Consider the following 144,179-nt stretch of genomic DNA (forward strand, 5'->3'; position numbering starts at 1 on the left):
ATATACATCTACATGAGAAGACAAAAAAGACTATTAGTGTTGCAAGCAAAAAACCAATGAGTCATAACAACTATTGGGCAAAATCTCTAAGCAAAGAAGATGTTGGCTAATCTCCCAGCGAGAATGGTTCACTTGCAGTCTATACTATTAATTTTGTCCTCCAGGTCTACCAATCTGATAGAATTCTCCTGCCTAGTCCTCTTGTACCTCCCTATGCCACCTGCAATATTCAAATGACATTTAAGTGTTGGCTTCATGCCATGATCAATGAAGTGACGGGAGCACATAAAATACACAAAGTATAGTGAGAACCATAACCCCCTTTCATGTAAAACAAAAAAAAAATTATAACTTTATTATTATAAGAAAAACAATTATTGATTAGCCGTATATATCTACATTAAAAAAAAAATGTAACACAAAAAATATAATAAAACTATACTAATCAATAAGAGTTCAATAACACTTGTGGAAGTTACTTGTATTTTAATTAAATTGTAAAGTAAAAAGGGCATACCTACCTTTTAGATAAATCTCCACTCTATCTCCTTGACATTACTAAAAATAGTTTGTGGAGGTTAAATCCCTACCATCCACCTAATAATTATTGCGTTGAGACGCGCTTTCCAGCCCAACATGGAAGAGATGTTGTCATTTCCTGTCATGTCCTATAAAAAAAACAATAAAAAAATAAAATTAACCATACATTAAAATAAAAATAGCATATTGACCCATGGTATTCATGTGGAATATGTCCTATTTAAAGGGGGAAATACTCTTTAAAGAGGGAAAGGCCAACCTAAATCCATCATATCTATGGATCTACCTAGCCTCGAGATGGATAAAATCTCTTTTCACTCTAAAAGATGTTTGCACCTCAAGAGATTTGATCTATCTTAGCACTTGGTAGATCTAGAGTTAAGGTGGATCTAGGTTGGTTGATAATTACATTAAAATTATAGAACCCTATTCCAAAATAGACAAGCATATGTGTATAAAAAATGACAATATGCAAAAGAAACTAAGAGAGATATGGATAAAATGGGTTTTAAATTCATTGTCTCTTATTGTATATTGGATATGATCCATCATAGTCATCTTTAGTGATTGGTAATAATACATTTGATATGTTTAATGTGGGTTGGTTGTATTGCGTCATCCCCTAGAGTAAGATCTAGTGTCTCTAAATATTGAGCAAATCTTGCAAAGTGACATCTAGAGTCTTTAAACATTTCAACCCTTACAACATCACAAGTTATTATTAATATTACTTTGCACATTGAGCAACTCTTGCAAAATCACACCTAAAGTCTTTAAACGTTCCAACCCTTACAACGTCACAAGTTATTATTAATATTGCTTTACACACTATATGTACTAGCTTCACTCATTTTTTATGATTAAAAAAATAATATGTATAATATTGTTTGTTAAAATAAGTATGATGAAGTATTTAATAATTTATTATAATAATCAAAACTTGTGAAATCAATATCAATAAATAAAATATATAAAAGAGGGGACTTGAAGTATTTGAATATGGAATAAATTAAAAACCGGGTAATTTTTTTTTCACAATTATATATTTTTTTAAGAAAATGTTTTTTTTCAATTTAATATTTTTTTAAATCAGTATAAAATTTATGATGGAAATTCTCATTCATCAATAAAATTATAATTATAGAAAAAAAATTATTATTTTTTAAGAAAAAATTATTAAAAAATTAAATTTGTTATTTTTACTTATTTTTAAAATAAATAAATAAATCCATATTATTTAATAATAACAAAGTTTTTCAGTAAAAATTACATGAGAAAATTTTTTGACCAATGCATTTCGAACCAAACATATCTCATAAATTGAAGAGTCTTCTCATATACTTATTCACCTTAAATCTCACTACCTTTGACTACATGTCATTAGAAATGAAAAGTTGTTGAAAAGATTCTCTTACTATGTGTTCACTAGTTGTAAATCTCATCATCACCTTTGACCACATGTCATTAAAAATGAAAGCCTAACCACCATTTTGATAGGCATGTCCATCTAAAATTTGACTTCTTGCTTTAAGAACAAGAATTTTGATAACCCACCCAATATAAAATTTATTTTTTAAAATTATAAAATTTTGACCTACTTGTTATTTCTTTCTACAAAAACTAAATTACTATATAAGTTATTAAAGCGCTTAAATCCGTACGACCTTTACCAACCCATTTGATTTCATTATCATACATGGCGTGACTTCATTTATATTTTTATGTATTGATTTACGTGAACTAATAGTAAATTAATTGTTATATTGTAGTTTAAAAAATTAACTTAATCGATTATTATTAATATAAATAAACATTTAATTATTTTTTCATTAAAGCTTAATTTTTTTTATAAATTTAAAAAATAAACATTAATTTATTAAATAGGTCATATATAAAATATATTATAAACTTACTCATCAATTTATAATAATTTAACTCGATAAAAATAAACTTGTAATGTAATATATTTAAATGCATCATTCTGTTACGTTTTGTTTTATTTTTGGTATGGGAAAAGATGTTATTATATTCGTTTATATGGTGTATATTTTTTTTTAAGAAAAATGACATAAACAATGCACCAACTAGTGGCACTCTTTATTATATAAATAATAAATAATTAGTTAAAGGTGAAATTGTCACAAATTAAAGTTAATAATTTATATTTTACATTTTTAATAACTTTTTACATTAACCATATAAATTATATTATTAATTATGAGATAATATTTAATAATATTCATCCTAAAATTATAATTTAGATTAATATTTAAAATTTTGTTTTTTTATTTTTTTATTTTTTTCCAAAAGCAAAAGAAATGAAAATAATTAAAAATAAAAATCATCCATTCATTTATTTATTGTTAATTAATTTATAAAATTACATTTATATCTACTATATTAAAAATTAATATACATTTTTATATTTTATTATTATTATTAACAAATTTCATTTATACCAAGGTAATTTTGCCAAAATAATTAATTTATAAATAAATAATATATCTATTTAATATTATTTGACTTAAATAATTCAATATTATTCATTTTAACTTAATTATTGTTTCATTTGAATAATAATTTTTTGACTTATAAGGGTCATATAGGCTATTTTTATAATTATAAACATATAATTATAAATAAGCTTAGGACATAAACATATTTCATTTATACCAAGATAATTCATTTGTAACTGAATAATATATCTATTATTGTCTTAACATTATTTCTTTTACATTTAATTCATTTGACTTAATTATTATTTTATTTGAAAAAAAAATGACTTATAAGGGTCATGTTGGTTGTTTATAATTATATACTATATTTGATTTATTATTTTATTATTAATTATTAACAAATAATAATAATTTGTCCCATTTTCCTATCCAGTCAAAAATAGCCTTTTTTAGTTGTTTCCCTTATAGCTGTTAAAAAATAGCCATTTTTTAGTTGTTTCCCCTATAGCTGTTACATGGTCCTGACTCCCTATTTAACTTGGAGCTATGATCTGATTGTTCATCTTGTCCTGATGATGAACCACACTGGTTGGTTCGAAACGCGTCGGCCTAATTCTACCAATGTGATTTCTTCTGAAAATGTCTTCAGATAGCACAGTCACGTCAAGTCCCACTAGCACAACCAGTTGAGGATGGGGGCCCTCGTTAGCAAGGCAATATAGGATCAAACCTCATGGGGGGTAGTTCTACCCCGTGCTAGAGGGATGAGACATTCTAAAAAATCCAGTCAACTTAGGGTTGGTGTGGCCCAGGCCGGGTGCGGTCCCTAGGTGACTTTGACAGCTTAGATGCCCCTGGGTCATGACTCCTCAAGCCTTAGGTTAAGCTTGGAGGATCACAAACAACTTGACAAATACAAAATCCAACACAACCACATTAATAAATGGAGTTGATATGCATTGATAGACGTATATCAATCAAATGCACAACCACATTAGTAAATGTGGTTGAAAAACACCAATAGACATTAATGGTATAGATCTAATATTAATCATTATATTGGTATTCATATTGATAAACATATAATAATAGAAATAACAAAAATATTACAAAAATTGTTGGAAATACTGGGGGGGGGGGGGGGGGTGAATCAGTATTTCTTTTTCGGACTATTGTTTTACCAGTTAAACATATATGTTCAGAACACAAGATGAACAACAAGAATAAATTCTTTTATTAATATAATTTTTGCACTAAAATAGATACAATATATAGATGGTTGCAATCAGTTGCCAAGCACCAACTTGGACTTTTGTGAGGCTCCAACCTCCAGAGCTCCAACTCTATTTCGATAAGCACCAACTTGGACTTAGGAGCACCAACTCCCAAGGACTTCAATCCTTCCTGTTCCTAACACCAGTCCACAAGACTCCTATCCTTCCTATCTCTAAGGCACCAAATCCCAAAGACTCCAATCCCTCTTACTTCTGAGGCATCAACCCCAAGGACTCCTATCCCTCTTACTTCTGAGGAATCAACCCCAAGGACTCCTATCCCTCTTACTTCTGAGGAATCAACCCCAAGGACTCCTATCCTTCTTACTTCTGAGGCACCAGCCCTAAGGACTCTAATCCTACTTCTGAGGCACCAGCCCCAAGGGTTCCGACCCAATCTTGTTAAGGCACATTTGATAGTAATGTTCTGCTCTCAGAACTCCTATATTGAGTTCTTTCTATTTATAGCTTCACTGTAGTCTGCATGCTACAACATCAATGACAACCAATCTTCTTATGAAGAAGTCTTTACAAATCTCCATACTATCCACCCAGAGTCTCCAATAGCCTTTGTGCTCTCTGATAATGTCTTCACAAAGCTTTAGTTAGTCTACTGTTAGCTGCACTAAGCTCTGCATGACTGTTTCTCAGCTGGCTTCTTCTCTCCTTCAACTGCTTACTGTCCTGTTGGTCCTCCGTCCCTCTTTCTGTTCTGTTGCACCCTCTTTTTGTTCTGTTGGACCCTCACATAGCCTCTGTTTCCTCCAGCTTATTTCAACAACGTTCAACAACATTCAATTAACTTCAACTCTCTATTTTTCCTGGTTTTATTCGTTCCTCATGCATTTTTCTATCGGTTTCCCCTCTTTGCTGACCCTTTGGCTTCCTCTTTGGTCTCTGTGGCTTCCTCTGTCTATTCTGTTGGGTTGTGTTATATTCTTTCCACGACTAGCCCATGTAGTTAACAAGGGGGTTAGAGGGGGGCGGAGCCCCCCTTCGTTGCGATGATTGTGTAGCGGGGTGGGGTCATAAGGGGTTTGAGGTGTACCTATAACCACACTTTATGGGGTTTGGGGCAGTGCCCCAGAAAATTTTGGTTTTGGACCCTATGTTAGGTTGGGCAGACCCACCTATGGTTTTGTGCATGCTTTTCGCACATGTTTTTTGGACACGATGGTTTCCGGTCTTTGCGAACTATGTGGCAACTGGGGGACCAACACCATTGCGACCAGAGGCATAAGCAGGGCCAAGTGCAGAGCCCTCGCTCTGGTGCACAATCTTTCAAGTGGGAGGAAAGCACAACACGGAAAACTGTCATCTACTGCCAAAATTTAACCGACCCCCTAGCAGTTGTTTTGCAACCTTTGCAGATTGGTGGGCCACGAGGAGTGAGACTGTTGTAGTTATCAATTATTGATGAACCAGCCACCTACCTACAGAATGTAGACTGAAGCGCGAGGTCAAGATACAGCCACGGTGATAGCCCGTGGTGCATTACCGGGATGTGGACGAGGATAAGGAGGAATGGGGCTAGGAAGGGGTTACAGGTAGCTAATCTGTTACAACTGCGGAGGACCAGGACACTATGCGTGGGACTGTACCAACCCAACCAGAATATCGTGCCCTTACTGCGAGCAATTCAATCATGAAATGAGAGATTGCCCCACATTGATAGCACAGATACGTGAGAAGAGGGCGGTACAACCTACAACAACGCAAAACGTCCAAATGATGAGAGTTGAACCACACGAGGAAGACCCCAACATAAACATGGTACTCAAAAGTGGCATAGCTACAGGGGAGGATAAGAGGAAAATAACCAAGGACGATCTTGGGGTTTGCAAGGAGACAGATCTGGAAGCTAGGAAGAGCTTCACAGAGGTCTCTACCCCAGATAGTAAGGATCAACCCGAACTGGAGAGGGTTCCCTCAATGCTAACTACCTTTTTAGGGACATGCATGAAATTACTTCACGACAATAGGGCGGTCAAAGGATTGCAAGGATTGATAACTAGGTGCGCAAGGTCAGGTGAACCTCGCATAGTCTGAAAATTGGGAAAACAGGTGTTGCAGACTGGGCGGGAAATGCAATTAATGACACAGATTGGCGACTATGAGATGGATCAAGTCATTCTGGATTTTGGCTCACATGCAAATGTACTACCTAAATAGACTTGGGAGCACATGGGCAAGCCCACATTACAATGGTCTCCTATTCAATTGTGAATGGCAAATCAACAGAAGATCCTGCCCATGGGAAGAATGCAAGGAATTATAGTAGATATAAAGGGTGCGAGCACCCAAACGGACTTTGAGATAATAGAAATCGTGGATGAAAGTAGCCCTTACCTTGCGTTGTTAGGTATAGACTGGGCCACTGATATGAATGGGGTTATTAATTTAAAGAAGAAAAAAATGATATTTGAGAAGAAATCACTCTGTGTAGTCATTCCACTAGACTCGGTTGAAGGACCGCGTTACACTGAACCTATGCGTGACGAAGGAAGTGATGATGAATTAGATTGTATCTACAAAATTACTACATGAAATCAAGATTGGGTCAATCCGACTACGGAAGGAAGAATATCATGGGGACATGCAGAATCATGCGCCAAAGATTCAGATGAGGAGGACAAGCGGTGGCATAATCGGTTGAACGGAGTAACCACGTTAAACTGCAATATGATGACTAAGTCATTGTATTGTGTCAAAGCTCAGGACCACAAACTGTCGATATATGATGGGCTAACAACAGTAGATGAATTCTTGACTAGATTTGAAAGCACGGTTCCAGAGCACCAACGGTTTGATGCGTTGAGATGGGAATTGTGCGCAACGCCTGTGCGTTGGTGGGGCACACATGAAGGAACCTTCGACGATTGGCGCGAATGCAAGTGCATGATGCAGATAAGATTCAGGAAATTGGAACTATGAATAACTAAGAAATACTATGGATGTGATGACCCGCACAGGCACCTTACCAGATGGGCCCAAGCCTATGGAGAAGAGCCTCAACCAGAGTGGGTACACTTATTTTATCATACCCTGGATGTCATTCCAAGGAACTGGTATACTAAAACCGAGCTCCGACATGGTGCAGGCGAGTGCGATATCTTGTGTGGAGACTTTTTGTTAACATTCGTCTTTGAAGATCAATGGATGGATACGATGGACGACACGTTGCAGGTGGCTAAGGCCTCTATTTTCAAAATACCACTGGAACCAGAAGAAATCATGCAGCCAGATTGGTCGTGACAGTTGAGCCAGGCCCTGGAATGTTACAATGTGTAGGTACAAGATGATGAGGATGACCCTAGAAACATCAATATTCCGGAAACATAGGGGAGTTGCGAGGTTTGTGGATAAGTAATTAAGGATCCAGACATCACCACGCCGTTGAAAACGAAACAGGTAAACATTAGAATGAAGGAAGAGCCGAAGTATGCAATGCTTGGGGACTATTGGGATGATGCCACGGTGGGAAAGGTTGTCGAACTACTTCAAGAGTATCAAGATTTATTCCCGACTAAAATCACGGAGTTAAAAGGGATTCTCAGTGACCTAGGAATGATGAAGATAACCCTGAAGCTGGATGCGAAGCGAGTTAAGTAGCAACCTTACTGGTTGAATCCAAAATACAAAGCGAAGGTCTGTGAAGAGATGGACAACATGGTTGTAGTAGGAATAATTGAACTAGTGGAGGAGTCCGATTGGGTAAGTCCTATGGTTGTGCAGGAGAAAAACAGAAAGGTGAAATTCGCATCTGCGTGGATCTTCGAAAGCTCAATGATGCATGTGTTAATGATCCATTTTCGACGCCATTTACAGATGAGGTATTGGAAAATGTGGGAGGACAGGAAGCCTACTCCTTTATGGATAGCTTCTCGGGGTACCACCAGATCAAGATTGCACCGAAGGATAGGAGTAAAACAACGTTCGCTACCGAATGGGGCTACTTTTAGTATAAGGTGATTCCCTTTGGACTAAAAAACACGCCGACGATATTCTCACACGTCATGGTAGCTGCCTTCAAGGAATTTATACATAAGTTCTTAGAGGTATATCTTGATGATTGGACTGTATTTGGGCTAGTTAAGAAACATACCGCGAGTTTACGGTTAATGCTAGATACATGCCGATGACATCAGATTGCGTTAAACCTAAAGAAGTGTAATTTCCTCGTCCCCTTTGGGAACTTGCTCGGCCATGTGGTCTGTAGGCAAGGCCTCATGGTGTATCCAGCAAAGATTATTGTTATACTCAATCTACAAGTGTCGTGAAGTGTCAAGCAGCTGCGCACCACACTAGGACACACTGGTTACTATTGGAATTTCATCAAGAGCTATGCGCAGATCACGGCACCAATGGAAAAATTGTTGAAAAAAGACGCTACTTACTGATGGAATGAGGAATGTAAAAAAAGTTCGGAAACGCTCAAGGAAAAGATGGCATCAACTCCTATCTTGGTCTTTCCCAAATGGGACATCAAATTTCACGTACATGTTGACGTGTTGCGTATCGCATTGGGTGCAGTACTCACACAGGAAGGAGCGGAAGGAATTGATCACCCAATCGCATTCGCAAGTTGACGATTATCTAAAGCTGAGAAGAACTACTCCACTACAGAGCGAGAGGGACTGGCGATGGTGTATGCGCTCCAGAAATACCACCACTACCTACTTGGAGGACACTTTAAGATGTATACTGATCACTCTGTGCTCAAATACCTAGTGAATAAGCCTATGTTGGGGGGGCGCATTTGTAGATGGTTGTTATTATTTCAAGAATATGATTTTGAAGTCATTGTAAAGCCGGGACATCTAAACGCAGGCCCAGATCACCTGTCCCAAATTGAGAACAGCGAAGAGCCCACAAACATAGAGGAAGGACTACCAGATGCACAACTGTATGCAGTACGTGTCGCGGATGGCCATTTTGAGGATATAATCCACTTCTTAACCACAAGAACCGCACCGCAGGGATATTCCATCCAGCAAAAGAAAGAATTGGTGATACGCATAGCATATTTTACTGTTATCGCAAGGCACCTCTACAAAATGGGAAATGACGAAATATTACATAGATATGTACCTGAATTCGAGCGAGGACGGATCTTGGCCGAAGCACATGGGGGGTTTTCCAGAGGACATTATGCAGGTCGTGCCACAAAACAGAAGATTCTTCGCGTTGGACTATGGTCGCCAACTCTACATCAAGACTCAAAAGCGTACTGTCGGGCTTGCGACGTATGTCAACGGACTGGGAAACCATCACAAAGGGATGAAATGCAGCTCAAACCACAAATGGCGCTGCAACCATTTTAAAAATGGGTGATCGATTTTGTGGGGCCTATCACACCTCCAGCAAAGATGGGGGCGTGCTATATCATCATGGCGACAAAATACTTGACCCGACGAGTGAAAGCACAACCGGTTAAAGAATGTACAGCCATTACAACTGCGAAATTCTTGTTCGAGAATGTGTTAACGCGATTTGGATGTCCAAAAATTCTAATGAGCAACCGTAGAACACATTTTCTAAATCAGACTATTAGCGTGCTCACTGAGGAATTTCATATATATCATAAACAAAGTACACCGTATCATCCGCAAGCAAATGGAACCGTTGAAGCATTTAACAAAATTTTGGAGACAACGTTGACCAAGGTATGTAATGCGTAGTGAAACGATTGGGATTTGCGCATATCTGTTGTGCTATGGGCATACCGAACAACGTGCAAGAAGCTGATGGGCCAGACCCCTTTCCGGTTCGTCTATGCAAGGAAGCTGTCATGCCATTGGAGCACATTATTCCTAGTTTACGAATAGCAATAGCAACAGGTATGGAAGACTGCAAAGCTTTGGAAGAAAGGATCGCGCAATTGGAGGAACTTGAAGAGGAGCGATTTCTGGTAGGATTTCATCAGCAAGTACAGAAGTAGTGAGAAAAAGCTTGGCATGATCGCCATATCAAAATGCGCACATTCAAAGCAAATGATCTAGTATTACTATATGATAGCAAGTTTGAGAAATTCCCTACAAACTTCGCATGCACTGGTTATGACCCTATGTAGTCAAAGAAGTTATAGATGGAGGCGCGGTCCAGCTTGCTAAGCTCAATGGAGACCCCTTCCTGGGAAGAGTAAATGGCAGTCGCCTGATGCTCTACACAGGTGGGTTGACTGCTTGACTAGCCACCCGAAGGATAGTCTCACCGCTCCAGCCAGTTGAAAGAGAGCGGGGGACAATAAAGCAACCTAGGGGGAAGCTGCACGACAACCGGGGTGCACGTATATTTGGTCTGTCATAAGGGTTGCAGTTGCGCGGAAAAGGCTATGCTGCTACATTGACAAGTAGAGAGGTGACTGTTGGTGTCACTATTCATGACAAGATGTCTGAGTTATGGGAAAAGGGAGCGGGTGGTGGGCAATTAAGAGATGGGTTACGAACTAGATCTGGAACGATCTACCACAGGCTTAACATGAGGGCACCAGAAAAGGCGGGAGCCAACAAATTTGAATTTCGAAACACTTATAAATCACAGGGGGGCATCCACCGAACGATCTGTGCTTTTGAGAACAATAAGCTATTGTGCCTTCCCACCACTATGGAACTATTCATTACCTATGCTTAAGGGGTATGCCTGAGGGTTGTGATATGGCCAATGAAGATGTAGGGCTTTCTGAAGATTACGGTGTTGATAGCTGCGGGCAACGCACAGAGTTCAGCATCAACGGTAGTGGATGTGCCGGAAATTTATAAACATGAAGCAGAACTGGTCCGGATGCCACTAACTCACCCATGGGCTAATCGGTGCACCATAAAAGATAAGGGAACAATTGTAAACACGGAGACAAATGGTGGAATTGTAGTTAACATGTCATCTATGATGCAACTTGAAGACTGGGATCTCGCAGAAAGTAGCAATGCTCTTGAAAAATGGCAACACAAGCTACAGCAGACAGTGCGCATAGACGATACAAAATTGGAAAATGGATGCATTGGTACGAAGAGTTCCCATATGCTGCACGCCAGATAGAGCTAAAATCCTATGAGGGTGTGTTCTGTGTTAACCAAGCATAGCAGAATGATCATTATCAGTTGCATGAGGTGGTAGTGACAATGAAGCAGGAGCTGGAAGAAGCGTTGCAGGAGACAAACAGGGAGCTGCAGAATGAAGTGCATCACTCACAGGAAGGTGAACCATGGAGCCTAGGTAGCACATATCGCCCAACCGATTAGTGACTTGGGACGAGTCATGATGATTGTGTTGGGGGCCTGTTAGGTAGCGGAGGTCTCGCGTAACAGTTTTGCGGTGTAAAGCCTACAAGTTAGGATAAAAATATTGTAAATCTCTTAAATATGCGGAGCGCGAGATGTAATAGCTCGAGTCAAAGGGTTGTCCACCCAAGAAATAATATAGAATAATAGGAAGTAAGTTGGCCTGCCCATGGTTCGCGAACCATGGGAATGTATAAATAGAGCAAGGCTCTAAGGGTAGAAAGTAGTTCGTGTTTTGGATGAATCTTGGTGTTATGGTTGGGTAAAGACAATATTTTCTATGTCTGTAAGTCCGAGTCAAGGGTGTTGGTAGATAGATAGGGGCTCTGCAGCTGTGTGCACAGAGGCCTGGTAGAGTCTGCAGCTATGTGCACGGACCCTTGCAGCTGAGTGTGCAAGGTAGATCTGGTTGTATTGGCAAAGAGTTGAATAAAGATAAGTTGATTCTGAAATACTATGTTGCTTCTGAAATATTGTGGATCTAGTTAATTTCTGGTTTAAATATATGTTTGATCTGTGCGCTTATGCTTATGTTCTGAGTTTATGAAAATATATAACGTTTCTAGGTGTGCACATTGGTTATCTCTATTAAATGTTTTCTTAAAATACTGTAAGAAGTAGGTCCAATCTGTAACAAACTCAGTACTAATATGTAGTAAGGATTTTCCTTGTTCTGGATCTACGCGAAAGTAGAGTGGCGCGAGGCCATAGAATGGTGCGTGAATCCTCCAGATCACATCAAGACATCCCAAGGGTGTAGAAACCTAGTTCTAGCACCCTCACCTACTACCTCGGGTGAGACCTCAGTCCGCGCTCTGCGGACTGTTGCCAAAAGGGCTGGTAGCTGCAAGATTTGTTTGGCTAATAACTCTTCCGAACATGGGTCAAGCCCCAATAAGCCAACACTCCGATAACTCCCAATAGTGTAAATGCATGCATATACTATATACAGCTCCCGATAGCTCTGTCGCCTTCCTCCGATGGCTTCGATAGCTCTAATTGCTTCCTCCAATGGCTCTGTCTGCTCCTGTTGTATATATGGAACCTATATTCTTCTTTGGCATATATATGTGGCACCTCCTGTAGCTTTGTTTTGGCATATATATATGAATTATATATCTATATATATATATATAGATGGATCCTCTTGGTTCTTCTTGGACATGTATTACATGCAATGCTCTTCCGATATGGCTCCTATGGCTTGGCAATGTCTTTCAAAGAGACCTCCTCTGTTTGCTCTGATATTCTTCAATATGCCTCTTTTGCTCTGATATGCCTCCTTTGTTAACTCCTCTATCTTAGGGCTTAGCTACCCTAATGGCCTTGCTCCTGTCTCTTCATGGATCTATTCTGCTTCCCCTTGGCTCCATATCATCATCTCGTATCTAGAATATTTCCATATTGACATCAATGAAAACCTAGGTCAACAATCTTCCCCTTTGTTATTGATGGCAATATTCTTCTTCTCTCCCCCTTTAACATCAATGGCAAAGGAGTGCTCTGGGACTCCCCCTATCAACCTACTTCAGTTCTTCATGAATGGTAGATCTTCATGGGTCTGTGACTCCCCCTGTCATAGTGCTCTTCTTTTTTTTACTCAAGATAGAAGGATTGATGCTTTATCATCAATTAGCACATTATTCCCTCTTCATGTCTCAGAACTACTTTATCATGGCTTCAACAATGCTTAAAGATGTTGTACTTCAATTCTTTCTATCAGATTGCAAATATCCATACACCAAGTGTCCAAGTCCAGGGTTTTATGCCTCAATCCATATTGTTGTCTTCATAGGTAGAATTGAGAGGCCTTCATAGTCTGAATCAAGAGAAATTTCCATTGAGATTGTCTTTCTTGTTGTCTTTCTTCAGATCTGAGTTCATTTGTGTCTCTGTGCTTCTTCTTAACTCACTGCCATCCTTTCCTTGTGGTCTTGTACATATCTCAGCTAGTTATTTCCTCCTAGCAGATTTAGATATCCAATCTGTGACTGTCTTTTAAATACAATTGTTGATCTGCATCTTCATGCAGTGCTTCAGTTTTGATATAGGCTGCCAGCTGCTCTTACTTCAAACTCTATTCCAGATGTATCTGTTTGTTTGAAGATTGCCTCTATTAGTGTCCAAAATTTATTTGTTCTCACATTAAATCCCTTAGTTAAGACATAAACTTCTGTGATAATAGCACCATGGTTGTTTTCCCTATTTTCTCTAGCATTATATGACTTTCTCTGTTGCTTCAATTACTACTTAGTGATTAAGTGGAAAGCATCTTTAACAATAGTCCAGAGAATGGTTACAGGATCATATTCTTCAATGGAGTACTCCTGAGAAATGATCTTCATCAAAGAATGATTGTTAATATATCTCAACAAGGATTTCATAAGGACCCTTTTCACTAATAGCTTCTGCAATAGTGATCAAGAATTACAGGCTCCCCCTAACTATATACATAATCTCCTTTTGGCAAAGTCTTGTCATCAAATGCTTAGATTGTCAAAATTCAGGCCAATGGCATATGTTGTTGGCTAGAGAGCTCAAGGGACTTTCGGATTGTATTTGCTTTCTTCTCCATACTTGTGTAACTTTCTTCTTTTGCATGGTTCTAGCTTGTGTAAGAGCCCATGTTAAGATACAATCATGTTCCATATGACCAATATTATGACACTTGAAGCATTCTACATTGTTCTTGAATAAGAATTCATGATTTCTTCCTGCAAAATTGTTTCTTGGAGATTGTTGGGGACTATAATATCTATCTTTATGATATGCTTTACAGTATTTTTCCATGTGACCAAAGTTTGTACAAGAATAACAATAACCAAAAAATGAACTTTGGTACTTGGGAGATGGAGATTTCCTTGTTGTACTTTTGAAGCCTTTCTGCCTTGACATCCTTTGATGATAACCATTGCCTCTAGCATATTTGACATCATCTACATTTCTTCTTGGAGCTAGATTTCTTCTTGGAGCAAGATTTCTTCTAATGTAGCCTTGATTTTTCTCCTTGCCTTTGCTGGAACCGGGAGCATCACAATTTCTTTCTAGCTTCTTCACATCTCTTTTTTTTAAAGAATTTTCATTCTTGTTTGAGGGTTCACCTGCATACCTGAGACCTGACTTATCAGATGGACATCTGTGATAGCTGAGCATGTCATCCAAGGCTTGAGAGCTCTTCAAGATTTTGTTCATCCCTTCAACCTTTGTCCTAAGGAAGACAATCTCTTCTTCTAATAATTCACACTCACTATTCTTCTTAGCAAGTGGTTCCTCAGTTTCTTCCTTGATACGAATAGCTTCATCTACTTCTATTTTAAGGAAGATGATATCTAACTTCATTTTGAAGATTTCTTCATCCTTTGCTTTCAATTGATAGATCATGGTGTTTCTTTCCTTTCCCACTTCATCAACCTGTCCTTCTATGACTTCCAATGATTCCATGGTCTTTTCAGCTCCTTGTGCTTGTTTCCTTACTTCTTGTAGTTGAGACTTGAGAGAGGAGACCTCTACCTTGTACTGACCAATCTCTTCTTCAAGTTTTTTCAAGATCTTGTGCCTTTGTTCAAGTTGGCTTGACAAGGTATCTTCCTGCTTCTTTGCTTTATCCAATTTATTTGTCATGGATATGACTTCTTCATGATGCTTTCTTTTGCTTTGATGGCATTCCTTCTTAAGCTTGGCAAGCTCTTCATCCCTTTCTTGATCTTGGTCACCAGCTAGTGCTATCTTCTTAAGTTTCTTATTATCCTTTTTCAGATTGTTAATCTCTTCCATGGCAGCCATAAGTTGGGCAAGGAGATCTTCCACAAAGTCTTTTTCATTCTCTTCATCTTCTAGGTCTGTTTTAGCCTTGATGGCATCATTCTCATTTTTAGCTTCTATGATGGGTTCTAGATTTCCTTCTTGATTTCCATCATCTTCTTGACTGATGGTCATGGTCAATGCTCCTTTTGAGTGAAGATCGTGAAGTTTGTCCCATATGCCCTTTGTTGATGAATATTTTCCTAGATTGTTCTTTACAGAATTAAGTAGCCCATTCAAGATTCCCTTTACTGATTTTCCATTGTACTCCTTGGATTCTCTTTCCATCATGTTATGATTAATCACTGATTTCCATATTTCAATGCCTTGAGTCTGTAAGAAATTCCTCATTCTTGCTTCCCATATATTAATGTTCCCATTGAGCCTTGGAGCCTCCTCTTGATTGTCTTCTATTTTAGTAGTAGAGGGAGACACATCCTTAGGAGTATTGGAGACTTTCTTTCTTGAATTCGAAATTTGTTTTCTAAAGATCAACCTTCAAGCTATTAGGCTCTGAAAGAAGGTATTGGCTCTGATACCAATTGTTGGAAATATTGAGAGGGGGGGGTGAATCAGTATTTCTTTTTCCGACTATTGTTTTACCTGTTAAACATATATGTTTAGAACACAAGATGAACAACAAGAATAAATGATTTTATTAATATAATTTTTGTCGTAAAATAGATACAATATATAGATGGTTTCAATCGGTTTCCAAGCACCAACTTGGACTTTTTTTAAGCTCCAACTGTCGGCCGGATAAATCGTTCTTGCGGACAAGACCGATCTCCCTAGTATCAACAGATATCTAGCAACAAACAAGACAAGCAAATCTACCTTTCTCTAAATATATTGTGATTTATTAATAAAAAACTAAGAGGTGTTTTAGACCCTACCTTAAGTCCAACGCTAGTTTGTGGCAGCCACACTTCGACTGTCCGAATGAGTTTCCTTTTGAGAACCTGCAATCACAAACAAGCACACATCAAATAACACCTGCATAGCTAATATAATAAATCATACTCATCATGGTGATCAAGGAATCCATGAAATAAACCATAAAACACAGCTTATTGAGAAAAATAAACTTGATTGTATTAACTTTGAAAATAGAAGAACTTTACAACCTTTGGTGCCTTGATGTTGTACAAGCTCCTCCCAGGGTCCAAACAAGAATCTCCTCTACTTTGACAAGCCTCACACTCTTCCCAATGAGATCAAAAAATGTATGTAATCTCTCCTCTCAAGCTCAATTAGGAAGACTAAATTCCAACAACATTTCACCTCAAAAATATTCAGCTTTCAACCTCCTCAGTAACCAGCCCAATGCTTCATTTTATAGTGCAAAGGAAGGAGGTTACAGGTCCACCTATTGTTATAGACATTTTTTGGCACTGCAACCCCAATCATAAATGTCCATAAACTAAGGGCTCCTAAGTCCCTAAAGGTGTTGTTCCAACCCCTAAAAGAACAAGGTCAACTGATTACAGCATCTCCCAGAAGTTCTCCATGAAAAACTACTAAGAACTGGTCAAAACTGGACCATTTCACCTGCTCCATAGTCAAACTGCGTTGCATCCCACTTGAATACACACAGTAGGTGCGATGCATGTTGAAAAACCCTTCTATGGGGTGCGATGGGTGAGAAGGGACAAATGGCAGGGTTAATCCGCAAGGTGGAGGAGCATGGAATCTTTCAGAAACTTCTCTTGTGACACTTGCCTCTCTGCATTCAACCAGGGATGAGTAAGAGATCATCAATCTCCAAGTGGAATCAAGAACTATAAGAGAGAAGACACTAATCAAATCTTAAAAGCTGACTCACCTCCCTTGCAGACATCTATATATGGATCCCTCATCCCAGAGATCCAGGAGGCTGGAATTTTGTATCTTATAAGGAAGTGTTGTTGGTTTCTTGGTGCAATATCATAGTGTTGGGTGATCTAAGCTTTTCATGAGGTGAAGAAGGGCTTTCTTGCTGAGAGGATGATGCTGGGTCAGAACAATTGGTTGTAATCCTCTTTGCTCTTTCTTGATTATCAATAAAGCTATTCAAGCTTTCCTCCACATTCTTGTATGATTGATGATTTATGCATTTGTGTGGTCAATGTACATCTGGTCCTATATTGTTTATGATAATAGATCTATGTTCTTGGATAGTGTTATGATGCTTTGATTCTATAGGTACTCTTTGAAGCTGGGTGGACAAGGAAGCGAGTGGCAAAGACCTATCAGAAGAGAGAGGAAACGAGCAAGGAACCAAGCGCAAGACAGAGGTTGGTCTCCTTATTCTTCTCTCATCTATTTCTCATAAAGGAAAACGAAAGTAGTTTTTAGTGTGTTTGTTTCTAAGGTAGCTACCAGCCTTAGTGGGACTAGCAGCTCTATATAGACACTACTTTTCCCGATAACAAAATGGCGACTCCGCTGGGGAGCGAATAGATTGTTTGTTCATCTACATTTGTTTACTTTATAAACTTACAGACGGAGCCTGAAGTCAAGCTAGCTAGCCTTCGAATTGCATTTGCTATGCAAGTGCAAAGTAGATAAACGCTGCTTCAGTCTATCTTCGGGTTTTGTTTATGAATTAAAAGATTGATTTACAAGCTCTCTAATTGCCCTCATGGTGGCTCTAGTAACCTCCTTAGATCTACCCCTGTGATTGATTTACTAATTACCACTTGCTCGGCCTAAATCCCTGAACTGAACTGCAAACTGTGACCCGGAATCCAATCAAAGTTTCATCCCTGGTCCAGCGCACTGTCTGTTCTGTGAACTTCAAATGCATCGCACTTCCCGAGTGTAGTAGGTGCATTGCATTTTAGTTTCACTATGTTACAGGTGCACTGATCAGACAAGGCCTTGTTCCTAAATTTTATCCTTTATCCTTAGGAAGTCGTGTCTGCCACCCTATCGATCACAATGCACTGAACACAACATTCGGGAAGATTGACTACCGTACGTAAAGTCCTCGATAATTTCTCTATAATTTACCACCGAGGTGTATATTTCAATTTTGCGATTGGTTTGGTAATCCCTCTGTCTAGATTTCCAGAGTAGTCACTTTCGTTCCTTTTCAGACTCCTTAAAAGAAAAGTTCCATCTAAGCACTTGTCACTTCAGGATCATTAAAAATCGAAGGCGGCTAGAGTCATCTTTAGCTTTTCCTTGACTCTTAAAAATTGAAAAAGCAAGTTGTGTCAAAGCGTCATAAAATTTATTTTATTCAGAATATCATCATAGTTCCCTTGTTGGTCTTAGGTTGAGAAAATGGAGTCCACCAATCAAGGCTTTCCCCTTGGGGGGAATCCTAGTCCTTTCTCCTCTTGGGGAGATATTGGTGCTCCACACATGGCTACATTTTCCCTTCCAGGACTCACAATTGGCCTGCCAGTATGGCTATTCTCGACCTCTGTCATTCAAAACACTGTAATTCCTCAGCAATCAAATCAGCAACCAGATGATACTGAAGTTGCTCCCCCACCTTCCACTTCATTTGTTTCTCCCTCTCCTTCTTCTTCTTCACTTGGTGAAACTAGTAACACTAAAAACCAAGTAACTGAGAAGAAGAAGAAAGGGAAGGAGAAGAAGAAGAAGAAGCCAATGGCGAAAGGGGGCAACCATGCATCGTCTGGCGAAAATCCACACACTGCACCATCCAAACCCAAATCTCCATGTGTCACTTGCAAAATAGACCACTATCATCGAGATTGTCCTTGCATCCCGAGGATCTTGAGAGACTGGTCTCCCTGCTTGCACAATCCAGTGTCTTCAACCTCTATTGATCATGTTGAGAGTACACCGTCAACTAGTGAAAATGAAGTCAATGGGCAAAAAGGAAGATCTAAGTTTCCTTATAGGTTGTGTGAAGGCGATCATGCCCTCCAACGTTTCCATTTCCTGGACGAAGCTAAAAGAGTCTTGGATAACTGTCTTGCTTCACCGCAGCGACTTCCTCCTGGATACAAGAAACTCTTGCCAAGTCCATCGCTAGTTGAAAATCTGACTGACACACCTCTGTTGTCGGTTGAAACACCTATCATTGAAGATAAACCCTCTGAGTCCATACTGGACCAAATTCAACAGGTCGAAATGGCATTCGGCCCAGTTTTGTCTTTAGAAGGTCCACCTTCAGATGATACAGTCTCCAAAGAGAATGAGAATGACACCGTTTAAATTCTTTTTGTTAACACAGATTCCGATGAACATGGGGGAAATTTGCCCATTCCTTTACCACAGGAGGGAAGTTCCTCAGTTCAATAGATTCACCCGGTCGTTTATTCGATTCCTCCTCCAAGCAATATAATCATTTCCTTTGATTGGAATCTACTAGCGAGACCCCGCCCACCATCTAATATACCATTCTGAATCATGGTACAAGCTTACAGAATGATCATGGCTGGTACTATCATAGATGAAGGGGCTTCTATGAGTATCCTTTCCTCAACTGCTTGGAAAGCACTTGGTTCGCCATCGCTTCTGCTTGAGATTCAAAATCTGTCAGGCTTCAATAAAGGAACCAGTCGACCGTTAGGGATCCTTCCAAATTTTCCTATAACTTTGAAAAGGAAAACCGTTCATCTGAATGTGATGGTAGTCCAAGGGCCCCTAGATTACAATCTACTCCTTGGGCGTGACTACATTTACAGCATGGGAGCTATTGTTTCCTCACTCTTTCGAGTGATGTGTTTCCCATATGAAGGCAGAATAGTCCAGCTCGTTGACCAGATTTCATTCCCCGGTTCAAACACGGCTGCTAGTCAAATGCCATCCGTAAATGGTCTTTTTGCACAAGGAATGTCTCATCAACCTCTAGACTGTCCACCTGATGATTGCGAGTGATTCGGTGAATGTGACGAACCCAGGGGGCATTCGCTTTGCTCTGCTTCGGCAGGAAAACCCCAGATATAAGATATGTTTCCTCGTAGGATATATGACCAATCTGACACACCCGTCCATTTAGGAAAATTGGATCAGTTTGGAATAGACTTCCTCGTCAAAGGTTATGTGATTGGCAGTGGATCCACACCCTTCACCTTTGTCTATTTCGATGGACAGAGCCGAAGAAGTGTTTTGTCTGCAACGTGGACAAAACAACCTTGCGTTAATGCAAGAACTTCTGTATGGTAACCTGGAAACTCTATTTTTTTTTATACCTGGGGGCCTGCAAACCTTTTCTATGCAAGTGAAAAGTGACCAGCGTAACTCTAACCCCGTAGTTTTTTACTAAATTCAACTACTTAGGTTAGGTGATTGGTTTGGTCAACCATTCATCTTTGCTGGGACCAGCAGTGACGACAAAGCAAAGGAAATGTTTCCCGGCGAGAAGCTATCCTACCTAACCTCAGTAGTTCTTTAACCCTTAGGACAGTAGTTGGTCATTCCTAGCTTGCATACAAAAGGCTCAGAGCAAAGTTTCGCATGGGGAAATCTCCCTAAAAAATGAACCTACTGATGAGAGACATCCTTATTATACAACTGGTATGAGCACGTTTCCGCGAAGTTCAAGCTCGTTAAAAAATAAACCTAGCAATGAGCATATGTTCCACTAGATTTAAAACTCATTAAAAAATGAACCCACCTTCCATAAATAACCTTTGTGATCGCATTGCTATCAACTTTTGAACCTTGGTTGTGTTCTCACCATCACCTCCACCTTTTCAACTGATCATACGCCTCCACTTGATTATTTACCCTTTTGAGGAACAGTTGTGATGAGTGATTCTATTAACCACCTTCTTTACACTGCCGTGATTGAAAAGTTCCAAACTTACCTAGAACCAGTTGCTATCCGAAAACATCACTCGTTCCTCAAAAATCGAGTTTTCTTTAAACCCTTTTCAGACTCGTTAAATATGAAAAGATTGTCGAGCATTCCAGCTCGTTAAAGTGTTTGGAAATACCGAGTTTTCTTTAAACTCTTTTCAGACTCGTTAAATATTAAAAGATTCTCGAGCATTCCAGCACATTAAAGTTTTTGGAAATACTGAGTTTTCTTTAAACCCTTTTCAGACTCATTAAATATGAAAAGATTGTCAAGCATTCCAGCTCGTTAAAGTGTTTGGAAATAACGAGTCTCCTTTAATCTCTTTTTAGACTCGTAAAATATGAAAATATTGCCGAGCAATTGGCCTCTCCAACTCATTAAAGTGATTGGAAGTGCCATCTATCCTCTATATTTTAATCTTTTTGGACCTGAGGGATCATTACACAAAAACATCGAGCACTCGTCTTTTTCGGCTCGCTAAAGTGATCAGAAAAGTCATCCCTTTCGTATTATTTTATACTTTTTCGGACTTAAGGGATTATACTGTGAAAAAGGACTATTGGAGTTTCCTTTCTATATCATTTCAGACTCTCTAAAACTGAAAAGGACCGAGTTATCTTTGTCGTTAAACTTGTTAAAACAATCGCGACAAGCTTGTCCATACGGACAAGAGCGAGTTTCACTGTCGCTAGGCTCGCTAAAACATAGCGATAGGTTTGCCCGAAGGGAAAATTATAGAACAAGCATATGTTATCCTCCTCAAGCTTGACAAAAATAAAGAGGTAATGGTCAACAATGACTGGGGAAAAAGGAAAGAAAACTTGAAGAACTTCATTGGTAGCAGGTCGCTCTTGAACATGACACTTTCACTCCATCACCATGATTGAGTCGGGTTGGGTTATTCCGTTCACCAGTCATATCACCATTAGTCCTCCGTACCATCCATTTTAGGGTTAACGCTACCAATCCATTCCAGTGTCACCGATATGTTCAAGAGAAGTCGCTAAGAGAATTCACCAACCCAGCTAACACCTCATCCGCTGCAATACCTTCGCACTCCATTTTTCATGACCACCACCCTGAACCTTGTATCATCAGATCGTTTTCACCTCCACAAAATCATTTGCTCCATTCCATGTCGTAGATGTGGAATTCATTAAGGCCCTCCTACGACGGGTCATTTTTTGTCGACATCAGCTCATTATCCAAGAAGTCGACTTAGGAACAACCCTTACAGTACTTTGAAGCTTGCATGCCTCAATGGCAAGTTTCTCACTTCCGACGACAGGTTTACATCAATGGCCTTCGACCAAAAGATTTTACGTGGTGTTCGACATCGACTCATGTATCCACACCACGTGAATTGTACTGCAGTACCTTGAGGTTCATTATCATTATCGGTGATTCCTCTCGCGCCTGTTAACAGCTTGCATCCTTGGCTAGTAATCAGGCGATTTCTTTCCATGTTTGACACCAGAACATCTTTTCACATGGATCGACTTGTACTTCAGGTGAAGATTGAACGAGTTTGAAGACCCCGAATCTAGTTTCATCCATCCGGGCTGCGATATATTCAGGAAAATAAAAACATCAAATGTACTCCATAGCTGCATATATAATCATCCAAGCTAAGGGATGATGGCTCTACCAGAATCATCAGTGCCACACAGACGGTTGTCTATCCTATGTACATGAAAATGAATTTATAAAGCTGAGCATGGGAATGCCCGCCTCAACTATATCATGAAAATATAATGAAGATAATGTATTGTATTGTATCTTATTACAGGTCACCTTCCAATTCGAAAAACCTCGGATCCTCATGATAAAGCATTTCACTTGACATCAGAAGATTTACGACCTCATGCTTTAGGGGGCAACTTTTATAGACATATTTGGGCACTGCAACCCCAATCACATATGTCGATAAACCAAGGGCTTTCAAAACCCTAAAAGTGTTGTTTCATACCCTAAAGGATCAAGGTCAACTGATTACATCATTTCCCAGAAGTTCTCCCTAAAAAACTGCTCAGAACTGGTCAAAACTGGACCATGCAGACTACTCCATGCTGAAGGGGCAATGCATCTCACCTGCTACACACAAAGGGTGCGATGCATACTGAAATTCCCTTTTGTAGGGTGGGATGAGCAAGAGCAAACAAATGGCAGAGGCAGTTTGCTAGGTGGAAACTCAGATAATCTTCTAGAAACTGCTCATATGACACTTGCCTCTCTGAATTCGCCCAGGGATGAGTAAGAGATCATGAAATCTCCAAGTGGAACCAAGAACTATCAGTGAAATGACACTAATCAAAATCCTAGAAGCTGAATCACTCCCCTGCAGATATCTATATATGGATCCCCCATCCTAGAGATCCAGAGGCTGGAATTTTGTAATTTGTAAGGAAGTGTTGTTGGTTTCTCTTTGAGACATTGTATTGTTGGGTGATCTAGCTTTTCATTAGGTGAAGAGGGCTTTCATGCTGGGAGGATGATGCTGGATCAGACAAATGAGTTGTAATCCTCTATTCTACTACTTCTGTCAATAAAGTTATTTGAGTTTTCCTCCATATACTCGTATATTTCTGAATCTTGTATTTATGTATGCATTTGTATGGTTAATGTACATCTGATTCTAAATTGTTTATGGTTATAGATCTCTATGCTTTGATGGTATTTTTCTGCTTTGAATCTACAGGTGTTCTTTGAAGCGGGACAAGTGAGAAAGGAGTGGCGAATCTCTATCAAAGGAGAGAGGAAACAAGCAAGGAGCCAAGTGAAAGATTGAGGTTGGTACTCTTTGCTTCTCTCTCATCTATCTCTCATAAAGGAAAACACAAGTTACTTTGAATTGTTTGTTTCTAATATAGCTACCCGTCTTAGTGGGACTAGCAGCTCTAAATGGACACTAGTTTTCCCGGAAACATATATGAAGACCTAGAAAGACATATAAGGCTGCTATTGATCCAGATTTAAACAGGAATGTAGAAAATTACAGAGATAACCATAAAGATAGATATGCAGTGGAAATAATACTTCATTTCATTAATGTAAAATAATGAAATATGCTTACAAACAGAAATGGAAATAAACCAACTAGGCCGATGATAGCTTATCTCTGAGAAGAGATGTGGCGGCTACATGCCTCTGAACTGTGTTACAATGAGGCTTGAAGGCATATTTATTGTTGAGAAACAATGGAAAACCATAAATATCCAAAAACCTAACCCTAGGAGATGAAACGCCAAACTGTGGGCCCCATTTTGGGTAAATTGGTACATCAACTTCTTGGGGTCGTAACTTTGGCATATGATCTCCATTTGAAGTGCACAATAGCTTGTTAGAAAGATATATCTGAGGGATACAACTTTGGGAAGAGAAATATCAATCCACAGGCCATGTTTCTCCCAGTTTTCCCAAAAAACGTCAGTTAGGGCCTCAAAATGGCTCTGAAAGTTGAGGACCTGAAAAACTACTAAAAATAGTAAATTGTGCTACAATTACGGAAACTGGAAAACTGAAAGAGACAATTGTGGGGTTCCAAGTGGGATAGGTGGGTGGCCACCAACATCCACCTGGAGCAGCTATAAACACATGAGGGGAAAGGAATGAAAGAGAAAATATAAATCATGAATCTCAATACCATGCATAGCTCCCCCTGAGCTCAATATACCTCCAATAAGACAGGTTGATCCTGTGGACCTATATGTGCATGAAAGATGAAATGAACTCATCAATGTCACTGCAAACACCATTATACACTCCCTCTGAGGTTGTGCACCTCTCATGATCTACATTCCTCTATAAGTATGCATGGATAATCATGGACTTAATGAGGGAATTCTCTTCACTAGATGAATATTCGTTTCTCCTTCTTTCTCCACATGGTTTTGGGCTACTTCTTCTCCTCTTTAGTCCACTGCGTCTCTTCCTTCTCTTGCTTCCTTTCTTGCTTCATTCCTTGCTTCACTTCTTTTGAGCTAGATCCTCTTTTTTAATGGGGAAACAAAGAATCTCTTACCATATGCTCAAATCTATGGCAAATATATCACTCCACATGGATAAGAGGATTAAATCTTCTTTTGTTCATGCCAGATCTAAGCCTTGATTGAAATGTGTATCTCCTCCAACGGTTAGACCTACAATTTATTTCCTTATGGACAAATAGGTGACATAAGTTACAATAACCATAAAAATCGCAAGTATACCTGTTAGCCATTCTCCTTGGATGTTGTAATTGTTGGAATCTATGTTGATATGGACTATATGTTCTACTCCACCAATTTTTTACAATATTCCCAAACTTGTGATAGTTGTAACATTCTACATTATGCACAAAAGGAACAAAAATACTTTGATTCCTTTCAAATATTACTGAATGTAGGATCTCTTTGATATTTTCTTCTCTGTTGTTGGTTTTGTTGCTTGATTGGCTCCTAGTTCTATTTATTTTTCTATTGTTAGTCCTTTTGTTTGCTAACTGGCTACTGGATCTGCTTCTTATTTCCTTGGATCTCACTTTTGCTGTTGGTATTGTTTGCTACAAGTTTCTTGGGTTCTTCTTTGATATTTTTACTTTCATGCAAACTAGACTCATCCTTTTGAAATCCAAGATCGGATTTATCCATTGGTGATCTTTGGATCTCAAGCAAATTATCCAAGGCTATCGTTCTCTTCTCCATATTTCACTGCTTTCTCAAAGAAACTCCTTCTGCTTCTAATTTATCAACTTCTTCTACCTTCACTTGGTATTTCTTCTTCATACCTTCTTCAACTATTTCGAATTCAACCAGCTTAATCTTTAAGCTCACTATTTCTTCCTTGTGCTTGGCCTCCTTATTATCATAGATCTGCAATATTTTTCCTTGATCCTTGCATGCATTTTTTAGTCTAGAAATATCAGCTCTAAGAACCTTAACATTATCCTCATCTTCACTATGCAATTCAACCTAATCAAAATTGAATCCTCAAAATTGTAACTCAAAAGAAAATCATTAACAGTTATACCTTTGGATTCATTTTATTGCAATACCTTTGGTTCTTGATCTTCTCATCTATGCATTTTATCGATTGAACCACTTGCACTAGGAAGATGAGATTTTTGTGGATGAGCTTCCTTATTTTGAAGACCATTTATTTTCTGAAATTGATTCCTCTTTCTCTTGCCCATTCTAAAAAAAAACACCATATTTTGCTAACAAATCGTCAGATCTACTCTCAAGTAACCAAGAGCCCCTGCTCTGATACCAATTGTTGGAAATGTTTTAGCACTATTGAGAGGGGGGTTGTGAATCAGTAGTGTGATCTATATATGGATTTTTCCAATTATTAACTTAACTTCCTGAATCACACGTACATGAACTAGAAACTCATTAGATTATCCATGCATATAACATATAAGCAGCTAAATCATAAACCATGTGAGCAACATAAACAATAATCAACACATCAAAATCACATCAACACAAGAGACACAAGATTTCTAGTGGAAACCCTTCCAGGAGAAAACCACCCTTTTTGTTGTTGCTCTGCTTTGAATTTCTATTAGTCAAGCAATTGGTCTTTTACATAGCTTGGTAACTCCCATCATCACGGAGACTCAATCTCATAGACAAGATGGCAACTCTGATTGGCTAGGAGACTCGATACTACTGATTATATAGATGACTCTATTCTCTATGGATTTACGAACTACCATCAGATGAAGTCCACCACGATCAAGGATCCTCGCCCAGTTACTCATGAACTAACAATCACCTCTACAGATTTTGATATGCTGGTCAACACCATGACCAATGAGCCTCACCCAGTTTTTGCCGAACTATCCAACCACCATTGGAAGAGAAACGTATTCCTTTGCTAAAGTTTCATTATCCTTGCTCCTCTCTCATGAAGTCACTACTCACTTCCCACTATACAGACCTCCTTTCATATATTTTCAAACTGGATCCCAAGACACTATGCTAAAAAATAAATCAACTCTACATACCTTCTCTTAGCAGCAAGATATCATTATCAAATCAAAATAAACAAGTGCACAAAACATGTGCTCTCCAAGATAAACTGTGGCCACAAAAATTTGAATACTATCAAACCCTCACAACAATAAAATGATGCATAATACAAATAACATCATAAAACACATGGTTATGTGATACATGCACTAACATCTCCTGCAAAACAAGTGTGAGAGGATCACCAACATATACTTCAATAGCAAATTGTACACTCTTCAATCAATCTCTACACTAGCAGCTCCAATTTTGATCTATATTGAATCACGCTTCATATCCACACTTTATTCAGTCATCAACACTCATGGACTAAAGCATCTATTCTCTCCAATAAGTTTGAAGCAAAATATCCTTCTCTACAACCTTCTCACTCACTCACTACTATCATCAATCATTCCTCTACTCCAAGATCAAGTATATAACACATGTAGGGAGAAACTCAGCTTGGGGCTAGGATCATAGGTGAACAAATTGGACCAAATTAATCCACTAAGGTCACTACTAGTGTAGTAAATGTGTTCACATCATGAGAGGACCTTTTCAAACCATTTTCATCCTTTCTCATTTATTCTGGAAGCCTCTGGGAATTTCCAAGTTAATTTCCTTCCGAACAACACAAGGAATGTAGAGAAAATCTCGTGAAACCCTCAGTCACTTGCTTGACACTGTCTAAACTCGATTGGGGATATAACTTCTCCCATAAGATAGCCTCCATGTGACTGTAGCATTCCAATCACTCCCATAGGCCTCTGTGCATGCGATTAGGGCTTAAGCTCAGTAAAAACATCAGTTCTTTAGTCCAGAACCTTCGCCACCTATTGGATCACATTCCCCTGCATCTGTACTAGCCTCTATACCTATAGCATGGCCTATGACACATCTACAAGTAGACAAAACATTCCTCCCAAGTATCATTGCCAAGTTGACCTAGAAGGGCCAACAAACAAGTTTGGTGTTATCCATGATAACCCCTAGAAATAATTTTTAGTTTGATTAGTCATTTTAGATAGGGATTTTATGTTTAGGTTCATGTGAAATCTATCATATGGTACATTTAGTGTTTGATAGGGTCATCATAAAAGAGAAAAGGTCATGATTCCATTTGTTTTGAGGTCATCATTTCATAATTGAGTTGTCTGACAGTTTTACAAACTTTCGCAGCAACTCCAATTCAACAAACCAAGAATTGCTACGAAAGTCCATGACAGTTTTGTAGCAAAACAATCCATCCTAACACTTTTCTCACTACGAAAGTCCGTTGCTGTGTAACAATATTATTTTAAATGATTGTTAGTGATGTCAGAGTTGTGCTGAGTCATAAAATGCCTTTATTCTCATGTCCTCCACTTCTTTTCATTCATCCTTACCTCTCCTTTTCCACTTTATACCATCTGTTGCTATCAAAAGTTCACAAGTGTTGTCACTGTAATAGGGTTTTTCATTTTCAAAATGAGTCTAGTTGTGGTCTGAGTGTGGTATAGGTGTTCTCAAATTGATTTGCAGGTAAAGAGGAAGTAGTTCACAAGCAGCTCCTAACGTGTTGATAAGCATGGAAACCAGAAAAAAATACAAAGGAGGTGCCGTAGTGCATTATGAGCCCACAGATATGAAATTTCTTGAAGAAGACCCAAATTTTGTACAGTCATTTGCCAATGTGGGATGTCTATGATTTTTCCAAAAATTGCAGGGTTTTCATGCGAAAATCACTAAAGACTTCGCCATCAATTTCACCGGGATTGGCACGAAGGTTGGCATTTTGAGTTTGACTATCTCTCCAGACACCATTGCCCATGCTACTGAAATTCCGAGGTCAGGGGAGACATGGTTTAAAGTCCAGAATTTCCAGCTATAGAATTGTGATGATTTTTTTAAGGAAGAACATCGAGGGATTGATATGACAGCAGGCATCTCCAGAACCTATCTTAAGGAGCATTATTCCAAGTTGTTGATGGTTATTCAAAAATATTTTACATGTGAAGGAAGGTTCCATATGGTCTACCAGTACCACTTCAGGTTGTTGCTCCACTTCACAGGTAAACAACCCTTATATATCCCCTTCTATTTCTTTAGAAGTCTAGGGAAAATGGATGACAAGGTCAAGATAAACCAGACACAAGCAATACCTCTGTTTTTCATCATGGTCTTATCAAATTGCTAGTGGTTGAAGAGTTAAATAGATTAAACAGAGATTGGATTACCTTCTTATTCTTAAGTGGATATGAATTAGATGTTGCTACCCCCTCTAGGAGAACTCCAAAATCTAAATCCACAACCCCTAGAAAAGAGCAACAACCAGTAGCAAAGCAGCAACCAGTGGCAGAGCAACCTGTAATTGAGGCTTCCACAAGCACTAAAAGGAGGATGACCAAAAGACAGAGTAGAGAACAAAGTACAAATAAGGGCAAGCTAACTGATATTCTAGAAGCTATAGACATTGAAGAAAGCCCAGTTGAGCAACCTATAGAAGTGACCAAAATTGAAACCAAGAAGAAAAGAAAGAGAGCTAAGAAATTAGACTTTACTCAGGAAGAACATGGTTTCATTTTTAGGCCAAGGAAACCTGTCACAAGATCAATGCAGCAAGTTGAGGAGATACCTGAAGTACCATTGGACAAAATAGAACCATCAAAGAAGCCAACAAAGAAAAAGAAAGGCAAGGAGGTTGTTCAAGAAAAAAGTGAAATAGAGGTTCTACAGGAATAGTTAAGAGAAGCTAGACAAGAAGTTATCAAAACCAAACTTGAGTTTGAGGAATACCAAAATGAAGTGTTAAAACAGATAGAATTTTATGATGAAATTGCAGACAAATCTAAAAAGATGATAAGGAGGACTTTGCCTTTGCACAAAATGTTGGAGCATATGTATAAAAGGAATAGCTGGTTACAAGTAGATAGGAAAAGCTTATAGGGACAAGTCATAGCACTGGAAACTCAAATTGAAATGATCAAGGTTGAACTCAAAAAGAGAAATCTCAAGATCATTGCTGAAGTAGATGCTACTCCATGATATGGTAAAATTCTCAATTTTGTCTTCACTATACCTAAACCAGTAAACTCAACCTTATATATAGTCAACATGGTATTAGGAGTAATAAGGAGGCATTAAGAATCATGAAAATTCAAAAAACTCAAAATTTTGAACTTTCGTAGCAACTCCCCATAATGAAGCTAAGAATTTGCTACGAAATTGTTGTAGCTTTCCATGGAGGTTAAGGTTGGTCTAAAACTCAATAAAGGAAGTTCTAAAGGCATATGTTTAGCTTAAAAATATCAAAGAAGACCTCAGAATTAGCAGAGAGAGAAAAGAGGTAGCATAAGGGTGTTTTCTGAAGTTGCTACCAAAGTTTGCTACGAAACTACTGAAGACTCTGTTTTTTGCTACGAAATCATAAAAACTTTGTTTTTATGCCTTTTTTGAAGATTTTGAATATCAAACATCCAAGCTCCAGATGGATTACAGATCATGAAGGGTGTCCACTTCATCATGCAAAACTCCTATTTTTCATAATGCCAAGTCAGCACATAGCCACATCATCATAATAGTCAGCTCATTAAAGAAGACAGTCAGAACAAAATAAATAAATAAATAAATAATAATATATATATATATATATATATATATATATATATATATATATATAATAATAAAAAATAAAATAAAATAAAATAAAAAATAAAAATAAAAAATTTAATCAATATCAATAGGTCGAAGGTGTAATGACACTCCAGCAAATTCAGCAAGCAATTGGGCTCGGTTATCTTCATCAATAGAAAGTGGTTAGAGTTTTAAAATCTAGTAGAGTCCTAGTTGAATTCCAACTATGTAAAACAGAAAATCCCTATGAGGACTCTGTCAGTTAGAAGAAAAATAGGAATAGGTCTCTTAGATAGTGGATTGAATTTGGCCCAGGTGGCAAGTTAATGTAAAGAGATCTTTTCTCTATAAATAGGTAGCTTTTCGACTTTGAGAAGGGTTGATGGATAATGTGAAGAACTGACCTTATGTAATATTTTGATCCTATTAATAGAAAATTTGCAGCAACTTTGTTTTTGTACCTGAGATTCATGTCATGGATTTCATGTGTTCTTACCATGTTGTTTTATGTTTTACATAGTATCTTGATTACTTGGAAATCTTGTCAAACTACTCCAATTTCCTTCATTTACTATGTATGACTGTGGATGTTAATTTGATGTCATTTTTAAAGCTATAGATGCCTCAGCTTCCATTAAACATGGTTACTGCCTATATTTGTTTTAATTTGACTCCATGCCCAATGGTGGTAGTCATCACATTCTTATTCACCTGCAAAACCACAAAAAAAATAAATCAAAGTTAGTCATCTGTTGTTTGAATTGTTTCAAGTAAATTTGATAAACATTTGAGAGAGCCCTCTTAGATTGGAAGGGCTAACTTCTAGTCCAAGTGGTTTGAAATTGTTACACTAGGTTAAAGGTTGAGACAACCCAACTCTTTCTAGCCTAGCGATAACAGTCGGCAAGTGCGCCAACAAGTCCTCCATTCTCCATCAATCTTCACCACATGGTGTAACACCTTTGTCAGACCTAAAAACATCATTGTAGCACCATTGCAACATCAACATCATCATTATGAAGCCATCACACTACAACAAGTCACCTTGATGAAGCATAAGCATGAAGACCTAGATGAAGACCTAGTTGAAAACTGAACTAGTGTGCCATGAACCATATCTATCATATATATATCTGATCATCACCTGTACCAGCCTCCTCTACCCATAGCAGCATCAACAAATCATCTGAAATGTCCATCAATGCACATGCCAACATATGGAAACTCCTCCAAGACCATCAAGATCCATCAATGCCAACACATACCAACACACGCCATGGTCCATTAATCTACATCATCATGAGGTTGACATAAGTGCATGACGTCAGGAGTTGACATCAGTGCCAACACAACCATCTCACTGGAAATACATCATGCCAACCAATAGGACCACCAAGTCAACATCCATCACACATGATCATGACCATGGCCTTGCTGACACCAATGTCAACATACACGTCCTACGGGAATAGGGTTGATGAAGTCTCGACCATAAGGAGGAAAACTGTCTTTGATATATGTTGGAATGTAATTTTTATTTCCTATATCACCATAATAGTTGCCGAAGAAAAAAATTGTAGGCGTGGACACATTGAGCCTCTACAAATAACTAAATATTTCTAGCCTGAAATAATGATATCATTAGTTCCATAACTTCCGGCATGCAGACAACTTTGAGAAATTGGAACAAACAGAGGCATTGTGTTGTCAATCTTATTGATAAAACCATAAAACGCCTTCATAAACACATTGTAACAACAAAAACACAAGTTAGTGTTCCATTACTTCAACCACCACGAAGATTCGTGGTGTGGCGTTCGATTACTTCAAGCGCCACAAGGATACATGGTGTTCCATTACTACAAGTGCTATCATTGTTTGGGCCACGTTAAAAATTTAATCTAAATTGTAGCACTTTTCACTCCCAATGCTTTACGCTCCCTCGCGTCATAGCCATAAATCAACCACTCAAACAAAGCATATTCTTGGTCTATTTGTCCCAGATAAATCTCATCCATCCATTAAAAATAAAAAATAAAAAATAAATAAAAATGTAAACACATCCACATCCACATCCACCTCCACCTCCACCTCCACCCGAATGAAAATATATATATCAAATCATTAAAAAATTAACAAATATCTCAAATTAGTTTGAATTTAGAAGTTCCACATAACGCTTCGCATTACACTTATGTATCTTAGTCAACATTTGATGGTGCCTTTAATAGTTAGCATTTTTACAGTGATATGTTGTACTCTTTGGAATGTATAATTCTCTAAAGTTGACTTAAGTATATTATTCTAATACTTGCACTGAGAATGTTTTTTTTTTTAAATAATTTATATAACTTTAAAGCAATTTCTCTATATTTATTTATAGTTTAGGTAATTTATCTATATCACTTTCAAGAAGATTAAATGCAAAACTACTTAGCATTTAAGGACTTGTGTGCACAAAGGATGACAATATGCCAAAGAAATTAACAGAAATAATCCAACAAAGTCTCCTTTAGTAGTTGGTATATGATATGGTAGATACGTTCTTGATGTGACGAAGTACTCAATTTGCTAAGATGGTTCGTTAAATGAAGGGTTTAAAATTTAATATTAATAATATAAATTATATAATATTAGGAGATGAAAAATTAAGTTTAAACCATAAATAAATTTATTTTTTTGAATTATTACTCATATATATATATATATATATATATTAATTATGATTTAAATATTGATTTATTAATTATTACTCATATATATATTAATTATGATTTAAATATTTTAAATAAATCAATATTTTGGAAAATAATTTTTTATTGTAAAAATTTATATTAATTAAATAAATTTTTATTTTTTTAAACAAAAATAAATAGTATTGGCATTAACTCTATGTCTAATTACAATAAATATATGGGAGATTACATTTTAATTTTCAGTATTGACTTTTATTCAAGCATACCCAAAATTGATTACATGAAAAGGCCCAGTTAAAAGTTTAACAGAGTAACCATAAGATACCTACATCCATCATAATTAAAAAAAAAAACATTTGCCATCAAACTAGTCATTGTCAGTGGTAGGGCTGTTGAGATCAATGTCTCTCTTGTCAGGGAGCACCTGGAGCTTAGTTTTGGTAAAATTGTCATCTATCCTGAGCTTTAGATCCATAATTAAAACTCAGAGAGAGTACACTTCATCTTCTAGTCTTGAAATATCATGCTGAAGGGCCATGATTTTATCATTGTGCTCAGTTTGGAAGTGATATAATTGACAGAACTTAACCTAAAGATCATAGTCTGCATTTCTTAAAGGCCCCATGAGCATGCAAACAATAAGAGCATGGGCTTGTTATGGAAGAAGTCTTTGAACTAGAGTAACCACTCATAGTTGTGTCAAGGAAGAGACCAGGAAAGTAAGTAGATAAAACATACCGAACCGAAAAGATGGCTATGAGGAGGAGGTCCAGCCAGGATGGCAGAGAGAACATGTTAGAAATAGCAAGATTCCAAGTAGAGAAGTTGTGAGCACAAGATTCACCAAACATGGCAAGGTTGTTTCACAAAACCCTCAAATCAAAGATTTTCCGTAGAAGGACCAAAAGAACAGACACTGATTGAACCAAAAAATCCGTTAAACCAGGGATTCTACTAGAAGGAGAAGTACCCAAAAGAGTCACCAACCAAATGTTAAAACCAAAGAAGGAACTCAAAGCCACACTATAGGAGCCAATCTTGAGACCAAAACAGGAAATAACCAAATTGGGAGTGGAAAACCCAAGGTTCTCATCAAATAGATGAACTTGAATCAAATAAGGAACATACAAATGAGAAGGCTCGGGTGTTACTAACGTTATTTGAGAGCCTGAAAGACCATGATGCCAAATTTCCCATGAACAAGAGTGTCACGCATACTGGAGATCTTTCAATTAGACAAATGATTGAATTATGAGGCAAAAATCTCCTCTTAGAGCTTCTTGGGTTACGAATGCTTGGACACCAAAATGGAGATTGAAACGTAGACACAACTACTAGGCTACAAAGGTGGCAGATTAGATCAAGAGAACAATGTAAACATGAGAATAATAGGTAGACTAAGGCTAAATTTATCTCCACTTCACCTACTCAACAACACGCTTCTCGCTCTACTAAAATTAATTTCCTCTACACTGCTTCCAACGAAACCCATCATTAACCAAAACGAGGTTCGAATCCATAGTTTGGGAAGGTAGGAGTAGTTATAACAAGCGTGCGGGCAAGAGAAGATTAGATACACGTGGTTGGTGGCAATGTGAGACGCCACGTCAACGGTGCTTAAATTATGCCACAAGATCATTAAACCTGCAAAGAACATGATGTGGGGAGGGAAGGAGGCGTGTTGAGGAGGAGAGGAAAAAAGGGGGAGGGGGATTAAATAAAGGTAGAGTGGATAGGGAAGATAAAGGAGAGGAGGAGGGGGATATGGTAAGGGGAAATATTGAAACATAATTTATTATAGAGAGATGACCAAGGAGAAAACCAAAAACAAATGCTAAGGAGGTGATGGGACAAAAACCATTAGAGTTATTGATTTGAAGCTTGGACTCTTCCAAGGAGAAATCTTTATTTGTTTGCAAATTAGCCTCTGTAGTGTGGATTTTGAGGATGCGATAGAATTTTTTTTGAATGAAAGAAATTTAGCAGATTTCTAATTCTTTGGATCACCTGAGCAAGGAAGTTGTCTTTGGGATTACTTTAATGAGATAATGAATTATTTAAATAAAATTTGATAAAAAAATATTTTTATTTATATGACATATTATTATTTTTTTAAAATGGGAGGGGCTAGTTCCCTACAGAAGTATTATGGGCCTTCTTTTTTTATACATATGGTACATATGCGTGTTAGAACCTGACAACCAATACATCGAAGTTTTTTAATCGCCATCACCGGGTCGCAATGGATCAAACATATGCTGCAGCATTCGCGCAGCGTTCACAGGAATCAAAACCGGCCGGGGGTGTGGAAACCAACCCGCCCGACTGCCACATCATGCACTTGCATGCATATATGACATATTATTAACTTAAGTTAATAATATATATATTTGAATAATGGTACATTATTTACTATATTATATTAATTTATATTATAGTATATTAAAGTATATTATATTAATAAATATAATTTTATTTTTCATATGAATAAGTATTAATTTTAAATTATATTAAAATTTTGTAGTTTTTTTTTAGATTGTGGTTCACGGACACCTTGGTCAATGGGTGGCGCTACGTCCACAGAAAAATTTGGGTTGATCAACCCCAAAGGGAATCTAGCTCCGCGGTCCACTAGCAAGGCCCAACCCCAAGGGCTTCGGGGAGATTGGACCCTATGACCTCCCAATGGCGAGGCACCGATTTTGACCGACTGAGCTAACCCTTGGAGCTAAATTTTACAAAATTAAAATTATATATTTCACAAATAATTATAATATTGAAAGTATTAGTTTAATTTGTGCTAATAATTATATAAATGAGTGAAACTTTAATATCGATAAATATTCAGATGTAAAATCAACAACAAAATACATATATGAAATTTTAGCATTTCTCTACCATTAAATTTTGAACATTTTTGTAAATTAAAATCATTGTTTTCCTTTTGTTTAGAAAAAAATAAATAATTATAAGCTTGAAAATGAAAATATAATAAAACTCAATGATACAGTAATGAATAACAACAATGTACTAAAGCAAATACTTATTATTGATATGGTATTATGGATTTATTAGATTTTGATGTTAACTATTGATATGGTATTATGGATTTATTAGATTTTGATGTTAATTATGAGATGAAACGCTCACACAATTGCAATAAAAGCTATTCATATACACAACTCTAAGTAAATATTATTAAATTTTTTTTGTTTAAATAATTTTTAAAATTAAATTTAAATATTTTTTAGTCTTTATTTTTATAATGATATTTAATAAAAATAATTTTTATAATAATATTTAATAAAAATAATTATAATAATTCAATAAAAATAATTGCATTTAATTTAATAATATTAACCGTTCAAATTAATATTTACTAATTAAAAATGAGATAATTTAAAAAACAATTATATCACAAATTTGTTCCAAGTTTCTCTTTCTTGACTATAAAAATCTCAAATTTCTAAAATCATTCCTAATCAATTAAAGATACTTCAATATTCTACATAAACTTTGATAAACATCAAAATAATAGAAACGAATTTCCAAAATATTTAAAAATAGGTCATTTTAACCTTTTATTTAAAAATAAAAAATAAAAAAATTTATTATTTATTATAAAAATTTTCACAATTTTTTTAATTTAAATATAAATAATTTTACTAAACAATATACCAAACATTATTTACTAATAACATAAACTTACAATAATTAATAATTAAAATTATTAGGTAAAGCAATTTAAACATAAATAAATAAGTCTATTTAATTAGAATAAATAAATAAAAAAAAATTACAAAAAGGAAAATATAATGAACGTAATATATAAATTATTAAAATAAAGTAACTTATATTATTAGTATTTTATTAACAATAAAATAACAATAATGAATTTAAAATAGAAATCATTAAACTAGTCGGTTTCTCAACTTGAAAATCTCACCTAATTGTATTTATTACTCCAGCTCTTTTTTTTGTAAACTTGATGGTGAGTCTTGGTCTAGACTAGAAACATCGACAAATTAAAAATAAAAACTATGAAATATCTGAATTCATTGTCTCAAAAACTACACCACAAATAGCAAACCATAATTATTTACTAAATTATATAAATACAAAAGTTAAATAATTAATAATAAAACAATTAACTAATTAATAATGAAAGATGAAAATTTTAATAAAAAATATTTTATATAAATTAAAAATAATAAAATAATTACATTATCATTATTATTTACAGTATAGTTATATTCATTTTAACATAGTTATATCCATCCCAAAAACCTACAATGAAATTTATAAATGTCCCTATTTCACAAAACCATTAATTTATTGGATAAGGTGAGTAGTTGATTTGATAATAAAGTGAAACTCTAACCACCCACACCTAACTATGACCTACATAGCTGGCTCTAAGTATAGATCTACTTCATGACCTAATTTGAATCAAGTTGTACATGTACTGTACAATAACTCTTTAAATTTAAAAGCAAGATATTGAGGAATCATTCTATCTTAATGGGGAAAATCAAAATGCATTTCTAATTTTTTTAATACAGATCTCAAAAATTAAAATAATTAAACAATTTGAAAAAGTAAAATATCAAATTGAAATCAGTCGGTCAGTGTTGTTCTATAGTCCTCAAGTTCGCTTAAACATAAAGCATGAAATATGAGTTTAAGAGTCTTGTGCTCTATTTAAAGTCTGTTATGCTAGTTTACTTAGAGATAAAGCATAAATTAAAATCAGTTAGTGTTGTGCTAGAATCCTCAAGTTCACTTGAAGATAAAGTAAGTATGAAATATGAGTTCAAGAGTCTTGTGTTTGATTTAAAGTCTCTTGTGTTAGTTTATTTTAGAGATAAAGCATGTAAGATTAGTTTAAAAGTCTGGTGCTATTTGAAGTTTAAAATATGAAATAGATAATTTGGTTTAAAGTGTCTTGTATTTTAAATAAAAATACATATTTAAATTATAAGTTCTATATTTTAAAATTTTAAAGGTTAAAAATTAAAAATAATTATGAAATTTCTAAAAATTATTAAAATATTTTTGAAAATTATTTATGATATTTTATATTTTGTTTTTCTTTTTTTCCTTTTTTCCACTTTAAATATGTATAAAATTTTGTTAGTAATGTTGAAAACTAGTATGTTCATTAATTTTTCCAAATAATCCATAAGAGATTTAAAAAAATCCTAATATATTATATTAATTAGTAGTGTATTTTTTCTATATGGTTTTTATTGTAATTGGTAAGTATATTATGTGTATATATTTAATTTTTGTCATTTACAATGTAATCATGGTAAGTACATCATGTTTATATATTTATTTTTTAGAAAAATGTTTTCAAGATCTATCACATGAAAGTATTATTTGCTAACACATTTCAAACCAACTAATGTGGTTCATTATCTAGATGATAAAGCACATTAGCTGGTTTGAAATGTGTTGGCAAATAATACTTTCATGGGATGGATTCTCAAGACATTTTTCTAAATAATTCTACTTACATATGCCTACATTCATATATATTTATTTTTTGTTAACAATAAAATACTACAACAAATTTTAATTTATAAACATGTTTCAAAAGTATAATTTCAAGGAAATTACAATCTAGTTTTTTCTCACATTCCATTTTCATATGTATTTAGGGACAAAAGCAATGAAACTAAGAAGATGTTCGAAGAAGGTCTCGAGCTACAAAAGGAGATTGGGAGATTAATGAGTCCAATTAGAGGTACCTTACTTTTTATCTCTATAAATCATGGTTTTAATTTATTTACTATATTAGAGCTTATTGTTGGATGATTTGATGTAATTGGATAAATTATTGGTTTCTTTTTGGACTATCGGGAGATTATGTACCTTATCATTGATTCTTTAAAGAACATAGATGATATCATTATGGAAGATGGGTAACCCATAGATTTATTTTAAGCAAAGACATTTTATTCTGCTAAATATTCATATAGATAGAATACCTTTTTTGAAAAAGACCTCATGGCTACTATTCATAAGACCCTATAGAGGCAACTTTAGATGCCTCATGTCCTTGGATGGCATGTTAAGGGAGGAAATGGGGGAGGGAGGGTGGCATAACAACTATCGCCTCAAGCAATAACATGGAGGGACATGGTCACCACCCTCCAGAATGAGTTATCAAGGTTGTGCTACATGGTACATATCCTTAAGTGTTGTAATGACTTCAAGTGCAATTTCGATGACCTTTCGTGTGTGAATACAAAACTAATAGGGTGGGGAGAGGATTTCGTAAAGTTATTGAGGATTCTCCATGTTGTTTAATGATCACTATGGCATTTGGGAATAGCAACTTCCATGTAGTTAAATGGAATACAATGAATTATCAACCTCTCCTTGTTGTCATTTTAGTGGTTAGTTTTTGCTTCTACCTGTGGATTTTTTGGAAGCATCAAGTGTAGTTAAAGCATAGATTGAGAGAAGGACTAGACCCCATAGTCATAGTCCATTTAATCAGTCCTAGTTTCCCTTCATCCTACGCTTATAAAATAATCTATAGGTGGCAAGAACTATGTCATTTAGTTTTTCTTTAGTTGCATGGATTTTTCTTCATGTGGTTTTTTGTACTTAGGAAAATAGATCATGTAAGGTGCAAGCCCTGTTTTTAGATTTTAGTGACCAACATTTTCTCTCATTCTGTGTGGGAGGTAGTAGTTTCCTTTATTTTTCTCAATGGTCAATTGGTTTATTAAGAAGAAGGTTTTTATTTCGCTTTTTAAAATTTGAAAGGTGGCACATTAAGATTCACAAGCTTCTTATCTTAAGAGTGAAGGATCTCTTAGATGGGGTTGATTTTGAAAAATTACCCTATTCTAGTAATCTTATGAAGGGAGATCAAAGCAATTTCTATAAAGGCCCTTGTCTTGTTGGAGGTGGAGGTAGTTCATGGTCTATGGCTTGTGGTCTGTAATCTGTGGTTTGTGGTATAGGGTCTTTCTTTCGTTCCTAGTTTGTGAGGTGTCTCATCTCTTATTGTTGGTTCGTTTCTATGGCCTATTAACGGGCTCACTCATGTACGGGCTCTACTAGTCATGCCTATTACGAAAGATCAATGCCCCAAGCACATGCCCAATCCTCAACTCATCCTTTCCATTTGCAAACCCCCCCTATAAATTCAACAAGAGCTCTGGGAGGTTGAGGAGGGTATATCCATCGATAGGGAATGGAACTCATATTCAAAATTGTTAACTGCAATTGTTGATTGGGATCCAAATATTGGTCATGCTTGAGGGTTCCATAGTTAACAATAAAAGAACTTTCATTAGCCAAAATCTTATTATTGGTATTTGAATTTAATGCCTAAGGAAATGCTAAATAAAATATTTTGGATTATTGGCCTTGCTAATGTTAGATGTGTTATTGAGGTATTTGATTTTAAATGACTTATTTGTTAGGGTGTCTGTCGGTTTGACCCCAAGACTAGAACTATCAAAGTCTCTTTGCAAGGGAAGAATCCAGTCCTCTTGACTATGAAATATTTTAGAAAGATGCTCAAGATACCATACCTGAATAAGAAACTCAAATTTCCTTAGTAGGCATTTTCCTTGATTCTCAGGGTGGTGGAATCAATGTCATTAGAGAATTTATATTTCACTATGCACACGTACCAACCAAACTCTCTTCCATCAACATCTTGATGTTCGCAAATCCATATAGGGATTTTTCTTCGTTGTTTTCCTGTATCATGAGACATGAATCAACATCTTAGATACCCAAGTCAATAAATTATATATCATGTATTTCTCTTTCAAGAAGGGTACTATTTTCTATTAGGTTAGAGTAATCTCTAATAGTATTTTCAGTTAGCTAATTATTTGAAAACCCAAATAGTTTTCATGGTGTCCAATTTAATGATGGTGATAGTGTATAGAAATCTATTCAATGATCTACCCAATAAAACTAATATTTTTTTTCTAAATTTTGCACTTCATTCTTGACTACAAAATTCTGAAAGGCTTATTCCAAAATAAAGACTTAAAAATATTCTAATTTTGTAATTAATATGTTAGATTGTAATGAGTGAAAATATAAATTAAACTTTATTGGAATCAATATATAAATTTATAAAAAGGCTCATCCATTCTTTAATTAATTAAGAGGCATGGAAGTGACATGCATTGAAAGAAGATATTAAGAAAATATTAACAATATATTTATCATTTTATAAAGATTGTAATATGCGTTGAAAAAATGTATTAACAATATCTATATCAGTTTATAAAGATTGACATTTTATAGAGAGTGTGATATGCATTGAAATGAGATATTAGCTATATAAGTATACTTTTATAGAGATTAGTGATGTATGTTAATAGTCATCAACATATTTATGTGCCATTTATAAGGCTAAAAATTTATAATCCCAATACAAGAATAAAAATGAGGTAACATTGAGAATTTGTAGAACCAAAACTACGATGAAAGTAAAAAACTAAAACCGATTTAAAACCCATTAATTTCAACCTTGAATTATGTATACAAAAATGAATATTATCACATTATTAAATCTATATTATCCAGAATTTTTAAATAACCTTTCAAAAATCAAGCACTGTGGTCAATATAACAAACACATAATTAGAAATTTACCATTTCAAATATTTAATTAAATATTCTTAAATAAAAATTAAAAAATTAATTTAATAAAAATAAAACCATCTCATTAAAAAAACACATATATATTTAATAGCCTCTCAACCAAATTTTTATATTTAATACCTTCTCGACTAAATTTTTATATGAATATAATTGACACTTATTCGAAATTTTTGGAATATTTAATTAAATATTCTTAAATAAAAATTAAAAAATTAATTTAATAAAAATAAAACCATCTCATTAATAGAACACATATATATTTAATAGCCTCTCAACTAAATTTTTATATTTAATACCTTCTATTCTAATTAGCTTAGAAGAATCGTTAATGCTTCCTAGCATCGCATAACAATATAGTACACAACAATAACATATAACCTTACGATTCTAAAATCCATGAATTAACGATTACACAAACATTAAGAAAATTAGGTAAATTTTAAATTCCTCATTATAACGATCTAAGTTTCACTTATTTGTATTTATTTATTTATTATTATTATTATTTGCTTTTATCTTACCAGAGGATTAGGCATTACGTGGCTTCTCTCATTTGTTAAATCATCAATTTTATAATTCCAACCCATATATAATGATGGCCTACTGACAGCTGTTGTTTTCACTCAAAAGGGTGATCGCCATTATTTTACATTAAGAAAGAATGAAAATAAATTTGACCTCTCTTGACATATGGTAGATCTTGAATTAAGATGGATTTAAGATGTTTTCTTTTCTTTTTGACCTAGAGATTAGTATGGTAGAGATGTTGTAATGTTCTATTAAATAGTTTGACTTAGTCTAATTAAATAAAAATAAAATAATTAATAATTATAATTATCAATAAATTATTTTGATTGAGTGAAATTATATAAATAGAAAATCAAAATAAAATAAAAAACATAAAATTAATAATTATAACTATAAAAAAGATTTGATTCGTTTGAATACTTGGTAGATCAGTTAAGATGGATGTCAACTGATTTTAGATTTTATCTTTTCATCGTATTATATTGTATATTATTTAGCGTTTTTTAATATAATATTAATTTTAATTTGAGTTATAACTATATTATTTGTTTTTTCTATGATATTGAAAGTAATGTAATTTAAAGCAAAACCCTTCGGATAAATCACATCAATGTTTTATGATCATGTGTTTGAAAACTCTACTAAGATTTCTAAAATTGATATATAAATAAAATCAATGAAATTATGATTAAAATTAATAAATATACATATTTTAAATAAATGAATTATAATTAAATTTAATAAATATATATAATTAAAATTAGTGAAATTATGATTAAAATTAGTAAATATATATTATGATCAAAGTATGGACATGACTCTAATGGTTCCTAAACTTTTTTATAATGAACTTCCACTATACTTAATGCATGAGTTATAAACTGATTAGATTGTATTGAGTTTATTCCCCCACTAGACCACAGGGTCAAATCTCAGGAGGAGGGATTAAGAATAAAAATCACTTTAGAAAATTGAAGTATTTTAAACACCACCTTAAAAAATTAAACTATTAAAGATCTAAATTCAACAATTTAAATTCCCATGCGACCATTCCTGCGAGTTTCTCAACATAACCATTTGATAATAACGGTTCATAACCATTGATTTTCACATTGCAGATTTCGGCTGACCAACCATATGCATTTTGTCGCGATCCTATAACTATAATCCAGGTAGGGTTAGGACTAATAATGTCCAACAAAATTCAAACATAAAATTATTTTTTATTAATAAAATTTATTATAATATTGTTTAAAAGTAAAAGGTAAAATAAAAAATGTTTTACTTTTAAGGGTCAAGGATTAGCTTAACTAGTTTAATTGATTTAGTCTTTGTGGTTGAAGCATTTTTTCTATTCAGAATACACAGGTTTAATTTTCTCGACATCCTCGGAGTAGTGATTAAATTTGATAATTGAAAGTTTAATCTTTTTTATAATTGTTTAATTTATTAACATACATCCATCTTATATGTGTATTTATCGTAAGTATTAAGTTTTTATATGTTTTTTAATCAAATGTCCCCTAAAAGTTGTCTCTATCCTCAACCTCTAATTATAAGTTTAATCTTTTTTATAATTGTTTAATTTATTAGCAAACATCCATCTTATATGTGTATTTATTGTAGGTATCCAGTTTTTATACATTTTTTTAATAAAATTTCCCCAAAAAGTGGTCTCTATCCTCAACTTTTTCCCATGAGACTTGAACATAAACCCCACTACTCATATCGACTGGTATACATCTCAATTATTAATTAAATTTCAATATGAAGTTATGAAATATAGTGGTTATGAATTTCAATATGAAGTTATGAAATATAGTGGTTATGAATATGAATCATTATTTAAATTTATATGGTAAAATGGATCTTAATTTATAACTAAAACAATTTCGACCTTGAAAAAAAAATGAATATACATATTTGGTTGGTTTTAATTAAAAGCATTATAAAACATAATCTCATTCTCACTATATTCTTAGTTGTTGATATTACAATGCAAGGTGAAAGTGATGTTGTAAAAATATTTCTTTCACTCTTAAAACCATAAATAAATTGGAATTTTTTTTAATGTATATATTAATAACATAATTTTATATAAATTTTAGAAAGATAAAGTAATAAAAATAAAAATAAAAATCCTAATCTTATATTTTCCTTATAAATAAGATTTAAATAAATTGTTTGAATATCATATTAACTAATATATTTCACTATAAACTTTATATGTATGTCGAAAAGGAAGAAATAACTACAAAGTAATGTGGTTCAGTCAATTTATAATTCAATTTATAATATAAAATTGATATGTGGAATTTTAATAATAAAAATATTCAATATGAAGTATAAACAAAATATCTTACTATTCAGTGTTAAGTAATATTGATGTGCATTTAAAAATATATTAATAAAAAAATGTGAAGTATAACAAAATATCTTACTATGCAATGTAAGTAATACTGATGTGCATTTAAAAATATATTAATAACAAAATGTGAAGTATAAACAAAATATCTTATTATGCAATGTTAAGTAATATTGATGTGCATTTAAAAATATATTAATAACAAAAAAACATTTTAATATGGATAGTATGGTTCATAAATAAAATATTTTAGTAAAATATTCTAATGTCAACTATACTTTCTTAAGGTTTGATAGACCATATTGGTCTTTGTTGACATTAACCATCATCATCATTATATAAAGCAATTAAAAGATAAAAAATCTCATTTCAAGTAGTTTCACTCTTTTACATTTTGGCTCTTTTTCACGTAATCGATGTCGTTCAAGTAATCTCAAAGTTCGAAGCCACAAATGGGGAATGAACACTATAGGGCTCCAACCAGTTGGGTGGGTGTATGTTTTCTTCAGATCTTTTGTTTGGTTAATGGCTTTAATCAGAACCAGTGTCATCAACATAGCTCAATACCATCCCATCGTAGATCTGTTGGTTAAAAATGTGGATCAATTTGCAAAGGAAATAAATCTTCCTTAAAAGGGTTTTCAAAGTCAGATTCGTACCAAACGATCTCATATCTACAATATTGAACCAAATATGGAAGAAAAAATGCAAAATGGAGCCCCCAATACCCGAATCTAGATCTTTTTATAGACCTGATTAGAAAAACAGTGGAGGAGGTAGATCTAGGGATGAGACAACAAAGAAAGGAAATTTTCCATTTTTTTATTAAAAATATAACGGGGAAATCAATTTCAGTGAGAGTTTAGAATAGAGACCGAATATAAAACCTGAAACAGAGGATTCAAAATCAGATGGGTATCCCAACATATCTTCAAAATATAATTTATTCAGGGAAATATTTGCAAGACGACCACAAGATGCAGGACTATAATCGAACATGATTCGATTATTATCCTTAATATGAGATTACTTGTAGGATGCCTTGGATCTAGTTCCAAATGTCCTATTTCTTTCATGGATGTAGTTAAAGGAAGGCCTAACTCACAAAAAAAACCCAATATTCCTCCATCTCCCTAGTCCTTGTATTATGGAACAGATGAACAAGGCGTCGATGATCCAGGGGATAAAAAATATGCTCAAAAATAGAAATGTTCAAAATGACTTGAAACTGATGCCAAATCATAGATCTCATAATTCTAATTCTAATGACGCTTGAATTGCCTCAATCCGGCACCGTATGTGAAAGTTATCACGTTTTGAGTTTTTTGGCAAACAACTAAAACGTCAATTTACAGTGTTGACTAGGTTGCTGACTGGGCAGGTCGATATGGTGATGTGGCATTGACGTCAACATGATTATAGGAAGTATGATTGAAATATGGGCCAATTCCATGCTGGCATGTGGCATGGTCATACAGGTCAGGTTGGCGAATTTTTATTGGCTATTGTGTTTTGCATCGGCCAACTAGGAAGCACCACATGGCCTAATGGGAGGGCACCATGTATCCCTCGGGATTCGTGAAAAATTATGGATGGGCAACCAACAACCTCAGTCAAGTTCAACCTCGTGACCTCTATCAGGCTAGCCATTGGACTTAACAACAGACTACGTTTTTGTTTTTAATATATTACATGGGTCATTTTTATTTATTTAATAATGGTCTGGGGGTTTGTGGGGGGGGGGGGGGGTTCGGGCCGGCGGGCTCACCCGACCATCCCAACCCTGGTCACATAATACAACACATAACTACGACAGAGGTGGAGGTGGAAGGGGTGGACGATTATCCCAGCCCCCAATTCCATTCATTACATACAACCACCAGTGGGGGCTACGGAGAAGGGTCAGCATGTGGTGTTGAGAAATGGCAACAAGAAATTCCAGTTTAATTTGTCCTTGAATTAAACTGAGAATTAAAATCGAATTATATTCTCATATCAACTTGTAAATAGTTAATTAAGTTTAATTAACTTAATTAGCTTAGGAATTTCGAGTTGGAAGTCTTTCTAAAGTCATGTATATGTTCTCCCTATATTATAGGGGTCCAAGATGAGTTAATTGTGAGTTGTAATTAGATAACTCAGTTTACTGAGTTAAGTTCAGTTAAATTAGTTCCAAACTATTTGAGGAACTAATAGTGAGTTAACAGTCAGTTGGTGCACTAATGCATTAACTAGTGCTACTCTAGTTAACTAAAGATTCCCTCATCAGAAACTCATGCATGTCGATTCTGAGAAAGACCCAGTTGAGACTAGAGTGCAGGGATAGTGTACTATTAGTTGTATGATTTACTGAGTTGTATAGATCATGCATGCAATTAGGAACTGAACCTAGAAGGGATTGTGCAGTTTTGGATGCACTGGTTTCCCATTAATATGGGCTAATCAACCATAGGAATTGCGCAAGGAAATAGGGGCTTGGAGAGCTAGAGAATTGGCTAAGTGTTGGCCAAGAGTTTTCTTATGAGCTGGAGATTGATTTTACTGAGTGTTGGGATTGTTCTTGTGAGAAAAAGCATTGTATTATCATCTTGGATTTCTGATATATGCAATACAGATAGTGTGTTTTAGAGCCATGGCTCTCCCCAGATATTTATTGTGTTATGTGTATTTGATTATCTTCCTCTTGTCGATTATTTTTTTCATCGATCTATTGGCTTCCGCTAGTTGAAAGTAGAAGTAGATTCTTGTCCTGTGCTTTAGTAAATTGCATGAGCTCGTGAATCTATTGGATTTTCTACATGGTATCAGAGCTGAGAATAGTATACTAGAGGAGATTTCAAAGTTTTGAGTTCAAGGCTACAGGCAAAATTCAAATTTTCATTTCATACTTCAAGATCGATAGATGGTGTTCTACGGTTTGTAGCTTGAGTATGCCTTGGAAGGAAACTCGAATTTTATAGCCCGGAGGGATAGAATGGAGGTTGTGCTAGAAGATAATGGATTGAAGGAATTCATTGATCAAGAAGTTCCTAAGCCAGCAACATCAGATGCATAAAATTTGGCCGAATGGAAGAAGTGTGTGGCGAAGGCAAGGTGGATAATCCTCAAGGGAGTTCGAGACCACATTGTCTCAAGTCTCCATGGGAAGGAAACTCCACATGCTATGTGGAAAACATTCACTGATTTGTATCAGAACAATAGTGACCAAAGGAAATTGGCACTGAAGGACAAACTTCGAAATATCAAAATTGAGAAAGGCAAAACTATTTCCAAATACTTGACCAAGTTCACTCAATGTCGTGATTAACTTGGAAGTGTTGGAATCATGATTGCCAAGGAAGATATGGTGAGCCTTGCTCTTCTAGGACTCCCAAAGAGTTGGCATAGTTATCAAGACTCTGTCAATGGTCGAGAGAAGCTTCCAGATTGGGAACGACTATGGTCGGATTTGATGCAGGAGGAGACCAGGAGGAACACCAAGGATGCCTCTTCATCAAATGCTGATGATGAAGATAATTGTGGCTTAGTGATTAAGGAGAAGAAGGGGAAAGAGAAATCTTCCCATTCCAAATCAGATTCTTATCATGGAGGTAAGAAGCAATACATGATGAAATTTAAGTGCTTTCATTATCATGAGGTGGGCCATTTTGCTACAAATTGTCCACTCAAGAAGTCCAAGAAGAAGTCCTCAAGAGGAGCAGCGGGCTTTGGCCTCTCAATTTGAATTGGACTTTTCCCTCATTTCATGCATGGTTTCATCAATGATGGGAAGTGTAATGTACTTAGACAATGGAGCTTCATTCCACATGACTGGCAACAAAGAGTTATTCAGTGACCTGGAGGAGAAAGATCTCTAGATGCATATCGAGATGGGCGATGACGGGAAGTATAGCGTTACTGGATTGGGCACGAGTACTTTTAAGAGGGAGCATGGGGCTCCAGTCACCTTGAATAATGTTATGTATGTGCCCGAGCTGAAGAAGAACTTTGTATCCACTGCCATGCTTGAGGATAGAGGCTATGATGTGATCTTCTCAAAAGGAATGGTGTTCCTTCGACACATAGCCACAGGTCAGGTAAAGAAAATAGGGATTCAGGTGAAGAATCTCTATAAGTTGGAGGTAGAGGAGTGTGTTTCTTTGAGCACAAAGTAGAAAGGGTGCAAAGTCGAGACATTGGCGAGTTGTGGCATAGGTGATTGGGCCACTTGCATCATGGGGCTTTGAAGATATTGCAGCAAATCTCTACCGATCTTCCCAAAGGTACGCTTAAGCAAGTTGATACATGCAAGGGATGTACTTTAGGAAAATACACCAAGTCTTCCTTTCATGATAGAGACAGTCGAGCATAGGCTATTCTAGAGAGAGTCCATTCAGATGTGTGTGGACCATTCTCGACAACATCCACGACCAAACACATGTATTATGTTATATTTGTTGATGACTATTCTCATAAATGTTGGATATTTTTCATGCAGAAAAAGGATCAAACTTTCACAAAGTTTTGTGAGTTTAAAGCATTGGTGGAGAAAGAGTCGGGCAAGAAGGTTAAATCTCTACGGAGTGATAACGATGGTGAGTATGTCTCAAACAAGTTTAAGAACTTTTGTGCAGTGGAAGGGATTAAATGAGAGTTGACAGAACCCCATAACCCTCAGCAGAATGGGGTGGCCGAGAGGAAGAACATAAGCATAGTAGGGGAAACGAGGGAAATGTTCCATGATCAGGGACTACCACTACACTTGTGGGTTGAGGCATGCAACACAATGATCTATGTTTAGAACCGTAGCCCACATTAGATACTTGAGATGAAGACACCAGAGGAGGCTTATTCCAGTAAGAGGCTAGATGTTGGTCACTTCAGGATTTTTGGGTCATCGTATATTTCCATGTGACCCAAGATACATAGAAGAAGCTTGAGCCCACAGCAGAGTTGGGGATATTTGTGGGGTACACTGATACACCTCACAACTATTGGGTGTACTTGCAGACTAGTAGGTTGATAATGGTTCACAGGGATGTCGAATTCGATGAGGAGAAGGCCATGCAAGTTTCCCTTGAGAGGGAGATTGAGCTACATGCAGATGAGGAGATTTTAGCTTCTAACATTGAGGAGCCTTAGATTGATGGGGAGTAGCCACATGCAAAGGATCCAGGAGTGGAGACATCCACTCAGACAAAGTCTTCCAGAGAGGGAAGAAAGAGCACCAGAGAGGTTGACAGATTGTTGGGTGATGCACGGGAGAATGTGGGAGAACCCACTTCTCAGCGTAGGCAAAGGAGGTCACCTGAAAGGTACACTAGATACATGGTTCTTTTAGGCAAATGTGTTGTGACAGAGCCATCTTCCTTTAAGGAAGCATTATAGCAGCTGGTTTGGGTTAATGCCATGGTGGAGGAGTATGACTCCATAGTTTGTAACAATGTTTGGGATGCAGTCCCGAGATCGGAGGACAAGTCAGTGGTGAGCTCCGGTTGGCTTTACAAGGTAAAGCAAGCTGCAGATGGTAGTGTGGAGAAGCATAAGGCTATATTTGTGTCCCATGGATTTTCACAGGTAGAGGGGATTGACTATAATGATAACTTTTCTCTTGTCGCAAGGTACTCGTCAATCATATCTATATTGGCACTATCAACATACATGGGTTGGAAGATACATCATATGGATGTGAAGGCAACCTTTCTTAATGGCATGATTGAAGAAGATGTGTACATAGAGCATCCTTAAGGTTTTGAAACCTTTGACCATGAATCGCATGTGTGCCGACTCGAGAGAGCGTTGTATGGGTTGAAGAAAGCACCCTATGCTTAGTACACCAAGATAGATAACTACTTCACCAGGTGGCCTTCACAAAGAGTGAAGAGGATGCGAGCCTATACCACATAGTGGTGGAAGGTAAGTTGTTGATCATTGTACTTTATGTTGTTGATCTCATACTAACAGGTGATGATTAGTTGATCAAATCTTGCAAGGAGGACCTTGCAAGAGAGTTTGAGATGAAGGACATGGGGCTCATGCATTACTTTCTTGGCATGGAGGTATGATAGGGAGATGGGGAGTTGTTTGTGTCTCGAGGCAAGTATGCAAACGAGATACTTAGGAGATTCCGCATGGAGAGCAAAAAACCCATGGAGCCCCCTCTAGCAGGTAATTGGAGGAAAGATGATGCTACTTCAGGGGAAGTAATGAAAGCTACTGTTTACAGGAAACTTGTTGGTTCACTTATGTACTTGGTGAACACACGACTGGATATGTGCTATCAGTTAACCAACTTAGTCAAGCAATGGTTAAGCCTACCAAGTTGTATTGGAAGGAGGCAAAGCATGTGTTGAGATACCTCAAGGGCACTTCTCAGTATGGATTTTGGTACAGATGGACAGAGGGAGTGAAGCTTCAAGGCTTCATCGATGCAGATTGGGCAGGGAGTCCATCCATCAGGAAGAGAACATTAGGAGGGATCTTCAGTATTGGGTCAGTGGCAGTTTCTTGGTACAACAGGAAACAAAGATCGGTTGCACTCAGTTCAGTAGAGGTAGAGTACATGGCTGCGAGTCAGGAAGCATGTGAGGCCATCTGGATGAGGAAGATCCTGGTTGGTTTGTTTGGTTAGCAAATGGATCCAACTATGATTTACTGTGATAATCAAAGTTGTATCAAACTCTCTGAAAATCTAGTTTTTCATGATTGGTCCAAGCATATTGATATCCAATATCATCATCTCAAATATTGTGTATTGAGGCAGATTATGTTGTTATATTATGTTCTCGCAGAGGAGCAAGATGCTAACATTTTGACAAAGGCATTGTCAAGATGTAAATTCAAGTTTCACAGAGACATGATCGGGGTATCTGATAATCCCTTTCTTGTTGAGAGGGAGTGTTGAGAAACGGCGACAAGAAATTCTAGTTTAATTTGTCCTTGAATTAAACTGAGAATTAAAATCGAATTCTATTCTCATAGCAACTTGTAAATAGTTAATCAAGTTTAATTAACTTAATTAGCTTAGGAATTTCGAGTTGTAAGCCTTTCTGAATTCATGTATATGTTCTCCCTATATTATAGGGGTCCAGGAAGACTTAATTGTGAGTTGTAATTAGATAACTCAGTTTACTGAGTTAAGTTCAGTTAAATTAGTTCCAAACTGTTTGAGGAACTAATAGTGAGTCAACAGTCAGTTGGTGCACTAACGCATTAACTAATGCTACTCTAGTTAACTGAAGATTCCCTCATCAGATACTCATGCATGTCGATTTTGAGAAAGACCCAATTGAGACTAGAGTGCAGGGATAGTGTACTATCCATTGTATAATTTACTGAGTTGTATAGATCATGCATGCAATCAGGAACAAAACCTAGAAGGGATTACACAATTTTGGATGCACTGGTTTCCCATTAATATGGGCTAATCAACCATAGGAATTGTGCAAGGAAATAAGGCTTGGAGAGCTGGAGAATTGGCTAAGTGTTGGCCAAGAGCTTGCTTGTGAGTTGGAGATTGATTTTACTGAGTGTTGGGATTGTTCTTGTGAGAACAAACATTGTATTATCATCTTGGATTTCTGATATATGCAATACAGATAGTGGGGTTTTGAGTTGTGGTGTTTCCCTGATATTTCTTGTGTTGTGTGTATTTGATTATTTTCCTATTGTCGATTATTTTTTTCATCGATCTATTGGCTTCCATTGGTTGAAAGTAGAAGTAGATTCTTGTCCTATGCTTTAGTAATTTGCATGACCTTGTGAATCTATAGGATTTTCTACACATGGCACCCAACCCATGGCCACATGGCCTTGCATATGACCAGGAGTGGCAGATTAGGTGGGCGTGTGGCCTCTGGCCCACACCCCTGGCCATATTACATGCCACATGACTGATAAAAAAGGCGGATGTTGTGGTCGCGGTGCCCAACTAAGTGTTCGAAAATATGCACCATTTTCAGCAGAAGTTTTGCCATACCAACACCAAAATGTTGCCTGGTGGATGCACCAAAGGAGATATTCATTGACATTTTAGCCAGTTTTGTCATTTTGTAGGGCAAATAATAGATAAATGGAGAAGGAGGCATAACTTAGCCATTTTTCAGCCTTTTTGAGCCCAAGAAGAGCCTACATAGGGGTTTTTGGGTGTTCTAGACATAATGGCAGCATTATTTTTGTGATTTGAGCATTGTATGTTGATGTAATTTAAATTTTGAGAAAATAATATAAAGGGCCAACATTGGAAGTTGGACTCGGAGAGGTAGCCCACGAGGGGGAAATTCGTCATCAAATTGTTGTTTTGTGATGGTGCATGTTGTTTATTTTTCTCTGGTTAAATCTGTAATACTTACTTAAAATTTCTAAGTTTTTGTGATTTTGCAATTTCAATCCATTTCCCACAAGACATAAGCTATATTGCAAACTTTTTCAATAAACCTTCAATTTTTTAATATCATATCAGTTTGGTATTAGAGAATGGTTGTTTTGAAGGTTTGACCATTTTTGCAAGTTTTTTTGAATGATTACAAGGTCTAAGTTGAGGAGAGGAGGAGTGCTTGAAGAAACAAACCCTAAAATTGGTTCAAGGAGATCAAAAACTCCAAAATCTCCAACAATCATGGCACATGAATAAGGACAGGAGTTGATGTATGAGGATGAGAGAGCTTTCAGATAGGCTTTTCATGATATGTTTGAGATGATGAAAGTGTTGTACAATGAGAGAACAACAAGGTTGCAAGGAGAAAGTTTTAATAAAAAAAAAAGTAATGGCGGTGATGGGAGCAAGCCTCCACCTTCACCTCTATCTTCATATCCATCCTCACCTCCTTCTTCACCTCCTTCAACACCTAGACATACTCCTCCTAGATCTCCAAAATAACATGCTAAGTCTCCTTTGCTCAAACTTGATGTCAAGTTTGAATTTCCTATGTACAATGGGGAAGTAAATGCTGAAAAGTTGGATAATTGGGTTCGTCAAATTGAAGTCTATTATTGATGATGATGTTACAAATATCCAACTTGCTTCTCTTTGTTTGGAAAGTGCAACCCTCATCTGGTGGGAGGCCAAAACTCAAGAAGCTTTGAAGAAAAGTGTTAAAATTATCTCTTCCTAGAATGATTTTATAGCTGCATTAAGAAGGAAATTTTTTCCATTAGCTTATATGCAAAAATAAATTATGGATTGGCAAAATTTTAGACAAGCTAAAGTTCAGAGTTTTCAAAGTTACACACAAGAATTTAGAAGAAGAGCTTTAATCTTGGGTGTTGATTTGTCTTCACAGAACTCTCCTTAAATAAATAGGTGATTACATAGTTATTTGAGACATACTATACTTATGTTTAATTCCACCAATATAGATGAAGTATGTGTTCAGGAAACTTATTTAGAATTAAGAGGCAAGAATGTTCCACAAGAGACTAGCAAGAAGCCTTCCAAATATGGAGACAAAGGAAAGTGGAAGTTTAAAGGAAAAGGAAAAAATAATGCTACAGTCAAGAAAGAGGGAGAGAAAAATACATGTAAACATTGTTCAAAAGAAATCCATGATGATTCAAGACCATTGTTGGAAATTACATCCATAAATGAAAACAAAGAAGTTCAATAACAAGGGGAAAAATTTGTTGCAACAACTCAACAAGATCTAGGATTTGATTCAGGTGATGAAACCAAAATCACAACCATGGGAATGAAAGGTAAAGCTTTTAATGCAAGTACTAGTTCTTCTAGTAAGCCTATTGAGTCTCAAAATGATAAAGAAAGAATTGAGATTTTCCATATCAGGGTCATTAAAAAACATACAAAAGTTGATACATTATTTGATAGTGGATCCCAAATCAATATTATCTTTGAAGAAATTGTCAAGAAACTAAACTTAGAAACTACACCTCATACTAAACCTTACCCTTTGGGTTGGGTATGTGAAGATTCCAAATTGCAAGTGACAAGAAAATGTAAACTCAAATTTTCCATCACTGCAAATTTTATAGATGAGGTAGAGCTTGATGTTGTACCACTTGACATATGTGGAATTGTTTTAGGGAGTCCATACTTGTATGACCGAAAATCCATATTCTATCATCATGAGAAAAAATATCATCTTTTTAAAGATGGAGTTGAGTATATTATTAGAGCACATTGCAAGAAGATGAACTTATCTCTTGTTAGTGTTGGCTAGATGAAAAGGCTTGTAAATGTTAGTAAGAATTTTGTGTTGTTGATGACTAAAGCTAAAGATACTGTTGAGTTTGAAACTTTCACAGGATGTGATTCAAAACTCAAGCATGATTTGGTTGAATTTGTTAATACTTATGACAAGATGTTTCAGGAACCTGAAGGTTTTCCTCCTAAAAGAGGAATCCAACATGAGATTCACTTGCAACATGATGCACCACTTCCAAACATTGGCATGTATAGAATGTTAGTTTTGGAGAATGCAGAAATCAAGAAGCAAATTCAAGAGTGGCTTGAGAAAGGGGTCACCAGGCCTAGCACATCTCCTTATGGGTATCCTCTTGTCTTGGTTCAAAAGAAAGATAGTACATGGCACATGTGTGTGGATTTTAGAGCTTTCAACAAGATCATGGTAAAGAATCACTATCCTCTTCCTCACATTGATGATTTGCTAGATCAGTTAAAGGATGTTGTTTACTTCACTAAGTTATATTTGAGAAGTGATTATCATTAGATAAGGATTGTTGAAGGTGATATTTGGAAAATCACTTTCAAGACAAAACAAGGTTTATTTAAATGGTTACTTATGTCGTTTTGGCTTTGAAATGCACCTGCAACATTGATGAGGGTTATGAAAGATGTATCAAGCCCATTCCTTGATGATTTTGTCTTATTCTACTTAGATGATATTCTGATTTTCAATAAAACTCGTGAAGAGAATGTCAAGCATGTGAAACAAGTTTTAAATGTCTTAAAAAAAGAGAAATTGTATTTGAAGATGTCTAAGTGTGAATTTGGGAAAACCTCCTTGGTTTATTTGGGTTGTATTGTAGGAGGGGGTAAACTAAAGATTAATCCCTAAAAAGTTGAATTCATTGTGAATTGGCATAAACCGAACAATGTAACAAAAGTTAGGAGCTTTTTGGGAGCAACCCAATATTGGTGAAAATTTGTAGCTAACTTCTCAATCATTGCAGCACCAGTACATGCTTTGACAAGTGTGAAACATAACTTTCAATGGGGAGGCAAGTAGAATAAATCCTTTGACACTTTGAAAGATAAAATCAATACAACACCAGTTCTAGCACTTTCATACCTTAAGTAGCCATTTGAGATTCAAACCGATGCAAGCAATTATGCTATGGGAGCAGTTTAGATGCAATACGATAAGCCTATTTGTTATCATTCTGAAACCTTTACCAATGCAGTAATTAACTATCCAACTTATGATAAAGATTTGTATGCTTTGGTACAAAGCATGAAGAAATGGAAGAACTATTTGATGGGTAAAGAAACTATTATTCATACTGAACATCAACCTTTGAAATATTTACAATAAAAAACCAAGCTACAATAAGCTAGGCATTTCAGGTGGATGGGATTCCTACAACAATTTCATTTGGTAATCATGTACAAGAAAGGTATATACAACAAAGTTGTTTATATGTTATCAAGGCCTATTGTTAATTCATTTGTTATTCTTAAGCATAACTCAATCAAGCATGAAAGTTGTATTGAAAAATATGCTCAAGATGATGATTTTAAATACATTTATGCAACTTTGATTCAAGGCAATCATGTTGAAGAGTTGGATTATCATGTTCATAACAAGTTGTTGTACCATCTTAGCAAGTTATGTGTTCCATAGGGTGAAAGAGTCAATGTCATAAGGGAATCCCACACTTCTCTTATTATTGGTCACTTTGGTGTAGAAAAACCAGTTGCCCAAATTCAAAGGTATTGTTATTGACCTCGCATGAATGAAATGGTTACAAGATATATAAAGGGATGTTCCATGTGTTCTACTCGCAAGCCCATCAATAGGAAATTGGGTTTGTACACTCCAGTTCCTATTCCTTCTCGTCCTTGAGAAAGTATTTATATGAATTTTGTAGGGGGGCTACCAATGCATAGGAAAGGTCATGATTATCTATATGTTGTTGTGGATCATTTCAGAAAAATGTGTGTGTTAATTCCATGTAAGAAACAAGTTACAGTTGAACAGACCGCAAAGATGTTCTTCCAAAATGTATGGGTTCACTTTGGGTTACCCACTTCTATTATTTTTTATTGAGATTCTCGATTTGTCAGAAGTTCTGGTCAAGTTTATGGGAACTCATGCACACAAAGTTGAAGAAAAGCACCGAATTTCATCTAAAAATCGATGGCTAGATAGAAGTGGTAAACAAAACAGTAGTGCATCTCCTTCAAGGATATTGTGGTAAGTATCCTAAAATTTGGGATGACCATTTGCATTACATCTAGCATGCCTACAATTGTGAGAAGCACTCATCTACGCAAGTATCTCCATTCGAAGCTTGTTTGGATTATTTGCCAAAGTATCCTTTGGATTTCATCTTTGGTAAAGATATTATAGTAGATGGACATAGTGATGTGGACAAAGCCAAGAATTTCATTGAACAAATTCAACTAATCCATCAAAAAGTACAAGATCAACTTGAGAAAAGAAAAGCAAAGTACAAAGCAAGACATGACAAGCATCGGGTTGATCATGATTTCCAATTGGGAGATCAATTTTGGTTGTATATCAGCAAGGAAAAATTTCAAGGTTAAGGTATAAATCTCAAGCCAATAAAAAATGGTCCTTTCAAAATCTTGGAGAAGATTGGTAACATTTCTTTCCATTGAGATTTTCCACCTTATATGCAAATTTATTATGTTGTGAATGTGGAAAAAATGAGATTGTATGCGCCTCCAATGATTGATGATCATGAAGAGAATGTTCAAATTCCGTCTATTAAATATTTTTCTCCTAGATATTTAAATGAGTTGCAGGAAGACTCAATTCTTGACAGGAAAATCACGACTGCACACAGAGGCAATGTGGAGTATCTTTGAGTGGGGATCAAGGGTACCAATCCAAGTAAATCAAGGTGTATTTAGATTAGGAAAGTGAGGGAGTTGTACCCTCACTTACTTGCTAAGTAAAAACAGACTTTTGGTGGTCCAAAATCTTATAGTGGGGAGGAATGATCAAGGGGATCAAAAATATGCTCAAAATGAAAAGTGCTCAAAATCACTCAAAACCAACACCAAATCGTACATTTTGTCATTTTGATTCCAACGACGCTTGAATCGCCTCAATCCAACCCATATGTGAAATATATCATGTTCTGAAGTTTTTGGAAAACAACTAAAACATCAACTTGAGGGTTGACTGGGTTGCTGACTAGGAAGGTCGTACGATGATGTGGCACTGATCTCAATAGGCTGACTAAGTAGTATGGATGTCAGGCAGGGAAATCCTGTGATAACACGTGGCAAGGTCGTACAGGTCGAGTTGGCGAATTTTTATTGGTTGTTGTGATTTGGGTTGGCCAATCAAGAGATTCCATGTGGCCCAACCGGAGGGCACCATGTGGTTCTTGGGGTTCATGTAAAATTATGGATGGATGATCGACGACCTCGACGGGGTTTGACCTTGTGACCTCCAGCAAGCTAACCGTCAGACTTACCAATAGACCACGTGTTTGTTTTTAATATAGTAAATGGGTCATTTTTATTTATTTAATAATCGTCCAAAGATTTTTTTTGGGGGGGGGTTGCCCTCATCACATAATACACCAAGTAATTATGGTAGAGGTGGAGGTAGAGGGGCAGAAGGTTATCCCAACCCCTAGTTCCATTCATTGCATACAACCACTGACGGGGACTGCGAAGAAGGGCCATTGCATGGTGCCTAGCCTGCAACCACATGGCCTTGCATAAAAACAGGTGTAGCAAATCCAGTGGGTGCGTGGCCTCTATCCCACGCCCATGGCCATATTACATTACCACATGAATGATAAAAAGGGCAGAAGTTGGGTCCGTGATGCCCGACTAAATTTTCGACAAAATGCACCATTTTCGGTAAAGTTTTCGTTACCCTGCGCCAGATTGTTGCCTAGAAGATACGCCAAAGGAGAGAATCATTGCCAGTTTAGCCAGTTTTGTCATTTTGTAGGACAAATAGTAGAGAAATAGAAATGGAGGTCTAACTTGTCCATTTTTAGCCTTTTTTAGCCCAAGAAGAACCTAAACAAGGGTTTTTGGGTGTTCTGGACATAATGGCAACATTATTTTTGTGATTTGAGCATTGTATGTTAATGCAATTTACATTTTGAGCATATAATATAAAGGGCCAAAAATGGAATATTGACTCAGAGACGTAGCCCAGAAGGGGTGAACTACGTCATCAAATTGTTGTTTTGTGATGTTGCATGTTGTCTATTTTTCTATGGTTAAATCTGCAAAACTTAACTAAAATTTCTAAGTTTATGTGTTTTTGCAATTTCTGTCCATTGCCCACAAGACATAAACTAGCTTGAAATTTTTTTCAAGAAAACTTCAATTTTTAAATTTCAGATCAGCCGACATTGACAATAAATCTCCCAGAAGTCAATGAGCTCTACTCTGAATTCCATTCAAGAGTAGTCATATGAAGATTTAATGGCTTTTAGACCAAGACATAGGACTTACATTAATGGATAACATCTAATTGGACTGAAAATTGTGACATTCACCTATGATCTAGAGGGTTTTTTATTGTGAAATTTGATACAACAAAAGATATGTAATTCATCTTAAAATAGGGACCATGGTTTTGGGGCAGTGCAGGACCTTTTATGATTCCATGGTTTCTGAGATTTGATGAAAATACCATGGTGGTCTCCAAAATTCCAGTATGGGTCAGGCTACATAATATTCCTTTACATTTATGGCATCTAAAAGTGTTATAGGGAATTGGAAATTATTTGAGGAAATTCATAAAGGTAGGCGTGGATAGAATACAAAAGGAATATTCACATTTTCATTGATCTATGTCAAGGTGGACCTTAGTAAGTGTTTACCTGACCGTATTATAATGATTCATAATAATGTGCAATGGTCCTAGACTCTAATTTTGAAAATACGATGTTCAGATGTTGTATATGTCTTCAAACTGAACATCTCCAAAATTTGTGTCCATAGGCAAAGAATCCTAAAAGAAAAAAGAGAAAGTACCAAAAGCCAAAAGGATGGAAATTATTTGGTACACAGGAAGATGAGGAAGAGGAAGAGGAAATCCCAGAAAATACTACAACTAATGTTGAACAAAACTCCTAGAAAATCATAGAGAAGAATAGGGCAGAACAGGTAGAATCGATGACATTATCCAAAGTAACAACACCCACAATTCATCAACACTAGAATGTGAATACTTCCCATGAAAAAGAAGCAAGTGGCACCAAAAGAATTCATGTATCATTGAGCTTTGACTCTGGAAAAGAAACATATATAAATATAGAGGCAAATCAGATGGCTATTGTATCTTCCACTCCAAACTCTGATGGTTGGTGGAAAGTGGAGAAAAAGAAGGGTAGAAAAGTATAGTTTAGTGATCTTTTGATGGTATGTTTTTAGATGTTATTTTTCATCATATGCCTTTCGACATCTACAACATGTAACTTTCATTATTTTATAATGGAAATTATGATTTTTTGTTGGGGATATATGTATGTGTGTGTGTGTGTGTCCCATGGATTTATCAATATTTTACAAGGATTAAATCTCTTGAGGTGTAAATGTTTTTCAAAGTTTTGCATTCTAAAAGAGGATTTGATATCAAGAGATTTGAGTGAGATCCATGATTAAAATGGATTTATACTCGCATATATTTCACATCTCTAAATATTTCTTATTATATGTTTATTGATTAAATTTTATATACTTGTTAATTATATGCTTTGAAATAACATGGTTATGAATATAAATCATTATTATTTAAATTTATTTTGAAATGTATATTATGAATATTTTAATCTAATTAATAAAACAAAATTACAATACATATTGAATTGAATCAATTTATTATTTTTACTACTTTTTAATTGAGTGTAAATTATGTTTTATTATTATTATTTTTGGATGTAAGGCTTCATTATAATGATCATTATAACTCTCCCCATACTCGATTATAGAGCACCTCTTTGCACAATAATTCATTTGACATGAATTTCGATATTAAATATTATTTTCAGGAATAATTACTTAGAATAAATCTTTAATCTAGGACCATATCCATTAGTATTCAACCATCTACTCAACCATGAAAATCACTTGAAATAGGAAAGCATTTTCTTAAAAAAATAAGTATAATAATGTTGAACAAAACTCAAATATAGAATTATTTTTCACTAATAAAATAATATTATATGAAATTAGTAGAAAAAAAGAGAGATAAATAAACAAAAAAAATGATGAAAATTTAATAGTTTTCATAATTGATCAATTTATTAACATGAATTTCAGTATTAGATATCATTTCCAGGATTAACTGCATAGAGGAAGCCATTAATCTAAGAATATTTCCATGGGTATTAGTTTAAGTTGAGAAAATTTCTTATCATTTTGCATAGCTCATTTAGTACTCATTTCATTGAGTGACACTCAAAGGGGTGAAAAAATGCAAAGTCTAATCTTTGGAGTCACACAAGTTTAGCCTACATGACATTTCCTTCTACATAAATGATTACAAAAGCTATAAAATCAATTCCCACATTGTATGCATCATTATACACTTACCACTTGTATGGTCCTCTGCAAGTGTATAGTCCTAAGTAGCATTGTTCTTATCCCTATAAAAATGAGATAGAGATGTAAATGAGAAAAAAGTCTGTAAATTGAGAACTTCATCATACAAGGTTCTTAATGTGAAATTCTTAAGAGAAATTTCGATGCAAATCCATTGGATAACTAACTTCGAGCCTCCAAAAAATCATAAATATGTCATACCAAATTCTTGTGTTATTTCAAGACCATCTTCAAAGCCATTAATTCATATAAATTATTAGTTTCTTAACTAATTCCTACTTTAAAATAAATTATACTAATTTAAAAGTAAGTCTAGTATGCCTCCTAAGCCTCTCTTAGGGAATTTGCCTTGTGATACACTATCAAAAAATCCCATGGCATATCCTTATTTATATTCACTTCACCTTGTAAATGAAAGAGGTTTTTCCTACAACTGTGTGTAGACATTTAAAATATTTATGGAATAGATAACAAATTTGATGGAATGAATCTCTCTATCTTCAAATAGATATTGATACACCCCAAAACATGTTAAAGTAGAAGTGTTAAATAATCTTGGAAGCCTCTTTTCATTTATTTTAGGTTCTAAATGCATCTTCAAGACTTTCCCCTTCCCATATATTCCCACTTCTAATTATTCTTTCCACCTCTTTCTATACCTCCTTAGAGTATGGACATTCCATCATGAGATTAAATAAATTTTCTTCCACTTCATGACACTAAAACACCATCCAAACCCTATAAAATTCCTTATGAAAAACATCCATTATGGGAGCTTTGCTGTGTAATTTTAGCTACATAAAGATTCTATTTTTTTATCGGGCATTTTAATTTCCATATAATTTTCCTACACTAGATCTATTAGTCTTCTCCTTCTTCTACTAATGCTTTGTAGCCTAATTTGGGAACATAAATTCTAGTTGGATTCAAAGACTAGATCAATTGATCATATTCTTCCTTGAGCCTAACATTGTTTTCCTATCAAGTGGTATTTGTATCATTTCCAATAATCTACATACTTTCCCCCAAACCAACTTCTTCCCATGATAACCACTATTGTTGCCAATTAGTGGACCATGCCCAATTTGTAACCTATCTTAGGTTAACACCAATTTTATTACTTAGATCCTAGAGCATCCAAAGAGGAACTTTGTGCTTAACTTTTCTCCCTACCCAAGTAGCAAATCCAGTTTTCACTTTACCCCCCTTTCCAATTCCCCACATCAATGATTTTCCAACTAGATGGAAAGCTTAGATAACAAATTTCTAGAGTGTTGAGGCGTTATATAATCATTTGAGGCATTTCTAATCTAACCTTCCATTCTATTAGGGGTTATATACTTATCTCTTGCTACCTAAACCCACAAATGTGTTCCTTCAATTAGCCTGAACACACATTTTTTGTAACAAGAACCTTTGGAAAGAGAAAGGGATTTTTGAGGGCCCATCCAACAATGGTGTTTGGTAACATCAACTCGTTCTAAGAAGTCAACATCAAACCTTTCCTTTTTTGGTCTTCAAACCAAATAAACTTGTAGCAAATTTTCCTATTAGTTTCCAAAACATCTTTTGGGACCCAAGCAAGTGATATCTAGTAGACTAGAATCACTTCCAGAACTACTTTTACCAAAACCAAATGACCTCCCCTAGACAACCATCTATTGCATCCATCTAGACAACCATCAATCATCGCCATTCACATTTGTATATTGATTTAGATTAAAAAAGGAGCTCAAATTCTTCAAACCCTATTCTAGATTAGTTACCTTGTTAGGAAAAAGCTAAGTAATAAAGTTTTTTCCCTACTCAAATATCCCCACAATGTCATCATAGATAATCCATATTGATGATATTTTAATTTCTTTGTAGAATATATCCATGATGTGTTGAACTTCTCAATAACTATTTTGGTGCCTTCACAAAAAGTTAGAATATTGTCTAGAGACAATAGATAAGTGATATTGCATGATACTCTATTAGGTACCCATTTTATACTACAATTTTTTTATTTTTTTAAGTAGCCTACTTAAACCTTCAACTATTAAAATAAAGAGAATGGAAAGATAAGGGACACCATTATCTGAGGCCCCTCTCTAATTTGAAGAATGGGATTGCTACTCCATTTAATAATACAACAAAAGATATTGGAAAAATGCACTCAGATAACAAACTAATGACAAAAACCTAAATAAACAGAATTAATTTAATGTATAACCAACTATGATGTGTTGAACTTATCAATAACTATTTTTGTGCCTCACAAAAAATTAGAATATTGTCTAGAGACAATAGATGAGTTATATTGCATGATACTCTAATAGGTACCCATTTTATACTACAATTTCTTTTGTTTCTTTAAATAGCTTACTTAAATCTTCAACTATTAAAATAAAGAAAATAGAAAGATAAAGGACATCATTATGTGAGACCCCTCTCTAATTTGAAGAATGAGATTGCTACTTCATTTAATAATACAACAAAAGATGCTGGAAAAATGCACTTAGACAACAAACTAATGACAAAAACCTAAATAAATAGAATTAATTTAATGTATAGCCAACTATGATGTGTTGAACTTATCAATAACTATTTTGGTGCCTCACAAAAAATTAGAATATTATCTAGAGACAACAAATGAGTGATATTTCATGATACTCTAATAGGTACCCATTTTATACTACAATTTCTTTTGTTTCTTTAAGTAGCCTAGTTAAACCTTCAATTATTAAAATAAAGAGAATAGAAAAATAAAATACATCATTATCTGAGACACTTCTATAATTAAAAGAATAAGATTGCTACTCCATTTAATAATACAACAAAAGATACTGGAATGATAATGAAAAAATACACAAAACAACAAACTAATGACAAAAACATAAACAAATAGAATTAATTTAATATATAACCAACTTACTTTATTATAAAGTTAATCTACCCAACCAACTTGTAATAATTTAATTTCGAGTGATAAAATTTATAAGTTATCTTTTTAGAAAAAGAAATTTGTGATGTAACATGTTTGAATACATCAATTTATGTTGTTTTATTTCTTATAAAAAGAGAAGCTATTTCATTCTATTCTTAGTCTATATAATGTATTTACTTGTTCTTGCATTCTAATGTAGATGTAAGTCCCAAAATATAAAATTATACATAACCATATTATTAAATTAATAGTTTGTATTATAATTTTTATATAAATAATATTAATATAAAATTATTATTAAAATAATAATTATATAATATAATAACTTATTTAAAGAAATATTTAAAACCATATATCTTTAAATTTTTTGAATTCGAATCCATTCACAAACTCAAAAATTCAATTCCTCTCAATTTACGTGTCACACATAAGGATTTGATTTATACTGCATTCGATGGTCATGTTTGTTTAATTTTAATAATGTCTTTAATCAACAACATTTGTAATGATATGTGACTAAAGTGTATTGTAATGATATGTGACTAAAGTGTATTGTTATCGTAACGTGTGATTCAATGTTGAATGATTGTTTTGTATATTGCATAGTCAATTATATATTTTCGATACTTTAATGGTTATAATTATATATTATTGGTTATTATTTTATTTTTATTTAATATTTTATATCTTTTTCTCTCATAAAATATTTTAGAAGATTTATTTAAAGAGATCATTTTTCGCTTGCTTATTAGTGGAGCTTGATTCCGAGGGTGTTGAGGAAAGTTGACCTCGTGATCTCCCATTAACAAGGTGCTTTTAGTAACGGTAACCTTACCAATTGAAATGGTAACCTCACCAATCGAAGTAACCCTCAAGTATTTTTTCATATATCTTATATTGTATTGTTAAGTAATTTATTTATATCCATTTAAAAATAAATGTTTGGAAAATTTGAATTTCAAAATATCGTAATTGTATTTAACACGAGTGTAATCCTATAAATTAAATGATTGATAAATATTTATAATCATTAATCTATAATAGGTATTAAAACACTTATTTTATTATACATTTCATATTATTATTTTTTTGTGAAGTTAGGCACTTTGCATTACGTCAAATGAACATTACATGGAATAAAAATTTTCTTCTACTAGTCTTCTCGAAGGGAAACAAAACTAGTAACTTAAGTTCAGAGTCTGCAGGTTACTAAGAGTTCGTCTAACTAGAGTATCTTATAAATAGAAACTTATAAAAATAGGTTAGTTGTGCCAAACCTTGACATACATCAACATGAGACTACTAGTGCTGCAAGCAAAAAACTAGTGAGTCATAACAACTATTAGGAAAAATCTCCAAGCATCCACGTTGGTTGGTCACTACCCTCATCCGAGGAGAAGGAGATGTTGGTTGATCTCTTGGCCAAAATGATCAACTTGTTGTCTATACTGTTAATTTTTTCCTCCCTCCATCTTTGCCAATCTAATAAAATTCTCTTGTTGATTCCTCATGTATCTCCCTATGCCATTTGCAATATTCAAATGACATTCAACCTTGTGTCGGCTTCGTGCCATGATCAATGAAGTGACGAGAGCGTGTACTATGTGCCAAGGATAGTGGGAGCTGAAACCCCCTTCAGTGTGAGCTAGCATCATATCAAGGTGTGAGGAACACCCACTCCTGAGCACCCTCCTTGGGGCTATACATATCATATTATCAAGATAGGAATAAACTCATAAAATTAACTAAATTATAACTTTGCTATTATTATTATTACTATTATTACTTATATTAAAAATATCAATTACTGATTAAACATATATATCTACATTTAAAAAAACATGTAACAAGAAAGACATGATAAAACAATACTAAGTAATAAGAGTTCAATAACACTCGTGGACATGCTAGAATTTGAGTATTCACCTTGACAACTCCATTTTTGACGAAAATTAGAAGCTGAACTTGAAGTACAGACAGAGGAATAGCGACGATGCATTTTCTTAGGTTTTTGCAGGAAAGTAGGAGTCGATGTCAATAATATCCATTTTTCCCTAGCCATATGTGATGGCCTATAGAGTGACATGGCCTTTCCCTCCACAGTACTGAACTAAGGATGGTTTTGTAATGGACTTTCTCTTAGGGCTGTTGGATTTACTCTGCACTGGGGTACACCAAAGTTGGAGGAAGAGAGGCCTGGTTATGGCTCTTGCTATCTCACCTCTGGATGGACTTCATGTAATATTGATATTTTCTCACATATTGAAGGCTTTCCCACTCCTTATGGCTCTATTATTATGGTGCGACTGAGACAGGGGAGGCCCCTATCATTCTTATCTGGGTTTTCTATCAATCACACAGGTTGGTGAAAATGGATCCGTGGAAGACAACATGTAACATTACTACTATGTTCCCCTATGAGATTTTATTGCTATGTTATGGATGTCAAACAGTTTGAGGGTTCAAACGTCCACTCTTTATTTCCTTTGTGTGTGGTCATGAGTGCGACAAAACTGAATAAGGTCCATGAATTTGGGCCTTGTAGGGCTATAAAATCACATAAAATAATATATCGCCCTCCTTGGAGGGGGCCTACCATCAAACTGTCTCATGAGGTTACTATTGCATTCCAGATTTGTTTCAAAAGCATTTAGGGGAAAACAATCTTTTTTGGATAAAAGCTTCGGATAATATTTATGCTCTGAAACAGAGTATCAAGAATAAATGGACTATTCCTGTTGAATGTCAAATCCTCATTTATGCAGGGATTATATTACAAGATAATACACAAATCCAAGATAATGGCATCTACAGGGACTCATCCATTATCTTGAATTTATGATTATGCGGTGGTGGCCCAAGTTATAAGACATAAAATGGAACTACTTCATACAAGGATGAAACCAAGGAAAGTCTTCCCTTCCTATCAGTCCACCCAAAAATAACACTAGACTATAAAACCAAAATAATCTCAGTCCATAAATTGTTGAACGAATGGAGAATGATCCCATCATGGAAATAAATCATATTGGGGTAACCACCCTCTCCTGTGCTCTCAAATAAAAGGTTTTCATTTGTAGATTAATGGTTTTTGGTCCAAGCTAAAGGCTCTCCATTAATGGATATTAACCATTTGGACGCCAGATTGTGACATTTATGTATGCTCCAAAGGGTTTTTCAATGTACAATTTGACACACAAAAAGAAATGGAAACTGTACTAAATGACGGACCATGGTTTTGGCATAATGCAGGCCTTTTCATTACACCATGGTTCCCATAATTTGATGCGAGTACTATAGTGGTTTAAACCATGTCAGTTTGGGTGAGACTCCTAAATCTTCCCCTATCTTTCTGGCATCCAAAGGTCATAGACTATATTGGGAATACACTTTGGAAATTCAAGAAGATGGACAATAAAAGTACAAATAAAGGTATCTTTACATTCACCAAAATTTGTGTAGAGATGGACCTCAATAAATGTCTTCCTAGACATATACAAATTAAACATCAAGGCTTTTGATGGAGCCAAGTTTTATATTATGAGAACACAACTTTTAGATGCAGGGAATGTTTTTAGACTAGCCATTTATAGAACACATGTCCCGAGACCAAAAAGAATCCATAAAAGAAGAGAACAACAACTAAGTTAAAAGGTTGGAAATACACAGATCCTCATTCCTCATATATTGAGGAGGAGGTTTCTCCAGGAACCCAGCCTGACCAATCTACAGTGGAGGCTTAACTACATCAGGTTTCACCTACTATTGGGGGCAGGGTGCCTCATGGTGATGTCTCTCTCTTTTTGGATATGGTAGATGTTGAAGTTCTCATGGATCCAGAACAACATTCTAAAGAGAATCACATATAGGACGAGTTGGGAGACACTAAATGTGTCCATGTATATGAAAGATCAAATTCAGACAACGATCATCCTTAAGAGACAACTAGATGTTCTTTGGCATTGATTCCAATTGATACTAGTATGAGGAGTTGAAAAATGTAACAAGAAATTATCAATTTGAATTTCCACATCAACAAACAACTTGGATGCAGTTAACTTGTGTGACATGGCTCTTATCACTTAGTTGGCTCAGTAAATTCAAGTTAGAGGGCTTGGATTTTAGTTAAGCATGTGCGATTGCTAAATTTTGGTACAATTCATTTATATCCATTTGAGTTTATTTAATTTAGTTCTAATAGTTGGAGGAACCAGTGGAAGGTCAGTTGTGTAGTGGGACAACAATCAAACTCAGTGATCATCCAGTTAACTGATTAATCATCATAAAATAACTAGTGCATGCAGAGAATTTGAGTTCCCAGTTATGGTGGAGATTCCAAGGCAGTGTAACAAGCAGTTATAAACTAGTTTGAGTGTACAAGTGTTGCATGAAGTCAAATGATCAAACCTTGGGAATTGCACAATCAATTTGAGGAAAATTCCTAAAAAATAGGGGCTAATTCTCTAGGAATTGTGCAAGGAAATAAGGGCTCATGCAGAGGCAGAAATTGAGTAAGTCTGAGTTAGATCTTCTCATTGAGCAGAAATATAGTTTATTCACTTGCAGGTTGCGCTCAGGCTGAGCTAGCAATTTTAATACATCTCTATTCATCTTATTAATGCAAAGAGGCTTGAGAGGTTTTTCCTATTTGTGTTCCCCTAGAAAAAATATTTGCATGGGTGTTATTTCTTATTGCATGTCTGAGATTGTTATTCTAAATTATGAATTGAATTCCTCATATTATTTGAGTAGAATTGTGTCTCTTGATTTAGATTAAAATTTATTGAGTAGTTTCAATTATAACACCAAATTTCTACATGGTATCAAAGCAAGATTCACATTAGAACATGAATTTCAAAGTTTTTTCTCAAGAGGTTTGAATTTGCAACTTCAGTGTAGCAGGATCTCTTTATATTTGGGAAGATGACCTTCAATGGGATGAGATTAGAGTATGCCTTGGAAGGCAACTCGAATTTTATTACATGGAATGATTGCATGGAGGCGGTGCTTGATGACAACGGATTTCTAGAATATGTCAAGACAGATTGCAAAACCAACATCAACAGATGCCCAAAACCTAGTCCAATGGAAGAAAGGTGTAGCGAAGGTAAGGATAATAATCTTGGAGGGAGTACAAGACCACATTGTCTCAAATATCCATGGGAAAGAAACTACTTCCGCAATGTGGTAGGCATTAACAAATATATTATAGAATAGAAATGACCATAGGAAACTAGACCTTAAAGACAAACTTTGAAAAATCAAGATGCAGAAGAATGACACTATTCCACAGTATCTCACCAGACTTGCCCAAGTTCATGATGAGCTTAGAGGGGTTGGTGTGAATGTTTCAGAAGATGTCTTGGTGAGCCTAACTCTTCTAGGCCTTCCTAAAAGTTGGCATAACTACCAGAACTCGGTGCATGTGAGGGAGAAATTATCAAATTGGGAACACATGTTGTCCTACTTGGTACATGAAAAGATCAGAAAGAATACCAGAGATGGAACTTCATCCAAGGGCGAGAATGAAGAAAATTTTGCATTGGGGTGAAAGGGAAAGAAGTGCAAAGGGAATAAATCTCAAACCAAGCCACAATCCAGCCAAGGGGGTAAGAAGAAAGACTTGTCCAAAATAAAATGCTTCAACTTTCATGAATTCAGACACTACACTACAAAGTTTCCACAAAAAGAGTCTGGTGAGAAGAACATAGGAGGAATAGATGGTGAGGAATTGGCTTCACAGCTTGAGCTAGATTTCACCCTTATCACATGCATGACCAACAATATGATAGGGAGTGTGTGGTACTTGGACTATAGTGCCTCATTCCACATGACATGATGTAGAGAGTTTTTCAGTGACATGAAAGATAAATATCTCCAAATGCATATTGAGCTTGGGGATGACAGAAGGTAAAATACTACTAGGATTGGTATAGTAATCTTTCAGAGGGAGTCAGGACCTCCTCTTCACCTCAAAGGTGTCATGTTTGTTCCAGGCCTAAAGAAGAATCTCGTCTCTATAGCATTTTTGGAAGACCATGGTTATGATGTGATCTTCAGCAAAGGGAAGTCATTCCTAAGACACATAGCCACTGTATAGGTGAAGAATATCGCGGTTCGAGTGAAGAACATGTACAAGTTGGATGTTGAAGATTATGTTGAATTAAGTAGTAAGACTTAAAAAATGTAGAGTCGTGATGTTAGTGAAATTTGAGACAGGAGATTGGGCCATTAGAATCATGACACTTTGAAAATTATGCAGTGAATAACCACAGGCCTCCCTAAAGGAGCACTTGAGCAGCAGGATGTATCCAAAGGTTGTACCTTGGGGAAGTATCTAAAATCCACATTCCATGTTCAAGACAAAAAAGCACATACAGTCTTAGAAAGAGTCCACTCTGATGTTTGTGTACCTTTCTCGACAACCTCCACTACGAGACAAAAATATTTTGTTATTTTTATTGATAATTTCTCAAGGAAGTGTTGGATCTTCTTCATGCAGAAGAAGGATGAGACATTCTCCAAGTTTGTAGAATTCAAGGCACTAGTTGAGAAAGAGACCGACAAGAAGGTGAAGGCTCTCAGGAGTGACAATGGAGGTGAGTATGTTTTAAATGAATTCAAGGAGTTTTTTGTGAAAGAGGGAATTTGAAGAGAGCTAACAACACCCAAAAACCTATAGCAGAATGAGGTAGCTGAGAGAAAGAACATGAGCATTGTTGGTGCTGTAAGAGCTATGCTACATGACCAAGGCCTACCAGTGCATTTGTGGGAAAAGTCATGTAACACAATAGTCTACTTGCAAAACCAAAGTCCTCATCTGATTCTTGGTATGATTACTTTACCGATGGAGGGTTTCTCAGGGAGGAAGTCGGATGTGTCTCACTTCAGGATTTTTGGAGCCTCTATTTACTACCATGTCTCCAAAGATTCGAGGATGAAGATTAAGCCGACAACAGAGTTGGGATTTTTTGTGGGTTACACCAAAAATCCACACAATTATCATGTGTACTTACCTTCCCTCAGAATGAAAGTTATGCAAAGGGATGTAAAGTTTGATGAGGAGAAAGTGATGTGGTGCTCTCTTGAGAGGGAGTTTCAGATCCCACCAGAAGAGGATATTTTAGCTCCAAAGGAGGAGCTTGAGGAAGTTGTGGATTACCCAAAAATAGAGGAGCAGTGAGTGGAGACATCCACTCAAGAAGAACCATCCAGAGAAGGAAGAAAAAGAACTAGGGAAGCTGATAGATTAGTGCAAGATGCGAGGGAGAATGTGGGAGCTCCTTCAAATTTGCGCAGGAAAAGGAGGTCACCTGATAGGTACACTAGCTACATGGATCTAATGAATTTGATTGTAGAGACTGATCCATCATCTTTCAAGGAAATAGTAGAGCAACCAATTTGAGTTGATGTAGTGGTGGAAGAATACAAATCCATCATAAAAGAACAATGTTTGGGAAGTGGTCCCAAGACCAAAAGATAAATCAATTGTGGGTTTGAGATAGATCTTCAAGGTTAAGAATGTAGTAGAGGGAAGCATAAAGATGTATAAGGCTAGATTTGTGGTCAAAGGATTCTCTCAAGTTGAGGAAATTGACTATGAGGAAATCTTCGCTCATGTAGCAAGGTATTCACCCATTAGAGCAATTCTTGGACTAACTGTGCAGATGGGGTGGAAGATCCATGAGATGGATGTAAAAACAACATTTCTCAGTGGTGTTATTAAGGAGGAGGTGTACATAGAGAAATAAGAAGTTGTTGAGACATTTTATCAAGTATCATGTGTGCAGACTTAAGCAAGCGTTGTACAGTCTCAAATAGGCACCCTGTGCTTGGTACACCAGGATCAAAAGATATCTCACTGGATTGGGATTCACTTAAAGTGAAGCGGATGCGAACCTCTATCATATTTTGGTAGAAGGTAAATTGATTATCATTGTTTTATATCTTGATGATTTAATATTAACATGTGATGAGCAGTTGATCGATCCTGGAAGGAGGACCTTGCAAGGGAATTTGAAATGAAGGACATGGGTCGCATGAACTACTTCCTTAGGCTGTAAGTATGAGAAGGATATGGGGAATTGTTTGTGTCTCAAGGTAGGTATGCCAATGAGATACTACAGAGACTTCACACGGAGAGTTGTAAACCAATGGATACATCTCTAGTGACCAACTAGAGGAAGGAGTCTGCTAGTTCAAGTGAAGAGGTGGATGTAACTATTTACTGGCAGTTAGTGGGTTCACTGATGTATCTTGTGAACACATGACCAAATATGTGTTATGAAGTCACCTAGTCGAGCCACACTATGGTTAGGCCAACCAAATTTTATTGGAATGAAGCTAAGCATGTTTTATGGTACCTCAGAGGCACTACCTAGTACGGATTATGGTAGAGACAGGCAGAGGGAGTGAAGATGTGTGGCTTCACAGATGCATATTAGGCAGGGATTCCATCCGACCGAAAGAGTACATCATGTGGAATTTTCAGTGTTGGTTCCAGAGTGGTTTCCTGGTACAGTAGGAAGCAAATATCTATGATGCTCAGCTCGATAGAAGCAGAATATATGGCTGTAAGTCAAGCAACATTTGAGGCAATCTGGATGAGAAAGATACTTGTGGGACTGTTTGGTCAGATGATGGATCCAACTGTGATATATTGTGATAAACAAAGTTGCATTAAGCTCTCTGAGAATCTGGTATTTCATGATTGGTCCAAGCATATAGAGATCTAGTATCATCATTTAAGGGATTGTGTGTAGAGGCAGATAATGTTGCTGCAATAAATTCTGACAGAGGAATAAGATGATAACATTTTGACAAAGGATTTGTCAAGAGGGAATTTTGAGTTCCATAGGTGCAGGATAGGGGTGGTTCATAATCCCTTTCTTGGTTAGAGGGAGTGTTGAAAAATGCAACAAGAAAGTCTCAATTTGATTTTGCCTTTGTCAAATTGAGAAAATTCGAATTTCCACATCAACATACAACTTGGATGCAGTTAACTTGTGTGCATGGATCTTGTCACTCAATTAGCTTAATAAATTCAAGTTAGAGGGGTTGGAGTTCATTTAAGCATGTGTGAGATCTAAATTTTAGTAATCCAATTCAGTTATCCAGTTGAGTTCACTTAAAATAGTTCTAACAGTTGGAGGAACTAGTTGAAGGTCAATTTTGCATCGAGACAACAATCTAACTCAATGATCATCCAGTTAACTGATCAATCAGCCTAAAATAACTAGTGCATGCAGAGAATTCGAGTTCCCAATTGTGGTGGAGAATCCAAGGCAGTGTAACAAGCAACTGCAAGCTAGTTTAACTGTATGGGTGTTACATGCAGTCAAATTACCAAACCTTAGGAATTGCACAATAAATTAGAGGAAAATTCCTAAAAAAGTAGGGGCTAATTCTCTAGGAATTGTGCAAGGAAATAGGGGCTCATGTAGAGGAAAAAATTGACTAAGTTTGGGTCAGAGCTTCTCATTGAGTAGAGAGATAGGTTATTCACTTGCAGGTTGAGCTAGAATTTGTAGTACATCTCTATTCATCTTATTAATGCAAAGAGGCTTGAGTGGTTTTTCCCAATTGGGTTCCCCTAGAAAAACTACCATGCATGTGTTTTATTTCTTATTTCATGTCTAAGATTGTTGTTCTAAATTGTGAATTGAATTCCACAGATTAGTAGATTCAAATTATGTCTCTTAATTTAGATTAAAATTTCTTGAGAAGTTGCACTTCTATCACCAAATTTCTACATGGGGGCTTAGCAATAGGTCTAGAAAAAACAAGGGCAAGAAGGGAAGACTAAGTGTTGCTTCTTCATCCTCCTTATTTTTCTTTTCTTCGTTTTGTTGATGTATTTATCTTCTTTCCTTGTTTGTACATATCTATATTTTATGGGCCTTTGGGTCTATATGACCTGTTTTAGGCATCCTTTCGGTCGTTTTCTTTGTGCGGACTTTTTTATGTAAACTCTCGGGGTTATATTATTGACTGTTCACAACATCATGTGGGATCGAGGTAGATCCCCGGGAATGAACTATAGGTGCATATGAAAAATGTCTTTTACTTTCAACTCTATGAATGAAAATACAGGTTTTTTTTCCAATAAAAATAATAAAACTAGTGGACATTACATTTATTTTAAATAAATTGAAAAGAAAAAAGGCATAACTACCTTTTAGATAAATATCGACCTTATCTCCAAGTTATTACAAAACTATTACGTGGAGGATAAACACCTACCATCCACCTAATAATTATTGATAATTACATTAAAATTATAGAAACTTGTTCCAATAGAGAGACTTTCCTGCATAATTAAAGGATTTATGTGCATAAAAATGATAATATGCAAAATAAACTAAGAGAGATATGGATGAGATGGTCTTGAAAGCTTTTGTCTCTTATTGAATGTTTGATATGATCAATCATAGTCATCCTTAGTAATTGGTGATAATATGTTTGATATGTTTAATATTGATTCATTGTGATGTGGCATCCCTTGGAGTAGGACCTAGCGTCCCCAAACATCTAAACCCTTGCAAAGTCACACCTAGAGTATCCAAACATTTCAAACCTTACAAAGCCACAAGTTATTATTTGTATTAGCTTGTAGACTATAGGTACTAGCTCCACTCGGTTTTATGATTAGGAAAATAACATGTCTAATATTGTTTGTTAAAATAAATGTGATGAAGTATTCAATAAATTATTATAATGGTTAAAACTTGTGAAATCAAAGCCAATAAATATAACATATAAAAGATGAGGAATTGAAGTATTTGAACATGGATTGACTTAAAAAGTGAATATATTTTTTTTTTCATAATTGTATTTTATAAACAAAGTAAGTTATTTTTCCATTATATATATTTTTTATTTTTTATTTTTTATTTTGATAACTTATATTTTTTTTAACAGGTTAAAATCCTTGAAACTAAAGTTTTATGGTCAAAATTCCCATTCGTCAATAAAACTAACTAACTAACTATATATATATATATATATATATATATATATATATATATATATATATATATATATATATATATATATATATATATATATATATATATCTATATCTATATATTAAATTTTAAGAAAAAATTTATTAAAAAATAAATTTATCCATTTTTAACTTATTATTAAAAAAAATCCTATGCTATATATTATTCGAAAAGTATTTCATCTAAATTCCATGGGGCTTTAGATTAACAATGAATGAGTGCATTATTAAGGCATTCCTTGTGGTTCAAATCCCTCGTGGGTAGTCCTACCTACCTCTATATATAGATAGATATATGCGCCAAGCATAAACCTTAAAATGAGGAGTTGAAACAATTCCCTTACTGTGTGTTTATTCATTGTAAATCTCACTACCTTTGACCACATGTCATTGAAAATGAAAGGTTGTTGAAAATATTCTCTTACCATGTGTTTATTCATTGTAAATCTCATTATCGTTGACCACATTTCATTAAAATTGAAAACTTAACCACCCTTTTGATCATGCATGTCCATCTAATATTTGACTTATTGATTTATAAAAGATACGTGTCTTTGTAAAAAAAATTGACCTCTTATGAAACTTTTGATTGCATCAAGAGTTAAAGTTCTTCATTAACTGTTGAACCAAAACCTAAAAATAAATATCAAACTTTAAAAAATACAAAATTTAATAAGAGAATGTATGCTTCCATAGTCTATAATCTTAGATATGGTGTTATTTCTAGATATTATTACTGTGTGAGTGGATTGAGGATATTTTCCAACATTTCGGGAGGACACTCCACCTATCCTCGGGGACCAATGAAGCAAATTCATTGGTCCCTAAGGATGGGTGGACTGTCCACCCGAAACGTTGCATAGTATCTTCAATCCACTCACATAGTAATAATATTAAGAAATAGCACCATAGATATATATCTATATATATATATATATATATATATATATATATATATATATATCTTATTATAGTGTCGTCTACCGAGGAGACAATTTCACTTAGACGATCATTTCTTGCTAGAATCTTACCTTTTTTTAACAAAAAATATGGTCATGGGAGTGTTTGAATCCTTTTTTATGGTGGAAATGAATTTAGCACCATCAAAAGCCTTTGGGGCACCTAAAATCCTGAAGCTTGACAACTATAACCCAAATTTCCAAAACATTCTACCGGATTTTGTCAAAATCATGCTCGAATTTCATTTGACATCACCTCCTTAGACTATGCGACCTTATTAGAATGAATCTTCTTAATAAAGATGGAAAATTCGAGACCCTAAAAGCTTTCAAACCCTAGGTTTATGATTTAGAATCCAATTACTCAAGAACCACAAAACCCTTAAAACTTGTTGACGGTGCTGGACCCACCAACATTCAGGGGATCACCCCGGTATGAAGTCCCAACTAGACCTCACACCGTTTGGTGTGGAAGTCCCATCCGGTATGATGGCCCAATTGCCACTATCTTAGAGATTTGCCTCAGCTCTTGCTTGTCAGCGCACGAGAGTGGTCTACTTTGTCTTCAAGAAGTGATGTTCGCATGGCTGGTGATTGCAAGTGTTACTTGTGTCAATGGTTCTTTCACTGTAGAGGGAGAGGGTGAGAGTGAGTCCCAAGTCGGTTGGGAGTAAGTCCCAACTCTACTAGGAACACACAACACAATAGGACATGCACAGCTTCTAGAGGAATAGTCCACACAGATGCGGCAGTCACAACACACAAGGTAAGATAACATGTACAACACCCAACAGATGAGTCTGCACGAGTGCAATGGTTGTTACAACAAGTCTTATGTGAAAGGTCTATCTGAAGTCCGAGAAGGTAGCCACCACGAGCAAGACAACGTTAACATCATATACAACACATTTCCATTAATATATTATGTATTACAACAAGTGAAATAGCTCAATTGTGAAACACAGGTTAAAGCAACATGCAACACAAGTGTTTAAGATTAGTCTTACAACAAGTATAATACATGTGTGAAAACGTGCTAGCCTGTTAGCAGGCTTCTGAATTAAGCGAAAGTTCCAAGACACATCGTTACACCATACATCACTGACCCTGTAAGCGAGGCACTACTTACTCCTCAAATAAAAGATTACAGACTCTCTTGGATATGTGGGAGGAGCTGAGGTGAAAAGTACTTTCCATGTACAAATGAGGGGGTATTTATAGCCAAGGGTGAAACTGACCCTTGTGGTTGTTTGACTACCCTCATGATTGTTTGACTTCCAAGACTCTTCAACTTTACATTACTCTTTGTACAACAAGTGGGTCTCTTGGACTTCCACATTACATTACATTGATAGATAGTATGGCCCACAATAGAGATGTGGACGACATGACTCATGACATGACTCGACATGACAATGTTGGTACATTCATGTTATTGTTGGTGTGCATGTCGAGCTGCAGTGTTGTTGGGTGATGGATGTCCTCATGGTGTGTCATAGCTTCACCTCCGCATGGCAAAGTGCGTGGAGTCTTCGATGGTCGTTGGTTCGCTTGATGTTTCTTTTTCATGTTGCTCCTTGCTTGTATGTTGGAAGGCTTGACAGGTTCGTCTGTTCATGAAAGGTGCATGTTCGTCCGTTCATTCGTCCGTGAGAAAATATTGCATGTTTTCTCGTCCATTTGTCTACGAACACATCTTTGCATCATCATCCATTCACGAGCACATCTCTTTACATGCATCGTTTGTTCGTCTGTTGGTGAACCTGTCCTTCTGCATGTGCTCCCTTCATTCATCTCATTCGTCGTTGTGCCATGTTTGTTTGTGTACCTGTTCCTGCAGTCACTCATGACGAGACGACATCAAATCCAAAAACCTCCTAGTCTACCATGATACATGATCATTTTGGATGTAGGTGACTGGGAGAGGCAACAAGGTTGCGAGGCGGGATGGAGGCTCTAGGCACTACTGATGAAAACTGCGCAAGAGTCACTAGGTGATGAAGATGGGCAATCTAGATCGACAATGACTGTTTGCGAGGTCTGGATCAGCTGGAGGAAAAAAATGCGCAGTTTTTTAGGGGAACAGTCCAGCTGCAGGAAGGTTGGGCAGAAAAACCTGCACAGTTTACGGAAAGAGTGGGTAGCGGGGCTTGGCAGCAAAAACTTCGCAAATTTTTGGAGGAACAGGTCGGGCTGCAGGGAGGCTTGGAAGACAAAAATTGCGCAATTTTTTGGAGGAACTGGTCAGGAGCTTGGAAGCCAAAACTATGCAATTCTTGGAGGGAACTAGTAGCTGGCTGCTGGGTCATTGGCAGCAGAAACTACGCAATTCTAGAGGGGAACTGGCAGCTGGATGTTGGGTCATTGGCAGCAGAAACTACACAATTCCAGAGGGTAATTGGCAGTCTGCTACTAAGAGCTACTGGCGAGAAAAACTGCACTAATTCTGGGAGGCCGACCTGGTGATCACCTCTACGCAATTTTTGGGTTGAGCGGACTGCTGGGCAGTGGAGGGCCTGCTCATGAAAACTGCACAATTTTCTGGGTGAGCTGTCAGTCGACTATCGGGAGGACTGGCTGGAAAAATTGCGCAATTTTCTGGGTGAGACAGGGACAGGCACTAGGTGTCTGTTTGGCTTGTCTGTGCAATTTCTCAAATAATAGAGCGGGCAATGCTTGCAGCCTCTGCGTAAGTTTTTAGGGGAGTCAACCCCGGGGTGGCTATTGGGTCAAACTCTCTGGTTGACTAGCATGGAGACTAATTGATTTTCTTGTGAGCAACGCAACTTGAAATGAATTTCTTGGTGCTTATGCGTTGTTCTTGGTGACGGTCGATCAAGTCGATGGAAGGGTGATAGTCCAGATGTCAAATGGGAGTCTGATCGTCAAAACTTCAACAAAAATTATTAAGTGTGTGAACGAGTGAAAGATGCATATGTGATCCTGCAAACACACACTTACATGACTCGATGATGAGACAACTCAAACCATCCAGACACACATGTTCAACATGACTGACCGATGGTACAAGCGACAAGCGCGACACTTGTGATTGATCGTTGGTCGACCATGATGACGCTTGCATGAAAATGAATGTGACTCCATGTGTGAGTGCGACAGATGTTTTCATAGCGAACACAACAAGTACACACGAAGCGAAGACTTTGAGCATGACCAAAACATGGTCGCAAGCATGAATTTGACATGAACATGCAAAACTTGGGTGAAATAAACAAGCAGGGTGGATGTGAAGACTCACACGAGCTCACGGAGTGAACCCAAGTGTGTGCAGACATCAAGTGAAATTCTCAAGGGAGGCTCCGAAATTGGGTGCAGGCCAAAATTTTGGAGGGTGGTTGTAGCCGCTGCAAAATAACTTTAAAATCCTAGGCTTGTAATTTAGATTCCAATTCTAAGTTTTGGCTTTAATTTAGATTCTAGCTCTAAGTTTGTTTTAAATTAATTAGTTTTACTATTTTAATATTTTTTCGCATCCTAAAATTATTGTTGAACTTTATCGAATGTTATTGAATTCTTTGGTTCTTCTATAAAATATAGAGAATTACAAAATAAACATAAAATCAATTTAGAATAAAAAGGAAACGAACTTATGTTCAAGCGCTTTGATTCAATGTAGAAAGTGAGGAGTTCTTTTATTAATAGGGAAGGTTCAATTCCAACGAGGGTTTAGCTTAAAGCCATGGGCACCTTGAATTAGTAGTCCAAAGTGTGGTTGCACCTAGAAAGATTACATTAAATGGTATTGTGACCTGTACATACATATGTGGATCAAATCCCACCCCTATGTCTTTCAATTTTAAAAAAAAATCCCAAGGGTTTGGATAAAATGGTGAAAAGTGAAGATATTTTCACTATTGGGCAATGTTCAATTGCCATAAAGCCTAGCCTAAAGCTACAGGCACACCTTGGGGTGGTGGTCAAATCTGTGGATGCACCCAGAGAAATTATATTAAATTGTCTCATTACCCATGTACTCATAAGTAGATCAAATCCCATCACCATATTCTTCAAATTTTAAGGTTAAATCCTTCTAACACCAATGATTTTGAAAGACCTCATTCTCTATGGTGACCCAAATTTGAAACCTTGTGGTAAATAAGAGGAAACACCTAAAATCTATCCAAATTATTTTGAGTGTGATTCTCAATTGATTTTAATAACTTGAATCTCTTTGGGTCACAATATCTTAAACTACACGATAATCATGCAAGTCATAAACATATTAGTAAACACCACATTAGTAAACAATGAAAATAACTTTTATAAAAACATACAATCATATGTTGAACCATCAAGATAACTTGAAATAAGAAATAAGTTGAACAAAATTTGATCATACACATACTAACAAATATTCAAAATTAATCTTTTAACCAATCACATAATTGTTCATCTCACATGCTTATTTATGCATAAACTGTATATTTATGCATAAACTGTATAATATAGCAAGAGATTTTCATCTACTTAATCTATTTTTTAAATGTATGTCCTTTAATTTGTATACAAATTTCAAATAGTATAAATTATTTAAATCCAAAGTTTATGTGTGTATTTATATAAGTGTAGATCATGAACATCTAAGATTCGCAAGTTATTCTTAATCTAATTTTTGATATTCTATCTATTATTATGGTCTTGTCTCTATATATGTGACAAAGAGATGTGTTAGAAAGGTGTACATATGTATTTATATAAGTGTAGATCATGAACATCTAAGATTCGCAAGTTATTCTTAATCTAATTTTTGATATTCTATCTATTATTATGGTCTTGTCTCTATATATGTGACAAAGAGATGTGTTAGAAAGGTGTACATAATTATTGTACATCAAACAAAAGTTTTGGTTCATAATCAACTACTCTCAAGAAGATGGTAAACTCTATAAGCTCTTTTGGCAATGCATTAATCGTTGAACCTAGTTATTGTTAAAATATTATTAAGTAATATGTTGATTTCACAACTTAATTGATATTTATATTTATTGATTTGCATGAATTGATTGTAAATTAATTTTTATATACATGATTTGTAATTTAAAAAATTGACTTAATCAATTATTATTAAGAGAAATAAACTTTTAATTAATTTTATTTTAATAAAAAATAATATTTTCTAAAATAATTTTATATATATATATATTTAAGTTAGAACATGATAAAGGTGCCACCATTCTCTCGAATTAATTATTCTGGTCGCAAGAATCATGAGGGTGTTAATGCAACCCTCTATCACCTAGACTTTAAATCTGCAACTAAAATAAACATATTAACTTACAATAACAAAATTATCAAATATATTACAAACCTTCTCACCAACTTATAATAATTTAACTTAAATATATATAACTTGTAAATTATCTTTTTGATAAAACACAACTTGTAATGTAACATACTTAAATGTATCATTCTACCGTGTTTTTTGTTTTATTTTGGGTAATTTATTATTAGTAAAGAGGTTATTGCATTTCTTATATAGTGTATATATTTAAGCATTATATATTTTTAATATATAAATAATTAATAATTATTTTGAGATGAAATTATATTTAATTAATAATTTATATTTTTAATTAATATTTATCTTAAAAATATGAATTATATTATTAATTATGAAATAGTAAATTATAATATTAAAATCCAGATTACTATTTAAAACTCAATATATTTAAAAAAAATTAAAATCAAATCCATATACGAATTAACAAATATTTCAAATTATTCTCAAGTTAGAGGTCACACACAACGATTTGAACTACACTTGGCGTGTCTCAGTCAACACACAACGATTTGAATTAGGTCTCATCTAACAGGCGGAGGAATTGCCTGGACAATCAAAAGTGGCCGGAATCCAGGCAAACAAGGCAGTGTTTGAATCACTTTTTGGATGGTGGAAATAGATTATCATCATCAAATACAAAAATCCTTGCCATATTTTCTCTAAATATAACGTGAATTTCTATAACTTTCCAAACAACTCCTCGACGTCCTTAAACTACGCGTTTGAACTACACTGCGTGTGTCTTAGTCAACATTGGATAGTGTCTTTAATAGCCAACATTTTTACAGATACGTTAAACTTTATTCGAAATCAGCTGAAGTTGACTTAAGTGGATTGTTCTCTGGAACCTCTACACTTATAAGTTTGGTTTTTGAGTTATATATTATATTAATTAATTAATTAATTAAATTTTTTTATTTAAATATTAAAATTTATTTTTTATAAATAATTTATATAACCTTAGAGCAATTTAACTATATTTATTTATAGTTTAGGTAATTTGTCTATATCACTTCCACTTATAAGTTTGGTTTTTGAGTTATATATTATATTAATTAATTAAGTTTTTGTTTTGTTTTTTTTTTTTTTTTTTTTTTAAATATTTAAATTTATTTTTTATAAATAATTTATATAACCTTAGAGCAATTTAACTATATTTATTTATAGTTTAGGTAATTTGTCTATATCACTTTCAAGAAGATTAAATGTCAAAATGATTGACAAACCTACTTAGCATTTAATGACTTGTGTGCACAAAGGATGACAATATGTTGAGAAAAGTCTCTCTTATTGAATATTTGAAATTGAAATGGGCCAACAAAGTCTCCTTTAGTGATTGGTATATCAGTGATTGGTATATGATATGTTGATGTGACGAAGTTAATTTAATGAAGGATTTAAAATTTTATATTAATAATATAAATTATATAATATTAACAGATTAATAAATTATATAATATTAAAAATTAAGTTAAAATTATAAATAAATTTAATTTTTTGAATTATTATTTTTTTAATAAAATAAAATTTATTATTTTGAAAATGTCTTTGGTAAAAAGTCACATCTAAATTATTGTGTCTACGCAATAATTTGAATGTGAGTTTTTAGTGAAAGATTTCTAAAATATATAATATGGATTACATCACAAATATAATAGTTTGAATATGGTATTTTTTTTTTAAAGATTTTCAAAATATATAATATAGATAATAGAAGTTTGAATTTTAAAATAAACATTATTTTTTATTTTATTTTTAAAAAATGATAATATAAATATTTTTAAATGAGTCAATAATTTGAAAAATATTTTTTTCCTGTAATTTTTTTTATTAATTAAATAAAAAAATAAAAATAAAAATTATTTTATGACATGTTATGTAACATCTAAATTTTTCAAAATTGACTTAAACATGGTTAAAAAAAAAATCTTCCAAACATTGTGCCTTCCCTGTCTCGTTCACTAACTATTTGACACACATACAAATATCTGGCATATTAATGGCATTTAACGTCGAGGGATATGCCATCTACTTGTTGTACCTATCCATTGAATATGATTAATGGCTTATTACCATGGCAGCTCTACGTGCACATGGCTTTACACGTTACCATGCTGCGCTGGCCCTCATTCGTGCCTCCATGCGGTGCTTGTACATTCCAAAGGACAGGACTTCGGTGTGTGTCCGCCATCTGTTGTGGCTCTCCATCGTTGATCTCCAGCCCGCGATCCAATGGCAAAGATGGGCTAGAGATTACCCTAACCAACTGCCCGCACTAGTGCTAGCCTTTCTCATTGTTTCTGGCATACTTCGGCTTCGTGTTGCTCTGCAAGGTTTTGGGTTATGGCGTTTGGCGAAGCTTTGTCAATGGCGCTTCGTGAGGATTGAGAGTAGGAGGGTCCGTCCATCGAACTGAGCCAGGTAACCCCTCTCTCAACTGTCCCAATAGGATTTTGCTTGCTCAAAGGAACATTGTTTGGAAGACTGTTTATGACTAGGAAAGTTATGAGGGTTTTTATCTTGTCATTGTACAGAGGCGACTGGAGTATTTTCAGAGATGAATGAAGTCAACAAATTCCCCATCTCATCTGCCACCAGTAAGTCACTATTTATCAGGTGCATGTGTCCTCTATTCAGGTTTCTCTATAAATTTACAGCTATGCTCCTTTTTGAATGGCTTTCCTATTTCTAACACAAGGTTCTCATTTTCCTTTGCAGGTGGGCAACTTACCGAAGGCGTGCCCCTATCTCAGGTAAGCCCATAACTATATTATTTTTAAGCTGAGTTTCTAGAAATGAGCTGCCGGTTTTGACTCTGAAGGCAAAGACTTACCTTACTTTTTGTTGGCTTGCAGGTATGCTATACTCGGGGGGTTTAGAGTTCGAGCTTTTGGCTTTTAAGTGTCCAGAATCTCACAATATGGCCACTGCTTTTCAGGTTGGAGCTAGACTCTGGTTGTAGGATAAAGAGGTCATTTATTCTTTTTTTGTAAATGAAGAACTTTAATATCAGGACACGGCTTCCCGTGATTCTCTTTGTTTTTGGGTTAAATTACTTGACCGACCATTACAGTCGGCAATCTCCACTGTTGGACTGTAATTGTAACGAGTTTGAAGGGCTTTCGAGTCGGTCCTTTATGTTTAAAGTATATATGTAATAATTATTCTCAAACCCTAATGGAGGTGTCGTTGCTCGGCTGTTTGAGGCTTATTTAAATACCTGTCTATTGCATTTCCATTCACCGAACCGGTTTAATTATGTTTGTATGAGGTGTGCGAACAACTTAGGCAACAAATGCCTGATTCTTGCACATAATCTTTGAATGTGAACATTAGGGTTAAGCTATAGCAACTTGGTAATGAAGTCTCGCATTTTGCTGTAGCTACGTTATCATGAGGCTATTCACTATATTTCTTTGGGTTTCGATGTTTAAAACATAAAATTGGCATAGCGCAACAAGATTTTTACTTTCTGGTTTTTTTGAAATTACAATTATATATGTTTAGCGTGTGTAGGGATTCTTGTCAATATCTTAGTTTTTCCTGACTCTACTCTAGATGACAATTTCTATTTTATGTCAGATTAATCATGTATTCCATTCTACTATCAGAGGGTTTATCTTCTGTGGAATTCTTCAGAAGTGTTCAAAACTGTTAAAAGATAGCTTATCATCGTAATCACTTTCCTGTGCATTCAATGTTAACAACTATAGTTTAGTATAGTTAATCTATTTCACAGACATGAATAGTTACTGCGTGAAGTTGTAATTATAGTTCAACAATGATTCTTTTGATGGCTTCTCCTTCAGTTTTCTAATTAACTTGAAAAACAGATAATAATGACTACTATACATAATAATATTTATGGTTTAACATTAAGTCTATTAAGAAGCTTGCTACCTCAGTTTAACCATTAACCTGTAAAAACAATATTTTTGAAAGGTCTCTCCTCCTAGCCACGAGTCTGGCAATCACGTCCAGACTCTCCCCCGAGCACCTTCTATCTTCTCCATGCTGGATCTAGTCCAGTTACAGTCAGTACTAAGGCCTCAGGACTACAGTCCAGCCTCCAATTGTACTCTTTGTTGACTGTACTGAGCAAGTTTCTCCCACTGGTTTATTCCACCCAACTCCAGGAGCCTTTTCTGCTCTTTGCCCCTCTCTATATTACCTCTCTCAGGCAAAGGGTAACCACTTCTTGGCAATTGTTCTTTTAAATGAACAAACAGTTTTATTTAAAGTATTACCACCTATAATTTAGGTAATTACCACATGTGTTTCTTGGCTCCTTATAACAGTTCATATTCCTTATCAAATTAAATAACATTTAAAATATCCTTTTAGTAAAAACAAACATTCACTTAATAATCTTTGTGAAACTTTATGCAACTTGGGGGTGTTACATCTCCCCCCCTTCATGCGGAACACCGTCCCTGGTGTTCTCTTCCTCTTTAGGAAATAATGCGGGATAAGCCTTTCGCATGAATTCCTCCTCTTCCCAAGTAGCCTCTTCTGGGCTAAAGTGCTTCCATTGCACTTTAACTTGGGTGATGGCTCGCTTCCACAAGTTGGTTTCCTACTGATCAACAATATGAAGAGGTTCGGCCAGGAACTTTCCTTCCGGTTCAACCTGCACCATAAAACAATTCCCAGTTACATGGATGAAGCCTTGGAAAAGTTCCTTGCAGTGACGGGGTTGTGCCAAATTAGCGCCCCGATACTACGGACCCTTTCAGGTCTTAGAAAGAATTGGACCGGTGGCCTATAAGCTTGTGCTACCAAGTCACATTTGGATCCACAATGTATTTCATGTATCCTTACTAAAGAAATATGTGTACAACCCTCAACACATTATTGATTGGGGAAATATTCAGGTAAAGTGGTTAACAGGTAAAGACTGGATATCTATATCTATATATATAGATATATCTATATATATATATATATATATATATATTATATAGATATATGTAACTGAGAATTGTTTTATGGTGTAGGTTGAACCGGAAGGAAAGTTCCTGGCCGAACCTCTTCATATTCTTGATCAGCAGGAAACCAACTTGCGGTGATGGCTTGCTTCCGCAAGTTGGTTTCCTGCTGATCGAGAATATGAAGAGGTTCGGCCAGGAACTCTCCTTCCGGTTCGACCTGCACCATAAAACAATTCTCAGTTACATACATACATACATACATATATATATATATATATATATATATATATATATATATATATATATATATATATATATATATATATCCAGTCTTTACCTGTTAACCACTTTACCTAAATATTTCCCCAATCAATAATGTGTTGAGGGCTGTACACATATTTCTTTAGTAAGGATACATGAAATACATTGTGGACCCAAATGTGACTTGGTAGCACAAGCTTATAGGCCACCGGTCCAATTCTTTCTAAGACCTGAAAGGGTCCGTAGTATCGGGGCGCTAATTTGGCACAACCCCGCCACTGCAAGGAACTTTTCCAAGGCTTCATCCTCAGGTAGACATGATCTCTTGGTTGAAATTCCTTGTAAGTGATTTTTTCATCTGCATACATCTTCTGCCTATCTTGTGTTGCCCTTAAATTTTGTCAAACTTTCTTAACAGCCTCCTCCATTTCTACTAGCATGTCAGGACGTAGTGCTAGCTTATTTGCTGGGTTATTCCAGTCTGTGGATACTCTGGACTTTCTTCCATACAACACCTCAAAAGGGTTCATGCTGTTGGCATTATGATGCATGTGTTGTACTTGATGGCAACCCACTCATAGAAGAACATCTCACTTATTTATAACTAAATGAATCTTCAGAAGAGATATCAGATGTGACTAAATGCATGGGATGCAAGACAACTCAAAGGAATCAGATGATAGTTCTAAGTGTGACAAGTTAGCTTTGCCATCAAGTCCAAAGGGGGAGATTGTTGGCATTATGAGACAAGTGTTTTCCTTGATGGCAAATCACACAGATGACAGATCATAGTACATCAAGTCAACAACAAGGATTTGATGACCAGACTATAAGAATGAAGAGAAAATATATATACGCAGGTTCATCGTGATTGAGCCATGTATACACGCGGGTTAGAAGTTACAAAGGCGCGTATGCGTATACACGCACTTACATGCAAGGAAAAGCACGTATATGTTGGAGAACTTACTTTTGGTCCATGGTAGTTAGTCCTTGGTATTTGAACCTATGGTTTTGGACCATAGTATCTCGTCAAATGTGTTGATCCCAAGTATTGGGTCCATGGTATTGGTTTGTTATGGTTTTGGACCATGGTATTGAGCAAGGCCTAAGACTATAAAAGGAGAAGAAGATCATTAGGCAAGGGTATTGAAAAAGTCTTGAATATCTGATGAATGATGAGATCCAGTATGCAGGTTATGGGTTGATGATGCATTGCTTGATCTAAGCTAAGGAGGGATCTCACCGGTTGATGGAGAACAAGATCTAAGGATAGATCGGGATCAAATGGTTTGAAATGAACTATCTCTATATGGCTGATTATGTTTATTCTAAGATCTGTATACCGACGCATGTAATGATCTGAACTGGGTATAACTTAAGTTTGAAATCGCTGCAAGTCATGATTGAATATTTATAGATCTGTACACGGGTTATCTTTGGTGTAAGCGCGTATGTACGCGGGTTTGGTTCATTGTAGTAGCGTATACCATTTGAGCTATGATGTTTGAAGTTACAGGTGGTTCTGGTTGTTGATGAGTTTTGATTACAGTTTAATGGTGTCAGTATTCTGCATATCCTATTTGGTTGATTGTGTTTAGCTTCAGTTTTGATGGATGAGAACTAATATTGGATCATGATCATAATGACTCATATTTATGTGATCTGATGGACTAGATCTGGTTGCTAACACATGCATTAACTTTGTATATGTAATGATTTGGGTATATCTGAAGTCAGGAAGTGCAGCGAAGTTATGAATAAGTAATTAATGACTTACACGTTGGTTCGCTTTGGTGAAGTTGCGTATACATGCTAGTTCAACACTTCCAAGTAGCGTATGCACTCTGATGCATGATTTTGATGATACAGTTGGTTCTGAATATTGTTGCAGAGTTTAGTGCTCTGCTCCGTGTTCTGGTGACTGTGTTGTTAACAGGGTTTCAGTGTTTCAGTGATTTAGAAATTGATGATGCTAGTATTGATTGTTTTGTGCTTCAATGATATTTATGGGTCTAGTATGAAAATTTGATGAAACGTGGCCTTCCGATTATAGTGTTGTGCTTCAGGAATATCCAGTCTGAAAATGTATGAAATGTGGTCCCTGGAGGATGAAAGGAGATTGTAGGCCGGCGCCTACGTACGAGTACATGAGATAGTACAAGAGCAAAGGGGGTGGTAGCTCCCTTCCAGTAGCAGCTAGAGAACGAGTGAAGATTGGAGAATTCAGTAGGCAGGCACCTATGTACTAGTAAATGGATCAACTAGTACAAGAGCTAAGGGGGTTGTAGCTCCCATCCAGGAGAGTCTGGAAAACGAGAGAGGGTTGTAGCCCTCTGCAGGTAGAAGCCTGCGTACTGGTACAAGACTGCACCAGTACAAAACTATTGTAAAATGAAGTTTCTTATTAAAGGAAGATAGAAACGTCTTGCAGCAGGTGGTTTTCACCCACACTGGGTTTCCACCTTATATCATGGTGTTCATGTGTGCTTCTTGTGTGTGATGATTTGTTCTGTTTTACTGCACCTGCTTACTATACATATGGTTAATAAACTTCTGATGCACTAACTAAAGATGAACATTTAATGGATTAACTGAATCATAAGTATTCTGGATATACGCTAGTTGCATTAGACACAGTTGCATATACACGCGGGTTCCCTTAATTGAAGTAGCGTATATGTATCTAAGTATGGAGATGAAAAAGTTTTATTGATTTGATAATATTGATTCACCCCCCCTCTCAGTATTATTTCCAACAATTGGTATCAGAGTAGGTCCTTTGGTAGAAGCTTGATCACTTGAAGGAGATCCGTGGAACTATGGGAAAGAAGCTTAAGAAGAAAGCACCTAAGAAGAAGAAGGCATCTCAGAAGAACTATGACAGTGGGTGTATTGATTGGGGAATATGTGGAAGGAGCACATCAGATTCAGAATCACTTCAGAATGAAGATGAACAAGATCTATCAGGTATGAATTTGTTATCCTTTGGTGATACATCTATTTATCCTCTTAAAGATGATGAATGTGATAGCGAAGCAACTGAATTTGCACTTATGGGTGAGCAAGAAAGATATCAAATAGAGGCAGAATTTAAAAGGCTTACAGACAAAATTAGATATCACCAAGATCTATTGAACAAAAGGGAATGTGCTTTCAAAGAAGAAGCTACCAAACTAAAAGCTCAACTAGAGGAAGGAATCAAGGTAAGGAAGTTATTCAAGAACAAGGAAGACCAATGTCAAAAGTTGCAGGATGAAGTGACATCATTAAGAAATGAAGTCAATGAAAGGAGCTCAATCATCAAGAAACTCAGAGATAGATCCAGTTATTATGAAAGGCTTGAAGCTATGATCCGCTCACTAAAGGAAGATCTTGAAGAATCAAAGAAGCAGAATAAAGATCTACTCCAAAAACAAGAAAACGAAGTTCTTGAATTAAGGCATCAGTTGGAAGAAGGAAGGAAAGCTGAAGAAGACATGAAGAAGCACTATCGTGAAAAGGAAGAGCATCTTCAGGTTGAGGTAAATATTCTAAATGATAAATTAGAAGAAAAGGATAAGCTCTTACAATTTCATGATAGTACTAAGATCTTGGATGATATTCTTAGTAGTCAAAGGTCTCTTGCTATCAAAAATGGTCTTGTTTTTTATGAATCCACTGAAAGTGAATCTAGCTCACAAGGAGAGGCAAGAAACTCTAATGAGAAATCTGAAATGCACAATGAAGAGATGGGAAGAAAACCCCATCAACAACCAAGGAAAGAAACTCTTCAAAGGAAATCTTTTACTCCTCCAATGCATAATGTTGAATGTTATGTATGTCATAATCTTGGACATGTTGCAGCTAGATGTAGAAGAAGAATGATTCAAGATCATCACACAGAAAGATCATCAAATTCCAGGTACATTCAGGGATATTGTTTTTCTTGCAATAGGTTTGGTCACAAAGCTGTTGATTGCTACAAAAGGAATATGAAGCATGTAAGATGCTATGCATGTAACAAGCTTGGACATATAGCAAAGGAATGCAGGAACAAAGTACAGGGACCATACCAAAAGGAGAAAACATCATCACGCTTGAAGATATGGAAGAAGAAGGAAGTACAGTAAGAAAGATGTGGCACAACACAATATACTCAGACACAACACAACACAGACATAACAGAGTCAGGGGGAGCTGAATGTGTAAAACTTCAGTGTCATAAATCTCATATGCAATTTTCATAAAGGGAAGTCGCGTATATACGCGAGTTAGACACTACACAGTCACGTATATGTCAGTCTGAGGAAAAGCAGTGGGGACAGGCTCAGAAAAAGGTTCTGATATGATTCAGTCCATTATTTGCTCAATTGGTTAATAGTTACAATCTGCTGAGGATGTGTGGAAATGTCTTGATACTTGTAAGATGTTTAGAATTGTTTTGATACTAACTTGATGATGATGATGTCTTGATGCTTATTGTTGATATATGCATGATCAGATCTGACAGTAAACAGATGGCACAAGTTGAGGGGGAGCATATGTCTTTAATAATGCATTGTTGGAATTATGGTTAATAGTCCTTGGTGAGGATGCTTATATGGCTAAATGATATATCTTGCTATGATGTGGTTATGAGCTGTCCATGATAAAATCTCATATGATTCTTGGGGTTACATAGTTGATGTTCAGATCATATTTGTGGATTGATTCTCAGATGGTGCATATATGATGCTTACATGGTGATCTTCATAAGGATAACGAGAAGTACAAAGATTGAATACACAACTTCATTACTTGATGATGAGTCTCTCATATGCTGCTGTCGTCATGTGCATAAAGATCATCTAATACAGTTATGATGCAGGATTCCTATAGTTCTTGGTGCTCATGTGGATGAGGATTGTTGATGTTGATGATATTGACAAAAGATCTTGAGCTCAAGATACATAGTGCTGGATACATGAATGATTACTCTAAGTTGCATTGTTGGAGACATGATGATGATGAGTTCTTACCTACATGTTGATAGGTTGATACTTACATATGTTGATTGATGTAGATATTCCCAAGTGATGATACATGGATGATCTTGTTGATAAGATGGCTATGGTGTTTTACACATATGATATAATGTGAATGATTTTATGATGATGAGTTGATATCTATATGCAGACATACCCTGTCATAGGACATTTACAGGTTGTTGATCTGGAAATGGTTGTACGCGAGTTTCATAAGGAGTATCCGCGTATATACGCCTGTTTCTGTGGATACAGTCGCGTATATGTTAATTTGAAGGAAATCAGTGGGCCAAACTCAGAATGAGAAGAGTCTGATATGGGCCTGACAGAAACCATCTGGCACAGATGGAACAGGTACAGAGGGAGAACATGATTGCTGGTCTAGATGTTGTTGAAAGATGCTTATGGAGCAGATCATACATTGTGTATGATAGTTGCTAATGACTATCATGGTCTTATTTAGATGTTTGGTCTCATGTAAAGGTCATATCAAGACTCATGATGTAATAGTGTGGCTCTATCTGTTGTAGTCATTTGATGAAATCTCTTCTGGTCACATAATGTAATTTGTAACCCCTTTATGCATAAGAAGGATGATGAAATATTTTAGTCATATCAAGGTCATGTAACGACCTATGTTGGTTTCCCCACTATGCCTGGGATGAATGATGGTATACTCTTGTATCCCCACTTGGTTGGGTGGATGAGTCAATATTGATATATCCCCACTAGGTTGGGAGATGGATGTATGTATGAGTTTTGGTACTAGGAAGGTCACTTGTGATGTATACAGTCATGTTCTTGTATAACATCTTTTTGCAGACCTTGCTTATAGACAGGGGAAGCATGAACAGCACACTTCAGCAAGAACAGAGCCTTCAGCATGTACTCAGAGGGAGCATGGACAGATTGGTACACCTTGGCATATACAAAGGGGGAGCTCATTCAGAGATTTCAGTAGGTACTCAGGGGGAGTATGGACAGCAGAATGTTTATCAAGGAAAGAGAATATCTTGGTCTGCCCTTTGCCCTTGATGTCAAAGGGGGAGAGTGATTTGGTGTTGTTGCCATCAAGTCCAAAGGGGGAGATTGTTGGCATTATGATGCATGTGTTGTACTTGATGGCAACCCACTCATAGAAGAACATCTCACTTATTTATAACTAGATGAATCTTCAGAAGAGATATCAGATGTGACTGAATGCATGGGATGCAAGACAGCTCAAAGGAATCAGATGATAGTTCTAAGTGTGACAAGTTAGCTTTGCCATCAAGTCCAAAGGGGGAGATTTTTGGCATTATGAGATAAGTGTTGTCCTTGATGGCAAATCACACAGATGACAGATCATAGTATAGCAAGTCAGCAGCAAGGATTTGATGATCAGACTACAAGAATGAAGAGAAAATATATATACGCAGGTTCATCGTGACCGAGCCGCGTATACATGCGGGTTAGACGTTACAAAGGCGCGTATGCATATACATGCACTTTCATGCAAGGAAAAGCGCGTATATGTTGGAGAACTTACTTTTGGTCCATGGTAGTTAGTCCTTGGTATTTGAACCTATGGTTTTGGACCATAGTATCTCGTCAGATGTGTTGATCCCAAGTATTGGGTCCATGGTATTGGTTTGTTATGGTTTTGGACCATGGTATTGAGCAAGGTCTAAGACTATAAAAGGAGAAGAAGAACATTAGGCAAGGGTATTGAAAAAGTCTTGAATATCTGATGAATGATGAGATCCAGTATGCAGGTTATGGGTTGATGATGCATTGCTTGATCTGAGATAAGGAGGGATCTCACCGGTTGATGGAGAACAAGATCTAAGGATAAGATCAGGATCAAATGGTTTGAAACGAACTACCTCTATATGATTGATTATGTTTATTCTAAGATCTGTATACTGAGGCATGTAATGATCTGAACTGCGTATAACTTAAGTTTGAAATTGCTGCAAGTCATGGTTGAATATTTATAGATCTGTACGCGGGTTGTCTTTGGTGTAAGCGCGTATGTACGCGGGTTTGGTTCATTGTAGTAGCATATACCATTTGAGCTATGATGTTTGAAGTTACAGGTGGTTCTGGTTGTTGATGAGTTCTGATGACAGTTTAATGGTGTCAGTATTCTGCATATCTTGTTTGGTTGATTGTGTTTAGCTTCAGTTTTGATGGATGAGAACTAATACTGGATCAGGATCATAATGACTCATATTTATGTGATCTGATGGACTAGATCTGGTTGCTAACACATGCATTACCTTTGTATATGTAATGATTTGGGTATATCTGAAGTCAGGAAGTGCAGCGAAGTTATGAATAAGTAATTAATGACTTATACGCTGGTTCGCTTTGGTGAAGTTGTGTATACACGCTAGTTTAGCACTTCCAAGTTGCGTATGCACTCTGATGCATGATTTTGATGATACAGTTGGTTCTGAATATTGTTGCAGAGTTCAGTGTTCTGCTCTGTGTTCTGGTGACTGTGTTGTTGATAGGGTTTCAGTGTTTCAGAAATTGATGATGCTAGTATTGATTGTTTTGTGCTTCAATGATATTTATGGGTCTAGTATGAAAATTTGATGAAACGTGGCCTTCCGATTATAGTGTTGTGCTTCAGGAGTATCTAGTCTGAAAATGTATGAAATGTGGTCCCTGGAGGATGATAGGAGATTGTAGGCCGGTGCCTACGTTCTAGTACATCAACTAGTACAAGAGCATAGGGGGTGGTAGCTCCCTTCCAGTAGCAACTAGAGAGCGAGTGAAGATTGGAGCATTTAGTAGGTAGGCACCTCCATACTAGTAAATGGATCAGCTAGTACAAGAGCTAAGGGGGTTGTAGCTCCCATCCAGAAGAGTCTGGAAAACGAGAGAGGGTTGTAGCCCTCTGTAGGTAGAAGCCTACGTACTGGTATAAGACTGCACCAGTACAGAACTATTGTAAAATGAAGTTTCTTATTAAAGGAAGATAGAGACGTCTTGCAGCAGGTGGTTTTCACCCACATTGGGTTTCCACCTTATATCATGGTGTTCATGTGTGCTTCTTGTGTGTGATGATTTGTTCTGTTTTACTGCACCTGCTTACTATACATATGGTTAATAAAGTTCTGATGCACTAACTAAAGATCAACATTTAATGGATTAACTGAATCATAAGTATTCTGGATATACGCTAGTTGCATTAGACATAGTTGCGTATACACGCAGGTTCCCTTAATTGAAGTAGCGTATATGTATCTAAGTATGGATATGAAAAGGTTTTATTGATTTGATAATACTGATTCACCCCCCCCCCCCCCCCCTCTCAGTATTATTTCCAACAATTGGTATCAGAGCAGGTCCTTTGGTAGAAGCTTGATCGCTTGAAGGAGATCTGTGGAACTATGGGAAAGAATCTTAAGAAGAAAGAACCTAAGAAGAAGAAGGCATCTCAGAAGAACTATGACAGTGAGTGTATTGATTGGGGAATATGTGGAAGGAACACATCAGATTCAGAATCTCTTCAGAATGAAGATGAATAAGATATATCAGGTATGAATTTTTTATCCTCTGGTGATACATCTATTTATCCTCTTAAAGATGATGAATGTGATAGTGAAGCAACTGACTTTGCACTTATGGGTGAGCAAGAAAGATATCAAATAGAGGCAGAATTTAAAAGGCTTACAGACAAAATTAGATATCAACAAGATCTATTGAACAAAAGGGAATGTGCTTTCAAAGAAGAAGCTACCAAACTAAAAGCTCAACTAGAGGAAGGAATCAAGGTAAGGAAGTTATTAAGAACAAGGAAGACCAATGTCAAAATTTGCAGGATGAAGTGACATCATTAAGAAATGAAGTCAATGAAAGGAGTTCAATCATCAAGAAACTCAGAGATAGATCCAGTTATTATGAAAGGCTTGAAGCTATGATCCGCTCACTAAAGGAAGATCTTGAAGAATCAAAAAAGCAGAATAAAGATCTACTCCAAAAACAAGAAAACGAAGATCTTGAATTAAGGTATCAGTTGGAAGAAGGAAGGAAAGCTGAAGAAGACATGAAGAAGCACTATCGTGAAAAGGAAGAGCATCTTCAGGTTGAGGTAAATATTCTAAATGATAAATTAGAAGAAAAGGATAAGCTCTTACGATTTCACGATAGTACTAAGATCTTGGATGATATTATTAGTAGTCAAAGGTCTCCTGCTATCAAAATTGGTCTTGGTTTTTATGAATCCATTGAAAGTGAATCTAGCTCACAAGGAGAGGCAAGAAACTCTAATGAGAAATCTGAAATGCACAACGAAGAGATGAGAAGAAAACCTCATCAACAACCAAGGAAAGAAACTCTTCAAAGGAAATCTTTTACTCCTCCAATGCATAATGTTGAATGTTATGTATGTCATAATCTTGGACATGTTGCAGCTAGATGTAGAAGAAGAATGATTCAAGATCATCACATTCCAGGTACTTTCAGGGATATTGTTTTTCTTGCAATAGGTTTGGTCACAAAGCTGTTGATTGCTACAGAAGGAATATGAAGCATGTAAGATGCTATGCATGTAATAAGCTTCGACATAGAGCAAAGGAATGCAGGAACAAAGTACAAGGACCATACCAAAAGGAGAAAACATCATCATGCTTGAAGATATGGAAGAAGAAGGAAGTACAGTCAGAAAGATGTGGCACAGCACATTATACTCAGACACAACACAACATAGACATAACAGACTCAGGGGGAGCTGAAAGTGTAAAACTTCAGTGTCATAAATCTCATATGCAAGTTTCATAAAGGGAAGTCGCGTATATACGCGAGTTAGACACTGCACAATCGCGTATATGTCAGTCTGAGGAAAAGCAGTGGGGACAGGCTCAGAAAAAGGGTCTGATATGATTCAGTCCATTATTTGCTCTATTGGTTAATAGTTACAGTCTGCTGAGGATGTGTGGAAATGTCTTGATACTTGTAAGATGTTTAGAAGTGTTTTGATCCTAACTTGATGATGATGATGTCTTGATGCTTATTGTTGATATATGCATGATCAGATTTGACAGTAAACAAATGGCACAGGTTGAGGGGGAGCATATGCCTTTAATAATGCATTGTTGGCATTATGGTTAATAGTCCTTGGTGATGATGCTTATATGGCTAAATGATATATCTTGCTATGATGTGGTTATGAGTTGTCCATGATAAAATCTCATATGATTCTTGGGGTTACATAGTTGATGTTCAGATCATATTTGTGGATTGATTCTCAGATGGTGCATATATGATGCTTACATGGTGATCTTCATAAGGATAAGGAGAAGTACAAAGCTTGAATACACAACTTCATTACTTGATGATGAGTCTCTCATATGCTGCTGTCGTCATGTGCATAAATATCATCTAATACAATTATGATGCAGGATTCCTATAGTTCTTGGTGCTCATGTGGATGAGGATTGTTGATGTTGATGATATTGACAAAAGATCTTGAGCTCAAGATACATAGTGCTGGATACATGAATGATTACTCTAAGTTGCATTGTTGGAGACATGATGATGATGAGTTCTTACCTACATGTTGATAAGTTGATACTTACATATGCTGATTGATGTAGATATTCCCAAGTGATGATACATGGATGATCTTGTTGATAAGATGGCTATGGTGTTTTACACATATGATATAATGTGAATGATTTTATGATGATGAGTTGATATCTATATGCAGACATACCCTGTCATAGGACATTTACAGGTTGCTGATCTGGAAATGGTTGTACGCGAGTTTCATAAGGAGTATCCGCGTATATACGCCTGTTTCTGTGGATACAGTCGCGTATATGTTAATTTGAAGGAAATCAGTGGGCCAAACTCAGAATGAGAAGAGTCTGATATGGGCCTGACAGAAACCATCTGGCACAGATGGAACAGGTACAGAGGGAGAACATGATTGCTGGTCTAGATGTTGTTGAAAGATGCTTATGGAGCAGATCATACATTGTGTATGATAGTTGCTAATGACTATCATGGTCTTATTTAGATGTTTGGTCTCATGTAAAGGTCATATCAAGACTCATGATGTAATAGTGTGTCTCTATCTGTTGTAGTCATTTGATGAAATCTCTTCTGGTCACATGATGTAATTTGTAACCCCTTTATGCATAAGAAGGATGATGAAATATTTCAGTCATATCAAGGTCATGTAACGGCCTATGTTGGTTTCCCCACTATGCCTGGGATGAATGATGTTATACTCTTGTATCCCCACTTGGTTGGGTGGATGAGTCAATATTGATATATCCCCACTAGGTTGGGAGATGGATGTATGTATGAGTTTTGGTACTAGGAAGGTCACTTATGATGTATAGAGTCATGTTCTTGTATAACATCTTTTTGCAGACCTTGCTTACAGACAGGGGAAGCATGAACAACACACTTCAGCAAGAGCAGAGCCTTCAGCATGTACTCAGAGGGAGCATGGACAGATTGGTACACCTTGGCATATACAAAGGGGGAGCTCATTCAGAGATTTCAGTAGGTACTCAGGGGGAGTATGGACAGCAGAATGTTTATCAAGGAAAGAGAATATCTTGGTCTGCCCTTTGCCCTTGATGTCAAAGGGGGAGAGTGATTTGGTGTTGTTGCCATCAAGTCCAAAGGGGGAGATTGTTGGCATTATGATGCATGTGTTGTACTTGATGGCAACCCACTCATAGAAGAACATCTCACTTATTTATAACTAGATGAATCTTCAGAAGAGATATCAGATGTGACTAAATGCATGGGATGCAAGACAGCTCAAAGGAATCAGATGATAGTTCTAAGTGTGACAAGTTAGCTTTGCCATCAAGTCCAAAGGGGGAGATTTTTGGCATTATGAGACAAGTGTTGTCCTTGATGGCAAATCACACAGATGACAGATCATAGTACAGCAAGTCAGCAGCAAGGATTTGATGATCAGACTACAAGAATGAAGAGAAAATATATATACGTAGGTTCATCGTGACCGAGCCGCGTATACATGCGGGTTAGACGTTACAAAGGCGCGTATGCATATACATGCACTTTCATGCAAGGAAAAGCGCGTATATGTTGGAGAACTTACTTTTGGTCCATGGTAGTTAGTCCTTGGTATTTGAACCTATGGTTTTCGACCATAGTATCTCGTCAGATGTGTTGATCCCAAGTATTGGGTCCATGGTATTGGTTTGTTATGGTTTTGGACCATGGTATTGAGCAAGGCCTAAGACTATAAAAGGAGAAGAAGAACATTAGTCAAGGGTATTGAAAAAGTCTTGAATATCTGATGAATGATGAGATCCAGTATGCAGGTTATGGGTTGATGATGCATTGCTTGATCTGAGATAAGGAGGGATCTCACCGGTTGATGGAGAACAAGATCTAAGGATAAGATCGGGATCAAATGGTTTGAAACGAACTACCTCTATATGATTGATTATGTTTATTCTAAGATCTGTATACTGACGCATGTAATGATCTGAACTGGGTATAACTTAAGTTGGAAATCGCTGCAAGTCATGATTGAATATTTATAGATCTGTACGCAGGTTGTCTTTGGTGTAAGCGCGTATGTATGCGGGTTTGGTTCATTGTAGTAGCGTATACCATTTGAGCTATGATGTTTGAAGTTACAGGTGGTTCTGGTTGTTGATGAGTTCTGATGACAGTTTAATGGTGTCAGTATTCTGCATATCCTGTTTGGTTGATTGTGTTTAGCTTCAGTTTTGATGGATGAGAACTAATATTGGATCAGGATCATAATGACTCATATTTATGTGATCTGATGGACTAGATCTGGTTGCTAACACATGCATTACCTTTGTATATGTAATGATTTGGGTATATCTGAGGTGAGGAAGTGCAGCGAAGTTATGAATAAGTAATTAATGACTTATACGCTGGTTCGCTTTGGTGAAGTTGTGTATACACGCTAGTTCAACACTTCCAAGTAGCGTATGCACTCTGATGCATGATTTTGATGATACAGTTGGTTCTGAATATTGTTGCAGAGTTCAGTGTTCTGCTCTGTGTTCTGGTGACTGTGTTGTTGATAGGGTTTCAGTGTTTCATTGATTCAGAAATTGATGATGCTAGTATTGATTGTTTTGTGCTTCAATGATATTTATGGGTCTAGTATGAAAATTTGATGAAACGTGGCCTTCCAATTATAGTGTTGTGCTTCAGGAGTATCCAGTCTGAAAATGTATGAAATGTGGTCCCTAGAGGATGAAAGGAGATTGTAGGCCGGCGCCTACGTACGAGTACATGAGATAGTACAAGAGCAAAGGGGGTGGTAGCTCCCTTCCAGTAGCAGCTAGAGAACGAGTGAAGATTGGAGCATTCAGTAGGCAGGCACCTACGTACTAGTAAATGGATAAGCTAGTACAAGAGCTAAGGGGGTTGTAGCTCCCATCCAGGAGAGTCTGGAAAACGAGAGAGGGTTGTAGCCCTCTGCAGGTAGAAGCCTGCGTACTAGTATAAGACTGCACCAGTACAAAACTATTGTAAAATGAAGTTTCTTATTAAAGGAAGGTAGAGACGTCTTGCAGCAGGTGGTTTTCACCCACATTGGGTTTCCACCTTATATCATGGTGTTCATGTGTGCTTCTTGTGTGTGATGATTTGTTCTGTTTTACTGCACCTTCTTACTATACATATGGTTAATAAAGTTCTGATGCACTAACTAAAGATCAACATTTAATGGATTAACTGAATCATAAGTATTCTGGATATACGCTAGTTGCATTAGACACAGTTGCGTATACACGTGGGTTCCCTTAATTGAAGTAGCGTATATGTATCTAAGTATGGAGATGAAAAAGTTTTATTGATTTGATAATACTGATTCACCCCCCCCTCTCAGTATTATTTCCAACACATGCCTAGTGATTCGTGATGTCCGTTATTATATGCAAATTCCACTAGATGGAGGTAGTCCTCCCACTTGTGTGGTTGTTGCATCACGAACATGCGTAGCATGTCTTCTAACACCTGATTTACTCGTTCAGTCTGTCCATCCGTTTGAGGATGGTAGGCAGTACTAAACTAGACTTGAGTACCTAGTCCTGCAAAAAGAGTCTTCCAGAAGGTGGATGTGAATTTTACGTCTCTATCCGAAATCACTACCTTGGGTATCCCATGCAAGCGAAATATCTCCTTCATAAATATTTCTGCGATTTCCACTATTTTGAAAGTGGATTTCATAGGTATGAAGTGGGTTGTTTTACTCAACTTGTCTACCACAACCATAATAGAATCATGCTGCTTCCTTGTGCGGGGTAAACCAATAATGAAATCTAAGGATATAGTCTCCCATTTCCATTCCAAAATGGGTAATGGCTATAACAATCCAGCGGGATGCTGATGTTCTGTTTTAACCAATTGACACTCCAAACATTTGGACAAGTATTCTGCAATATCCTTCCTCAATCCAGGCCAAAAATACCCTCTCTTAATGGCTGAAAACATTTTCTGATAGCCTAGGTGGCCAGCACAAGGTTTCTTATGAAACTCATCTAATATCAATAGTTTAATTGAGATCTGATTTAGAATATAAATTCTATTTTTAAAAGTGAGAAGATTATTGGAATTTATTCCAAATTCTGATTTTTCCCCTTTCCATAGGGCTTCTTTTGTTTGTTGCCAGAGGAAGGTATATTCTGGATCCTTATTAGCTGCCTCCTTTATGATTTCAGGAATATTTGATGTTGCTTGGCTCATTTGGACCTCATAGATACAGTGCAAATTTCTGCTTAGTGCATTAGCCACATGGTTTTCTTTCCCCTTTAAATGTTTCATTTCAAAGTTGAATTCGATTAAGAAAGTCGTCCATCTAGCCTATCGGGCGTTTACGCTACATTGGTTGAATAAATTGGTAAGGCTGCTATGATCAATTAGCAACAAAAATTTATTTCCCAAAAGGTAATGCCTCCACATTTTAAGTGCATGCACTACTACTGTCAATTCAAGGCCATAAGCTAAATACCATTGCTCATACTCCTTCAACTTTCAAGATTCATAAGCAATCACTTTTCACCCCTATGTCAGCACCCCACCAACACCTTCCTTGCTTACATCCGTGCAAACTACGAAGGACTTTTTCGGATCTGCTACTTTTAGTACTGGTGCAGTAGTAAGCAAGTGCTTTAATTTTTCAAAGCTTTACTGATAAGTTGTTGTCCATTGGAAAACATGTCCCTTTTTCTGCAGAGATTCCATTGGAAATGCGATCTTCTAAAACCCCTCAATGAATCTATGATAATATCTGGCTAATCCGAAGAATGATCTGATATCAATGACATTCTTAGAGGTTGTCCATTCCATGATCATTTTGATCTTTTCTGGGTCTACTGCAATGCCTTATGCGGATATAAAGTCACCGAAATACTAAATTTGATGCTTGAAGAAGTCACACTTGCTGAAATTGGCGTACAAATGGTTTTCCCCTAGTGTCTGCAACATTATTCTCAAGTGTTGTTTGCGTTCCTCCTGGTTCTTCCAATATATTAAGATATCATCTATGAAAATCAACACAAATTTATCCAGGTAAGGCTGGAAAATACCATGCATTAGACTCATAAAGGTGGCTGGAGTGTTTGTGAGGCCAAACAACAATACCACAAACTCGTAATGACCATAATGAGTATGGAAGGCCATTTTGTAAATGTCTTCATCTTTTATTCTTATCTGGTGGTAACTGGATCTTAGATCAATTTTCGAGAATACCTTAGCTCCTTGTACCTAATCAAATAGATCATCAATACGTGGTAAAGGATACTTATTTTTGATGGTTAATTTGTTCAATTGTCGATAATCGATGCACAATCTAAGGGTCCCATCCTTTTTCCGTACAAATAATACAGGAGCTCCCCAAGGGGACACACTGGGGCGATGATCCAAAATGGATTTTGGATATACTTCGAAGTCTAAGTGTTCCTCACAGAGGAAAATGAAAGTCCCATGGCTGCTCCTGGAAATGGTGCCATTGCATAAATCTGTTCATTTTGAATCTAAAGTAATTTGAATGGACCAAAACGGACTCCAGATGAAGGAGTTATTATAAAATGAAAATTTCCCAATGTCCTTAGAAAAGGAGGCAATTTCATTAGATTTTGAACTATATTGAAAATTTTGATTTTTGGTATAGGCCCACGAGCCAATCCACAGCTAATACATGGCAGGCTGGGATTGGGCCACGTGGCCCTGTTTTATTGGTCAAAGAGGAAATATTTTACCGCAAATGTGCCAAAGGGAAGGACTTAACCATAGGCCTTAAAGAATTGCGATATGCGATTAGTGCTTTATCGCATCACAAAAAGCCAAAGGGAGGACTTAACAAAACGCCGAGGCCAATGCGACATGCAATGATCGACGGATCAGCGTTGGCATATGCCATAAGAGAAGACCCTGGGGCCGTTGCGACAGTGATATTGCGATATGCGATAAAGTGATGGCCCGATGTGCGATTGCGCATGGACCGTTGGATCGGGTGTGCAGATCAACAGTCAGGATTCGATTGGGGTGATCAGTGATCGGCCATCGGAGAACCCCCGATACAGAGATCCATATGCACAAGAAACTCATGACCTGCTGATAAAGTGACTTGCCGATGTTGCGATGAGCGATAATGCGATCACATCTAGACCATTGCATCGCGAGTCTGATTGGACGGTGGAGATTTAACGGGGAATACCGCATCGCTATTTGCGTTAAGACCATGAACCAGGGCTCCTGCCTGTTGTGATTGTGATATGCGATCAAAGGCAGACTCGATAAGTTTATAGATGCGATTGTATGTATTTTGAAGTCTGGCTGAATGGCTCATGATGTGTTTTTCGCGCGTTTGCCTGTGTATTGCCATTATATGGCTATTATCAGATTTTATGCAGAAGGAGGCCAAATGACCGGGTTTCCTGTGCCCGTCGGTTCATTTTCATTTGTGAACTGATTCTTGACATGAAACAGTCGATTCCACACTTCAGAGGAATTGTAACTGTTGTGTATTAAATACACAGAGAACAGAATTGACAGGGGATTTTTTTGCTTGGAGGTCGAGCAAAACACAAATGAGTGAATGACTGAGCAAAACACAAAAAGCACAAAGAGCAGTGGATTCTCGAAGGCCGAGACAAAGGAAGGCGCAGAGGAAGCTCCAGAAGCTCAGAGAGGCTTGGATGCTGAGAATTTGCCAAGAGGGCAGTCCATAGTGTGAAGTGAATGCGTGGGCAGAGTTGGAACACTGAGGAACCCCTTGGGAAGCTTGGTGTGCTAGAGCGCTTGATAGGAGATAGAAACCAGAGGTTGGAAAGGCAGAGTCAGAGCACTTAATAGAGTGAAGCCACCAAAGCTTGGAGGCAGTGCATAAATGCTTTAGTGAAGTATCAGACAAAAAAGAGACTGAAATATCGAGCTATTTCTAGTGTTGTTTGAGTTGAAGACAAAAGAAGGAGTCTAGAGACAATGAACAATTCTGAGAGAGTAAGAGAAGCCAGAAGCACAAAGGATCTTAGAGCACTGACTGAAAGAATTAGTCCAGAGAAGCCTAGATCTGTTTGCAGCTAAATGACAGCTAGGGGTAAGATGGCATTCGAAGCCCATTGGTTCGGTTGTAGACCAATGGAGTTGAGTGTAAACTTGTAAAAGAATCTAGCCATAATCCCAAAGAGCCTAGTTAAGTTGACTAGAGCTCAAGGAGACGTAGCCCAAGAGTTTTGGGTGAACTCCAAATTAATATTTCTATGTGTTTATTGCTTATTGATGCTTTACTTACTGTCATGTGCATTTAAATATCAGTATAAGAAACAGAATTTACAACACTAAATAGTTTTAAAACAAACATAAGCATACACCTATATTTTCAAGCATATTATTAATTTCGTAATTGGTTAATCACTAGATCATGGGAATATTTAAGCTTTGGAAGTGGGAGAGGTTCTTGTAAGTTTGACAAGAAGCCTTTAGTGCCCCATTTTCAAATTAGGTGGTATCATAGCCTGAGATTGGTTAAAAACACCTTTGAAGAAGGTTATATCATAATGCTTGATTGACAAAGCAAAGATTGTTTGTCTGAAAGGTGTTTGAATAGCAAGAGGCTGATTGTATGCTTGTTTTGTAGACTAACTATTTTCTGAGTTTGCAAAGGTAAAGGGAAAGTTGTTGATAGCTCAGTCCAAGAAGGAAAAATAGGAAGAAGGGTTGAAGACATTATTCTATCCCAAGGACCTCAAAGAAATCCTTGGAGCACAAGAGGTTTATTGCAAAAGGTTGTCGAATAAGCTCTTTATTAATCTTGTTTGAAGTTCTTGGTTCATTTGCATAATGAAAACTTCTACAAGTGAGTCCTCAAGTTCCCCCTTCATCACAAGATCCTTTGATGAAGACATGAAGCAATACTTGTTCACCATGATGGATATGGTGAGGGAAATGTATGAGGATGGAAGGAAGAGCAACATACTTAGAGAGCAGTTGAATTCCGTGGAGGAAGAGAAGTAGTTGCTTTCTGGCAAATTACAGGAAATGGAGAGGCAACTTCATATTGCAAATATAAACCTGAAAAGGATGCATGAGTTGGAGTCGCAACTCTTTGTTGCCAAAGAAGCCTTGGTCAAGTATTAGCTTGAAGAAGAGGTAAACCATTCCAGTCTGTCTTCAAATTCTTCTAAGAATGCTTATATTGGTTCTTTTGAAAAACATACCAAAGGCATAGGCTCCAAGTTAATGTCCAAGATGATCTATGAAGGAAAAGGCTTGGGAAAGCATGCATAAGGTATTGTTGAACCAATAATGGTTGAGGAAAGGCCTAAGTATTTGGGTCTTGGCTATGGACAGTCTTATGGAGAGAGTTCCAAAGCTACCATGAAGGCCATTGAAATAGTCCCAAGAAGGAGTTTCATTGCAGGTCCTCTACCTCAGAAGTGTGAGGATTGTATTTGTGGAGAATGCAATTGCTTGAAACATCATTTGTAGGATGCAAGTGTACAGAAGCACACACTTGAACCAGAGAGTTGTGGAAACTCTAGCAGCCTTGAAGAGATTGATGGTGTTCCAAAGGGAGCCACTCCTTCATTTACTTCACCTCCTCATGAAGGCAATAAAGGTGAAAGAGGTAGGTATAAATTTGGTTCTAATCATATCCTTTTTAATTTTGCAAAGCATGGTAAATTTCCACATAGATATGGGAAAAGAATTGCTTGTTCCTTTTGTGGTTTGGATAACCATAATGTTTCTAGATGTTTGAAGAGAATGGCCACATACAGGAAACGTTTGAAGGAAAAGAAGCAAAGGCATCTTGCTGAAAGGTGTTGGACTCTGAATCCAGCGATGCTTCCACAAAAGCTAAAGAAGAAGGTGGAAAGAGAAGATGGAAAAAAGGGAAGGGGAGATTCCATGAATGATGTGTCTTAGGATGATTCACATGTTGATGCTGATGTGCAGACAAAGGAAAGACCTTTGAAATGGATTAGTAAGAAATGGTTAGAATTCTTATCCAATTAAAGATTGCATGTCTATTGATGCATCTGTTTGCATTTCTTTGTTAATGAGATGCAAGTTGCAGGTTTTTACCAATAAAAGGAATGGAAAAATTTGAGTAGGAGACTCACTTTGTTGCTGCAACATTATATTTCATTTCAGCTTCGAAAGTACAGTGTGCTTAAGCGAAAGTTGAAGGATGAAATGCATGCATGAGCATGATATGCATGAACACAGGGATGTTGATGATTTCCTTGTAGTTGAACATGTATGTGTAATTAACTTGTAGGGTTGATTTCTTTTACATGCATGTGATGTTGACTTGGGAGAAGTTAGCTTGCTCTCCAAGATGGAGATAATGATGAAGTGTTTCATCTTTTGAAAAAGAGTCCTAATGGTCTTTTTCTACATGCTTGACTTGAAGGGTCATTTGTTTTAAAGGCATGTTTTGTTGGCTTGCTATCTAGTCAATCATTTGTATGCAGATGTAAGGACATGGAGGTGTTCACAAGATGTGAAATCTGTTTCTTTTGTTGAAACAACAGTGTAGGCCATCCAGTTGTTGTCTGTATTTCTGTTGTTGTTAACAGTTCTTGTTGACAGCTTTTCAAACAGGTACAAATGAAAATTTTGTGGAGCAGGTGTACTTCACATTGGTTTGAGCCACCTTGGATCAATGATCAAGGCAGAGAAGTTCAAACTACCTTCTATGACCATTTCAGCAGGAGTTCTGCAGGAAGGCAAGGAGGAAAGCAGTTCTTCCTAGGTAGACCAGCACATCCAGAAAGGAGAGTGGTCAAAGGCTTTGGTTCAGAGGCACTATGCGAAGCAAGTGTAGAGAGGCTGAAAGAAGAGGGTGTTATTACTCTCATTTACTGTTCAGATCAATATATTAGTCTTTTGGAGACCAAAAGTTCTTTTAGTGGGAAGGCGTGATCCAAAATGGATTTTGGATATACTTCTAAGTCTAAGTGTTCCTCACAGAGGAAAATGAAAGTCCTAGGGCTTCTCTTAGAAATGGTCCCATTGCATAGATCTGTTCATTCTGAATCTGACGCAATTTGAACGGACCAAAACGGACTCCGGATGAAGGAGTTATTGTAAAATGAAAATTGCCCAATGTCCTTAGAAAAGGAGGCAATTTCATTAGATTTTGAACTATATTGAAAATTTGATTTGTAGTATAGGCTCATGGGCCAATCCACAGCTGACACATGGCAGGCCAGGATTGGGCCACGTGGCCCTGTTTTATTGCTCAAAGAGGAAATATCGCATCACAAATGTGCCAAAGGGAAGGACTTAACCATAGGCCTTAAAGCATTGCGATATGCAATTACCACTTTATCGCATCGCAAAAAGCCAAAGGGAAGACTTAACAAAAGGTTGAGGCCAATGCGACATGCAACCATCGGCGGATCGGCATTACCATACGCCATAAGGGAAGACCCCGGGGTCGTTGCAACAACGATATTGCAATATGTGATAAAGTGATGGGCTGATGTGCGATTGCGCATGGACCGTTGGATCGGGTGCGTAGATCAACGGTCAGGATTCGATCAGGGTGATCGACGATCGGCGATCGGAGAACCCTCGATACAGAGAGCCATATGCACAAGAAATTCATGACCCGCTGATAAAGCAACTCGTCGATGTTACGATGAGCGATAATGCAATCGCATCTGGACCGTTGGATTGCGAGTCTGATCGGACGGTGGAGATTTAATGGGGAATATCACATCGCTATTTGCATTAAGACCATGGACCGGGGCTCCTGCCTATTGCGATTGTGATATGCGATCAAAGGCAGACCTGATAAGTTTATAGATGCGATTGTATGTATTTTGAAGTCTGGCTGAATGGCTCATGATGTGTTTTTCGCGCATTTGTCTGTGTATTGTCGTTATATGGCTATTTTTGGATTTTATGCAGAGGGAGGCCAAACAACCGGGTTTCCTGTGCCCGCCAGTTCATTTTCATTTGTGAACTGATTCTTGACATGAAACAATCGATTCCATGCTTCATAGGAACTGTAATTGCTGTGTATTAAATACACAGAGAATAGAATTGACAGGGGATTTTTTTGCTTGGAGGTCGAGCGAAACACAGATGAGTGAATGACCAAAAAAAACACAGAAAGCACAGAGAGCAATGGATTCTAGAAGGCCGAGACAAAGGAAGGCGCATAGGAAGCTCCAGAAGCTTAGAGAGGCTTGGAAGCTGAGAATTTTCTAGGAGGGCAGTCCACAATGTGAAGAGAATGCGTGGGCAAAGTTGGAATGCTGAGGAACCCCTTGGGAAGCTTGGTGTGCCAGAGTGCTTGATAGGAGATAGCCACCAGAGGTTAGAAAGGCAGAATCAGAGCGCTTAATAGAGCAAAGCCACCTGTCACACGGAATAAGTCGATCTTGCGGACAAGATAGACCTTCCTAGAATCTAAAGAAGACCTAATGACAAGCAAACCAACCAGACACTATCTTTCTCTAAATATGCTTTGATGAACAATAGCAAACACGTGTTTTTAGGGCCTACCTTAGGTCCAACACAAGCTTGTGGATTCCCTCGCTCCTTCGATCCGAATGAGCTCCTTTTCGTGAATCTGCAAACACAAACAAGGCAAAAAAATTAAATACCACCTGAAAAGCCAATTGCATAAAACATATTTAACATGAAAGTCAAGGAGTCCATGAAACAAATAACATGAGATACTTGTTGAGAAAAATGAGTTTGATTGTATTAATTCAAAAGAAGAAGAACTTTACAACCTTTGCCTTGACGCTGTACAAGCTCCTCCCAGGGTCCAGCAAGAAGTCTCCTCTACTTTGACAAGTTTCACTCACTCCGCAAAGAAGCCAAAAAGATGTGTGATCTCTCCTCTTAAGCTCAACTAGGAAGTCTTGATTTCACCAGCATTTACCCTCAAAAATGTTCAGCTTCTAACCCCTCCAGCAACCAGCCCTATGCCTGTATTTATAGTGCAATGGAGGGAGGTTACTAGGTCCTCCTTCAAAGGGATAAAGCCCTCCTTCAAAGGGATAGCTCCTCTCATCAAGGGATTAGCTCCTTCTCTTTTGGGATGCATGAACCACCTCAGAGCGAACAATCCACGTCAAAATTCCTTCTAGAAACCTCTAGAATTAACCCAAAGTGAGTTTTTTAAGATAAAAATTGTGCCTTTTGACTTTCACAGGGGTCCGCACCTACACCGTTAGGGACAGAGCGGGCAGGTCCGCAGTTTTTGTACACAGAAGGTGCGGGACCGCAGGTGACCATGAGAGAAAGTGCGGAACCAGAGTTACATTGATTTTTAATGTCTTTCTCTCATTTCCAAAGCTTGATTTGAAGAGCTGAGGTCTGAGACTTGCTTAGGAGGATAGTACAAGTGATGATAGACCCATACTGACTGCAAATAATCATGGTGACGATATTTTTGTGTAACAGATTGCCCCCTAAAGTGTGAAGTCTGTAGTAGATGAGGATTTCTTATCATTTAGGAAGAGTGAAGTACTTTATCATTTCGAGGATCATCTTGTGGAGAGCCCGGTTGGAACCTGTAAAAACATTCAATGCAAGATATATATATGAGATCATATCATCGCTGATGTAGGCATTCCCATACTCAGATCAAAACTGACTAGAAAAACTAACTACTGCTCTAATACATGAATGATCTTGTAAAACATCACAAGTATAGACTCATGTGGACACAGTATGGATGCAGCCATCTGTTTATGAATAGTCCATTATACAATGAATACAAAATTCCTTGCAGCCTGGATTGTGGAAACTAGATCCAGGGTCTTCATTTCTACTTCCCGAAACAATACGATTCTATCCATGCGAATGAATGTGTTGATGTCGAACATGGTAGAAACCACTTGATTACCAGTCAATGATGTAAACTGTTAACAAGTGTGAGAGAAACCACCAGTGATGTCAATGGCTCTCAAAGTACCCAGTACAATCCATGAGATGCGAATAAATGTGTTGGTGTCGAACATGTCACGGAATCCTTTGATCGAAAGTCAATGATGTAAATTGTCGTCAAAGGCGAGAAACCTGCCATTGAGGCATGTAGATCCCAAGGTACTGATGATTCCTAGATCATCTTTCTAGATAATGAGTTGATGTCGATAGAAAGCGATCCGTCGTAGGCAAGCCCACAACACGAAATCATATATCAAGTTGAAGAAATTTAGTTGCAAGTACTAACTCAGGGATGGTCAAGATGGATGACAGACATTTTGCAGATGAATGGCTTATTGGCAGTGACTTCTTGAACACATAACGACACGGCAGATGGCTTGGTGACAATTGACCCAATGTTAATACCCAGAAACTGGCTGAAAACTTTCAATGTGGTTTGATCAACTATTAGGCAAAGGATTTCCCAACCCAGGTGAATGAAAGTGTCGCGTTCAAGAGTGGTTACAAAGTATGACAAACAAGCTCATTTTTCTCTCTTTTCCCCCACCATTTCTGGCAAGTACCTCTTTATTTTTGACAAGCTTGAGGAGGATAACATTTGCTTGATTATAAGCTCATCCTTCGGATGAGTCCAACTTAGTTTAAATTCGAACCCTAAGAAGGAGTGGTTCATTCTTGTTTGTAATTGAACAGGTCCTTTACTGTGAAATTTTAATGAGTCCAGTATAGGAGAAACTCGGCGTTTTTCAATTTTAGAGAGTCTGAAAAACTTAAGAAGACTCCAGGGTTGACCTTTTTCGTAAATTTGTGTCTCCCAAGCCCGAAAAAGTATAAATTAATACTTGAGAGAATCGCTTGATCTTTTACGACCAAGGAGTACTTTTCGTCATTAGTGCCCTTGACCCGAAAAAGTAAAAAAGCGATCAATGACATGTCGTTTTATAACCAATATCGAATTTGAAACGACAAAAATCTGGCAATCTTTTCACATTTTTACGGTCGGAAAAGAGCTATAAGTGGACCGTCTTTTAATTCCGTTTTAACGAGTCTAAAAGAAACACTCGGCAATCTTTTCATGTTTTAGGAGTCAGAAAAGAGCTTAAAGACGACTCTACATGTTTTTTCGTCGAAAATGATAGATTTTGCCTGAATAGTCCTTTATTCTGCACAAAAACACAAACATTACTCATACCTATTTGAAATGGGTAAAAATGTCGCAAAATACCTTTTCAAAGTGAAACATAAAAAAATTTGCAATTTATTTACTCAAAAAACTTATAAAAAGGGCCTTTGTCAATTCATTTTTACCGTTTGAGTTTGGGTGAGAAAATAGTGCTTTTGCTCAGAAAACTTCCCGTGAAGATTGTGGAAAATCCAACCGTCGGAATCGAATGCCGTCTTCTCCAGGTAATCCACATCATCCCACTCTTCATTTTTAACCATTTGATTTTTTGTTTTAGTCTTTTATTTCATTTTTGGGAGGGTTTTTAGGCGCAAAACCCGTGCGCGGGGGCTCGCAGGTTTACCATTGCGGGCCTGTGGACCCCGACTTTTTCTCCATTGGGAAAAAGCTCGGGGTCCGCACCTTCTGTGTAGACAAAGTGCGGTCCCATGCACTGTGTCTAACCTGGAGGGTGCGGTCCCCACTGCAAGGGTTTTTAACCCAAAAAATCTCAAAAATGGACCACACAAAATATTTTCTAGAATTTTAATTTGTCTTTATACTTGATGCAGAGAGTACATCATGCTAGATTGGCGTGAACGGAGCATGAGGACGTGGATGCTGCCGCATGGAATCATCAACCTTCACTTGATGCTTTGAGGGCGTGCGGCTTGTACAAATTTGGGCCATTCCTGGCATGAGGGCTCATGTGGATTTCTTACAGTGGTTGGTTGACAGATGGAGCATACAGGACCAGTGCTTCTTCATCGACGGCCACCAGCTCGAAATCGAGCTGGCGGACATATATTTCTTGACTGGTTTGCCTAAGAGAGGCGAAGACTTGACTCTGCACGGGACTAGGCCAGGTGGCCAGTCTGTCGATAGCCTCCGGCTAGAGTACTGCAACAGCCAGGCTAGAGACAAAGGGATAGACATAAAGACCATATCCCGTCCTGAGCTCATGGTGATTGCGTTCATTGTCACCAGACTTTGCGGAGCTGCCGCATTACATATTGCCACCGGATCCCAGATGTGTATGGCAGTTGATTGCTTTCGAGGCACCATCTTCAACTGGTGCGATGCCGTGTTGGCCAATGTGAAAGGCCAACTGACCAGGGCCAAGAACGGACGACTAAAGACCTTTGGTTATGGGGCTTTGGTCGTGAGTTTTGGCCTGGAGAGGGTTCCTATGCTGATCCCATAGCACCTTACTGTTGGAGCTAGGCTTCCTCGAGAGCCCAAACTGATGCGATGGGTCGCAGTCATGGCCCGTCACCTGGACGAGAGGACAGAGGTTGCTCGATTCAAACCTGAGTATTTCCAATGGCTGGAAAACCAAGTCTTTTCTATTCAGGACTTCCCTTACGCTGGGATAGATTTTCGTGGTGACCCAGACATGGTTCTTCCACCAGGAGAGCAGTGGGACGAGTCAGGTAAAATCCTTTTCAACATTTTTTATTTTAATTTTTTGTTATTTTTTCATCGTCTCAAAACTGATAGTAAAAATTTCAAATGCAGATGTGGGTCCACAGCGACCAGCCGCTCTCCGGCCTTACGAGAGGAGGCAACCAGTTGCACCCGCGCCAGCCCCACAGGACGAATCAACAGAGGTTTTGGCCGAGTTGGAGGGTCATCTCGAGCGCTTGACAGGAGATATTCCTGAGACCACTATAGACGACATTCCTCGTCGACTTCAGCGCTATGTGATTGGAGTCCCGGGACCTTTTAGGAGGTTCCTTTGCAAGGTGGCCCGTGCAGTGGTTTCTTATAGAGATCATCACCAGTGATAGGATGATCGCCTATTGTGGGCACATGTGACATTTTTGTTTTTTGTACTTATCATTTTTGCCGATCATAAGGTGTTTTTCAACCTATGATCGAGGACGATGTATTTTTTGACACACTCCTATATATATATCACTATTACCGGCTTATCTTGTAAATCATGTTATGGAATGGTTTTAAATTTACATGTATGATTATTGCAAATGTCTATTTAACATTCGAGAAGCAATTGCATCTGCTAATGTATTTAAAGACCTTGGAATATGCTGATATTCAATATAATCAAATTCACGTTCCAAGAGACGCACTCTCAAAAATAATCTTAATAACACTGGATTTCTAATGGCATACACTCTATTAAGCTGTAATACAACGAGTTCAGAATCTAACCTCACTATCAAACTCTGAATCCCAAATGAAATAGATTCAGATAATAACTCAATCACTGCACTATACTCGGCAATGTTTTTCGTTGTTTGATCGAGGCTTACCCCATGCATAGATACTAACTCGTCAGAGGGCGAATAGATAACCCAAGCTGCGGAAGAGATGTTCTGTGTATTACGACAAGCACCATCAGTGAAACCAATGTATGTTTGGAGAGGCATCGACATCTGCAATATCAAGAGTAAAACCAAGATAAGCAGGAATAATGACGAAAAACACTCTCTAAGCTAAGCACACTGTTTAAACTAAAACACACCAGCTAGAAAGAAAAAACTATCCTAACTAAAAATCTCCATACCCATTCTTTTAAGCATAATACCTCTTCAAGTAAAGGCCATTTCTGGGTTTACCCAAAGAGTCCCCGTCAAAGTCTACCAATTCATAAGCCCCTTTGGCTAGCTTTCGCTTGACAACATAGGGACCATGCCACATAGGAACGAATTTTCCAGCGCCTAATTTATCATTAGCTTGATCATAAACTAAGACTAGATCTCCTTCCGAAAAATTTCGAGGGGTCACATTTCGATCATACTGAGCTTTCATTCGTTTTGCGTGAGTCTCGATCGCCAATGCAGCATCACGTCGATTCTCATCTAATTGAGCCAAGTATAACAAACACTTTTCCTCTTCGGAAGTGGCTGGAAGTAACTCGATGGCCATTTGCAGTGACGGGATTTCGCATTCAATGGGTAACACAGCTTCCAAACCATAGACTAGTTGGAAAGGAGTGAACCCTGTTGATGTTTTTACTGAAGTTCGGTATGCCCAAAGCGCTGAAAATAGCATGTTGTGCCAATTCGACCGATGAATCCCAATGATTCGTCGGATCATGATAACTAAAACTTTGTTGATGGATTCAACCAGACCATTCGCTTGTGGATAATAAGGGGTTGAACTATCGTGACGTAAACCAAGCTGGCCTGTAAGTTCGGTCATCATAACGTTTCGAAAATGGTGCCCATGATCAGTGATTATCGCTTGCGGGACACCAAACCTAGCAATTATATGATTGAACACAAAAATTGCAGCTGTCTTGCCGTCTGCCTCGAATGTAGGCATCGCCTCGGCCCACTTAGTAAAATAATCTACCGCAAGGATGATATACGCATGCCCCCCGGCCGAGTGAGGGTTACATGTAATAAAATCGATACCCCATTTGGCAAAAGGACCAATGGAAATTATAGGGTGGAGAGGAGCAGGTGGAGCGCGCATCTTACGATAAAAAATCTGGCAGTTGTGGCATTTTCGGACCGCCGTAATACAATCTTTAAATAAAGACGGCCAGAAGTAGCCAGCGCGCAATATCTTTTGGGCTGTGGCAAACCCAGACATATGACCGCCACACGCTCCAGAGTGACAGTCATTTAGAACCCTTTCAGCTTCCTCGTGAGTTAAGCAACGTCGAAAAACAGAGTCCGCCCCACGGCGATAAAGAGTATCTCCAATAATCCTGAATTGTTGGGACTGGAAACGAATCTTTCGACGTTCTGACCTTGAAATTTCTGGCCGAAAGGATTGGGTCTGGAGATAAATGATGATATCCCCATACCACGGATCTAAAGTGCTGATTAGAAACAAGGATTCGTCCGCAATGGGCTCCTCTGCCACAGTTTCTGTGTCAGCACGCGGGAAGTCACACATTAACTCCGCAAAAACTAAAGATTTCTTAGACTTGGATTTCTCAAATTCCAAGTCGAACTCTTGCAGGATAACGATCCATTTAGAGTACTTTCCCCCTAGCAATTGCTTGGTCAAAATGTAGATCATAGGGTTGCAATCCGAAATTACTGTAGTTTTACGTAGTAAAATGTAGTGACGAAAACGTTGGACAGCTTGAACAGCTGCCAATGCCAATTTCTCCACATGTGAGTATTTTAGCTCAGTTGGATTTAAAGTTCGACTAAGGTAATATATCACATGTTCCGTTCCGAATTCATCTTCCTGAACTAAGACCATTCCAATGGTGGAATGAGAGGCGGCGAGATACAAGAAGTAATCCTGGTTGTAGTTGGGAGGATGCAACAACGGTGCATGGGTCAACGCGTGTTTGAGTGCATCAAAAGATTTCTGAGCTATCTCATCCCAATAGAATGGAGTATTTTGTTTCAACAACCGGGTAAAACCCTTTGTAACCTCGGCGTAGTTAGGAATGAATCGTCGTAAAAAGTTTGCTTTCCCCTGCAAACTTTGGAGTTGGCGAAGACTCGAAGGAGGAGGCAATTTGATGATAGCTTCGACCTTCGAGGGATCAACGCGAATGCCGGCTTTCGAAACTACAAATCCCAGTAATCGACCCGTTTCTATACAGAAGACACATTTGTGTGGGTTCAACCGAATCCGATAATGCCTACACCTCATAAAGATTGCTCGTAAATGGACGAGGTGATCAGCTCGATGTAAGGAATGAGCAGGCAAGTCATCGAGATACGGTTGCACAATGTGTTTGATGTCATGAAACGCATAAGACATCGCCCTTTGAAAAGTTTCTCCAGCATTCTTAAGCCCAAAAGGTAATTTGCAATAAGCAAATGTCCCCCATGGACAAATGAAAGTCGTTTTTGGTTGATCGGCAGGTAGAATGTTGATTTGATTGTATCCGGAAAAACCGTCCATAAAGGAAAATATTTCGCTGCCGGCACAATCATCAATGATTTGATCGATATAGGGAGTTGGGTAATTGTCCTTTGGACAGGCTCGATTAATGTCCCTATAGTCGATGCATATTCTTATTGTTCCCTGCTTTTTGTTAACCGGAACAATATTCGATACCCAATCCGTTAACGGGATCGGATAAATGAAACCTGCTTTCAATAATTTTTCAACTTCTGCTTTAATTGCAGCAGCTTTTCGTGGGTGAATCTGACGCAAACGTTGCCGGACGGGTTTAGCGTCCGGGTAAGTCTTGATCTCATGAACAACAATCGCGGGATCAATTCCTGGCATTTCCTCATAGGACCAGGCAAACACGTCGCGAAATTCTTGAAATAGGGCCTTATATAATTGAATTTCGTCATCTGTACACGAGGCACCTATATGAATGTTCTCAACAATTCCGGGCTTAACCGAAATGTCAATAGGAATAGTTCGAGAGATGTTTCCCAAATTTAACTCTGAATCGGGATGTTTCATTGGATTCTGAGGTTCCTTGACATATTCAGTTGTAAAAATTGATGAGAAATCATTTTCAAAACGATCAATCTCAGGTAAAAATGAAGATCTGTGATGGAGATCTTCCCATGGTAAATCATCTACACATAGGATTTCACGAATTTTCTCATCAGAGTGAACAAGTTCAGAAAACGTGATTAAATCCGAGGTTGATGTGAAAAGTGATTCCTCATGGACCACATTCATTAAGTCATTTTCGGTTGAAGATGGGTCGGCAAACGACTGCACGGCTTCATAGGCAATTTCATATGGACTCAAAGGCATGGCATTACCAAATGAGTCTATCTCAGATTCAGAAGGAATGATCCAAGGATCATCATAAATAATGGTGTCTGATGTAATCATATGAATGGTTGCAAATGAAGATGATGCGTTGATTGGAGGAAAAGGAAAAGTTCCCAGTAAACCAACATCTTTAACTAATCCTACTCCAACATCCTTATATGGGATAGTCGTTTTACCAACATGCTGAATACTCTCCGAAGAGGCTGGGTCGGATGAAAAGTAAGCCAGCTGGTCTATTGTTACGATCTTTCCATTATGTGGAAACTTTATTACTCGAAAGACCGATGAAACGACCGCTGTCATAGCGTAAGACCAACTTCGACCCAAGAGAAGGTTGTAATCTAGAGGGGCATCAACCACCTCCACATCTAGACTAATGGTTTTTCCTTCAACCCCTATAGGAAAATCCTGTAGAATGCCAAAAGGATGAAACCCACGGCCATCAAAGGCCTTTAGAATCGTCGGGGATTGATTTAGCGAAGGAGAACCAAGCGATCTCCAACACTGTATCGACATAATACACGTTGAGGCTCCCTCATCAATTACAGTCCGATGAATAGGCCTGTTTTTTACTATCACTGGAATCTGGAAAGCCATTTGATGAGGCAAATGCGGTGTACTATTTTCTAGATCGAAGATTATTAGGTTCGGGTCCTGAACGTCAACAGCTCCTATAGCCGACAAAAGTAATTTACGTTGTGCTGGACATGATTGCAGCACTTCCAAAGCCGACATTGCTGAGGGTGAAACAACTAAATCCTCAACAATGTTATAATTCTGAGCCGCTCTCGCATGTGGATTGAAAGCTGACTTTCGAAGTATACCCTTGGCGGGCGGTTTGATTACCAAGTCTGGATTAGGTTTCTCGATCTGTAGTGGATCGGAACCGGGAGCTGAGGTTGATGGATTAGAATGAGAAGATTCTGCTTCTTTACCATCAACAGGACTCTTACTACCATAATCTTGCGATCGAGTCGCAATCCTAACATGGGACATCATCAGTATGGGTTCTTCATTGGCACTTGAGGATGAACCTATCATCTTACTGTCTTGAGCCGGAAAAGGATCCTTCAAAACAGCAGGAGTTTGGGAACCCTTGACAATCTTCGCAACCTCTGCACGATGAGGGCAGTCTCTTGTAAAATGTTCATCGTCACAAATGAGACAAGGATAACGAGGTTTGTGCTTTTCATCATTGGATTCCGCCTTTTCAGGTTTCTCCTTTGAACTTTTGTCCGTTTTATTCTTCTTCTTTCCTTTCTTCTTCCCACCGGATTTTGATTTGGCTGTAGATGACTCTACAACGTGAATATCGGCGGAAATCTCTGCAGAAGAATCTCCTGTTGGGGAATCAGGCAAGGTTATTATAGGGGAAGAATTCTTGGAATATTCTTCTTACTTTTAGTGTTAACCGTGCCAATCATACCATCGACGGCATGAGATCCCGAAGGAGCTGCAGTGATTTGATTTTTCTTGGGAAGATCAGGGATTTTTTCGTGTAACGTACCCGACTGAGTATAGACCAAGTCAAGGTACTGTGCTTGAGAAATTACTTGCTCCTCAGTAACAACTCCGGCTTTAGCAACATCTTCAGTGATCTTTGGCAACAAAGATTTTACAAACCACTCAGCCAAGATCTGATCTGGAATAAATACCTTCACTAAACGTCGTCGACGTCTCCACTCATGAATATGATCTGAAATGTAAGTGGATGTCGATTGTTTTAGCGAAGTTAACAATTCCGTGCCATTGTCATATCGGACTGGCAACTGAAAATGAGTTAAAAACGAGGTAGCTAACTGACTAAAATTATAAAAAGTGCCTCGCGGTAACTCAATGTACCACTTGGCCGCGAGACCAATTAGAGTGCGCTGGAAAAGTCTAAGATGGATTGAATCATCTGTAATGGAGTTAGACGCACACCAGAGGTGATAAGTCATCACATGGTTCGACGGGTCCTCTCCTGATTTACCTTCGAACTTGGGAATGTCATTGGGCAACTTATTCGGCATTGGCGGCCAAAACGGAAGATAATTAATGGGATCGTTCGTTAGGCGTGACAAGTCAGGTAAGTCCAAAGTTGCGATAAACGGTAACTACCGATTAGGATCCCTAAAACTCTGGGTCATGAGACCAGCCCCAGGAGGAGGATATCCAGGATAACTAGGAATAGGAATGGCGTTCGGGATATTGTATCCTCCTGGAAAACCAGGATTAACCGGACCGTACTGGGGTTTTTGAGGTTGTTGATAAGTGTACCCAGGGTATGGTTGATACTGATAGACTGGCTGCTGGACAGCAGGACCGAATTGGTACTGTCCCTGGTACGGTTGATAGGTGAATTGCGGTTGACTTGTGACAACCGTACTTAAACCAGGTTGTCCTACAGGCATCTGAACCGAAGTTTGAATCGTAGATCCAGACGGTGGTAAAGATGTCTGAGGAGTAGATACAGGAATAGTAGAAACCGGAGCTGTCGATACTCCAGAAGTAGGTGGGGTAGATTGAACAGATGTTGAGGCAGTTGTAGCAGTCGTTTGAGGCAGAGTACGAGGTGTACTAGGCCCAGGCTGAGAAACTACCGAAGGTACAGAAGTTTGAATGTTAGACTGGACTGGTTGCTAGGGTGAACCAGAAACTAAGGGTTGTCCAGTTTGAGATGACAACTGTACACTTGGCTACAACACCTATTGGGTTTGCGATGGATCCCACACTATATTCATTCCGGGGTACTAACCCATAACAGGTTGAGAATACTGAGGACCATAACCGGGTTGAGGGTAGGATTGATAATTGAAAGGTACATTTCCCGTTCCTTGAACATACGTTTGACCTTGGGGTGGTTGGAAACCTTGGTTCGAGTACTGACCTTGGGGTTGATACCCTTGAGGCACATATTGATACTGGGGTTGACCTTGAGGTATAAATTGATACTGGGGTTGACCTTGGGGTACATATTGAGTTTGGGGTTGACCTTGAGGAATGTACTGTCCTTGAGGTTGCCCCCCAGATGCAAATTGTGTACCTTGAGGTTGCCCCCCAGGCGTTAATTGAGGCTGCCCCCAGGCGGTAACTGGCCACCTTGAGGTTGAGGATTGGGAATAGAACATGACATCATAAGAATGTCTTCTACGCTCAACGGCTTAGTACCATTGTTTCCAGTTAATAACCCTTGCTCAATGGGTTGAGGAGATGCTCCCGAAAAAGTAACAGAAAGTGATTGATACCCGGAGGGAACAGAAGGACTGCCGTACAAAAAAGATTTGGGCGATTGAGTAAACATGGATGACTGTCCTGCCATATTGACGGGAGTATAAAAACCTCTAGGTGTTGGATGATAAGGAGCATGAGGTGGTGAAAAACTTAACCCTGAGTTTTCTAGAAAATTAGTCAAAGAAAGATACCAAGAACTACTCCTAGGTGGACTGTAAAAAATTGATTCACGCTCCTTAGCTCAATAACAAGTTGATTTTCAGGGATAGCGATGCCTACTTCCTCTTCCGGAGCAAGTTGTTCAATAGCAATAAGTCCAGAAGGAAGATCTTGGGTGATTACTCTTTCTACCCTAGGTGAACCAGGACCACTAGAAGTTGGAGAAACAAACCCCGATGTCGGAGTAGTAGCAAATTCACTTTCAGGCTCAGATATTTTGGGTTCTTCACCTATATCACTAGTAGATGAAAAGCTACCAGCGACTTCAGAGACAGACACTGACTGTGGATTATAATCTGCTACTAACTGTTGAAAATCAGGATGTACTATCAAGGAAGATTCTCCTTCCTCAGGTGACCCAACTCTACTGTCTCTAGGAGTTATGAGGACTTTCAAGCCTTCGAGCTAGCTCAGTACTCCCTCAGGAGGTTGGCACCGAAGTCTACGGGACTTCCTCAGTAACTCAGCCACGTTTACAAACTCAGGAGACTGGCCCCGAAGTCTACAGGACTGTCTTGGTAATTCAACCACAGTTAAAGACTTTTAACTACTTCACACGCAAACAAAGTAAAATCTCAATGAAAAGCACCTAAAGTCTCTAAAGAACTAAAAAAATTTGAATCAAACGCCTAAAGAATCTAGGAGATCAAACACACACAAACAGTAAGTTTCCGGACTAAAAACACTAGTTGGTGATGAAATTCAACATCGCAGAGTTCAATACATAAATGGAGGTTGGAACAGTTACCCTGGTAACCTGCTCAATGAATAGACTGGTACAAGTTCCTCCACTTAACTGTCTCGAGTGAAGAGAACCCCCCAGAAAATCCAAGTGAGTCTAGCCGACGTCTGCTCCAGGTACAGTGGGATCTTCCCACCACTGTCAGCTCAGGAAGTGTCCTAAAGAATATGGCCACTAAGGTTACCAACTGAGACAAATATACCTGGGGGAACAGTCTACGATCCGATACGCAAGGGCAGAGTAGCAAGCTCAATCCCCTTGAAGGCTCCTTGACATAATCCAAGGCTTACCAACAAGTGACCCCAGGCTCCTCGACAATGGTTAATCCGAGGTTTACCGTTTTTAATACGTGAATATATGGCGTCGTTCCCAATGAGGAAGGATTGATTCCCACACTGGTTCGGACACGATCTCGTGCTTCTCCTTTAAGAGGAGCTTTCCCAGTTCATAAATGCAACAATTGGATTTCTTCCCTACCACAAGATACAACTACTTGTTTGTTTTTACTGTCTTGGAGAGTTAATTACTCTCCTACTCCAAGACACTAGCCTAAGCTAAGTTGGTGTATTAGAGCCCTAGAAATAAAAATGTTACTAGGTGAATTTTACTTTAAGTGTTAATTTTAGTGGTTTTTGTTTAAGTCCAAAGGTGTGGAGACGAAACTCGTGGTATGAAGACTCGACTCAAAATCACTAAAAATGCACCTAAGATGATCTAAACAATCTTTTTCTCTTCGATGAACTTCTAAACTAAGAAAGAGTTTGAGAATGCAAATACTTTGTAAACACAAATCTTTCTCAATTAAACAAATTAAAAGAAGATCTTGTCCTTTCCAAAGCACTCAAAAAACGAGACAACTAGTTATTTCACAAAAATTTCCCTTTTTCGTTTCAAAGCACTCAATCACTACAAAAAACAAACTTTTTTCCAAAAGAGATTTTTATATTTTTTAATAAAACACTCAAAACTAATGAAAATGACTAACTTTGAGAGCTACAAACTATAAAAACCTATTTGAAGTCAAAGCCTACTAAAAGTATTTTTTAAGGATGTTTTACTCAACTAGATGCAAGATAAGGACTAATTTATACAGAATCACAAATCAGTCAAGAACAACCAATTTCGTTTTCTTTTTGAAAATGAAAATCCAAACTTTCAAACACAAGATTTTCGAAGTTTTGTAAAGAGAAAACTCAAAGCGGATTCCTCAAACAAGGGGAGATTTCATAAATGGTCAGACTCATAAGAAAGTTGGTAGACACTAAGGTGATCTGAAGTCCCTACAGCTTCTAAGCTCAGAGCCACTACACAACCAAAATGAAAAAACAAACCCAACAAGCAAAACTCCTAGGAATTTCACCTAAAACCCTAACACTAACGAAATCAATCTAAGGAAAGCTTCTAACAAGTTATATGCAGGTCTGGGCAGTGGATAACAATTTCTAAACACAAACTAAGCTGACTAATAGAGGAAATCTTAGGGTTTTCAAAATTTTGACAGGGTCCGCAGGCCCACAGTTGGCACAGGTGCGGTCCCGCTCTGTGCTAAAAGCCAAGCTGCGGGTAGGTACGCACTGTGTCAAACGGCTAGGGTGTGGTCCTCTCCCAAAGCTATGAAAAACGAAAAATAACCCTGGATCTACAAACTCTACCCAATTTTACACACAACAAGCCAAAAACAGAAACAAAAATAGAGTTTCTCAGGTCAAAGTAAAACAAGGAAAACAATCAAGTCCCCAGTGGAGTCGCCATTTTGTCACACAGAATAAGTTGATCTTGTGGACAAGATAGACCTTCCTAGAATCTAAAGAAGACCTAATGACAAGCAAACCAACCAGACACTATCTTTCTCTAAATATGCTTTGATGAACAATAGCAAACAAGTGTTTTTAGGGCCTACCTTAGGTCCAACGCAAGCTTGTGGATGCCCTCGCTCCTTTGATCCGAATGAGCTCCTTTTCGCAAATCTGCAAATACAAACAAGGCAAACAAATTAAATACCACCTGAAAAGCCAATTGCATAAAACATATTTAACATGAAAGTTAAGGAGTCCATGAAACAAATAACATAAGATACTTGTTGAGAAAAATGAGTTTGATTGTATTAATTCAAAAGAAGAAGAACTTTACAACCTTTGCCTTGACGCTGTACAAGCTCCTCCCAGGGTCCAGCAAGAAGTCTCCTCTACTTTGACAAGTTTCACTCACTCCCCAATGAAGCCAAAAAGATGTGTGATCTCTCCTCTTAAGCTCAACTAGGAAGTCTTGATTTCACCAGCATTTACCCTCAAAAATGTTCAGCTTCTAACCCCTCCAGCAACCAGCCCAATGCCTGTATTTATAGTGCAATGGAGGGAGGTTACTAGGTCCTCCTTCAAAGGGATAAATCCCTCCTTCAAAGGGATAGCTCCTCTTATAAAGGGATTAGATCCTTCTCTTTTGGGATGCATGAACCACCTCAGAGCGAACAATCCACGTCAAAATTCCTTCTAGAAACCTCTAGAATTAACCCAAAGTGAGTTTTTTAAGATAAAACTTGCGCCTTTTGACTTTCACAGGGGTCCGCACCTACACCGTTAGGGACAGAGCGGGCAGGTCCGCAGTTTTTGTACACAGAAGGTGCGGGACCACAGGTGACCATGAGAGAAAGTGCGGAACCAGAGTTACATTGATTTTTAATGTCTTTCTCTCATTTCCAAAGCTTGATTTGAAGAGCTGAGGTCTGAGACTTGCTTAGGAGGACAGTACAAGTGATGATAGACCCATACTGACTGCAAATAATCATGGTGACGATATTTTTGTGTAACACCACCAGAGCCTGGAGGCAGTGCATAAATGCTTTAGTGAAGTATCAGACAACAAAGAGACCGAATGATCGAGCTATTGCTGGTGTTGTTTGAGTTGAAGACAGAAGAAGGAGTCTAGAGACAGTAAACAATTCTGAGGGAGTCAGAGAAGCCAAAAGCTCAAAGGAGCTCAGAGCACTAACTGAAAGAATTAGTCCAGAGAAGCCTAGATGTGTTTGCAGCTAAAGGCATCCAAGGGTAAGATGGAATTCTAAGCGCGTTCATTCGGTTGTAGACCAATGGAGTTGAGTGTAAACTTGTAAAAGGATTTAGCCATAATCCCAAAGAGCCTAGTCGAGTTGACTAGAGCTCAAGGAGACGTAGTCCAAGATTTTTGGGTGAACTCCAAATTAATATTGCTATGCATGTATTGCTTATTGCTGCTTTACTTACTGTCATGTGCATTTAAATTTCAGTATAAGCAACAGAATTTACAACACTAAATGATTTTAAAATAAACATAAGCATACACCTATATTTTCAAGCATAATATTAATTCCGCAATTGGTTAATCACTAGATCATGGGAATATTTAAGATTTGGAAGTGGGAGAGGTTCTTGTAAGTTTGACAAGAAGCCTTTAGTGCCCCATTTTTAGAGCATGCAAATATATTTTTTATCCAGAAGCTCTTGTAACTGCATTTTGAACTCTGTCAATTCAAGTATGCTAATGCGATAAGGAGCTCTGGATATGGGGGCTGCACCTGGAATTAACTCAATGGTGAAGTCAATATCTCGCTTGGGTGGTAAGCCAGGAATATTTTCTGGAAAGACATCTACAAAGTCCTAAATTACAGGGATACTTTCTAGCGAGGTCATTTTATTTTTAGAGTTTGTAAACCCCACCTGCACGGCGTAAATTTGACACCCTTTCCTAATGCATTTTTCTAATTGATTGGCAGTAATAGGATAGAGCTTGGTGCTGGTTTTTATTCCTTGTAATTCCTTCTGTTGACCTGATTCTAAAACAAAACTTACAGTTTTTTGTTTACAGTCTACTAGAGACCAACATTTTTCCAACCAGTCCATCCCAATTAGTATGTCATAAGAGCCCAAAGGTAATATATTAAGATCAACATAAATAGGCTGCCCACAAATGGTTATGGGACAACATTCCATCCTGGCATTAAATTTCCTCTTTGTGCTAGTGGCTAGTTGCACTAGCCAAGGTTTTGAAAATGTTATGCTTACTAAATGACATTTTTCAACCACTTTAGGACTGACCAAGGTAAAGAAACACACTTTACCTAACTCTACACTAGACCAAGTTATACTTAACTATTTCCTATGTGTCGGAATATCCTAACATCGCCCCTTAAGAACAACTTAGGATAGGATTGAAGGATTTACAAATATGACACAATAGGAGAAGGAAGGAGGCATTAGAGCTTATCCCCCCTTAGTGACAACTTCCTGAACTCCAACCATAAATCTAAGTTTAGTAAACTTCGCCTCTATGAGAGCCTTTGTAAAGATGTCTGCAACTTGATCATCTGTTGAACAATATTGCACTTCAAGAACATGGTCATGAATGAGCTTTCCGATGAAGTGCATGTGTAGTTCAATGTGTTTGTTAAGCTGATGTTGGACTGGATATTTGCATAGTTGAATGGCACTTTGATTATCACACCAAAGTGTAGTCGAATGCTGCTACTGAAAGCCAAACTCTGACAAGATCTGATGAAGCCACAAGGCTTCCTTACTAGCTTCTACAACACCATGATACTCTACTTCTGCTGAAGAAAGAGAAATGACACTTTGTTTCTTGCAAGCCCGTGTAATAGGTCCTAAACCAAGAGTGAACACATAACCTGCAGTAGACTTCCGATCATCAGGGTCACCAACCCAATCGGAATCAGTGAAACAAACCAATAGAGGAGATGCTTCTACACTATAATGAATCCCAAACTGAATTGTACCTCGAACATAATGAAGTATTCTTTTAGCTGTTTTCCAATGACTTTCATGTGGGTTTTGCATAAACTGAGCAATAAGGCCAACAACAAAGGAAAGGTCAGGATGAGTATGGGTCAGATACAAAAGTTTTCCTACAAGTTGATGGTATAAGGTAGCATCAACTTCAGGGGAAGTATAAATAACTAAAAAAAAAAACCCTTCCTCTTTTCCAAAAATTACTAATATTTTAAACTAGCTCACTTAGTCCAAAGTTACTTTATGAGAATAGAGGTCTTGAGTTCAAGTCTTTCTTTTTGTTGAGTTACTTTTTCAAAAAGCACATGTAGCTTATGTTTTAAAGTTACTTTATGTAAAAGTGTTCTCACCCATTATAAAAAGTGAGTCACTTATAATTCTAAAGTCTCTTTATCTTTTATTTAAGTTACAATTTAGTAGCTAGCTCATAAAATACCATTGTAAAAGTGACTTTCACTTATTTATAAAAGTGAGTTACATAATGTTTTTTTTTAAAGTGAGGTAATTAGATTTATGTTTGGAAAAAGGGGAGATTTTTTTTAAATATAACATTATCATTCATTTCCACACATTCACACACTTCGTCAGCATCTTCAACAACTTTTCTTCAAAAAGTCATAACTTCTTCATCCGGAAGCTGTTTTCAGAGCCGTTTCTTTTGAATCAACCTAATTTTTCGAGATCTTTCCATTGGAACACTTAGTTTCAACATCTACAGCTTCAGTTTCTATTAAAATGGAAATTCCATGCCAAGTTATTCTTGACAGCACCAACTACTTCCAATGGTGGTCCTACATTGTGGATTTACTTAGAAGTAAAGGTCTTTACATAATAGCCTCAGGCCAAGAAACCAAACCTCAAGATGAAGATAAGGCAGCCAAATGGGAAAATAGGCAAGATCAAGCACATGGGTTGATAGGGATGTTTATTTCTTCAGACCTTAGATTCCATATCGCAGAACTTGATACTCCTAATGAAGCAATGAAACAACTCACTAAAGTTTTTGGAATTAAAAATGAAATTAGAGCCCATCAACTCGAAAATGAGTTGCTTACATTGGACCCCAATAATATTCTTCCATTGAAGAACTTTTGTCCAAGTTCAAGACCCTTAGACTTCTCTTGGAAGGCGTTAAGGTTAAGAAATAAGATGGTAGCCTTATCTATTCCATTCTTACTAGGTTGGGACCAGCCTACTATGTGCTTGTTTCCACCTTCCATTCTACAAGAGAAGCCTTCATTTCTCAAGGACAAGACTACAAGTCCCCTTCTTTTGATGCCTTTTGTGATTCTTTAATAATAGAATAAGAAAAACTCTTACATCTTGGTCTTCTTAATCTTGGAAACTCTTCTAAGAAAGCCTTAGCCGCTCAATAGCAACCAAATTCAAAGAATCCTAAGAAGCCGTATCCTAAAAAGAATTGTCCTAAACCAAACAAGGGTCCTAAGCAATTTCAGTCTCAAAATGAAAAATCATTTCAACAAAATGATAAGGAAAATAAAAACAAAGGGAAGAAGACTGATAGACATTGCCACTTTTGTAATCGAGATGGCCACTTAGAATTCAAATGCTTTAAGAAGATGGAGGCCTTGGAAGCAACAATGAAGAAGCATAACATCCATTTCAAGCACTCTTCAACTTCAACTTCATCTTCAGGAATAGCACTTTCTGCATGTGGTTTTCAAGCATCTTGGTCTGGTTATGCACTAAATGTATCTTCTTCTTCTCATTCTCATGAGTGGCTCATTGATTCCGGAGATTCTTATCACATGGCCAAAAAAAAAACCATGTTTTCTTCTTTAAATGATTATAACACCCAAAAAAATATATGTTGGTGATGATAAATCTCTTAGTGGTGTAGGGACTAGAACTGTTCATATAGACAATGGTCAATTTAATGATTTATTATGTGTTCCAACCTTATCCTGCAACCTTCTATCTGTATATCAGATAACTCATTTAGGTGAAGGTAAAATTGTTTAATTTTCACCTTACAATGTTGTAATTAAGGACCTAAGAGATCCTAGACAGATTTTAGCTACTAGCATTGCTGATGATTCTACAAGGTTGCATAAGTTTAACAACTTTAGGTCATCAAATCTTCCCTCTATATTTGTTGCTCATAATGATGAAGTGAGCAAAATTTGGCATGAGTGATTTGGTCACTTAAACTATCGCTCCCTTCAGAATCTATGTAGAGAAAATATGGTGATAGGTCTTCCAATGGTATCTTGCAGAGATGGTGCTTCTTCCGGATGTGTACTCGGAAAACATCATCAGGATAGTTTTGAAAAATGTGCATCTTGGCACGCCTTAGCCCCTTTACATCTTGTGGATAGTGATCTATGTGGTCCACTTCCAGTTGTTTCATTCTCTGGCTACAAGTATTTCTTAACTTTCATTGATGATTTCTCCAGACGCACTTAGGTATACTTCTTAAAACTCAAGAGTGAGGTATTTAACATGTTCTTGACCTTTAAGGCCTTTGTTGAAAAACAATCTGGACATCAAATTCTTAAGCTAAGATCTGATAATGGTGGAGAAGATGTTAACAACAAATTCATCAACTTTTTCACTAAGAATGGAATTCAAATGCAACATACTATTCCATATACTCCACAACAAAATGGTGTAGTTGAAAGGAAGAATTGCACCTTAAAGGAAATGGCTAATTGTATGCTTCAATCTAAAGGACTTAGTCTTAATTTTTGGGCAGAAGCAATAAACTGTGCAAATTACATAGTAAATCACACTCCTACTAAGGTTTTAAAGAATATCACTCCAGAAGAAACATGGAGCTCAATTAAACCAGATGTAAGTCACTTTCGTGTTTTTGGAAATGAAGCATGGGCCCATATTCCAGATGAGAAACATAAAGCTTTAGAACCTAAGAGTGAAAAATGTATTTTTGTTGGATATTCTGAAGATTTCAAAGGATATAGACTTCTTCCACTTAAGTCCAAAAATGTTATCACTAGAAGAGAAGTAAAGTTTCTTGAAAATATATCGGCCTATGAGCCTAGTTCGGTGGATGTGCCACCTCTCTCTATCCCTTCTACTTCTGAAAATATTTCTTCCTCAGATGATGACAGCAAGGATGAAAATCCTCCCCCACCTTCTCAGGATCCTCCTTCAGCTCCTCATCTTCCAAAATGGGTTCGTGCTACTCGGGCTGCAGCAGGTGCTCTTGCCAATGATCCTATAGATCAATGACATACACGTTCTTAGTTCAATAGAGACTCTTCTTTACTGGCTCAGGCTTCAGCAAATTATGATCCTGACACCTATGCAGAATCTTCAAGCCATCCAAATTGGGACACAACTATGAATGAAGAATATCATTCATTATTGGCAAATGATACATGGGATCTTGTTCCTCTACCAAAGGGATGAAAACTTGTTAGATGCAAATGGGTTTACAGAACCAAGTATGGACTAGATGGAAAAGTTGATAAACATAAAGCTTGTCTTGTTAATAAGGGTTATTCACAAGTAGAAGGCATTGACTATATTGAAACCTTCTCCCCTATTGCCAAAATGAACTCTATCTGCTTTTTTCTTTCCCTTGCTGCCTCTTTCAAATGGGAAGTCCATCAAATGGATGTTAAATCTGCCTTCTTGCATGGGGACTTGCATGAAGAAATCTATATGGAAAAACCTAATATCTTTATACAAATAGACTCCAGCCTTGTATGTCAACTTAAGAAATCCCTTTATGATCTCAAGCAAGACCCTCGGGCTTGGTATGCCAAAATGGATAGCTTTCTTTTAGAAATTGGCTTTTCTAGGTGTCATTCTGACAATACTATCTACATCAAGAAAGTGGGCAAGTCTCTTATCATTCTTTTTCTTTATGTTGATGATATTATCCTTACTGGTAGTGATCCCAACCTTATAAACCATGTGAAGTCCAACCTTAAAAAGAAGTTTGAAATGACAGACTTAGGACACTTGCATTATTTTCTTGGTCTTCAAGTCTTGCAATCCAAGGAAGGTATTTCCCTTTCCCAGTCCAAGTATGCCTGTGATCTTCTACGCCATTTTCACATGGAAGACTGTAAGCCAACCCCTTCTCCCTTTCAGTCTGGAGCCAAACTTTCAGTCACTTGTACTTCCCCTGAAGTTGATGCTACCTTATACCGTCAACTTGTAGGAAAACTTTTGTATCTGACCCATACTCATCCTGACCTTTCCTTTGTTGTTGGTCTTATTGCTCAGTTTATGCAAAACCCACATGAAAGTCATTGGAAATCAACTAAAATAATACTTTGTTATGTTCAAGGTATAGTTCAGTTTGGGATTCATTACATTGCAGAAACATCTCCTCTATTGGTTGGTTTCACTGATTCCGATTGGGATGGTGACCCTGATGATCGGAAGTCTACTACAAGTTATGTGTTCACTCTTGGTTCATGACCTATTACATGGGCTTGCAAGAAAAAAAGTGCCATTTCTCTTTCTTCAGCAGAAGCAGAGTATCGTGGTGCTGTAGAAGCTAGTAAGGAAGCCCTATGGCTTTGTCAGATCCTGTCAAAGTTTAGCTTTCAGCAGCAACATCCGACTACACTTTGGTGTGATAATCAAAGTGCCATTCAACTATGCAAAGATCCAGTCCAACATCAGCGCAACAAACACATTGAACTGCAAATGAACTTCATTGGAAAGCTCATTCATGACCATGTTCTTGAAGTGCAATATTGTTCAACAGATGATCAAGTTGTAGACATATTTACAAAGGCTCTCACAGAGGTGAAGTTTACTAAACTTCGATTTATGGTTGGAGTTCAGGAAGTTGTCACTGAGGGGGGATAGGCTCTAATGCCTCCTTCCTTCTCCTATTGTGTCATATTTGTACATCCTTCAATCCTATCCCAAGTTGTTCTTAAGGGGGGATGTTAGGATATTCCGACACATAGGAAATAGTTAAGTATAACTTGGTCTAGTGTAGAGTTAGGTAAAGTGTGTTTCTTTACTATGTACTTTTGTATCTTACAAATACAACGGTCATAAATAAATCACAGATCAATACACCAGTATTCTTGATGTGGTTAAAACCCTCAAAGAGGGAAAGAGTCCACGACCTGATCGAACGCGGTTACTTCAGGCAATTTATTAATAAAAGATGAAAATTTACATAAGATTCTCTCATGAACGGTTACCCTACAAATGACCCTCCATGCTCTTTAAATAGAGATCATGGACCAATTGGGTGTTAAACCACGAATCAAGTGTCGGTAATACCAAGGAGAGAATGAACCGTCGAATCACTACATGTCGTGACCATCGGATTTGTAAGTTACAAAATTACATAGTAAAGAAACACACTTTACCTAACTCTACACTAGACCAAGTTATACTTAACTATTTCCTATGTGTCGGAATATCCTAACAGCTAGCACTTGGATCAAATAAAACAGAGACAGGTTGCTTAGCAATCATACCTTCACATTCGATCATTGTGGGCTGGAATTCGGCCTGATGATCGTCCAAGGCAGCATTAATTCTAGGTATGCTCCTCGCCACTTCACCAACTGTGGATGCTTCTTGCATGTTTGATAATTGTTCTGTTCTAGCTCTTTGTGGATAATTTTTGTAATAATGGGGTTCTTCGCAGCCCCAGCACTCTAGTGGCGGTTTTGATTGCTGATCATTGGCAGATTTTGTGACTCCTTCAGCTGGCCTATTCTCAGAATATGCAGTTCTAGGTGGATTTCTGGCTGGAAACCTGCTGAACACCTTTTGTTGTGCATTCCTATGGTTAAAAAATTTTGGGTGTCTGCTTGGGATCATGCTTCTACCCTTCTTACTTGATCCTCCTTTTGGCCCTTCATTCCTTTGTTTCATTTGCTGATAGCAAATGTGGGTCTTCCTCACAGCATCATCCATTGTCTTAGGGTAGTCAAGTTTCGGTTTTTCCTTCATAAAGTTTGGTAAGCTGCTAATAAAAACTGAATTTTGGCCTTTTCTTCTTGCATGTAAGGCATGTAGCGGAGTAAGTATGTGAATCTAGTTACGTATTCATCCATGGTTAAGGTTCCCAATCTTAGCTTGTGGAATTCTTTCACTTTCTCATCATAATAGCGTTCAATTAAATATTTATCCTTGAAATGTTTTTGAAATTCATTCCAGGTAACCTATTCTTCATCAATTTTCCTTACTGTCTTGATTTCTTCCCACCAGAGAGTCGCTTTTCCCTCAGCTGATAAACTACCAATCGTGCCTTCAGTTTATTAGTATATTCATAAATCTGGAAGTATTTGCCCATATCGATTAACCAGGCTTCCGCAGCTTCTTCAGATTCTCCCTCAAAAAGGGAAGGCTTAATTTTCTTAAACTCTCCTTGTAATTCTGTCTTTGGTTCTGGCTTTTTCTTCTTAGTTTTCCGCTGGTCAGATACATTGTCTGAGCGCCCCTCATCTTCTTCTCTATTTCTTTCAGCAGATTCAACGTTTTCTTCCCCATGTTGAGCCGTCGGGGTCTTTTCCCAATCCTTTACGCTAGGATTTGGGTGGCGCTGATTTTTTTGGTTGGAAAAACTTCTTAAGATTCTTTCCTATTCCACACACAGACGTTCATTATATGTTCTCAAACTAGTCATTTCAACACGCAATTGCTACACCGTTTCGAGTAATACTGCATTGGCTTGCTGGGATTCCTCGCCTAACTGAATCCAAATATCTGGGTTAGCATTCACATAAGTTGCTCCGGGTGATTCAGGTGGTCCTGAGTTCCTCTGCATGTTGAACTTGTTGTTCCTTTTGTTGGTGTGATCCTTTTCTGTTATCTGTATTCACACATAAGTAGTTTTAATTAAAATTTAAGCACACAGTTCCTGTACATAGCTACTCCCAAAGGGCCTTAGTGTACGAAATTGGCTCTGATATCATTTGTAACATCTAAACCTTACAAAACTGAATTAAACATAGTTAAAAAAAAGTTCTTTTAAACATTGTGCCTTCCCTGTCTCATTCACTAACTATTTGGCACACATACAAATATCTGGCATATTAATGGCATTTAACATCGAGGGATATGCCATCTTCTTGCTGTACCTATCCATTGAATATGATTAATGGCTTATTACCATGGCAGGTCTACATGCACATGGCTTTACACGATACCATGCTATGCTGGCCCTCATCTGTGCCTCCACGTGGTGCTTGTACATTCTGAAGGACAAGACTTCAATGTGCGTCCGCTATCTGTTATGGCTTTCCATTTTCGATCTCCAGCACGCGATCTGACAATAGAGATGGGCTAGAGATTACCCTAACCAACTGCCCGCACCAATGCTGGCCTTTCTCATTGTTTCTGGCATACTTCGGCTTCGTGCTGCTCTGCAAGGTTTTGGGTTATGGCGTTTGGTGAAGCTTTATCAATGGTGCTCCACGAGGATTGAGAGCAAGAGGGTCTGTCCATCTAACCGAGCTAGGTAACCCCTCTCTCAGTTATCTCAATAGGATTTTGCTTGCTCAAAGGAACACTATTTGGAAGATTGTTTATGACTAGGAAAGTTATGAGGGTTTTTATCTTGCCGCTATACATAAGCGACTGGAGTATTTTCATAGATGAATGAAGTCCAAAAATTCCCCATCTCATCTACCACCGGTAAGTCGCTATTTATCAGGTGAATGTGTCCTCTATTCAGGTTTCTCTAAAAATTTACAGCTACACTCCTTTTTGAATGGATTTCCTATTTCTAACACAGGGTTCTCATTTTCCTTTGCAGGTGGGTGACTTACTGAAGGCATGCCCCTATCTCAAGTGAGCCCATAACTATATTATTTTTAAGCTGAGTTTCTAGAAATGAGTTGCCAATTTTGACTTTGAAGGCAAAGACTAACCTTACCTTCTGTTGGCTTGTAGGTACGCTATACTCGAGAGGTTTAGAGTTCGAACTTTCAGCTTTTAAGTGTCCAGAATCTCACAATATGGCCACTTCTTTTCAGGTTGGAGCTAGACTTTGGTTGTAGGATAAAGAGGTCCTTTATTCTTTTTTTGTAAATGAATAACTTTAATATGAGGACACAACTTCCCATGATTCTTTTTATTTTTGGGTTAAAGTACTTGGTCGGCCATTATAATCGGTAATCTCCACTGTTGGACTGTAATTGTAACAACTTTAAAGGGCTTTTGAGTCGGTCCTTTATGTTTAAATTCTGTATGTAATAATTATTCTCAAACCCTAATGGAGGTGTTGTTGCTTGGTTGTTTGAGCCTTATTTAAATACCTGTCTATTGCATTTCCATTCACTGAACTAGTTTAATTATGATTGTATGAGGTGTGCGAACAGTTTAGGCAACAAACTCCTGATTCTTGCACATAATCTTTGAATGTGAACATTAGGGTTAAGTTGTAACAACTTGGTAATGAAGTCTCGCATTTTGTTGTCGGTTTCATTTTTGATATATATATGTATAAAGATTTATGAGGTTATGAATTTCGGCCGACTTGTGGTAGCTACGTTATCGTGAGGCTATTCATTGTCTTTCTTTGGGTTTCGATGTTTAAAACATAAAATTGGCATAGTGCACCAAGATTTTTACTTTCTGGTTTTTCTAAAATTACAATTATATATGTTTAGTCTGTGCAGGGATTCTTGTCAGTATCTTAGCTTTTTCTTGACTCTACTCTAGATGACAATTTCTATTTTATGTCAGGTTAATCATGTATTCCATTCTACTGTCAGAGGGTTTATATTTTGTGGAATTCTTCAGAAGCGTTCAAAATTGTTAAAAGATAGCTTATCATCGTAATCAATTTCCTGTGCATTCAATGATAACAACTACAGTTTAGTATAGTTAATCTATTTCACAGACATGAATAATTACTACGTGAAGTTGTAATTACAGTTCAACAATGATTCTTTTGATGGCTTCTCCTTTAGTTTTCTAATTAACTTGAAAAATAGATAATAATGAATACTGTACATAATAATATTTATGGTTTAACATTAAGTCTATTAAGAAGCTTGCTACCTCAGTTTATCTGTTAACCTGGAAAAAAATAAATAAATAAAAATAAAAATAAAAATTAAAAAAATTAAAATTAAAAATTAAAATTAAAATAAAAAAAATAAATAATATATATCTATATATATATATATATATATATATATATATATATATATATATATTCGAAAGGTCTCTTCTCCTAGCCACGAGTTTGGCAATCACGTCCCCCGAGCACCTTTTATCTTCTCCATGCTGGATCTAGTCCAATTATGGTCAGTACTAAGGCCTCAGGACTACGGTTCAGCCTCCAATTGTACTCTTTGTTGACTGTACTGAGCAAGTTTCTCGCACTGGTTTATTCCACCCAGCTCTAGGAGCATTTTCTACTCTTTGCCCCTCTCTATATTACCTCTCTCAGGCAGAGGGTAACCACTTCTTGGCAACTGTTCTTTTAAATGAACAAAGAATTTTATTTAAAGTATTACCACCTATAATTTTGGTAATTACCACAAGTGTTTCTTGGCTCCTTCCTATAACAGTTCATATTCCTTATCAAATTAAATAACATTTAAAATATCCTTTTAGTAAAAACAAACATTCACTTAATAATCTTCGTGAAACTTTATGCAACTTGGAGGTGTTACATCTTATTAACTTAAATTAAAAATATAAAAAGTATCTTAAATTATAGTGTATTTAAATAATAATACATTATGCTATTAACTTAGGTTAAAAATATAAAAAGTATCTTAAATTATAATGTATTTAAATAATAATACATTATTTACTACATTATATTAAACTTTACTATTTATGTCTTAGTATATTAAACTTTATTATATTAATAGATAAAAAAATATTTTTCATACTAAAAAGGAATTAATTTAGAATTATATTAAAATTTGTAAAATTAAAATTTTAATTTTCTCAAATAATTATAATATTGAAAGTATTAATTTAATTTGTGCTAATAATTAAATAAACATCTAAAAAACAATGAAACTTTAAATCTATAAATATTCCAATATAAAATCAAGTACAAAATATATATATGAGATTTTAGCATCTTTGTAAAATTAAATTTTACATATATTAATTTTGAACATCTTTAATATCTATAAATATTCGAGTATAAAATCAAGAACAAAATATATATGAAATTTTAGCATCTTTCTAAAATTAAATTTTAGATATATTAATTTTGAACATTTTTGTAAATTAAAATCATTGCTTTTGTTTTGAACATTTTTGTAAATTAAAATCATTGCTTTTGTTTTGATGAGAAAAAATAAATAATTCTAATATTGTAAAATGAAAATATAAAAAAAAGAGACTAAATCAAATACTAATTATTGACAAGGTATTATAGATTTATTAAATTTTGATGTTTATTATTATGTCAAACGCTCACATGTTTGAATTAAAAGTTATTGATATTATTATTAATTTTTTATATTTAAATGATTTTTAAAATTAAATTTAACTGTTGTTTAGTTTTTATTTTTATAATGATATTTAATAAAAATATTTGTAATAATTTAATAAAAGTATTTATATTTAATTTAATAATATTAAAAATTTAAATTAGTATATATTAATTAAAAATGAGATTTTAATTTAAAAGTCTTTGTATCACAAACTCATTTCCAAGTTCTCATTTCCTTGCTTATGAAAGCCCCAAATTCCTAAAATCATTCAATCCATTGGAGACATTGACGAGTGTGTTTATTAGTCTTAAATATTATTAGTCATACACTATCGATTTAATTGTCAACCGAGCTAGTAGACTTATGAGGCCCTCGATGCAATATGCATGGATGACAAGGTCTCTTATTTATTAAGATGACCTAAGCTAAATGCATAGGGATGGTGGTCTCTTTTAAAAGGTTCCTACCTCTTAACTTAATTTAGTTAAATGACCCTTTTTTTACCAAAAGGTATTGATAGATAAGCTCAATATAGCCTCAACATTGTTATTTTAATTCTTGATTATGTAATAATTAATTGTTTTATAAACTATTTTAAAATGAAACTTATCACCAATCCATTTTAAAACAATTCAAAAGAAAATCATTAAAAGACTTTGCATAAAACTTCAGTTGTGCTATCACTCAAAGTACATTTATATATCGAAAATCGAAGCAATGCAACTATTCAAGCATATAATATACATATATAAATTGAAAGATGAAAAACCACAATCCTTATTTGAAACAGACAAGAGTTATGAAACCTTCATTCTATCTATAAACAAACGACACCATGCAAATAAAACAAAACAACTATGGCATGTGACGCGCCTTGAGCGGGCCCAACTCAAGGCTTGGCCCTACATTCTTCTAACTATTCAACATAGAACGATGAAAATAAATAGAATGTCACCACATACTAGAACATAGAGCACAAATATCAAATTAAACATTCGTTGATCACACAAACAACAAACTTAATGTTATATCTCATAGATGAATGGAAATGCCAATAGTGACTATGCTCTGAGAACTTTACCCTTTATACAGAGTTTACAAAATTTAAAATAGGCACACCATAGGTTCGGTCGTTTCCATGCTAACTGATTAAAAACAAGTATCCTAATTGGTTACCATCACATATCAACTTTAGCCATGGTTCAAAATGCCCATGCTAATTTTATCCTCAAGGGATACAAACCGTAGGTAGTTTGATAAGTTTTTGAATCATATACTTAACTCTTTGGAGCAATGGATCTCTCACAACCTATAAGTGATAAAGATTAAGTATCTCTACTATAGTTGAGTTTATTACCATAGTTGCGACAACCTGGGATGGTCATTATCTGTCGGAATCGCAAGATGCTTTGTTCATTGTCGGATAACTTCTTCCTAGAAATAGACTCGAGCTCATGCAAGAGTTCTCTATGAGGTCTAGTAACAAAATTGTTACTCCCAAATCCTCGCAAATCAATCAACAATATCTATTTTAAATTGTAACCATTTCTTTTGATATTGAAACTTGCGCACATAATTGAGGCTATGAGCATATCCATTTAACATTCGATCACATCCATGAATATATCCATCTGACAACTAACTGTAGCCAAGGCCTATGGTCTTGGGTCAAAATGATAATTCATAAAAGGCTTACAAGTCTCATTATATCGATATACAACTAAGGTATATGAGACCATGTATAATCTTATAATCAAACACTTTTAATCTTGAATCAGTAACCCAAACCATTTATTACAAACCACACTCATTAATTAATATATATATATATATATATATATATATATATATATATATATATATATATATATATATATATAATGTAATCTTATTCAAACCAAACACACTTATGTAATACTCTCAATCAATCATTTTAGTTATTTAGTTCTGAACATAAGAGACAAGGTGTAAAAATAAACATAAGTATACCTGTGATGAAAATATAGGATTTGGACAGAATTAAGAGTGAAAGATGATAAGGTTTGAAAGCAAAATGAGATGCTTTAGGCACAAAAATGTTCTCAAAAGAGGAACCCAACAAATATTTCAATCTTATTCCCAAACTTTCATAAATATCAAAAGAAAATAAACAAATTTCAAATATGTTTAAAAAAAAATATTTTTTAACTTTATTTTTATTTCGTTTTTAACTCATTCTTTAAATTTTATTATAAATTAAAAAACTAAAAAAAATATTATTTAGTATAAAAATATTCACAATATTATTTAATTTAAATTTATATAATTTTACTAAACAATATACAAAATATTATTTACTAAACTAAACAAATAACTAATTAATAATAATATATGAAAATTATAATGAGTATTTTATATTGATTAAAAATAATAAAATAATTACATACATATATATATGTCCCAAAAACAGGGAGAATGGTCTAATAATTTAAAATTGAGTTTAACCTACAATAAAATATATAAACATATAAATGTTATTATTTCACAAAAGCATTTATCTATGAATAAGGTAAGTAGTTGACTTGATAATAAGGTGAGGTGGGGATGGTGGTGAGGGTTTGATTGGAGGTTACAGACTAGTACCCTATAACATAGGAGGGTAGCAAAAATTTTACTTTTCCCACTTAATTCTAGTCTATTATGTTTTTGCATAATGAATTCTCAGGTGGAATGGGGTAACCCCTCCTTCCGCAATATACTAAATGGTAAGTTTCATCATATTGGTGGAAAATCAGGTTTTGAGGGGAAATTGGCTTAATCTTCCCAGTTGCCTATCCTGGTAGATCAGTGAAAAAGGAGTATAAGAGGCCAGTGTATCGCTAAAGGCCCCCAAAACCCTAGATTTATTATTCCTTCCAAAGTATTGGATGACCACAGAAGACACATGATGGATACTTCTTTCATCTATAAGTTCATAGGAATATGGCCTATAGAAAAGGATCTGGAATGATGGATACAACAAACTTGGCAACCAAAGGGAGAAGTTGCCTTGAGACTAGGGCCAAAAGGTTTCTTTATAGTCATATTTGCCAACCTAGAAGACAAAAATCAAATCTTTGAAGGCATGCCGTATTTCTACAATAATGTGGATCTCTACTTAGACATTGGGAGGCCTACTTCAACCTTGATGAGGAGGAGTTCAACGAAGCACCAGTTTGGGTCAGACTATACTCACTTCCAGTGGATTTCTGGATACTTGAAATCCTTGAAGGAATTGGACAAGCGCTAGGGCATTTTGTAAAGCTCTCTGAGATAACTAAGAGGGGATAAATTTTGTCATAAGATAGGTTATGTGTATATATGAACATATCTCAACCTCTACCAGACTCTGTTGAGCTAGATTATCAGGGAGATGTTTGGAAACAACCCCTAGACTATGAACATGTTTTGTTTAGATGTCATCTCTTCCATGAACATGGTCACCTTATTAGAGAATGCCCACAGAGAAGGAAGGAACAATTTGTAGGAAGTCTGGCTTCAAGTGATGGGTTCACCAGAGTAAAATCCAGGAGATGAAACAACTGAAAGCGTTCCTTGAATATCCCCAAAATAATGGAGGAGAAAAATCCTTTCTTGGCCCTAGATGAAATGGAGGAAGACATACAAAAAGGGGAGGATAGTCAAATGGAAGTCCTTCAAGCGGAATCATTTCACAACCACAATGGGTTGAAATGTAAAATAGCAGAAAAATATATTACACCAACATGCTTCAATTTTCATATGCTACCAGGTTTCGATGAGGTAGCACCATTATAGAATTAGGAGGAGGTTGATATTTCAGAGGAAGAAAAATGTTTAGTGTCCCTGGTAAACAATTGGGCTAAAAGTGATTCATGATATTTGAGTCTAGAGAACAGAGAATTATATGCTAATGCTTACCTTCGATGGAAAATGAAGCATTGAGATATATTAAATGAAAAATATCTCAATCTTTCCAGACCTTCAAAGAGAAGGGGAAAGAAATCCTAAATAAAGATTCAGAGAAAAAATCTAACAAACCGAAGAAGGAAGCCGGGCAAAGCAACCACCCAAATCAGGTAAGTGAGGACTAACCATCTGTTATGATGGAAATTCCATCTTCCTTAACACTTCAACATGAGGATAATTTCATGGAATATTAGAGGGCTCAATAGCATAGGGAAACAACATCATCTTAGTAAATGAATTACAAAAGAAAACCCAGATATTATTATTCTACAAGAAACCAAATCAACTGTGGATAAAATGTCTAAAATTCCAGGCTCATGTTGGAAAAGTTGTGATATGATGACCTTATATGCAAAAGGAATCGCAGTTGGTTTAGCTATATGGTGGAACCCCAACCAAAGAGTTTTCAAAGAATGGTGCCCGCTACATACAAAACACTCGCAAGATGATTTTGCTATGTAGGAACAACAAAATTCATTTTCCTATTGATAGTCTATAGACCTGCAAGTATGAAAGATAAACTGACTTTTCTACAACAACTATATGACATCAAACAACTAACACGGAACTCTCTATGGGTGATTGGAGGTGATTTTAACATTACTAGAACATTACAAGAAAAAAAAGGAGTCCTGATCCAGGTGCATTTTGGTGGCCACCCACCTATTCCACTTGGGCCCCCACCACTGTCTCTTTTTGTTTTTCAGTTTCCTTAATTGTAGCACAATTTACTTTTTTTGGTAGTTTTCTAGGTTCTAAACTTCCGGAGCAGTTTTGAGGCCCTAAATGATGTTTTTTGGGAAAACCGAGGCAAACATGAGTGTTTAATGTTTACCCCTTGAAAGTTGTATTCCTTAGATAGATATTTCTAACTAGTTATTGTGCACATCATACAGAGACCACATGCCAAAGTTACAACCCTGGGCAGTTGATGTACTAATTTACCCAAATGCGGCCCATAATTTTGGCACTTCATCTCTTAGGGTTAGGGTTTTGGATGTTTAGGGTTTTCCATTATTTCTCAATAATAAATAGGCCTTCGAGCCTCATTGTAACATAGTTTAGAGGCATGTAGCCACCACATCTCTTCTTATAGATAAGCTACCATCACTAGAGATAGCCTTATTTCCATTTTGTTTGTAAGCATATTTCAGTATTTGATATTAATGAAATTAAATGTTATTTCTGCTACATCTATATTTTATGGTTATATTTGTAATTTTTTGCATTCTTGTTTAAGTACAGATCAGTGGTATTGTAGCAGTCTTCTATTTCTTCGTTTTTATTTCCATGTCCCCAATGAGGTCGAGATATAAGAAGTTAGGGCTCGAACTGGTCAAACCTTTGCAAGACCAACCTCACAAATCTCGATGGCCTCCCATGGCAAAAGAGAAGAAAGACAAGGGGGTAGGAGATCCTTTCAAAATATTGCTCGAAGAAGCCTTTGAGCGATAGAGGAATGTGATGATGGACAACTTTCCCCAGATCCTTTAGCAGCTACCCAAGAGCGATGCATCTCCTTCCAGCAGCTACTCTGGAAGTGCCACACCCTTTAAGGTACATGTTAACTTTTACATCCCCGTATTTGAGAGTCAGATAGATGTGGACTCCGTAGATAAATGCTTAAATATTCAGGAAGGATATTTTTATGTTCATGATTTTTCCAGTCGGGAAAAGATTACTTTTGCACTTCTCAAAGCTGCCCCCCACGTCAAGGACTGGTGGGAAACCTATTATGAGAATAAGGTAAAAAGTAAACCCTCACTATTTTCAGCTGCACCCACTTGGAATTTGTTCTAGGATTCCATCAAGGAGTAGTACTACCCTATCAGGAGCTATGAGGATAAATACATAAATTGGACCATGCTGCGTCAGGGAAGGCACCAAGATGTGCCAAAATTTACCAATGTTTTTCACACCCTTCACATGAAGTTGGGTATCAAGGATTCTGACTCACATTTGGTACTCAAGTACCACGGGTTCCTACACAAGTACATACATGATGAGATGGAGTTCCTAGACATCTCCTCACTCGGCACAACGTACCGATATGATGTCAATATTGAGACCAAGTTTAAATAGAAAAAGAAAGACTTTGGATTCACGAATTTGAAGTAAGGGAAAGGCGCCCCAAACCACAGAGCAAAGGACAAATCCAAGGCGAGGTGACCCAGGATAACATGTCGAAGCCGCAAACAAAGCACAACACCATAAGATCTCCACTCACAACACAAGTGAGTGTCAGGCCAAGCAGTCACTAGTGCCCGAGTTGAAGGCTTTTGAATTAGGCGCATATTCTGACTCTGTGTCAGAACCCGACAAGGGAAATGATAAAGGGAATTATATCATTAACGCGGAGCCCAGTGCCACTGTAGCCACCACTAAGATCTAGAATATTGAGATTGAAGATCTACAGGAGGGGGAACACCTCTTCCACTCATAGATGTGGGTGAAGGGTTATCTGTTGCAGATCATTGTCGATAGCGGGAGCCAAAAGAACCTCATTTTAGTAGAGTTTGTGAAGCAGTTGTGCCTACCGACTACAACACATCCATAGTCGTACACCATCAGGAGGTTTCACCAAGGAAGAGATCTCCGCATCAGTCAGCAGTGTTGCTTTCCCTACAACATAAAACCCTTCACAGATGAGGTATTGTGTGATGTTGCTCCTCTTGAAGTTTGTGATATATTATTAGGAAAACCATACTTATGGAAGCGACATGATGTATATGAGTCTATACCTCGCTCTGTTATTATTTTTTTGGGTAATAAGTTATGCAGGATACCGAAGGTAGCCTCATCTATCGCCATCTCTTTGATATCTACTAAGGAATGCAGTAAGATCATCTCCTAGACTGATAATTTTTTTTCTTCCTGATTCGCTCTCAAAGTATGGGGAAGATCATAGACACATTCATGGTCCCCAAGAAGGGTTCCTCCATGTAGCAGAAGTAGGTGGATACGGTCATGGAAGAATATAGGGACATATGATCCTCACCCACAGGGGTAACCTTGCACTATTAGGTTAAGCATTCGATCGGTCTAACTCCCGAAGCACCTCTACCCAATGGTCTGATATATCTTCGTTCCATTATGGAAAATGAAGAGATCAAGCAGCAAATCCAAGAGTTGCTACAAAAAGCGAACATCTGACCAAGTTCCTCACCTTATGGGAGCTCGATTGTACTTGTACAGAAGATGGATAGGACCTGGAGGCTCTGCATTGATTATTAGGCACTAAGAAAAATCATTGTTAGGAACAGGTATCCAATCCCATAGATTGATGACCTTCTGGAACAAATCAAGGGGGCCAAGTATTTCAGCAAGATTGATCTGAAGTCTAGTTATCACCAGGTTCCAATCGAGCCCACAGATGTATGGAAGATCGCCTTCAAATCCAAGGAATGACTTTTTGAATGGTTTTTTATGCCCTTCGAGTTGACAAATTCCCTTGCTACTTTTATGAGGCTAATGGATGACATCTTTCGGCCCTTGACCAACTCATTTGTGGTTGTTTATCTCAACAACATCCTCATCTTTAGCAAGGTTTGGGAAGAACACTTGC

The sequence above is a fragment of the Pinus tabuliformis genome, chromosome 3_2, assembly GCF_031772625.1.
Source record: "Pinus tabuliformis cultivar Carrire ecotype Pingquan chromosome 3_2, CPIR1, whole genome shotgun sequence".
Classification (NCBI taxonomy): domain Eukaryota; kingdom Viridiplantae; phylum Streptophyta; class Pinopsida; order Pinales; family Pinaceae; genus Pinus; species Pinus tabuliformis.